The sequence below is a fragment of the Dermacentor variabilis genome, chromosome 8 (assembly GCF_050947875.1).
Source record: "Dermacentor variabilis isolate Ectoservices chromosome 8, ASM5094787v1, whole genome shotgun sequence".
Lineage (NCBI taxonomy): Eukaryota > Metazoa > Arthropoda > Arachnida > Ixodida > Ixodidae > Dermacentor > Dermacentor variabilis.
This window is the reverse complement of record NC_134575.1, coordinates 41,877,538-42,021,716: the sequence shown is the minus strand read 5'-3', so window position 1 is coordinate 42,021,716 and position 144,179 is coordinate 41,877,538. Positions and strand designations below refer to the sequence as shown.

At 44.1% G+C, this 144,179-nt stretch overlaps 4 protein-coding genes and 1 long non-coding RNA gene across 13 annotated transcripts; all 5 read right to left on the bottom strand.

The window, feature by feature from the left end:
- Nucleotides 1–1,298: 1,298 nt before the first annotated feature.
- Nucleotides 1,299–17,636, bottom strand: LOC142590135 (uncharacterized). Its single transcript, XM_075702016.1, has 10 exons — nucleotides 17,483–17,636; nucleotides 14,810–14,856; nucleotides 12,836–12,874; nucleotides 12,501–12,539; nucleotides 10,948–11,047; nucleotides 8,450–8,580; nucleotides 7,610–7,657; nucleotides 4,929–4,964; nucleotides 2,303–2,471; nucleotides 1,299–1,440 (listed from the first exon to the last, which is right to left on the bottom strand). Exons 1-10 carry the CDS (start codon nucleotides 17,556–17,558, stop codon nucleotides 1,424–1,426), a joined length of 702 nt encoding a protein of 233 aa, XP_075558131.1. The 5' UTR covers nucleotides 17,559–17,636; the 3' UTR covers nucleotides 1,299–1,423.
- Nucleotides 17,637–34,582: 16,946 nt separating this feature from the next.
- On the bottom strand, nucleotides 34,583–35,164 carry LOC142591372 (uncharacterized). The gene has a single exon (XM_075703698.1). The coding sequence runs from the start codon at nucleotides 35,162–35,164 to the stop codon at nucleotides 34,583–34,585; it is 582 nt and encodes a 193-aa protein (XP_075559813.1).
- Nucleotides 35,165–38,834: 3,670 nt separating this feature from the next.
- On the bottom strand, nucleotides 38,835–52,515 carry LOC142590133 (uncharacterized). Its single transcript, XM_075702015.1, has 10 exons — nucleotides 52,361–52,515; nucleotides 49,670–49,716; nucleotides 49,053–49,091; nucleotides 48,719–48,757; nucleotides 47,196–47,295; nucleotides 45,333–45,463; nucleotides 44,509–44,556; nucleotides 41,805–41,840; nucleotides 40,532–40,700; nucleotides 38,835–38,976 (listed from the first exon to the last, which is right to left on the bottom strand). Exons 1-10 carry the CDS (start codon nucleotides 52,434–52,436, stop codon nucleotides 38,960–38,962), a joined length of 702 nt encoding a protein of 233 aa, XP_075558130.1. The 5' UTR covers nucleotides 52,437–52,515; the 3' UTR covers nucleotides 38,835–38,959.
- A 5,042-nt stretch (nucleotides 52,516–57,557) lies between these two features.
- Nucleotides 57,558–63,481, bottom strand: LOC142591009 (uncharacterized). The gene is made up of 5 exons (XR_012830301.1): nucleotides 63,345–63,481; nucleotides 62,164–62,324; nucleotides 58,389–58,471; nucleotides 58,150–58,233; nucleotides 57,558–57,722 (listed from the first exon to the last, which is right to left on the bottom strand). It is a non-coding gene; the product is annotated as an uncharacterized LOC142591009 (long non-coding RNA).
- An 8,677-nt stretch (nucleotides 63,482–72,158) lies between these two features.
- On the bottom strand, nucleotides 72,159–134,444 carry LOC142590132 (uncharacterized). 9 transcript variants are annotated; one of them, XM_075702006.1, is made up of 9 exons: nucleotides 133,814–134,444; nucleotides 132,355–132,504; nucleotides 96,696–96,751; nucleotides 91,745–91,885; nucleotides 89,268–89,296; nucleotides 88,930–88,991; nucleotides 83,933–84,019; nucleotides 76,833–76,877; nucleotides 72,159–72,437 (listed from the first exon to the last, which is right to left on the bottom strand). In XM_075702006.1, exons 1-9 carry the CDS (start codon nucleotides 133,821–133,823, stop codon nucleotides 72,268–72,270), a joined length of 750 nt encoding a protein of 249 aa, XP_075558121.1. In that variant the 5' UTR covers nucleotides 133,824–134,444; the 3' UTR covers nucleotides 72,159–72,267. The 9 variants fall into 9 exon arrangements, with proteins under 9 accessions (XP_075558121.1, XP_075558124.1, XP_075558129.1 ...); XM_075702009.1 differs by lacking the exon at nucleotides 132,355–132,504 and adding an exon at nucleotides 114,045–114,129 and having other exon boundaries at nucleotides 133,814–134,443; XM_075702014.1 differs by lacking the exon at nucleotides 132,355–132,504 and adding an exon at nucleotides 96,858–97,495 and having other exon boundaries at nucleotides 133,814–134,441.
- Between the last annotated feature and the right edge of the window lie 9,735 nt (nucleotides 134,445–144,179).

Here is a 144,179-nt window from a genome sequence, read left to right as displayed (position 1 = left end):
CCGTTGTCAGTGTGAAATGATTCTCATACTTGTGAGCTTGGCCTCACAGTTCAAGAGCCCAGAAGCCATTCGAGCACTTCTTCAGTACCTGAAGGCAACAAACTTGATATACCCAATTGTAGACATGCTGAACCTAGCTTTAGTGCATGTAAAAGGGCGATCGAGGCTCATGTCTTCTTTCTCTGTCTTTCTTTCACTCCCCCATCCCCGTCCTCACATGTAGGGTAGCAAACTGGACAAAGTCTGGCTGACCTCCCTGCCTTCATCCTTTCTCTCTCTCTGCTTATACTTGCTCGTGTCTTACGCAAACACGTGGTAGCTAGACCTTTGCCAGCGACTTAGTGCAGCGCGCCAAACGCAGAAAATAGCTTTATTGTACCCATATCGATCACGGCATGCCTAAATCACACGATATACCAAAGCTGGGTAAACAGGCAGCACAATGTATGGAAGTACAGCGCGACACAAATGTTGTACTGGTCTTTAAAAATTAAGTATAGCGTACTAGACGTCCAGTAATCTTCTAAAATTGCATCAAGCCCTAAAAACCGTGCCTAGTGAGGCCGATATCGTAGCAAAATGATGCCGCAGAGCCAACGTACCACGTTGGAATCTACATAGAGTGAAGCTTACGAGGCAGTATTCTTGCGCATATTCTCACCTGGCTTAAGGATGCCCGGAACGAGGCATCATTGTTCAGTTCATCATCAGTTCAAAGGCGCTACATTGCAATGCGCCTTTGAACTGGACCGGCCTTTTGTGTGTTGAAAGAGACATGCTGGCTTCGGTGAGTCATTTGTTTGGGGTACGCGACCTGCCCCTTGGAGGCTCAGACGGGACCGTCCACGCTGTTGCCAGGCGGCGCAAAGCATGCTCAACGTGAGGCCATCTCTTCCGGTGGCCTCTCTCCCGTCTCAACGCAGCCCTCCACGTCGCGGCACCTTCGCCCTCTCCAGCAGCGGCCAACGACCCACATGGACAGGTCGGCATCCCCCCCTACCTTCCCTTGTAGGAGAGGGTTCTCCGGGAGAGGGTTCTATGGTGCAGGTAATCTTGAATCGCGTTATGACGTTGGTGATGACCACGATGACGAATAAAATATTGATATCACGCAATTCGGCTTCTGAAAAATTTCTTGATCTGGTGAACTGTATCTTTGGAGAACGCAGTGACGCATGAGTTTGTATAACAAGTTGGATACTGTGTCGACTGTCGTGTGGCTATAGGTGGTGCTATATTATATAGACTAGGTGCCCTGTAATGCAAACGTCACAAACCAAGTGCAATTTGAACATAGGTCGTTTTGATACCATCTTTATTGCGAACGCATAATGCTTGATTACAGGAAGGTACGCCACAGCAGAATTTTTTGACAAGTGGATTCTTCACGCATCCCCATCATCAATCAAGGGGTGCTGTCACTTCAGCCAGTGGTAGAACCTAGAAAGATAAAACAGAAGGAATTTATTACAACTAAAAAAAAATTGTTGTTCTGTATGAATATATTCTGGATTAACCAATCGACAATTAGATAACTGTAGGGACGAAGACAGGTAATGTATTATACAATGGTTTGTTATACAGGGTGTTTCAACGAGCACATTGGAAAAGCTTTAAAAGTTGCCTGTAGCAGATATCAAATTTCTAGTTCATGAGCTGGTCCACTCGAAGTGGCGGTCACTACTTGCCCAAAAATTGAAATGTAAAATCGACTAATTAAGAAAAATTCACTCATTACCTTTTAGAATAATTACATTATGACCCACATTGAAATTTACAAAGTCTAGCCGTGGAGTTCGCAGGGCGGATCCACTTGGAACAAATTCTCAGCACGACACCACTTTCGAGATATTAATTCAAGAACTTTGCGGAGAAATGCATTGGCGTTCCAGTTAATTTGCTAAACAAAACGTCGTTTTATGCATTGAAGCGCACAAGTAACTGGAACGCCAATGCATTTCTCCGCAAAGTTCTTGAATTAATGTATCGAAAGTGGTGTCGTCCTCAGGATTCGTTCCAAGTGGATCCGCCTCGCGAACTCCACGGCTAGAAACTGTAAATATGGGTCGCACGGTAATGAGTTAAAACGTTATTTAGTGAATGATCAGTGAATCGCACCCACCCGTGTGTCACGGGTGTAAACAAATATATATGTGACGTTCGCTTACCAATACCCCCCCCCCCCCCCACACACACACACATCATACTTAAACGTGCGCTCTCTGCCTCGTCCTTCGCTATTTCGCGCTAAGCCTGCACCGCGACAGCTGCTCGAAAGAGAGTGTATGTATTGCGCACTCACAGGTGGGCACGATGAGGCGTAGGGCTGCGCTGAAAGACCCGAGCGCAGTCTGCAGAGAGGTGCCCAGCGAAGCGTTGCTCGCGAGCGAGCTCAGTATGGTGAGCAGGGTGCAGCCGATACCCGTGATGACTTGCGTGAACTGGCTCAGCGGGATCTGGCGCAGGATGCACTGGAAGAGGGGCAGAGAAGGGGAAAGTGAGTGGCACTGGGATTGAGGGTAAGCCTTCTTTGTGGATCGTGGAAAGAGAGGGAGAGAGTGAGATGCAATGCGCATTTGGATAACTGCGCATTCGGGGGTTAATTAAGGTGCCCTACCACTTTGTGATTGATATGTTTGCGATTCAAGCAATAATTGAGAAGTTCACCAGTTAAACGTGTTTATTGAAGTAATACTTCGTAATGAAAAAAATACTGGCCCTACGTACATATGACTACGGCTACTAGGCCTACTACTACTACTACTATGACTACGGCTCTAGAGCTCTTGGGGTATCTTTGAAATCTTGGTCCGAGTTAGCTGGGACACCCTGTATATATACATTCGGTCGGGGTCCGGCCTAAGCGTTCGAAATAAAAGCAACGTTTTTGTGAGTGCGTCTACAAACTATAAGTGCCTGTCAAACTACCGGATCCAGGAAGGCGCTCGCTATATATATGTATAAACTAATGGAAGAAAGGCAGGTTGGTTAATCATGCTGAGTCGGGCTTGCCAACTCCGCACGCGAAAATGTGAAAAAAAGGAAGACTTCACAATTGCATAAACGCACAAGGATGAAAACCTTTTCTACAACGCTATTTTAGAAGTAAAATCCAGGCCACTGCAGAACAGCATCTTTCTTATACAGAGCTGTCGTACCACGAAAAACACTTAGGATTCGAAGGTCTGTGGCTTGGCATGACCCACATTTATTTCTGAACAAACGAAACTTTCTCGGAAGTTAATCTTCGTACTGACTGGACGATTTTTTTCCTGTAATGTATCTTAGTTTAATATATTCTCGTACGCATCGAGGCACCCGCAGCTGTGTCTCTCACTGGCCATGGCGCTGTACTGCAGAGCCAAGCGGGTTCATACGATTGAATGACAAGGTCGCCGTCAGCGCTGGCTGAAGCGTACAATGTAAAATAAGTTACACCCTTAAAAGTAAAAAAAAAATGTGTAAATGCCTCTATAACTCACACCTTTAGGTGTCAGTTATATATATCACACCCTAAGGTTTGTGAGTCGTAGACCCATTTACAACCCTTTTCACAATTAAGGGCGTAATTCATTTTACAGTTTAGTCGGGGCGGCGGGAACGAAGGGTTTGTTACCGCATTGAAAGCTCTGCCGTAACAGAGACCGCATTACGATTGATGTGCGTACATAACGTAAGCAGGGAAAAAAAGGTGCGCGAATGACTGGAAATTGAGCGCCCTCGGCGTGATTACTTTTTTTGCCACTTGTTTAGCCATCAACTGTCGACACCGTCCATTGTCAGTGGGGCCGAAAGAATAGCGTAGAATCATACCGAAGGAGTGCGATCCAAAATATGTGGCTGATGTTGTTATATCGTGGGGAAGACTCTTACGTTCGGTTTCTGTGCACGTTTCTCTTCATCAATTTGCTAGCGCTCGTTGATTAAGAACGCATAGAATCACTCTAATTTATATATAGGTTCGTTCATACCCCTTGTTCTTCTGTGCTAGTTGAGCTTTTGCATTTGTAAGGAGGTTTTGTCTGTGCTCAGGCAACGAAAGGTGACGATTTTCTTTTTCTACGGGAGTGCATGTCATGGTTTGCGAGGTAATGGCAACAGCGCCTGGCTCGTCATCTTTCAGCCGAGTTTGCTGTCTGTAGCAACACCGGAACGTTGCAGAGCGCCCCATTACACAAATGCAGCGGCACCGGGGCCAGTTACGAGGACTAAAAAATAAGTTCGGATAATTTTTGTTTTAATGCGCTTCAGTACGATACTTATTCGAGTATATGTCAACCTTTCGTTTTCTTCTTTTCAAGAATGGGCCCAGAATGGAGCTACCGACTGATGTTCGTGAACACAGCTGGCTAAAGTGCCAAGTTATTAGAGCTCCTGCGCGGAGCCCGCTGTAAAGCTAATTTGGAGGTTACCGAGACTGGTTTTTTAAGAAGTGCTGTATATTAAATGCTGCCCTCGGCAGCACCGAGGACGACTTCATTTGTGGTGCCGAGGAAACCTGCAACACATCCGACGAGTACGACTGACGAAGATGCAGCTTGTGGCATCGATTGATGTGATTTAGTAGTCCAGCTTACGGTAAATATAGAAGTGTCCTGTTCCAAATTATTCGTTTTTTCTCAAAAGATATGGGTGGAGCTATATTAGAATTAGTTTTTTTTGAAATTTCTATGCGTGTTTAACATATCGGGGCCGAGTTACATTCGTATTCGACATATATGAAAGATATTATGCCATGTGCATTCTTCTATGGGCGAAAAGCATCATCGCCTGTTTGGTGCCAAACCTCAATGACAGGAAGAAGAAACTGAGGCACAGGCCACAACAAAAAAGAATAATAATCCCTGTAATTGCGGCACAATCGCGGGCACCTTGTTTCCTTGTTTCCTATTGAAGGAATTGCATAGTTATACAGACGCAGTACTTACAATCAGGGTTTGGAGCAACGATTGAACCTCGTTGGCCTGTAAAAAAGGAAGGGAAAACAATGTTACTCCGCGATTGAGTACGTTTTGCTAAGGCATTGCTTGAGACGCAGGCACTACAATAAATAACGTTGAGATTTGAGACGTAAGAAAGTACTAAATAAATGCCGCAGTCTCAGATATGCTTTTGTGCATGCGGTGCTACGATTGGCCGGTTGACGTTGACATTTGTGAACACCAGCTGTTTTGTGTTTTCTTTTTTTTTCTGTGTCTTTCCTCGTAACAACCAAATTGAGTTTCTCTTCAGAGCCGGCAATCCTGGCACGACTAATTCTGGGATCGGGGGAGGGGGGAGAGATTTTTCAACCAGTCGTCTGATCTCTTCCTTAAATATACCTTAGATATTATTATCAATAAAAAATCTGAATCAATTCAGAACTATAAAATATTCTTTCGAAACTATATTGTGGTTATTGTAGCGTTAATAGAAAGATTCTTAAAAGATATCATTGAACTATAAAGTTCTATTCATTTTCTCGCCCAGTGCTACGACATCACTGTGATGTCACTGATTTCCAAGAATATACATACTTTTTGGGTTCAATGGCTGCTGCGGCACGATAAATGCTCGCAAAGCTTGCTTAGTTTAGACTTTGGGTTCTTTAGAATACACTGTAGTCGATCTTTACTAGTAAAAATGTAACTGGACGCAAGCAGATACCTTTAAAATACTTTACGACATAGTGAGCCGGCGTGGAAAATTGCAAGGTAACGTCCCCACAGGGCTTTAAGTTTACGAGTCTTTCATGGTATACGAACGGTAACTTTTTGTAATACAGCCACAAATATCTTTATTTCTTTAGCATCGCGTTAAGCGTGTCTTGTGTGACTTTATCAGACATTGGAGCCGAAGGTTAGCCGGAACCAATACCTCCTCGAGAAAAAATTAATAACAGTGAGAGAAAGAGAGATAGATAGATAGATAGATAGATAGATAGTTAGATAGATAGATAGATAGATAGATAGATAGATAGATAGATAGATAGAGAGAGAGAGAGAGAGAGAGAGAGAGAGAGAGAGAGAGAGAGAGAGAGAGAGAGAGAGAGAGAGAGACATAGAACACACTATTTGGTATGCATGGACAATGGAAAATCAATTAAAAGAAGGGCTGCTTGGTGAAAGAATTCGAGCAGGCATTTCAAAAAAGTAATAAGATTACCGAACATGGCTGATATAAAAAACACACATCGTTTTCGACATCCACACTAAATTATAGCGCAAGAATATCAAACTAGCAATCGTAGAAAAAAGAGAAAAAAAGAAAGAGAACCTGCCAAATCATTTAGAAATAATTTTGCGCACTGAGGTGCTCTACTAGACAAAAAATAAGAAATTGCACTTGATAAACAGGGCAACGTGACACATTTTACGTGTTTTTCTTTCGTCAAACACTGCTACCTACTCAAATTTTCTACTTACTGATTTCTAACAAAAAAAGCATGATATCATATTCTTTTATTGCGCAAGCTTGCTCACTGGGAACTTCAAATGAGTTTACCTGGACCAAGCTCACATATTTCGCAACCCGCCTTATGTAAATTGTGAACGTAAATCAAACGGGTGTAACAGTAAGCAAAATAAAATAAAATAAAATGCACGAATCGTGTAAATTAAAACGGGCGAAGGAGAGACTATCGCGTACTGTAACCAATTTCGCAGCACAGGTTAAATGTGAATATGTATCCAAGTGCTTGACAAGAACGTTTTTAGTTCGTGTCATATTTCATTCGTTCAGTCTTTGTCTTCTGCTGGTTTGTATTGAGTCACTGCTATACATACATATATATATATATATATATATATATATATATATATATATATATATATATATATATATATATATATATATATATATATATATATATATGCATACACACGATATTCACTTCGCTATGCCGAAGCGAATACTGGGTATATACGTATTTCCTGTCATCGCTATTGTATGCGGCTTGTCTTCAAACTCGTGTTATATCAAACTGCCTCTGTTGACTGAGTGGTGAGTGCATGCGAGAGGGGTATGGTTGCCATTTACATTTTCGTCGCGTGAAACGTATTTAATCATCGAAATTTCCTTACTGATTGTGTTTATCGGGCATTCGGCGCGTGGTTCCTCAGTAGCCGGCCGTGTCGTCATTTTCCCGATTCACCAATTTTCGCCATTAGCCTTCACCATTAGCCTTAAAAGGCCGACGAGCCATCCCTCTTTTTAATAAAGCTACGTCATCATCATCATCGTCATTCACGATCGCCATAACCCCAACAAAAAACTGTTCTCTCGCCATGGCTTTGAGGGCAGAATGACCTGGTCAGGCATGAATGCCTTAGTCGCGTCTTCCGAGACTATGTTGGATGTTGTCTTAAGTAAATACACTGCCACGCAATGGTGCGTCTTTCTCAGCCCCACACACAAGACGAATGTTTTTTCTACTTGTTGTGGCGCTGTCTGCATAAACAAAGAATGACTGAACGAACGAATGAATGAATGAATGAATGAATGAATGAATGAATGAATGAATGAATTAGTTTGACGTGAATGAGGCATGAACTTTTGTATGTAGGCGGAGCGCCCCAGATTGAGAAGGCATCGCTCGCCAGAGCGGCTGTCCCGAAATATTTGAACTCACGGTGGTCGGAGATCCAGCTGTGCACAGCATTCCAACGTCTCCAACGCACTGCGTGGGAAAAAAAGAAAGTAAAATGAAGTACGCTTACAAAGACTAAAGGAGACGTTTTAAACAAGTCTCGCTGCACGTTTTGACAAACACGCGGGTTATGGGTATCGTCTCGGTAACCTTACCACCCCTCTCCCCCCCCCCCCCCAAAAAAAAAAAGAAAGGTTCAATGTGTTTTGTGTGAGCTTAGGTTTTCTAAAATTGAACATACTCCATGTCTTCCGGCTCTTCCGCTGCTCTTTAGTAAATTTACTTTTATTTAAACATTTAGGTTCAATATGCCGAGGTCCTCTCCGTATGGTACAAGCAGAATAGGTGCATTGGGGCAGCACACAAACAACTTCGGACATATCCAAGTTCGTGCATCTTGACGCAGAAAGCTATACTCGAGTTAAGAAAAAAAAAGAACCACGATACATAGGTGAATTGGCGTGAACTTTATAAATATAACGTGAACTGCAACGTCTTAGCAAGACATTATCGAAACCGCACTGTAAATGCCTAGAACCATCTAAATCAGCGCGGCGAGGCACTGACCTCATTGATTAGTGTTCTTTCAAACGCTTCGCAAGTTGCAATCGCTTTTGCCAGTCTTACTTTTATGCCTGTCGTTTCTTTCGTTACATAGTTCGCTGTGTGGTTCTTAGATTTTTTTCTTGAGCTTCAGTGTTAGCCATCAAGTTTATTGATTTTTTGTTAGTACTAGTAGAATGCAATCATTGTGCACTGATGAATGAATTAATGAGTGAATGAATGAAAGGTGATGAACTCCCGCGTTTCGTGAATACGTACACTGCCGACGTTTTGAAGGCCGGGCAGCTGAACGGTGATTTGGCCTTGGCAGGTGTCATTTTGGAGGAAGAAATTCTGGCAGGAAGTGGCGCCGCACAGGGAGAGGTTGCCCAAGATGGGCAGGCTGACGGCTGAACGTTTTGTTGGAGCCAAGAAAAAAGAAACAAAAAAGAAGAAAGAGAAGCACGCATTATGACAACACTTGCCGGCGGTACTAATATTGTCATTGTGTGTTGGTGGCGTTGAAGAAGCAGAAGACACTACCAGAAATACGCAAACTTACATTTTTCCTGCGCAGCTTAAAACATTTTTTTGCGATTACTATTGCTTTTCGATGTTTTGGTACACGCATTCATGACGAAATGTGTGTAGCGCGAGAAACTCCTGCTACTACGCATTTACTACTGCTTGGACTTAAATACTGGCCCGTTTGTTCGAATAAATTCATTATTTTCGAGTATAAGCGTTTGTGGCGTCTATTTTTCTTCGTCCGTGTTCGACGCGCTACCCTTATTTCACCACAGACTGCTGATTTGTTCTTGCACAAACTCAGCAAGGTGGTCGCATTTTATGGTACATATTATTGAGAGCATGAAAACTTGTTCTTGGGATAGTTGGTTGATAGTTTGTCAAACCAATATAGCGAAAATAAACCGAACACGATGACCGAACACAATACCGAACACAATACCGGACACCACATGCACATACGTGTTGTTCGGTCTTGCGTTATTTGCGTTCGTTTTATTTCCACTATAAAGGCTTCAGAAAGTATCAACCAACTAGCTAGCCCGAAGAAGACGTTATCTTACCGTACATTGATCAATTGCGACCATACACCCTAAGAAGAGTTTACACCCTTTGAGTCGCATCTTGCCACACAACAACTTTGATCATCTGTGTTGTCCGCATTTCCTTTCTTTAACGCGGCGAGCCCGGTACTTTCCAGTGACGAACGGCGTGCGCGTTATCAGCATGACATAGCCATCCCGACAGGAAAGTAGCGGTCGCGGCGTTTTCGAGAAAGGAAACGCAAGCAAGGCGGATGACGAGTATCGTTGTGCGGCAGAGATACACCCCAAAGGGTGCAAACTTTTTTACACTCTTAAAACGGTTGCACCCTTTGGGGTGTACATTTGTCCCACAACAATAATCGTCATCTGCCTTGCTTGCGTTTCCTTTCCTGAAAACTCGGCGCTCGCTACTTTCCTGTCGAGAATGCTGCTTCACACTGATAAGGCGCATGCCGTTCATGACTGGAAAGTACCGGGCTCGCAGCGTTAAAGAAAGGAAAAGCGGGCCGCACGGATGACGATTATTGTATTGGGACAAGATACGCCCCAAAGGGTGTACATTTTTCCAAGAGTTTAGAGTGCAATCGTGAAATTTTCTCTTGCCACATAATGCGCATTTCTACGCCTTACAACTCCCGTTAAACATCAGTTTGAGTTTGATGACCTGTACCTACTATGGCATAGCGAGCTCTCTCAAACGCGACCGTTCCTGCTCGGATGGACAAACGTACTGCCGAGCTATACGTCTCTCCGAACGCCGCGCGCGAGGCTTAAATTTAGTTCCGTGTGCGTCACGGTTGCCGAGGCAACGGCGTCATCTGCGTACGCGTCCATGGTCCCGTAATGGCTTCTTTCCCCTACGGAACGATATCGAAGTGCATGCGTTGCAGTATGGATGCAAATACATAAGAGATGACGCTACGGCATGTTCTTTTTGTTACATTGGTCTCAGCAAACGGGGATGCCCTTCGAGCCTTTCTTAAAGAGGTTTCCCGTAAAAAAAAAACCCAAGTTGCCTTCGCTTGCTCCCCTCGTGGTGCCCACGTCGCGCCCCTTGACCAACCGAGGCTACATGGCACTGGCCTGCTGAGATCGAGGTCGCGGGTTCGATGCCGACCAAGGCGGCAGCGTTTCAATGATCGGGGAGAAATGCAAAAAAAAAACAACCGTCTTCTGAAATTTAGGTTCCCTTTATAGAGCGCCGGGTAGCCAAAGTAATCCGGAGTCCCCCGCTACCGTGAGCGCCTCATAATGAGACCGTGGTTGTGCCACGTAGAACACCGGAATTTATTACAATCGTGCTCCTCAGCGAGCGAGTAGCGGAAAGCAGTCTCGAAGGCCATGCTTTGCCGTACAGCAAACGACGGATGTGGCCATGGGGCGTCATAGCCGCCATATCTATAGCACAGCTTACGCCGAGAGGTAAAGAGGAAGGTAATTTCGCTTTTTAAAAATAGAAATAAACCAGTGCCAGTGGCAAATGTTGCATTGTACAATCGAAACCATAACGTGCGATCTTGCTCCGAAACTAGAGCAGGAACACAGCGTCCCCCCAGCCACTGTTTCCTTATATGCAGACAAAAAATTAAAGAAAAGGAAGTTTCAGAAGAATATTCTAGCCGCCTGTTAACATTTCATGCTTTCCGATAAATTCTCTGCAGAGCACCGGGCAACACAAGAGTAAAGGTATCGTAATTAGCTTACATGAAAATACAAGGCGCTGGGCAATGAGACCCAGCAGGGGTCCGAGTGCATTGACGATTCCCTGGGGTGAGCCGTAGGTGTAGACGCCTCGCAGGACACACTGCAAATAATTGTTTCATAAGTTTTTTCATTGAAGCCGTCCCAGTATGCGGTGATCCTTGTTGTGCGACAGAGACGACCGGTGACGAAGCCACGAGACCGATGCGCATGCTAGAAATTTAGCCAACTCCTCAAATTTCATAAATTCTTGTCGCTATTTAGCTGGTGTAAGCCGTACGCAATAAAGGGACACTAAATAGCAAATAAAGGTCACTTCGCACTCGTAAAGTGTTCTTTCAAAAGTCTGTTTTCCTCCATTTGGCGGGAAAGTGTTTATTATTGGTGCAGAAGAGGAAGGCCAAACATTCACCATTTCTGCGCCAAAATGACAGTGTCAGCACGTCGGAGTGACGTCAGCAGGTTTTACGAAGTTGCGTATTTCGGGCCAGTATGAGAGCAACTGACGTTGTCCTTTAGGCTCATTAGATTCACCCTGCACTTCGTTAACTACGGTGCCGGTCAGTTCCGTGCCGATACTTGCTCGTGGAGAGACGGCAGGGCACCACTGGCACGAGTCCTGCACTGCATCTCTGACGAGTGCAGGGTATTAACGCTGCATGAACCCTAGATCACACCTGCAGTGAGTGAAAGAACTGGCAACGAGCAGACGCTCCCATGTATAACTGTCGAAATGAACAAAGAAGCATAGCACCTGCTTAACCGGCACAGAAGGTTAATCGAATGGGTCTTAACCTTTCTATAGTCAGAGTCCTCGGTTCGTTTAGAATGAGACATAGACGTATATAGTCCTTTGTTCCCGAAAAGCAGTTAGCTTGACTCGAGCGTACGCTCTTTCAGGATGCATGATGTTGTCCCGTCAAGATGGTAACGGATCTTCGGGGCGTGCTCTTCACCTTTCACGTCGCCTTCTTTCATTTGCTTTTATTTGCATTGCTATGGTAGCGATCTTGCAATATACCTAAAGTGCACTAACTAAAACACCTAAACACGCCAGCCCTCTTTCGTGCTCGTTTAACCGTCACGTGAGCTAAACTCAGTCCGGCTTCGTTTCAAGTAATACCCGGTGCTGATCGATTTCGCTCCGAAGCATGCAGGTATTTTAAAGAATAAAGGAACCGAAATTCCTAACAGAAGCTCTCTGCCACCTCTTCGAAGGACAACGTTCTTAGGCTTTCTTATTGAGCGTGTTGAATGTGTCAAGGCAGCGCTTCATTAACTTATAATTTCTGTTAAACGACGAGCAATATGTTATGAATGGCAGTGAATAAATGTTCAGATGTTGCCAGTAGTTCTCGATGAGCAATAGTGGTTCGTCAGGACCGCGCAGTGAGGAGTGACGCGACATTCGTACTACGTATGTGCGCCTGAAAAAGCAATAACGATGGAAAACGATGTCGCCCTTAATGCGCGTGCGATCATATTTCAGGCCGAAATAAGGACACTCAAGGGATTAAACAATTCGTCCAGTGGAACATTTCGCGGACGAAACTTACCGTGAGCACTTTGACGAGTCCTGTCACCAGGCCATTTGTCTGTTGAAGGATTAAAAAAAAAGTGGTTCTTAGGGTGTATGATAATGCATCCTTATTGGTTCGAGTAAAGCACAAAAAATATATGTTAGACAAGAAAGAATGGTTTTATAATGCGATATCAGGGATGTACTTGTTTAATGTAAACAGCATGCCAGCTTTTTTATCCAGCTTATCTGTACAAACATGGAAGGAGTAGCGCAATTTATTTTTTGTTGGTTGTGATCAAAGGTGTCGACAAGATATTACATAAGCTGATAAACACAGTGCGACTACCTGCGGTGAAATCGAAAACTTACTGATGTGCCACTGCAGAAGTTCAGGCTGTTACCCAAGCACTGGAAGAGAAGAGAAATTTATTTCACATACTGTCAATCCCTCGTGGCACTATTACGGGAAAGGCAAGCGCAATGCTAGGAGCTGCGAACAACAAAGCGAATATAAATAGCATATTCATGCGTTTCGGTGAAGCGCAGAAAGAAAAGGAAAAATTCTGCGTTTCAACAATATTGATAACGGTATGACGAATTCCCTGCCAATGGTTCTGTACGTCTCAGTCACCCATAGGAATCGAGTGTTTCTGCGGTGGAAGACATCGAAGACTTTTTTTGTATTTTTTTTTGTTTTCGCTCACTGAGGACTACTGCACGATAGGTGAAAGAAAAAAAGGAATACTGGCGCAATGTGAGTGAATAACCAGACGCCAGTGTGGATTATAGGGAGAATGCGGTGCCATGATATTTCAGTTCAGGTTAAGAGGGAAAAGAAGTGAGGTTGGGCGCGGCTTGCGAGGCTCAGACCAGACGACCGGTTGTTTTCTAGACTCAAAGAAGAGGCCTTAAAATATGGGAAGGAATTGAGGGTAGCATGGAGTGAATGTAATGATGAATAGGGGGGGGGGGGGTAGGCCGAAATAGTGCAGTGTCAGCACGAAATCAGGTAATGCAAGATTGCAGCAAAATGAGATCTCTTAAGCGAGGCGTTCGTGCACTACAGTGAGCATGTACACATATGTTGACGATGGATGTGATGGACGATGCTGATATGGTCGTACGGACGGCACATGTGTGCAGCTGTCGTGTACAAAAAAGAAAGCTAAATCCTCGAGTTTCACGCATCAAAACCGCGATCTCATTACGAGGCAAGCCGTATGGTGAGGGAGGGGGGGGGGGAGTTCTGGGTTGATTTCGACCACCTGGGATTCTTTACCGCGCACTCAATGCGCGGTACACGAATGCATTTTTTTAAAATTCCGCCCCCTTCGGAATGAGGCCGCAGCGGCGGTAGTCGAACCCATGACCTTCTTCTCAGCAGCGCGATGCCATAGCCAGTGAGGTACCGTGGAGTACGTGACGCATACCACAGTCTTTCTCGTTCTTTTATAACACAGCTGTCAACATCTTTTAGGGCCCCATTACTCAGTGAAGTCATGAAACAGGAAGGGAGCGGCACCCGTCGTGGTTGCTCAGTGGCTGTGGTGTTGGGCTGCTAAGCACGAGGCCGCGGGTTCGAATCCCGGCCACGGCGGCCGCATCTCGATGGGGGCGAAAACACCCGTGTACTTAGATTTAGGTGCACGTTAAAGAACCCGAGGTGGTCGAAATTTCCGGAGTCCTTCACTGCGGCGTGCCTCATAATCAGAAAGTGGTTTTGACACGTGAAACCCCCATTATTTAATTTTAACAATTGGGTCCCCTATTCTGTTCAATTTCGTTGCATAACAACTAGGATCATCGAGAACTGCTTTGCGCGCGCTTTTGAGAAACGGCTAGCTATAACGCCCATGTATACTATTTCGTAGCCACCTTTAAGGCGGGATGTATTTCGGAGGCTGTGCAAGTCTTAATGAGTTCTCCTAAGCGAAAATGAGTTCGATACTGTACAGCTTCAATTTCGCATTTGGAACATGCGTCCTAAGTTAATATTTCAAGAAAGTTAATTAGTGGATTTTTTATTAACTGCCGGCACATTGCAGTTTGTTTTACAACTAACGTCCGCCTCTTCCAGAAATTCACCTGAAAAATTGGACAAACGCTATCTGTCACAGGCATTAAATGTACAATTTAAATTAAAAGAAACAGCAGGTGGTATTCGTAAGCGTTCTACGCAAATGACTTCTGTGGTTTTCACAAACATTACTTTAAATGTGTGCCTGCTTTGATGCCGCATAATGAGCACAAGGCGCCCGCTCTTTGCTGAAGCTGTCGCGTTCTTTGACTTGCTCAATCATGGGGTAGGCTTATGGTATCAGAGGAAGAATTTTTGTTACTTACGCTGCTGATGTTGAGGATGTTGTTGAGTGTAACGTTGACGCAAGGCGCTGAAACGGCACAAAACGTATCAATTCGGCAATTTGTAAATGCGTAAGCTTTCTTAAATTACACGAAATAAACTTGAGCACGAGTCTAAGTCACACGATATTTCCCGACAAATTAAACTGTTTCTCACTTTTAAGCAGTTAAACTGAGCGAGAACATGAGACATCCGATGTGATTCACTGCAGGCCATTGTCCAGATTTTGTTTACGCGACAAGATTTTTATCGCAACGAACGCATATGGTTTTGCCAGAGTGTGATATGTCGCAAGGTAATTGATACAGTAGATCACACACTTGCTGTTTGCCCCAACATGACTGTGAACGGCTGAGATCGACTTCTTCGTTGGCGCCTGTTAACAGCATGCCGTTGAGAGATAAATTTGTTGCTGGGCCCTTGGATAGATACAAGGGCAACGAAGCGAGCCATCAAGGCTGTCGTAGCGTTTTTAGTCAAGGCAGGCTTAGAATAAATGCTGTGAACGTGCTCTTTGGCCACAAACTTGTATATAACCTTACCCCACTGCCTATCCTGATTCCAACTCCTCATTTTATGTCCGCTTTCCCTTTTTATTCTCAACAGAGTAGCAGAGGGCTATTGCCACGGAGGCCTCCTTGCCCTTCCTCTATAAGTTGTTCTCTCTCTCTCCCCAGATATTGTTGCCTTGCCTTGTAAAGCATTGTAACGGGGCACTTCATAAATGTACACTGAAGATAATACTGAATCGCGATAACGTAATCTAACGAAACAGTGGTTTCACATGATACAGCGTTTCTGACGTTAAGTTTTATATGTCTGCATAGTTATTGCTAACTACTCTTCCTTAGTGGAACTTTAGTGACCTTTTTTTTGCTCAGGTTGTACGTCATAACGACGTGGCTGGTATGCTAAACGTGACATGGGTAGCCACTGTGTAGAAGGAAAACGACCCATGTTTGGGGCACATGTCTCTGAAGTCTCCGCATAACTAAGTGGGCATGTTTTTTTAATTTTTGGCTTCTCGTCCACTTTTATTGCTAGGGAATTTCCGTTTGCTGGTTTCAGCCTTGCCTTTGAAGTTGGCAAATTTACACGCTGCGAACCTGAACGATAGAGAAAAAAAGAATAAGTACAGGAAAAGCGCGCGGATAAAATGGCGTTCCACACATACCGCCACGGCCTTGGTCGGCGCTAGTTACCATTCCTAAAGCTAAACTTGCACATAAGCAGAAATACCAAATATTGCGGGACGGGAAGATGGCCATCATGGTAGCTTAATTGCTAAAACACCGTACGCGTAGCGCGAGAGAGGTGTATTCGGTTTCCACCTGCAAATAGTTAGACTTTCGTTACTGTATTATTCTTACGTTTAATTAATTAAGTAATTCATTTGTTCATTCTTGTTTCGCCATTCTGATACATTTGTAGCATGCAGAAAATTCTGGGGGCGCAGACTGAAAGCCACAAAAACATTGACGGGGTCTGTACCCGATAATTCCCCATCCCACCAACACCCCGAATCCCCAACCCCCTTGAGCGATGGGAGACCTTGTTATCCAGCCCCGCCCTACCGATTCAGCTCGCACTGACGGACAGGGGCCAGGAGCTGCTGGAAACATATGGGTCCCGTAACTAGGGAACGACACCGTCCGGTGCCTTCGTGCACCACCGATTTATTTCGGGCCAAGTAAATGCTGCTTCATCACTAGCTTGCACTTTGGCGGAGGCGAGACGAAATGTTCGTTTGCGTCAAACGTACAATGACATAACTGCGCATGTGAAATAAGCGACTGAAGGCCTAGAAAGTAACGGTGAAAAAAAAAATGCTTCATTTGTCCGCAGGAAGTTAAAATTGATCAAAGCTTGGAGAAAGAAAAAGGTAAGAGCAGCAGTACAGAAAACAGCGCTGGTAGTTTAACAGAGTGGGCAATGTATATGCGATCATTTGTCTGCCATAGTTAGTACCAGTCTGTGACGAAAAACAAAAACTGATTTCGCGTGCGTCATAGACATTCCATTTTTCTGTGAAATCAGCAAGTTTTATCAAGTACGTGTTGTTTGTTACAATACCTTTTTTTGTAAAATGTTATTAGAAAAGAATCATGCAGGCCGACAACAGGTATGAATCCAATATGACCATCTTCCACTTGTTATTAGCGGGGGGGGGGGGGGGGGGGGGGAGGTTTCGTTGAGTCTTTCTCCGTGTAGGACATTTTGAAGCTTTACTCCGTGATGAAAGAGCAAACTGTAGCTATCTAATGCGCGCCTATATTTCACATAGGAAAGTAGTCAGGAACGGCCCGAGCACAAAGAGAGGTTATGTGATTGAGGCGGAACGCTGTTCCGTGGCGCCGAACCGTAATTGCGACGTTGATGACGTTCGATTTCAGCGACGCTGCGACGCTATCTTCCACGTGTTCATCTTACCGGAATTTTCAGAAGTACAAATTGCCGGAGCCTGCCTAAATTTTGCTAGTACGGGTGCCGATATCCTCGCTTTAACATTTACTAACTACGGCTATCGTTTCTCTGCCGTTTTCAAATATCTCAAGTAAGCCCTTACGATTCGTGCGGGGAAGTCGCTAAAGCAAGCGGGGTTGTCGAGAAAGCAGCTCGATATTTAGGGGCGGTGCAGTAACGAAACTACTTACTCGTCGTCGAAGCGGTGACCGCTGATGTCATCGCAGCGAAAACTAGCAGACCGGCGAAAACGTGTGACAGACTCATCTTGGCGTTTTCGATTGGAGATGGTTCAGGGATGCGACGCTGTCTTCGCTGGTACGGTCGGCGGTGATTTCGAGGTCTGAAAACTGGTGGGCTTTTATACCAGACCCACCTACACTTTCGGGAGGATGGAGTGAAGTTATTTGAAAAATCCTCTCCGCTCCGGTGGCGAGGGAACTCATATTCGGCACGTGGGACACGTGCACCTGTTGTGCACGCCGTATGGGGTGCTTTATTTAAACTTGTTTTTTCGGAGCCAACACGTGGACGCGTTCAAAAACTAAAGAGCGAGCAAAAAAATAAAATAAAAATAAGAGGAACCGCGTTACACGACGTCAACGAAATTGTAAAACAAATGAAAAGAGATGGTTGTGCGCCTAAAGGCGGCGATTGAAAGGCAACGACCTCCCCCCCCCCTCCCTCCCTTCTTTTGTATTACTCGCTTTTTCGCCTGTGGCGACAGCTCCGCGCTATGCATGGAACTTGCTCGCAAAAATACTGACTACTAGGGGCGCCCGAATATTCGCGGTTTCGAATACGAATCGAATACCTTTGTTGTTTCGAGTCCAAGTAGTTGGTTGGGAAATCCAATGTAGGATTCCATCTAGTGTATTTATTATGTTTTATATATACTCCTAAACGCCCCGTTGAGAAAGTAAGGTGATACATTAGGCGTTGGGGGGGGGGAGAGATGGGATAAGAATGCCACGTTTACTTATGAATACAAACAATTCTTGCAACGAACTGATAACATAGACAGGGAGTGGAAAGAGAGACAGGGAGAACGTCGACCGAAATGCGCAATAACGCCCTCAATAAGGGGCGGTAGTTGTTCGCATAGTTACATTGTGGCCGAAAATGCGGTATGACGAAATCCCGCTTGCCTCGTGGACCACGCGTACGCTCCACGGGCAGCTTCGGTGCCCGTTTTATGCTAACCAGGGCGTGTGGTTACCTCATGTCTTTGCTGCTTTTTGTTCATTCACAAGTTGTGCATTCGAACGGTCTATCACATATCCCGCTCTGTGGTGAAAGTAATTCGCTTTGCAAACACATTCGCAATCGTTTTTACGCAAAACATGCAACGATTGGAACGGACTGCCAGCATCTATTGTTGGCATAAGTAATTATGTTCAATTTAGAAATGCTTTAGAGAACTACATCTAAATCGTGAAACTTGCGGTTAATACATCATGTGACTTGTCTATTGGATAAATACTATATCTGCAGCTTAACTATGTATATATTGACATATCATTCATACATAGTGTATTTAACAGTGCATCCTCAGATTTCTATGGTGAACTACCACTGCTCTTTCTTTTGTTTATTATTATGCGTAAATTAGTGAGGTATGGTATAGTTTTTCATTGTTACTTATACTCTGCCTTTTCTGTATATCATTTCTTACCGCCTTTAAGTAGCCTCTCCCCTCTATAATGTATACTTACTCTCAGGGTACCGTAAATAAAAATATGAATAAATGAATAAATAAATAAATAAATAAATAAATAAATAAATAAATAAATAAATAAATAAATAGTCATTTCGACGCATTTCCTCGGAAACTGTCGTTGTCTGTTTTCAGAAAAAAAAAGAACATTAGATTTGGCACGCGGGAGAACATTTCGAAGCCTGTGTTTTCCGAAAATTCGTATTCCACCCTTTTCGAACATTTTACCAGCTGGGACACTCGAATAAAAAGGAAATCCGGAAAGCACGTGTAGTAGCATCAGTTTAAATCGTCGCCGTTCTCTCTTTAGTGACGTTAGTCAATGTTTTTTTTTAACGCAAACTGCTGAAACGCGGCTAGGCGATCAACTGCACCTGCGTGCTTATACCGGTACTGCCATTTGTTATTTTTTTTCTTTCTAAGCCAAAGGTCACCGTGTTCCACACAAAGTAGACAGTAATGCAATTCCACGTGCTTTCCCTATGCACGCTGCTGCATTAGTTATCACTCGCAAAAAAAAGAAAAGAAAAGCGCAAATTTGAACGATGCAAATGGCATGAATCAGTGCGACGGGAGCATACAGTTACCCAGAGATCACCATTCTTCCACGCAGATGTTATTGGCACAGGAAAAGCAAACACACTGCTGCATATGATAATGCTTTCACCATAAATATTTCGCTTTGGAGGAAATTAAATGGCCCTGAAAAAGGGAAACTACTCGGGAAATAATGGGCTGCATCCGGATTCGTGTTCTGTTTCTGCATGTTCGTTCAAAAAAAAAAGAAAAGAAAAGAAAAACAAGAAAAACAGACACACGTTTAGAGACGAAAGAGTGGCAATAGCAGCGGAAGGTCAAATGTCAGTGCTGCTACAATGATTTACCGCTGCTATCCTGTTGTCTAATGAGCTCCATGTGAATAGGATAAGCTTGGCGTTCCAAAACAAGCGTGACGTACGTAGAGGGCTCTCTTGGTGACAGCTTTGTGGCTATGCCGACATGTAGCCGGTTTTGTCGGGCTGTTATTTCTGTCCCATGGCGTCTCCTGGCGGAATTAGCGAAATGTGCTATATGGTCTTCTTCTTCTTTATTACTTACGAAATATGCCAAGTTGGTCAACATGGCCGACTTCATGTGGCGGATACGTATGACTGATTGGAAATTCACAAGGTTGCACATAAAACGCGAGTCTTGCTCTAAGGACTTTATAAGGTTAGGCCTTTAAGAAAATTAGAAAAAAAACAGAATCTTACACCCAATAAAGAAAGAGAATGTAAATGAATCCGTAGTTATGACTGCTTATACAATGAATGTTTTAAACAGAGTGAATTTCACCTTTGCTTTCCTTGACTTTACAGCCTGCACTGCATTTTGGAGTTATTAAAAATCCAGACTCTCGGTTTCCAGACTTATTAATGGTTATTAATAGCAATTTGCGAAAGTTCAAGGTAGAGTAGGCTGCCGCCCGTATGATTTCTTGCGTGCTAATGAGATCGAGGCGTTCCATTAAGACGAATGAAAGTAGTGTCAATCAACCGTGGAGAGCGCAGCCAAAGTGTGCCCTCCACGCAACCAAGTGCATTGTCCAAGCTCTAATGTATGTGATTGCCATTTTCTAACATGTTTAGACGTTCATGTTCGAATGCCGGAAGCAATGCCTCAGAAGATTGGTCGCGCCTCTAATTCTGTCCGGCCTGCGCACTCACTCAGCCCCATTCAGGGCGTTTGCCCCACAGAAACGGGTGGGATCGACTTGTCGGGTAGCGATTTTGCTGTCCTGTGCATGCAAGTGCTATAGCCGTTTAGTCCGAGCGAGCGTTCCGGGGGGCTGCGCCAGCTTGACTGCACGCTACGAGTAGACTCAGCCCGATGCGCATGCAACGCTAACGTGAACGCGGACGGGTCGGGTCGGCGTTTCCCAGTCAGATGCGATTGACGGCACTCTCTCGCATCGCCACAGGCCGCCACAGCGATCTCGACCCGTATGCCCTGGTGTGCGAAGCCACGTAAATGCTTCCGCCTCGGTCCGAGTCCGACTTCGCTCTCATTTCTTTATTGTATGGGGGTTAGCCGCTAGGCACATGTATTTAAATATTCTGCAGGGACGTGTGGGAATGCGAAATCATTGTAACATTTGTAAACCTCGGAACGCCTTGAACGCGCTCGTGTTATATACCCGTGACGTGGCGCCACCTCCTCGCCATTGGCTGCGCCGTCACGTGCCCGATGACGCAAGCACTAGGCCACGCCTTTTAGTCAGCCAGAACCGTGGAGCCACCGGGGCGCCGGCGAAGAGTGCTCGTCCAGCGCCGAGTAGATGGCAGGCTTGTGCACTCTGCTTTATGACGTCATGCTGCTTGGACCGAAATATTCATTGCCGAGCCAGGCGTGACGAAAGCGGTGATGTAAGAATCACCGTGGCTTACTCGCGAGCGTCCTCATTAGATTCTGTCGCAGTCGGACGAGGTAGCATGACGTCATGGATCGAAGTGCACCGGCCTTGAACTATCTAGGACGCCTTGGCTCTTCTCACACCCCGGAGGCCCGGGTTGGATTCCCACTGAGAACCAACTGTATGGAATTTTCTTTTCAAAGCCATTTATTTACTATGTTTACAGCAATCGTGCTTATTAATTTGACGTCAATCCGAGGTACCAGTTTTCGGTGACGCCGACTACGACAGATTTTCGCACAATGTGGCTTATAATGCTTTCGCATTAAGATGACAAAATGGCACGAAATGAATGCACGAACTCTACACCGACATCGTGAGCAACTTCACTGAGCCACGGCCGCTGCAGGCCAGCGCAGTGCGTTGTGGTCCCAGTTGTTCCCATCGCCGCTGGGGTTTGATTTCACAGCCGACTTATCGGCGTTTCAGCTCGACACTGGGCGTTGTTTGTCGTGCGAATCGACCATCATTCACGCTAGACTATGGTGGGGTTTACGTGCCGCGTGGGTGGGTTATGTCGAATAGGAAGAGAGCTAAACGCATCAGATTCTACAACTTTTCAAGCCCAAAACTGGAGTAGTAGTATAAAACTTTTATTTAAAAAAGAAAAAGAAATCACACTCAGGTCCAGTGGGTGGGTCCCTCAGTCCAGGGCCCCACTGGCGATCGCGGCACGCCGGGCTTGGTCGAGAAGGGCCAGTTGGTCCTCCCGCACCGTGCTGGCTAGCCACACCTCCCACTGCCTACTGTTGAAATTTTGCCCCATAAGGGGTGATTGGATTTCTTGTGGCCGACTCTGGCACGACCATGTGATATGGTCAAGAGATGGCCGCCCTCCGCACCAAGGGCAAGTGTTGGGATACCGGGTGGGGTGTATGTGGTGTAGTAGGAGTAGGTGTGGGTATGTACGGGTTTGTAGTCGGCGCCAGTCCCGCATTTGCGCTGAGTCCAAGGATGTGTCTGGAAAGCTATACCGTTGCCTTCCTCGTCTCTGTGCCTCCAAGATATCTTTTGCTGTGATCGGAGATTCTACGAGAGTGCGTTCCGTCGCTCGGATGCTATATTCTCGAGCGAGGCGGTCCGCCCTCTCGTTACCGCTCACTCCGGCGTGCGCCGGACACCACGTAATAGCGTGGTGTTCCGTGAGATTTCTTCCTAGGATTTTGACGGTGAGTTTGGGCAGGGTGCCTGCCATGAAAAGGCGACATGCCGACTGCGAGTCGGTTAGTATTACCGCAGAACGTGCTCTATTTTCAGCGTCACGTATAGCCAGAGCCACCGCAGTAGCCTCTGCTGTGGCCACCGACCCTGTTCTGACTGTTGCGGAAATAGTAGTTTGTGCGTTTGTGGCTACCACAGTGAAAGTTTTGCTATCCTGTAGTAAGTATAAATCCGGAAGCGCTGGGCAAGAAAGACAGACAGTGCTTTTATTTGTGCCTTCTTTATGGATTCTAAATACGTGCATATTAATTTATTGCTGGGTGCACTATGTAAGTCTGCCAGTAGTCGCAGAAGTAAAACTTAAATGTGGTCACCCTGTACAGGTGAAAGCTGTAAGGTTGCAATCGACGCTTCGTGGCGCCTGCCAGAGACGTGATCGCCATTATGTAAACGTATCGCCTTGACGTTTTCTTGCCAGAAGTCATCACAACAAGAAAAATCGTTCGATTTGCATTCACCCAAGATTAACCTCTTGCCGTCTCGCCGCCGTAATCATTTCGACATCGTCATCGGCCGTCACGTCGTCGTGCTGACATCGTCGCTTTCTTTGTCGTACCATAGGCGTCTGTCATTCTTATGCGGCAGCTGTCATTGCCATTGTTGTACCCGAGGCTTTTATTTTGTTGGGATAACAATTATACGGATATTCCAGGCGAATGTCCATCCTCGTGGTCGACGTCGCTATGAGGTTTCAGTTTGAGTTTCAGTTCGAGTTTAACATTCTTCAAGTACAATGGATTGGTAAGAGACAATATACGGACGAGGGTCCCAAAGTCAAAGACTGAAACGGGGCCTTCGGTTGATAATAACACTGGAGAGATGTATTAAAGAAGAGCAAGCTAACTAATAGAAACAAACACAATCGCGAAAATACAACATAGAAAAATAAAATCACCGAAAACAAATTGTTTGTATACAAGCCTATAGTGCATAAAGAACTGTCAATACATACAAACGGCAAATGTACTGTAAGGAATGAGGTAAACTTAGTTATACATATAAAACAGCTTAAGGGCATGACTAAATGTATGAAAGGGTGAAGATTTAGGGCTGATGGGTAAACCATTCCGCAGTTTTACAGCAGCCAATGATGAAGTCCTTTTTTCATAGTTAGAATGAACCATAGATGGCAGAAAACTGGAGTTACGTGCAAATGTGGTGTTATTGTGATTGATGAGGTGCCTGGAATCAATGATTTGGTATGATAGCTGTTTAGTAAGTACTTTATAAAACATAATTATTAGATGATAGCTGTAGAAGTTCGTTACAACAAGGAAGTTATGTCGCGAGGTAATAGAGTCGCACTGCTAAAAAACCCACTGTTAGTGATAATGTGCATTGCTTGGTGCTTGGTTTTGCAAGTGCAGAATAGACGAGATATAGCAGATATATGTGCCTCCTGAGGAAACAACGCCATAATTATTGTGACTATGAATGAAGGCAAAATATTATGCTAATAATGTGTCTATAGAGAAATATGCTCTTGATTTGATTAATGCTCTAATACCGAATGTATACTTTTGCTTAATGAAGGCATTGTGTTAAGAAAACTTTAGGTTAGAATCTAATTTGATGCCCAAAAATGGTACACAGTCGGAGACGGAAATGTGATGAACATCTAGAGTTATCTCAAGCAAGCCAGGTAGTAGTCTTTGGCTAGAACGGAAAATGATGAATTGTGTTTTTGAAGGATTCATAATTAAATGATTGAAAGAACACAATGCAACAGTATGGTCAAGCTCATTGTTTAGTTTAGGCATTAAGGTTGTTAAAGAATTGTCGCGCAACGAGATAGTAGTATCGTCTGCGTGTAGTACACAATGTGCCGATTTTAGACGCGATGGTAAATTATTAATACAAATAGAGAATAGTAAGGGACCTAGTATGGGGCGAAGCCTTGTGGTACACCTTGGTTAATAACTTTAGTATCAGAATAAGCACCTCAAAAAAAAAAAAACACTATGCAGTCGAGTCTCTATCATGCAGGTAACTTTTTAGGAGTTTTAGTACTGGACTGGTAATTGCCAGGGCTTCTAGCTTAGCAAAAAGTATGTTATGATTAATTGTATGAAAAGCTTTAGTAAGATTCATGAATACCGAACCAACGAAGTTACCAGTATCAATCGAGTGACGAATGTAGTCTGTTAGGGATATGAAAGCTAAGTTAATTTGTCGAACTGCCAGCGCGAAAAACAAATTGAGAAGATAACAAAGATTAAATTTGTTAAGTAAATAGTTGGACGCTTACAAAATAACTTGTCAACAACTTTACTAATCGACGATAGAGTAGAAATTGGACGACAGTTAAACACCTCCGTTTTATCATCTTTCTTCTGCACAGGAATAGTATTAGCCCTTTTAAGCAAAGTGGGAAAAATACCACATTAAAAAATATTAATAATTATAATACAAGGTGTATCAAAAATAAGTGTCGCAACAAGTTTTAGATGAAACACAGAAGTATTATTTTAAGCCAGGGCTAGTATTCTTTAGAGCTAATACCATGGAACATACCACATCTGTAGTACAGGAAAGAGAAAGAAAGAATGATTGCAGCGATAAATGGGATAAGCAGTAGTCATATGACGACTGCTGTATATGTTATAGAAGTAGTCACGGAAAATATTTGCTGTGTTATAAGAATCAGTATGAGTTTTATTGTTGTACTTCATTTTATCAGCAATATTACTGGACTTAAACCAGTAATCCAGTTCATGATCGCATTATGAGGTTGCCATTGTTATGTGGGATTGTTCTTGCGTTTTGCAAATTAATTATTGTAATACTGGAAGTTAATCAGAATGTTGCAATAATCTTTATAGCGTGCCGCTAAACGTACATTAAAGGATTTCTTTTTAGTCTTGTTGTATAGGTTTTATTTTTTTTCTTATACTACTCAGCAAACCTTTCGTTACCCAAGGGTTACCGGGGAACTTAATATGTTTCCTGCATCTGACGGTAGTTGTCTTAACCCGAACGGCTTCTAGAAAGATGGAACAAACATTTCTCAAGAGCTTGATCGGGATCGTGCAAGGGGTTAATTACATACCAATCTGTACTTGTTATAGTGTTAACAACACTATCTCGGTCAAAATTGGAGGAAAAGTAGAAAGGCTCGAACTGAGGTATTTCGGCCTCAAAGGAGACGAATATTGGGAAATGATCTGTGATCTGAGTATATATGACACCAGAGTTTGGAGTTGGCACGATGCTAGTTAGAGCATTGTCAAGAAGCGCGTTGGTGTCATTAGTGGAACACCTAGTAGGAGAGATATAATGATTCCAGCCCGGAACCAGCAACACAGTCTGTATAAGCTGTTACACTTCCGTTGTCGACGTTAAGTAAGTTGATGTTAATATCACCGACAATAAGGACTTGCTTATTTTCAAGAGATTTTTTCTTTAAAACCATGGAGAGTTCACCTAGATAAACAGGGATAGATGAACAAGGGGAGCGGTATACACAGCCAAGGATAAAACGGTTACGATTATTGGAATTAAGCTGTAAGTGAGTTTTAGTCCATACAAATTCACAGTGATTTACATTAGACTAAGCTCAAACCTACACTTATATTTAATATGAGGTGAAACAAATAGAGCGAAACCACTGTTTCGATCCGCAATACAACGGCAGTATTCTGCTTGGTATGGAAAATAACCGTGTAAATTTCTATCCGCATATCAAGTCATGTTTCCGAAACCCAAATTAATGAAAACGAGTGACTAAGTGAGTCAGTAAACGCAGAAATGGTATCATCGTTCTTGCGCAAACTTCGCGCATTGATGTGAAGAATAGAGATACCAGAAGATGTAAGCGATGGCTTGACTTCGGCTGGTGATAGCAAAGACATCATGAACAGTATTCGGGGACGGGTGTGCAATTAGTCCGATGGAGAGGAAATGTAGCAATCAGCTACGCCTTCGCAAAGATGCGAGAATCAGCCTCCGAGTTGATCCGGAAGACCCCGCTAACAGTTGATTTACGGGCTTTAATCTGGCAATTTTCAGTCCATAAATAATGCCAACTGTTCTCTTGTTTCAGTGCAAGGGCCTTGCTGGGGAATAATGTTTGGTTGTCGAGTGTGAGGTGTTCGTCAATATAAACGGGACTATCTGTGCTACCAGAAAAGCCAATCTGGGAGCATCGCAGACAAGCTTTGCGACCCTTGCGAAGAAATTCATTCTTTTTGTTACTGGAACAAAAACGAACAATGATATTCCTGTCCGACATCTTGCCGGCCACACGATGAACTATGTCAATGTCTCCGGAAGAAATTGGGCGGTCAATTGCATCGGCAACCTTCTTCAATCATCTATATAAAGTTCATGTGCGTTAGGATATTGGCCGCGCGCTGTATGCTGTAGGTTTGAGGGAAGGCCTGCAAGGGAGAGCGGAAAAAGATGGTGGTATCACGCGCGGCGTCTTCTCGCGCATCCAAGGGACAGAGTGGGAAGGGGAGCGTGCACTTGGTGGGCGGGGAGGGAAGGGGGGCAGTTTTGCAACCGGATCTTCTTCTAGTCCGGCAGCAAAGCGTACCGCAACTCAGCGTGGCTGCGCGCGTCCTATTATAGAGGTAATGTGCGGCGGGTGCAAAGTTTGGACGAGCCGTGATGGCTGTGCATGCGCTGCGTTCTCGCGCCGCTAGTTCGCGTGGAAGCGGGTGGCAGTACGAATTCGCTCGCCACTCTTCGTGACGCCAGAGTTCTGACAGCGTCCTAGCAGCGAGTGCCGTCTTTTCTTGTGTGTCTTCTCCGTGTCCGTGTCAGTGCGCTGCTTCACCAGCAAGGTATGATAGTTCTGACATCGAGTGTTTGCGTTCCCCGAGGAAGGCATGCTCTCGTTTGCCCGCAAGCGCAAGATGAAGAGATTGGTAATTTAATTGGTAAGCGAGTGTTATGTTACTGCAATTTTATGGCCGGTGAAACTACTAAATTTCATTCGAGCAGTTGTCTGATATTTTGCTATCGCTATCAATGCTTCGCCTTCAGGGCCAAACTGCGGCTTCTTTTCTGTGTGGTGGAATAGAACTTGTTTGGACACGCTATCGGCCTGTCCTCGGTAATTACCTATGAAAATCCGCAAAATTGACCGACTATAGGCAACACTGTAAGGCGAGTCTAGAAGAAGAAAGGCGTTTATTTTTCTGTATTCCGACAATCGTTTGTAGAAACGTCTTCCTTTTTGCCACGGCATCTTGATTGATATGTGAAGCCGCATGCGGTAGACATTTTGCGGTGAAGCGTAGAAGGCTCTGCCTTTGACCACAAGAAGCATTCTGAAAAGAACAGTGAAAGTGAAGAGACGGAAGGCAATGGCGAAAAAAGAAATGGAAAAAGTGGCTTCCCGTAGCTTTCGCGTTGCTGAACGAGGCTCTAGAAATTAAGTGCCGTTATTGCGTACACAAGGCCTTTCGCAGCGCTGTCAAGTTCTATAAAGCTGCTAAAAGCACCTCTCTTCTTTGTCCGCGGAACGAACGTCGGCATTCCCAGGCACGAAGCACCTGCTCATGAACGATTTCCAGCAGTGATTAAAGTTGCTTCGTTCATACAAGGTGCTGCTTATGTAACTTTCCTTAATTACTTAATTACGCCATTCAAGGTTGAGAAGTAACTCAGCACTCAAATCAGTAGCTCGAAAAATCTAGACTGCGGCGGTCTAAGATAAAGAAAGAATAATTCAGTAATTAAATTAGGGCTTGGGGGTGGCGGCTTACCTTTTCTGCTTGACTGCCTCCCCATCACAAGGAAGCAGGTAGTGTAATCAGTATAGATAAGTCGGTAAAGTGGTGATGCTGGAACAGTATAAGAAAGTAAGGGCGAACTGAACGTTCATTTTTTTTCTTCATTTCGTGGAGTTTCAGCAACAGTAATTTGACACTTAAAGCTAAGAGTGATTTTAATACAAAGCATTAGTGCCTGAGTTGGCTTCAAATGAAAATTCGTCTACTCACCAGAGTGTGTACCGTTGTCAAAATTGATGGCTGTGAAGTTGATTACAGAGCGGGTAGTCGTTGCTTAAAGTACATCTGTAAGCCTTTAGAAAGATTCGCGATGCATGAGGATAGTGTGAAGTTTTGTATACGTGGTCTTTCAGGCATCACGTACCGAATTAAAAAAGATACACGTATTGGTTTACCCAAATAAGACCAAATGCATTTTGTTTAGATTATTCTTCAGAAACCGGCGGTAATCTTGTAATTCCTCAGATCTAATTGTTTAAGTTAGGGTAATTATTTACCTTTTAAATGTTCTTTAGTTGCGAAGATGCATATTACGCGGTCGTAGAGAATTGAATGAGAAGCAAAACGTGGCGTTTTCCGCAAGGCACACGTCGCGTATTTGCTTTTTTTGAGCAAATCGAGAAGGCCCGCTAAATACATACCACGTGATTGCGTAGCAATCTTCACGGGATATCAGCGCTATCAAACAGCCTCAGTCGGAAATCAAGATGTTAATCCGTTACTCGGCCGAGTGTTGGTTATAGCAGCATGGATTAGTATTAAATTATGGCGTTTCACGTGCTAAAACCACTTTCTGGCTATGGGGCACGCCGTAGTGGAGGACTCCGCAATTTTCGACCACCTGGGGTTCTTTAACGTGCACCGAAATCCAAGTGCACGGGTGTTTTCGCCCCCATCGACATGCGGCTGCCGTGGCCGACCGGGATTCGATCCCGTGACTTCGCGCTCAGCAGCCCAACGCCAAAGCCACTGAGAAGCCACGGCAGGTAACATCTTGGGTGTTCTTTGCGCAACGGACGAACAGCTCCAAGGGCGACCATAGCGCATCGAGATCGAGCAAAATGTCACTGCCCTGAATGACGAGACTGAGGTGCACAGCTTGCTTTCTCACTGACACTGTTTCATGGTGCTGCCGTCGAGTGCGCACAAGAGCGCAGTCACGTGGACATCTTTTTCTAATTTCCCAGGCTTACTCTATTTGGCAGGAAACGTAAACCCCACGGAATGTATTCATCGCTTGGAACGAGTAATATTGAGGTAACTTAAGATGCCAACGAGGCAACAAGTACCTCGTTGTCATCTTAACGATTGGAACGGCAATTAAACAAGTTAGATGATTACTTTGAAATAAACAACTGGATGCCAGGTTTCTCAGCAAGACTGTAAACAACGTGGACTTAGTCTTATTCGCGCAAAATAATCCGCGTTTCCTTAAAACTTGGTGCATAACAGTTGGGACGCCAAGTAGTAAATGTACACACGCGCAAGTCGTTTCGAGCTTTGTTTTTTTTTCGAGGTGTTCACCCTTAATCATTGGCGACTCAGACGAGAACAGGCCTGCATACTCTATGACGTCATCTGATAAGGCTAAATGCCTCGGCAAGCCCGTGGACTACGGCGCATTGGAGAGAAGACGAGGACTTCCTTTAGCTCCGCCCTCGTCCCACACTAAACAGTGTGGCCTGCATGACGTCACTTGATGTCACTCCTGAAACCGCACAGGCATTGCGTGTTCTAGTAGATGCTGCGGCTTCGCGGCTGGCAGCGGCTCTCCTACAAACGCGGTGACCGAATGCGACGAACTGGGGAGACATGTGACAGATAAGGCACTGTCACTATAAACTGTCGTCTATTGTCTGCAGGTTTCCTCAGGAACATCTTGAAGTTTCTAAGCAGCGGAATGAAACAGGACTACTTCAAGGTGAAAGAGCGTTCGCCTTTAGGAATTCCCGCTGTACGAGTATAATCATGACACGTCACGGAAAAAGGTCTATGTTCGCCAATAATTATCGCTTTCCACCACTGATCGAGGTAGACTAAACTGCAATGAGAAAACGATTTGTACTAGGTTGGATATATTTAAAGAGAAATGGCCATAACAATCTACTAGAAATTATTACTGTCAGGATATAAACCTGACGAGACAGGCTCGGATGTATCTGGATATCTAACACAAATCCTAAATTCCACTTGAACGTGATAGCATCAGTTACGCTGTCATTTATGGAATTACAATGTCTCTGAGTAGATGGCGCCAGTCCTTAAATGTAGCTTGACGTCCAGCAAAAGCTTTGCTTACTTGCTTGATGACACATCAAATATATTTGTGCTCTTCCTGGATTAAATCATTTGGTGAAAGTTAGCGCCGTGCTTTAGCTATTCGCCTATGCTTTCTTCTATTTTGCTATTCCGCCGTGTTGGTATATCCATAAAGAGTAAAGTTATGCCATAAAATTGGTGGCAGTCTCCTACATTAGCCTGTTGTCTTTAGCGAAACAAACAGTGCTTTTAAAGCCGAGTGAGCAGACGTCTGCGGAGGATGCAGGAACCTAGAACTCTGCATCCGGTAAATGGGCTGATGCCAAGGATGTCGTGGGGGCAGCAACCTCTGTCCTTGAAAAAGCCCGGGCACAGTCACAGATGCCATATCTTAAATGGCTTCATCACAATCACATATTTCACAAATATGGCTGTCAACCACAACAATGCGAAAGAGAGATCCTTGTGTGGACGTTTGACTGATAGCATGCAGAGTTTCAAGGCACAGAAAGGCATTGTACTGTTGATAGATAATTGCGACCTCCTTTTCATAACAAATTTGTCTATGTAGATGCGAAAGGGGAATGCTGCTGACTTACGAATCGCATTTCACGTGGAGCAGTTAACTTGACCTGTTCATCCCATGATAACCGGAAGAACCAGATACTACATACCAGCTCTGCCAACTAAATATGACCAATAACTGAAAAAAAAATATATATACCGACCGCTTTTCGCGAATGGCAGTCAGTGTACGTAGATGGTGTTTTTGGTGTTAGTCAATCGCACTTTCTAATTTTGCAAAAGTAGTTAGGTTTCCCAGTTTAATTAGCCCGGTTTTAATAATTTACATAGTCGATAAGATATCAATGCAAAAGTTGGGCAGTATCTTGAGGAATGATTGATAACGGCATTTACCCGCCCTAGTTGCTTAGTGGCTAGGGTGTTGGGCTGCTTAGCATGGAGGTCGCGGGATCGAATCCCGGCCGCGGCGGCCGCATTTTTGATGGGGGGCGAAAAGCGAAAACACCCGTGTACTTAGATTTAGGTGCACGTTAAAGAACGCCAGTTGGTCCAGGTTTGCGGAGTCCAGAAGCGGGCAAAGCTACCCGAAATCTTCGAGCATCTCACAACGCTACAGACGGGTGACGAAGCCAGTCTGCACTGCGACGTTGCCGGGAATCCGAAAGAACCACCCGTTTCCCAGTACTCTCTGAAAGGTGAGCTTCTGATGACTCTGACGCCGACACGTGACACGCGATATGTGCGCTGATCCTCGGAGCTTGCTAAGCCTTCAGATAAAAGCGAACGCGAAGTGAACGCGTCTAGAGGAGTCGTCCAGAATGAAACAACTTTGACTGGGAAGGGAGAAGCCATCGTCGTTGAAATGCCAGAGCGGAAGGGTCTCGCCGAGGCAGACACGGCCACGATTAAGATGCGAAATGTCCCGCAGGAGAACGGCCCGTGCAAGGAGGACGATCTGTCGGAACACCTGTGAAACGGCACTGTAGGATAGTGGCTTTACATAAGCAAGACTTCGTTCCCAGCAAGCTTTCTCGGGTGGGTACTTGTTTTGTTGCCGTGAAGTACGCGATATAGTGTGCGTCTTGCATTCTCGCGCTGCGGTCCTGCGATTAGAGCGTAACAGTGTCGTTTAGGACATTTCGGCGTCTCTATTTCTGGGTCAGCTCGCTTCACTTGAACGGAAAGCCCCACAGAGGTCAACCCACCCAAAACTGCGTTTTGGACAAGAAAGAAAGGTGATCGGAAAGCGTTCGGGAGTGCATGTGGACTTCGTAAGTTGCGCAGCGATTGTTCGGTTATGGGAAATAAGACGGCACAGAACCGTTCGGTTTTCGTGTCCTTCGATCATGCGCATGAATGAGCAGCATTCGAGTACTCGTGTCCGCGAAAAGAGAAAGCAGCACATGAATGCACAAAAACAGGGCGTGCACAAAAACAGGGCGGCGCACGTGTCGGGGCATGGATGGATGGATGGATACAACTTCCTTGTACGTCCGGCAAGGTTTAACGCGACCCGGGCTCAGGTCTCCGACGGAGGAACGCCAAGGCCGTGCCTCCACGCCGCCTCACGGGCTGGCTGGACTGCCCACGTCTGGATTCCGAGGTTTGAGCTGCGCAGAGCGGCGGCCCACCTCAACGACAGGGTCTCCGGAGTAACTGCCACCCCTCCTAGAACTACATTGCACTCCCACAGCGGCATCACTTGATTTTTTTCTTCCTTTCGCGTAATGTGTGGGTTCTTGAACTGCTGTTGTTGCGGGATACTTACACTCAGCCACACGAGAAGCATACTCAGGGGTTGCCCTAACAGTGCTGGTGCCCCCCTTCAGCGGTGTCGTACATGGACACGCAAGTTAATTATTGTGTATTCTCTATTGACTGCGAGGAAGAAAATAAAGCGCCTGTAACTGGCAGCCTGTTCGACATAAAATGTAGTGCTTCTATCCCGTGCGCCCTGCACTGGTCCACGAAATGATTATATATTACTGAGTGTGTCCGTTGTCAGTGTGACATGATTCTCATACTTGTAAGCTTGGCCTCACAGTTCAAGAGCCCAGAAAGCCATTCGAGCACTTCTTCAGTACCTGAAGGCAACAAACTAGATATGCCCGACTGCAGACATGCTGAACCTAGCTTTAGTGCATATGAAAGTGCGGTCGAGACTCACGTCTTCTTTCTCTGTCTTTTTCCCCTCCCCCATCCCCCTCCTCACGCGTAGGGTAGCAAACTGGACAAAGTCTGGTTGACCTCCCTGCCTTCATGCTTTCTCTCTCTCTCTGCTTATACTTGCTCGTGTCAAAGTCTTACGCAAACACGTGTAGCTAGACCTTTGCCAGCGACTTAGTTCAGCGCGCCAAACGCAGAAAATAGCTTCGTTGTACCCATATCGATCGTAGCATGCCCAAATCACACGATATACCAAAGCTCGGTAAACAGGCAGCACAATGTATGGAAGTACAGCGCGACACAAATGTTGTACTCGTCTTTAAAAATTAAGTATAGCGTACTAGACGTCCAGTAATCTTCGAAAATTGCAACAAGCCCTAAAAACCGTGCCTAGTGAGGCCGATTTCGTAGCAAAAAGATGCAGCAGACCCAACGTACCACGTTGGAATCTACATAGAGTGAAGCTTACGAGGCAGTATTCTTGCGCATATTCTCACCTGGCTTAAAGATGCCCGGAACGAGGAGCTCTACATTGCAATGCGCCTTTGGACTGGACCGGCCTTTTATCTGTTGAAAGAGACATGCTGGCTTTGGTGAGTCATTTTTTTGGAGTACGTGACCTGCCCCTTGGAGGCTCAGAAGGGACCGTCCACGCTGTTGCCAGGCGGCGCAAAGCATGCTAAAAGTGAGACCATCTCTTCCGGTGCCCTCTCTCCCGTCTCAACGCAGCCCTCCCAAAGCCACCTAGAATTCAAGGCCTGCGCGCTCCGTCCGTGACGTCACGTACCTTGCCCGACCCCGCCGGAGTGCGCCTGCTTGCTACCGCCCGTTCGCCTTTGAACCGAAGTGAAATGGGAGCGTCCAAGAATTTCAATGCACGACCAGTATTTAGCGTCAGTTTATTTCTCGTAACAACATGAAGTTCCATTTACACGCCCGCGGTTAAAACCATTATTTAACGGTGTCATGCTGTCATGCAAGAAAGAGAGTGGGCGACAGTAGCATTAAGGAAAAAAGGTTTAATTTCCAATACTAGAACTGATTAAAAAAAACACTGAACAATACCCTGACAGATTTACTTCAAATGCACACTGAAGAATGAAAAGGGAGTCCTCACAAACACTGTGAGGACTCTCACACTACAATACACTGACTACAAACAATACAAACAAATCCTTGAACCAAACAACCTGTCTGAAGCTAGTCTGCATTACGAAAGCGTTTTGAGCTTTCTTTGCTGTTTCTTTTTTGACAGTTCAGTGTTTAAGAGGTCTGTCTTCATTTGGACATAATTTTTAAGCAATGTGTTCGCTGCTGCCCACAGTATATTTTGACAGACATCATCAGGATGATGACCTTGAGAACAGATATCGAATCCTTCATTGTCTATTACTTCTTGTGTCAAACTAATCAGCAGTTCCCTTTGATGTCTGGAAGCATGAAACTGCACAACATTTTCTTGTGTAGTCAGTTTCTCAAGAACTAGTTGCATTCGCAGCACGGCATCTATGACTACAGGCCTCGGGAACTTCAAACCACCCCGGGAGAGGTTCTCAATTATTATGTTGCGATCCAGCTCCATTTCTTTTTCCTGTGCGGTAAGGTTTTCTGCACAAGCTGTGCAAGGAATCTTTTTTAGAGCTGCATGTGCACAAAATCCTGCTATGTATGTAATAGCTGGCAAGCTCGACTCCTTGCTTTTAATGTCTTCTTCTGTTATTTTTATCTTGTAGTCTTCTATGAGGCGGCTGGTATCTAATGTTTTGCTGCTAGATTTCCACATGTCTCTCATTTCAGGGAAGATAAGCGAGTCTTGCAGCCTTAGCTTCGCTTCCGCCTCATATATTTGCTGTATGGAGACATGATAGTTTGTCCCACAAAGGCGACGGTATCTTCCAAACCTTTCTTCGAGGCTGTCAGTTTGGAATTTGCCAAGCAAGACATACTCTAAGTGAAGCTCGTCAGTGCAATAGCGGCAGACCTCAATTAGGGAATAAGTTGTGAGCCTGAGTGCAGCATGCGCATCAGTTGTCAGAGCACCGGTGTCCATTTTCACCTCTTTCCATACATCTAACCAGCTGACAAAAGAACTCAGGAACTGCACTTGCACACCATACAAGCTCGTCACTGGTTCTTGATAGGGACATCTTAGCCGACGGCCTTTCTGAGGCGTTTTTACGTTGACAATGTGCCACGACTTTAGTATCACACTGATAAAGTCTGCCGTTCCTTCAGCATAGGACAGGCCAAGTTTTCCTCCAAGTGACTTCAGGGCTTCAATAACGAATGGATTGAAAACTTTCAGTGCTAGTTTTACGTTCTGTCTTTCTATGTTGGATGGGTGGAGAGCTTTGTATGTAAGCCCATAGCCAAACTTTGATAGGCTTTTTCTTTCAAATTCATGTATGTCACGGAGTGCCTTAAAAGAAGCTCCATTAATGCGAACTAATGATGATGCACTTGAAAACTCCGGATAGAAAATGCATGTTCCAGGACTTTTCTGATTAAGCCAATTGTTCCTCACACATTTTAATAAATGAACAGGATCCACTACATAAAATAGGGGCCTAGATTTGTCATCAGGGTGAGGGTAAACAATATCCAACCTGTTATGCGGCGAAAACATGGACATCACTTTTCTGTTTATTGCATTGTTGTTTGTTATGACAGCAATAACTGTGAGTCCTGCCTTCTCAAGCTCCAAGATAACTTTTTTGAGGACATCGTGCAACTGCCTTGCTTCGATACTAAAAACAGGCAAGATATGTGCAACATCCTTGTGCCCTGATAGCAAACTCTGAATCATGAAAACATGAGCAGTTTTTGCTGCATCAGAACAGTTTGCTGCTGTGCTAGTCAATGAGCCACCTTTGTAATTAAAGTACTGCGTCAAGTGAATTTCGTCCATCATGAGAATGACGACTTTTTCATGTTGCTTTAGATGATTTGTCCTTCTTTTGATGTAGTTCAAGAAATGTTCATCTGTCTGTTCGTGCGCAGGACTAGCACGATACTCGCCACAAATCCTCATCACTGTAGAAGGGTGTGGCAAAGTTATTTTGCTAGTACTGCAGACGAACCTATAGGCATGTGGGGAAATGGTATAAAGGATGCTTGAAAATATCATAAGCTCTGCTGGATACCTCAAAGCACTTTTATCCTTAAGGAGCAAGCGCAACTGTTCCGTTAAAAATTTAACTGTCTCTAACTGTTCTTGTGGCAAAAGATCCTCGTTCGCAATGTCATCGAGAAGTGAGCACACTAGCTGAAAAGACGCTTTCACTTTTTCATCTGCGTGACATATAGATGGTGCTTTGAACATTTTTACACTTTCTAACACAGACTCAAGAGTGCGCATATCATCTAGCTTGCTAGGCATAGTTACATCATCAGAAGAGAGTTTTGCCTTCCTCCAGAAGGCCGTAACCTTCATAAGGTGACTCACTATAACAGAGCGCTCCACCTCTAGTTCTGCTGAGTCACCTGCAATGTGCACGAAAAACACAGCGTCTTGAACAGTCTTCACCATCCAGAAATCGCACAACTGTACATCTGGAAGCCGTGAAAGCAGATCATTATATGACGCCAGCTTGTTCCTGTGCTCTTCTTCAGCATGTGCTGCCAGTGATAACTGCACGGCTTCATCCTGAGAGTGACCTGTTGGGCTAGTTGGTACATGGTTATGCTAGGAGAATGCCAGCAAACTTGAGAGTAGGAAAAAATCGAGAGGCAGACATAGACAAAGAGACAGGAAGGTGGCTTCCTGTCTTTGTCTTCCTGTCTTTGTCTATGTCTGCCTCTCGATTTTTTCCTACTCTCAAGTTTGCTGGCATTCTCCTAGCGGCTTCATCCAGATGGGATGCTTCAAGGCGCCTTCGCTTGTCTTCCGGTGCATCACGCACTGGAGCAAAGTGTGATAGGTAGGGAGGGCTATTGGGGAAAATGGTTGGCACAGCCTCTTGTGTCAGACGTGTAAGTCCCATTGGTGCTTCCACTGTCCTCCCATCAGAAGCTGTATAGCTAGAGGTGGTCTTGAGAAACTCTGGCTCGAAATGTAGCTCGCAAACCTTCACAGCAAAAGAAAAGATGAATTATTAAGATTTGGGTTCGTTCACCATCTCCACCGGCATTTTTGTTTTCATATATAACGCGCCGTATAGATTCGTCAGCAAATAGTAGTCAAGAAGGGCCGTGTCAATTGTAAGATCAGAGGTTCAGCATCAATAAGCACTCCAGACGAGTACAGAAGGCACAAGTGACTCGCCAAAACATTAAATACGAAATTCCAATATTTCTACCAGAAATGCAAACAGAAGCCAACTCTATTTCATTAATATGCCACTAGCTCAACTCGATTTCAGCACGAAGCTAGCAGGCAGCACAGGAACCAAAGGAAATCTTTTTCACCATTTGTACACAGTAAACAAAATATCTCCGTAAAAGAATGCATTGATTCAAGAAACGATAGACATTGCTTTAAAACTTGGCGCCTACGGAAGAGAACATGTGGATGTACTACATACCTTGGGATCGCGTAAGGTGCCGATGTCGACGTCGTCACGACGGATAGCTCTCACCCACTGCTTTCTGCGGGCAGCGTCACGCGGCAACGAAAAGAGTCTAACCTTAGGACCCTTATCGTAATTTCCGCGGCAGTTGGGTACGCAGCACCGACCCATCGCTGCTTTCGACGCACGCAGAAACCTTGCAGACCTTCGTACCACACCGCAAGCTTAGGCCTAACGCACTGATTCCAGCTTGGTCGTCGGCTTTACGAGCAGTGTCAACGTTGTTTGGAAACTTCCCCACACCACCACTTCACTTAAAAGACTATTCGTGCAGTCTGCACGCGATGTGCTGCACTATGATCACAAAACAGTTCAAGAAATACAACATCCAAGCGTAAGCGTGCACATGCGCCGGTCAACAAAGGTAGAAAGAAAAAAAACAAACGCGCTGTTGACCGTCAGTGCCACCTGTCGGAAAGCCGAGAAAGCTAGGCCCGCTTCGGCTAGGGCCAAGTGTAGTGACGTCACAGCCACGAAAGACGGGAGTGCGGAGGCCTTGAAAATTCTAGATGGCGCTGGCCCTCCACGTCGCGGCACCTTCGCCCTCTCCACCAGCGGCCAACGACCCACATGGACAGGTCGGCATCCCCTCCTACCTTCCATTGTAGGAGAGGGTTCTCCGGGAGAGGGTTCTAAGGTGCAGGTAATCTTCAATCGCGTTATGACGTTGGTGATGACCACGATGACGAATAAATTATTGATATCACGCAATTCGGCTTCTGAAAAATTTCTTGATCTGGTGAACTGTACATTTGGAGAAGGCAGAGACGCATGAGTTTCTATAACAAGTTGGATACTGTGTCGACTGTCGTGTGGCTATAGGTGGTGCTATCTTCTATAGACTAGGTGCCCTGTAATGCAAGCGTCACAAACCAAGCGCAATTTGAACATAGGTCGTTTTGATACCATCTTTATTGCGAATGCATAATGCTTGATTACAGGAAGGTACACTACAGCAGAGTTTTTTGACAAGTGGAATCTTCAGGCATCCTCTTCATCAATCAAGGGGTGCTGTCGCTTCAGCCAGTGGTAGAACCTAGAAAGATAAACAGAAGGAATTTATTACAACTAACAAAAAAATTGTTGTTCTGTATGAATATATTCTGGATTAACCAATCGACAATTAGATAACTGTAGGGACGAAGACAGGCAATGTATTATAGAATGGTTTGTTATACAGGGTGTTTCAACGAGCACATTGAAAAGGCTTTAAATATTGCCTGTAGCAGATATCAAATTTCTAGTTCATGAGCTGGTCCACTCGAAGTGGCGGTCACTACTTGCCCAAAAATTGAAATGTAAAATCGACTAATTAACAAAAATTCACTCATTACTTTTTAGAATGATTACATTATGACCCACTTAGAAATTTACAAAGTCTAGCCGTGGAGTTCGCAGGGCGGATCGATTTGGAACAAATTCTCAGGATGACACCGATTTCGAGATATTAATTTAAGAACTTTGCGGAGAAATGCATTGGCGTTCCAGTTAATTTGCTAAACAAAGCGTCGTTTTATGCATTGAAGCGCACAAGTAACTGGAACGCCAATGCATTTCTCCGCAAAGCTCTTGAATTAATATCTCGAAAGTGGTGTCGTCCTGAGAATTCGTTTCAAGTGGATCCGCCTCGCGAACTCCATGGCTAGAATCTGTAAATATGGGTCGTACGGTAATTAGTTAAAAGGTTAATTAGTGAATGATCAGTGAATCACATCCACCCGTGTGTCACGGGTGTAAACAAACATATATGTGACGTTCGCTTACCAATCCCTCCCCCCCCCCCCCACACACACACACAAACACACACTTAAACCTGCGTTCTCTGCCTCGTCCCTCGCGATTTCGCGCTAAGCCTGCACCTTGACAGCTGCTAGAACGAGAGCGTGTGTATTGCAAACTCATGGATGGAAACAACTTCATTTTGAATCCGGCAAATTTGACGACCCGGGCTCAGGTCTCCATGAGGGGACTTCGAGGCCTTGCCTCATTGCCGCCTCTCGGGCTTGCTGGACAACCCACTCTTGTGTCTTGTGGTTGGAGCTGCGCAGAGCGGCGGCCCACTTCGACGCAAGAGCCTCCGGAGGTACTGCCATTTAGCTGATGTAACCCGACACTCCCACAACCAGTGCGACAGCGTCGCTCTAGTTTCGTGACATAATTTGCAAAGGGCAGTCGGGTATTGCGCGGGAAAAATGTGCTGCATTCGCACCCGACTGGGGAATGTTTGCGTTTGCAGTTGTCGCCAGATGACTGCCTGGCGACGCTTCAGCATGGAGTGAGGTGGGGGCAGCAACCGCCTACCTAGCTGGTAGTGCTTGGTGATGTCATTGTACCTGACCAGGCCTTCTCGCGTGTTTTGAGCCAGGAGTTCCGAACTCGAAGAGGCGGTCTCCGATTCTGCGCGGCGGGTCAGTTCTCGCGCAGAGCGGTGTGCTACCTCGTTCAAGTTAATGAGGCCCTCATCGGTGGGGGTGGCGACGTGCGCTGGAAACCACGTGATCGCGGTGTTATCGAAGTGCTGTCGACCAGCTTTCCTTAGAATCTGGAGAGCTTCGGAGGAAATGCGCCCCCGCGCGTAGTTGCGCACTCACAGGTGGGCACGATGAGGCGTAGGGCTGCGCTGAAAGACCCGAGCGCAGTCTGCAGGGAGGTGCCCAGCGAAGCGTTGCTCGCGAGCGAGCTCACTATGGTGAGCAGGGTGCAGCCGACGCCCGTGATGACTTGCGTGAACTGGCTCAGCGGGATCTGGCCCAGGATGCACTGGAAGAGGGGCAGAGAAGGGGAGAGTGAGTGGCACAGGGATTGAGGGTGCATGTTTCTCTTCATCAATTTGCTAGCGCTCATTGATTAAGAACGCATAGAATCACTCTAATTTATTTATAGGTTCGTTCATACCCGTTGTTGTTTTGTGCTAGTTGAGCTTTTGTATTTGAAAGGGGTTTTGTCTGTGCTCAGGCAACGAAACGTGACAATTTTTTTTCTGCGGGAGTGCATGTCATGGTTTGCAAGGTAATGGCAACCGCGCCTGGCTCGTCATCTTTCAGCCGAGTTTGTTGTCTGTAGCAACTCCGGAACGCTGCAGAGCGCGCCATTACACAAATGCAGCGGCACCGGGGCCAGTTACAAGGACTAAAATGTAAGTTGGGATAATTTTTGTTTTAATGCGCTTCAGTACGATATTCACTCGAGTATATGTCCACCTTTCTTTTTCTTCTTTTCAAGAATGGGCTCAGAATCAGCTACCGACCGATGTTCGTGAACACAGCTGGCTAAAGTGCCAAGTTATTAGAGCTCCTGCGTGGAGCCCGCTGTAAAGGTAATTGGGAGTCTACCGAGACTGGTTTTTTAAGAAGTGCTGTATATTAAATGCTGCCCTCGGCAGCACCGAGGACGACTTCATTTGTGGTGCCGAGGAAACCTGCAACACATCCGACGAGTACGACTTCTCTGAAGATTCTGACGAAGATGCAGCTTGTGGCATCGATTGATGTGGTTTAGTAGTCCAGCTTACGGTAAATAAAGATCCGTCCTGTTGGAAATTCTTCGTTTTTTTCTCAAAATATATGACTGAACCTATATTAGAATTGTTTCTTCTGTGAAATTTCTGTGCGAGTTCAATATATCGGGCTCGAGTGACATTGGTATTTGACATATATTAAAGATGTCATGGCATGTTTTTCTTTCTTTGTGCGAGAGGCATCATCGCCTGTTTAGTGCCAGGCATCGATGACATGAAGAAGAAACTGATTCACAGGCCAGAAAAAAGAAAAAAAATAATCCCTGCAATTGCGGCACAATCGCGGACACCCCGTTTCATTGTTTCCTATTGAAGGAATTATATATTTATACAGAGGCAGTACTTACAGTCAGGGTTTGGAGCAACGATTGAACCTCGTTGGCCTGTAAAAAAAGAAGGGAAAACAATGTTACACCGCGATTGCATATGTGTTTTTGCTAAGGCATTTCTTGAGACGCAGGCAATACAATAGATACGCCGAGAGTTGAGTCGTAAGAAAGTACTAAATAAATGCCGCAGTCTCAGACATGTGTTTGTGCATGCGGCGCGACGATGGGCGGGTTGTCGCTGACATTTGTGAAGACGAGCTCTTTTATGTTTCTTTTTTTTTCTGTGTCTTTCCTCATAACGACCGAATTCAATTTCTGTCCAGTGCCGGCAGTCCTGTCACGACTAATTCTGGGATTGGGGTGGGGGGAGGTATTTTTCAACCAGTCGTCTGACCTCTTCCTTAACTAGACCTTAAATACCATTGTCAATAAAAAAATCTAAATCAGTTTAGACCTATAAAATATAATTTCGAAAGTATATTGTCGTTAATATAGCGTTAATAGATCGATTATTAAAACATATCATTGAAATATAAAGTTCTATTCATTTTCTCGCCCGGTGCCGTGACATCACTGTAACGTCACGGATTTCTAGGAATATACATATTTATTTTGTGGTTCTATGGCTGCTGTGGCGCCATAAATGCTCTCGAAGCTTGCTTAGTTTAGACTTTGGGTTCTTTAGAATACACTGTAGTCGATCTTTACTAGTAAAAATGTAACTGGACCCGAGCAGATGCCTTTAACATACTTTACGACATGGTGAGCCGGTGTAGAAAATTCCAACGTAACGTCCCCACACGTCTTTAAGCTTATGAGTCTTTCCTGGTATACGAACGGTAACTTTTTGTAATAAAGCCACAAATATCTTTCTTTCTTTAGCATTCCTTTTAAGCATGTCTTGTGTGCCTTTACCAGACATTGGAGCCGAAGGTTAGCCGGAACCGATATCTCTACACGAAAAAAATAAAAGAGAGAGAGAGAGAGAGAGAGAGAGAGAGAGAGAGAGAGAGAGAGAGAGAGAGAGAGAGAGAGAGAGAGAGAGAGAGAGAGAGAGAGAAACCACACAGAACACACTATTTGGTATGTATGGACAACGGAAAATCAATTAAGAGAATGCTGCTCGGTTGGTAGAACTTGAGCAGGCATTTAAAAAAAGTAATAAGATTACCGAAAATGGCTAATATAATAAAAACGCAACGTTTTCGACATCCGCACTAAATTATAGCGCACGGATATCGAACTAGCAATCGCAGAAAAGGATAAAAAAAAAAGAAATAAAGAGAACGTGCCAAATCATTTCGAAATGATTTTGTGCATTGAGGTGCTCTACTGGACGAAAAATGAGAAATTGCGCTTGATCAAGAGGGCAACGTGATACATCCTACGTGTTCTTCTTTTGTCAAACAATGCCACCTACGCAAGCTTAGGACGACAGAAAGCTGAGCTAGTTGGTAACGATTCCTTATGCAAAAAAGAGGTGACGCGTGCAGACAGGACACAAGAGTAGAGAAGCGGACAACACGTTCGTATTGTCCACTTTTCTACTCTTGTGTGCTGTCTGCATGCCTCACCTCTTTTTTTGCACCTGCTCAAATTTTCTACCTACTGATTTCTAACAAAAGAAACATGATATCTTATTCTTTTATTGCACGAGCTTGCTCCGTGGGAGCTTCAAATGAGTGTACCCGGGCCAAGCTCATACATTTCGCAGCCCGTTTTATGTAAATTGTGAACGTAACTCCAACGAGTGTAACTGTAAGCAAAATTAAATAAAATAAAATACAATAATCGTGTAAATTCAAGCGGCCGAAGAAGAGACCGTCGCGTACGGTAACCAATTTCGCAGCACAGGTTAAATGAAAATATCTATCCACTAAGTGTTGACAAGAATGTTTTTAGTTCGTTACATATTTGTGTCGTTCAGTTCTTGTCTTCTGCTGGTTTGTATTGAGTCACTGCTATCCCGTATATATATATATATATATATATATATATATATATATATATATATATATACACACATATACATACACGCAATATTCACTTCGCTATGTCGAAGCGAATACAGGGTATATACGTATTTCGTGTCATCGCTTTTGTATGCCGCTTGTCTTCAAGCTCGTGTTATATCAAACTGCCTGTGTTGACTGAGCGGTGTGTGCATGCGAGAGGGGTGTGGTTGCCATTTACATTTTCGTCACATGAAACGTATTTAATTATCGAAATTTCCTTACTATTTGTGCTTATCGGGCATTCGGCGCGTGGTTCCTCAGTAGCCGGCCGTGTCGTCATTTTCCCGATTCATCAACTCCATTAGCCTTACTAGGCCGACGAGCCATCCCTATTTTTAATAAAGGTACATCATCGGCATGAATGATCGCCATAACCCCAACAAAATATTGTTTTCTCGCCGTGGCTTTGAGGGCAGGAGGACCTGGTCTGGCTTGAGTGCCTTTAGTCGCGTCTCCCGAGATTACGTTGCACGTTGTCTTAAATGAGTAAGTACACTGCCACGAAACAGTGCGTTTTTCTCAGCCTCCCAGACAAGACAAATATTTATTTCTTCTTCTTTTGGCGCTGTCTGAATGAATGAATGAATGAATGAATGAATGAATTAGTTTGACGTGAATGAGGCGTGCACGTTTATATGTAGGCGGAGTGCCCCAGATTGAGAAGGCATCGCTCGCCGGAGCGGCTGTCCCGAAATGTTTGAACTCACGGTGGTCGGAGATCCAGCTGTGCACAGCATTCCAACGTCTCCAACGCACTGCGCAGAAAAAAGAAAGTAAAATGAGGTATGCCTACTAAGACTAAAGGGGAGGTTTTAAACAAGTCTGGCCGCACGTTTTGACAAACACGCGGGTTATGGGGTATCGTATCAGTGACCTTACCTCCCCCCGTCCAAAAAGAAAAAGGTTGTTCAATGCGCCTTGCGTGAGTTTAGCTTCTCTAAAATTGAACACACTCTATGCCTTCATGCTTTTCCGCGGTTCTGCAGTCGATTTACTTTTATTTAAACGTTTATGTGCAAAATGCCGAGGTCTTCCCTCTGTGGTAGAAGCAGATTAGGTGGATCGGGGTAGCACAGAAAGAACTTCGGACATATACAAGGTCGTGCATGTTAACGCAGAAAGTTATAAACAAGTTAAAAAAAAGAACTGCGATACATAGGTGAGTTGGCGTGAACTTTGTGAATTTAACGTGAACTGCAACGTCTTAGCAATACGTTATTGAAAACGCACTGTACACGCCTAGAACCATCTAAATCACCGCGGCGAGGCATTGACCTTAGTGATTAGTGTTCTTTCATACGTTTGGCAAGTTGCAGTCGTTTTTGCCTGTGTTAATTTTATGCCTGTCATTTCTTTCGTTACATAGTTCGCTGTGTGGTTCTTAGATTTTTTTCTTGAGCTTCCGTGTTAGCCAACAAGTTTATTGATTTTTTTGTCAGTACTAGTAGAATGCAATCATTGTGCACTGATGAATGAATTAATGAGTGAATGAATGAAAGGTGATGAACTCCCGCGTTTCGTGAATACGTACACTGCCGACGTTTTGAAGGCCGGGCAGCTGAACGGTGATTTGGCCTTGGCAGGTGTCATTTTGGAGGAAGAAATTCTGGCAGGAAGTGGAGCCGCACAGGGAGAGGTTGCCCAAGATGGGCAGGCTGACGGCTGAACGTTTTGTTGGACACAAGAAAAAAGAAAAAAAAAAGAAGAAAAAGAAGCACGCATTATGAAAACAGTTGCCGGTGGTACTAATATTGTCATTGTGTGTTGGTGGTGTTGAAGAAGCAGAAGACACGACCAGAAATACGCAAACTTGCGTTTTTCCTGCGCACCTTAAAACATTTTTTTTGCGATTACTATTGCTTTTCGACGTTTTGGTACACGCATTCATGGTGAAATGAGGGTAGCGCGACAAAGTCCTGCTACTACGCATTTACTACTGCTTGGACTTAAATACTGGCCCGTTTGTTCGAATAAATTCATTATTTTCGAGTATAAGCGTTTGTGGCGTCTATTTTTCTTCGACCTTGTTCGACGCGCTACCCTTATTTCACCAGAGACTGCTGATTTGTTCTTGCACAAACTCCGCAACGTGGTCGCATATTATGGTACATATTGTTCAGTGTATGACAACTTGTTCTTGGGACAGTTGGTTGATACTTTCTCAAGCCGATATAGCGAAAATAAACCGAACACGATGACCGAACACAATACCGAACACAATCCCGGACACCATATGCACATACGCGTTGTCCGGTCTTGCGTTATTTGCGTTCGTTTTATTCTCACTATAAAGGCTTCAGAAAGTATCAACCAACTAGCTAGGCCGAAGAACACGTTATCTTACCGTGCATTGAACAATTGCGACCATACACTCTAACAAAAGTTTACACCCTTTGAGTCGCATCTTGCCACACAACTTTGGTCATCTGTGTTGTCCGCATTTCCTTTCTTTCGCCGCGCGCGAGGCTTAAATTTAGTTCCGACTGCGTTACGGTTGCCGAGGCAACGGCGCCATCTGCGTACGCGTGCATGGTCCCGTATTGGCTTCTTTCCCCTACGGAACGATACCGAAGTGCACGGGCAATACGGATACAAATACATAAGAGATAACGCTACGGCATGTTCTTTTTGTTACATCGGTCTCAGCAAACGGGGATTCCCTTCGAGCCATTCTTAAAGAGGTTTCCCGTTCAACAAAAATCCAAGTTGCCTTCGCTTGCTCCCCTCGTGGTGCCCACGTCGCGCCCCTTGACCAACCGAGGCTACATGGCACTGGCCTGCTGAGATCGAGGTAGCGGGTTCGATGTCGTCAAAGGCGGCAGCGTTTCGATGGTCGGCAGAAAGACCGTTTTTTTGAAATTTAGGTTCCCCTTATAGAGCGCCGGGTAGCCAAATCAATCCGGAGTCCCTCGCTACGGTGAGCGCCTCATAATGAGACCGTGGTTGTGCCACGTAGAACACCGGAATTTATTACAATCGCGCTCCTCAGCGAGCGAGTACCGGAAAGCAATCTCGAAGGCCATGCTTTGCCGTACAGCAGACGATGGATGTGTCCATGGGGCGTCATAGCCGCCATATTTATAGCACAGCTTACGCCGAGAGGTAAAGAGGAAGGTAATTTCGCTTTTTAAAATATAAATAAACAAGCAATAGTGGCAAATGTTGCATTGTACAATCCAAACCATAACGTGCGATCTAGCTCCAAAACTAGAGCGAGAACACAGCGTCCCCCAGCCACTGTTTCCTTATATACAGACAAAAAATTAAAGAAAGAAGGAAGTTTCAGAAGAATATTCTAGCCGCCTGTTAACATTTCATGCTTTCCTATAATTTCTCTGCAGAGCACCGGCCAACACAAGAGATATAGGTAGTAAAGGTATCGTAATTAGCTTACATGAAAATACAAGGCGCTGGGCAATGAGACCCAGCAGGGGTCCCAGTGCATTGACGATTCCCTGGGGTGAGCCGTAGGTGTAGACGCCTCGCAGGACACACTGGAAATAATTGTTTCATAAGTTTTTCCATTGAAGCCGTCCCAGTATGCGGTGATCCTTGTTGTGCGACAGAGACGACCGGTGACGAAGCCACGAGACCGATGTGCATGTTAGAAATTTAGCGAACTCTTCAAATTTCATAAATTCTTGTCTCTATTTAGCTGGTGTAAGCCGTACGCAATAAAGGGACACTAAAGAGCACATAAAGGTCACTTCGCACTCGTAAAGTGTTCTTTCAAAAGTCTGTTTTCCTCCATTTGGCGGGAAAGTGTTTATTATTGGTGCAGAAGACGAAGGCCAAACCTTCACCCTTTGTGCGCCAAAATGACAGTGTCAGCACGTCGGAGTGACGTCAGCAGGTTTTAGGAAGCTGCGTATTTCGGGTCAATATGCGAGCAGCGGACGTTCTCCTTTAGGTTCGTGAACTACGGCGCCCGTCAATTCAGTGCCGATACTTGCTCGTGGAGAGTCGGCAGGGCGCCACTGGCACGAGTCCTGCACTACATCTCTGGCGAGGGCAGGGTACTAAAACTGCATGAATCCTAGATCACACCCGCACTGTGTAAAAGAACTAGCAACGAGCAGACGCTGCCATGTATAACTGGCGAAATGAACAAAGAAGCATAGCACCTGCTTAACCGGTACCGAAGGTTACTCGAATGGGCCTTAACCTTTCTATAGTCAGAGTCCTCGGTTCGTTTAGAATGAGACAGTTAGCTTGACTCGAGCGTACGCTCTTTCAGAATGCATGATGTTGTCCCGTCAAGATGGTAACGGACCTTCGTGGCGGGCTCTTCACCTTTTATGTCGCCTTCTTTCATTTGCTTTCATTTGCATTGCTACGGTAGCAATTTTGCAATATACTTAAAGCGCAGTTACTAAAACACCTAAACACGCCAGCCCTCTTTTGTGCTCCTTTAACCGTCACGTGAGCTAAACTCAGTCCGGGTTCGTTTCAAGTAATACACGGTGCCGATCGATTTCGCTCCGAAGTATGCAGGTTTTTCAGCGAATAAAGGAACCGAAATTTCTAACAGAACCTCTCTGCCACCTCTTCGAAAGACAGCGTTGTTAGGTTTTCTTATTCGACATGTTGGATGTGTCAAGGCGGCGCTTGTAATTATATTTAATTACAAATATAATTAAATTATAATTTCTGGTAAACGACGAGCAATATATTATAAATGGTGGCGAATAAATGTTCAAATGTTGCCAGGAGTTCTAGATGAGCAATAGTGGTTCGTCAGGACTGCGCAGTGAGGAGTAACGCGACATTTGTACTACGTATGTGCGCCTGAAAAAGCAATAACGATGGAAAACGATGTCGCCCTTAATGCGCGTGCGATCATATTTCAGGGCGAATTAAGGACACTCAAGGGATTCAACAATTCGTCCAGTGGTACATTTCGCGGACGAGACTTACCGTGAGCACTTTGACGAGTCCTGTCACCGGGCTACTTGTCTGTTGAAGGATAAAAAAAAAAGTGGTTCTTAGGGTGTATGATAATGCATCCTTATTGGTTCGAGTAAAGCACAAAAAATATATGTTAGGCAAGAAAGAATGGTTTTACAATGCGGCATCAATGATGTACTAGTTTAATGTAAACAGCATGCCAGTTTTTTTATCCAGCTTATCTGTACAAACAAGGAAGGAATAGCGCAATTTATCTTTGTTGGGTGTGATCAAAGATGTCGACAAGATATTACATAAGCTGGTAAACACAGTGCGACTACCTGCGGTGAAATCGAAAACTTACTGATGTGCCACTGCAGAAGTTCAGGCTGTTACCCAAGCACTGGAAGAGAAGAGAAATTTATTTCGCATACTGTCAATCCCTCGTGGCACTATTACAGGAAAGGCAAGCGCAATGCTAGGAGCGGCGAACTACAAAGCGAATATAAATAGCATATTCATGCGTTTAGGTGAAGCGCAGAAGAAAAGGAAAAATTCTGCGTTTCAACAATATTGATAACGGTATGACGTATTTCCTGCTAATGGTTCCGTACGTCTCAGTCACCCATAGGAATCGAGCGTTTCTGCGGTGCAAGACATCGACAACTGCCGGCACATTGCAATTTGTTTTACAACTAACGTCCGCCTCTTCCAGAAATTCACCTGAAAAATTGGAGAAACGCTATCTGTCACAGGCATTAAATGTACTGTTTGAGATAAAAAAAACGGCAGGTGGTATTCGTAAACGTTCTACGCAAATCACTTCTGTGGTTTTCACAAACGTTATTTTAAATGTGCGCGTGCTTTGATGCCGCATAATGAGCACAAGGCGCCCACTCTTTGCTGAAGTTTACGCGTTCTTTGACTTGCTCAATTATGGGGTAGGCTTATGGTATCAGAGGAAGCATATGTGTTACTTACGCTACTGATGTTGAGGATGTTGTTGAGGGTAACGTTGACGCAAGGCACTGAAACGGCACAAAATGTATCAATTCGGCAATTTGTAAATGCGTAACCTTTCTTAAATTGCACGAAATAAACTTGAGCACGAGTGTACACGATATTGCCCGATAAATTCAACTGTTTCTCACTTTTGATCAATTAAAGTGAGCGAGAACACGAGACATCCGATGTGATTCACTGCAGGGCATTGTCCAGATTTTCTATACGCGACAAGATTTTTGTCGCAACGAACGCATATGGTCTTGCCAGAGTGCGATATGTCGCAAGGTAATTGATACAGTAGAGCACACACTTGCTGTTTGCCCCAACATGACTGTGAACGGCTGAGATCGACTTCTTCGTTGGCGCCTGTTAACAGCATGCCGTTGAGAGATAAATTTGTTGCTGGGCCCTTGGATGGATACAAGGTCAACGAAGGGAGCCATCAAAGCTGTCATAGTGTTTTTAGTCAACGCAGGGTTAGAATAAATGCTGTGAACGGGCTCTTTGGCCACAAACTTGTATATAGCCTAACCCCACTGCCTATCCTCATTCCAACTCCTCATTTTATGTCCGCTTCCCCTTTTTATTCTCAACAGAGTAGCAGAGGGCTATTGCCATGGAGGCCTCCTTGCCCTTCCTCGATAGGTTGTTCTCTTTCTCTCTCTCTCTCTCCCCAGATATTGTTGCCTTGCCTGCGCGAGCCTATAAGGCATCTACACTGAAGATAATACTGAATCGCGATAACGTAATCTAACGAAACAGTGGTTTCACATGATACAGCGTTTCTGACGTTAGGTTTTAAATGTCTGCATAGTAATGCTAACTACTCTTCCTTAGTGGTACCTTAGTGACCTTTTTTTTTTGCACAGGTTGTACGTCATAGCGACGCGGCTGGTATGCTAAAGGTGACATGGGTAGCCCCTGTGTAGAAGGAAAACGGCCCATGTTTGGGGCACATGTCTCTGAAGTCTCCGCATAACTAAGTGGGCATGTTTTTTTTTTATTTTTGGCTTCTGGTCCACTTCTATTGCTAGGGAATTTCCGTTTGCTGGTTTCAGCCTTGCCTTTGAAGTTGGCAAATTTATACGCTGTGAACCTGAACGATATAGAAAAAAAGAATAAGTACAGGAAAAGCGCGCGGATAAAATGGCGTTCCACACATACCGCCACGGCCTCGGGCGGCGCTAGTTACCATTCCTAAAGCTAAACTTGCACCATATGCAGAAATACCAAATATTGCGGGACGGGAACATGCCCATCATGGTAGCTTAATTGCTAAAACACCGTACGCGCTGCGCGAAAGTTGTGTATTCGGCTTCCACCTGCAGATAGTTAGACATTAGTTACTGTATTACTTTCACTTTTAATTAATTAATTAATTTGAGTAATTAATTAATTAATTAATTTTATTTCGCCATTATGATACATTTGCAGCATGCAAAAAATTCTGGGGGCACGGACTGAAAGCCACAAGAACATTGACGGGGTCTGTACCCGATAATTCCCCATCCCACCAACACCCCGAATCCACAATCCCCTTGAGCGATGGGAGACCTTGTTATCCAGCCCCGCCCTACCGATTCAGCTCGCACTGACGGACAGGGGCCAGGAGCTGCTGGAAACATGTGGGTCCCGTAACTAGGGAACCACACCGTCCGGTGCCTTCGTGCACCACCGATTTATTTCTGGCCCAGTAAATGCTGCTTCACCACTATCTTGCACTTTGATGGAGGCGAAACGAAATGTTCGTTTGCTTCAAACGTACAATGACATATCTGCGCATGTGAAATAAGCGACTGAAGGCCTAGAAAGTAACGGTGAAAAAAAAAATGCTTCATTTGTCCGCAGGAAGTTAAAATTTATCAAAGCTTGGAGAAAGAAAAAGGTAAGAGCAGCAGTACAGAAAACAGTGCTGGTAGTTTAACAGAGTGGGCAATGTATATGCGATCATTTGTCGGCCATAGTTAGTACCAGTCGGTGGCGAAAAAGAAAAACTGATTTAACGTGCGTCATAGACTTTCCATTTTTCTGTGAAATCAGTAAGTTTTATCAAATACGTGTTATTTGTTACAATACCTTTTTTGTAACATGTTATTAGAAAAGACTCCTGCAGGCCGTCAACAGATACGACTCAAATATAACTATTTTCCCCTTGTTCTTTTTGGGGCTTCGTTGCCTCTTTCTCCGTGTAATTATGTAGGACATATTGAAGCTTCACTCCTTGAATCAGCAATCTGTAGCTATTTAATGCGAACTTCGGGGTTCTATTTGACATAATGACGGGGTCAGGAGCGGCCCGAGAACGAAGACAGGCTATGTGATCGAGGCGGAAGGCTGTTCGATGGCGCCGAGCCGTAATCACAGCGTTGATGACTTTGGCAATTTCAGAGACACTGCGACGCAATCTTCCGTCTGTGGATATTTCCCGGCGTTTTCGGAAGTACAAATTGCCGGAGGCATCGAATCTGCCTAAATTTTGCTAGTAGGGGTGCGGATATCCTCGCTTTAACAATACTATCATTACTAACTACTGGCTATCGTTTCTCTGCCATTTTCAAACATCTCAAGCAGGCCATTACGTTTCGTGCGGGGAAGGCACTAAACCAAGCGGAGTTGTTGAGAAATCAGCTCGATATTTAGGGGCGCTGCAATAACGAAACTACTTACTCGTCGTTGAAGCGGTGACTGCGGACGTCATCGCAGCGAAAACTAGCAGACCGGCGAAAGCGTGTGAGAGACTCATCTTGGCGTTTTCGCTTGGAGATGGTTCAGGGATGCGACGCTGTCTTCGCTGGCACGGTCGACAGTGTTGTTGAGGTATGAAAACTGGTGGGCTTTTATACCCGACCCATCTTCACATCCGGGAGGATGCAGTGAAGTTATTAGAGAAATCCTTTCCGCTCCGGTGGCAAGGGAACGCATATTCGGCACTAAGGACGCGCACACCTGTTATGCACGCCGTATGGGGTGCTTTATTTAAACTTGTTTTTCGGCGCTACCACGTGGACGCGTTCGAAAACTAAAGAGCATGAAAAAAATTCTGAAACAGATGAAAATAGATGGTGCGCGCCTAAAGGCTGTGATCATCCGAGAGGCAACATGCCCCCCCCCCCCTTTTTTTTTGTATAACTCGCTTTTCCGGCTGTGGCGACAGCTTAGCGCTACGCATGGAACACAATGGCAAAAATATTGACTACTAGAGGTGCGCGAATATTCGCGCTTTCGAATACGAATCGAATACCTCTGTTGTTTCGAGTCGAAGCAGTTGGTTATGAAGTTCAATGTTGGATTCCATCTAATGTACTTATTATGCTTTATATATACTCCTAAACGCCCTGTTTAGAAAGTAAGCTGATACATTAGGGAATGGCTGGGGGAGGAGGGGATAACAATGTCGCGTGCACTTATGAATGCAAACAATTCTTACAACACACGCAAAACATAGACAGGGACGCATAGAACATGGAAAGAGAGAGATAGGATGAACGCCAACCGAAATACGCAATAATACCCTAAATAACGGGTGGTAGTTATTCGCATAGTTCCATTGTGACCGAGTATGCGGTATTACGAAATCCCGCTTGCCCCGTGGAGCACGCGTAGGCTCCATGGGCAGCGTCGGGAGCCCGTTTCACGCTAATGAGAGCGTCGTGGGACCTTAAGACTTCTATTTTTTGTTCATTCACAAGTTTTCCATTCAAATTGACCATCACATATCGTGCCCTGTGGCACGATACGTGACATCGGGTTAGAGGGCACGATAGATGAAAAAAAAAGAATGAATCGGTCAGTTTGACCCATTCCCTCGAAAACTCTCGTTTTCTATTTTCAAAAAAAAAAAAAAAATAAAGAAAATTGCGTTGGGCGTGCGGGAGAACATTTCGAAGCCAATGTTTGTCCGAAAATTCGTATTGCACCCTTTTCGAACATTTTCCCCAGCTTGCACATTTGAATGAAAAAAAGAAATGCAGAAAGCTCGTAGTGGGACCATCAGTTTAAACCGTCGCCGTTCGTTCTTTAGTTACGTTTGTTATTATTTTTTAGCCGCGTTACCGTTATCACATAGCCGCGTTACTACTGTAACGCGGCCAGGTGATCAATTACACCTGCATGCTTATGCCGGTACTGCAATATATTTTTTTCGCCATGGTCCCCTCAAAGTAGACAGCACTGCGATTCCACGCGCTCTACCTACGCATGCTGCTGCATTAGTGATCACTTGCAAAAAAAAAAAGCACAAGCTTGAACGATGCAGATGGCATGAATCAGTGCGACGGGAGTGTACAGTTACCCAGAGATCACGATCCTCCCGCGCAGCTGTTAGCGGCACAGGAAAAGCGAACACGCTGCTGTATATGATAATGTGCTCGCCATAAATCTTTCGCTTTGGAGGAAATTAAATGGCCCTAAAATAGTGAAACTACTCGAGAAATATTTGGCCGTACCCGGATCCCTGTTCTGTTTCTGCGTGTTCGTTCTAGAAAAAAAGAAGAAAGAAAGAAAACCAGACATGTTTACAGGCGAAAGAGTGACAATTGCGGCGGAAGCTCAAATTTCAATGCTGCTACAATGATTTACCGCTATCCGGGTGGCTAATGAGCTCCATGTGCACCAGTATAGCGTGGCGTTCTAAAACAAGCGTGACGTACGTAGTGGGCTCTTTTGGTGAGAGCTTTATGGCTATGCCGACGTATAGCCGGTTTTCTGGGGCTGTTATTTTTGTCCCATGCAGTCTCCTGACGGAATTACCGAACTGTGCTATATGGCCTTCTTCTTTATTACCTACGAAATGTGTCAAGTTGGTCAACATGGCGGACTCATGTGGCGTATATGTATATGAGTGATTGGAAATTCACAAGGTTGCACATACGACACGAGTCTCGCTCTAAGGGCTGTGTAAGTTCAGGCCTTTAAGAAAATGCTGAAAAAGAAAAAAACCGCGAAATCTTACACCCAATAAAGAAAGCGACGGTAAATGAATGACGGCTCATACAATGAATGTTTTAAACCGAGTGCATTTCTCCTTTGCTTTTCATGTCTTTACGGCCTGCACTCCATTTTGTCGTTATTAAAATTATTAACGGTTATTAATAGCAATTTGCGAAACTTAAAGGTAGAGTAGGCTGCCGCCCGTATGATTTCTTGCGTGGTTATGAGATCGAGGCGTTCGAATAAGACGTATGAAAGTAGTGTCAATCAACCGTGGAGAGCGCAGCCAAAATGTGCCTTCCACGCAACCAAGTGCATTGTCCAAGCTCTAATGTTTGTGATTGCCATTTTACAACATGTTTAGACGTTCATATTCGAATGCCGCAAGCAATGCCTCAAAAGATTGGTCGCGCCTCTAATTCTGTCCGGCCTGCACACTCACTCAGCCCCATTCAGGGCGATTGCCCCCACAGAAACGAGCGGGATCGACTTGTCGGGCAGCGATTTTGCTGTCCTGTGCATGTAAGCGCTATAACCGTTTAGTCCGAGCGAGCGTTCCGTCGGGCTGGGCCAGCTTGACTGCACGCTGCGAGTAGACTCAGCCCGATCCGCATGCAACGCTAACGTGAACGCGGACGGGTCGGGTCGGTGTTTCCCAGTCAGATGCGATTGACGGCGCTCTCTCGCATCGCTAACAGGCCGCCACAGCGATCTGGACCCGTATGCCCTGGTGTGCGAAGCCACGTAAATGCTTCCGCCTCGGTCCGAGTCCGACTTCGCTCTCATTTTTTTTATTGTTTGGGGGTTAGGCGCTAGGCACATGTATTTAAAAAATTCTGCAGAGACGTGTGGGAATGCGAAATCATTGTAACGTATGTAAGCCTCCGAACGCCATGCACGCGCTCAGGTTACATACCCGTGACGTGGCGCCACCTCGTCGCCATTGGCTGCGCCGTCACGTGCCCGATGACGCACGAAATAGGCACACCTTTAGTCAGCCAGAACCGCGGAGCCGCCGTGGCGCCGGGGAAGCGTGCTCGTCGAGCGCCTCCTAGATGGCAGTCCTGCGCACTCTGCTTTATGACGTCATGCTGCTTCGACCGAAGTTTCCATTGCCAAGCCCGGCGTGACGAAAGCGGCGATGTAAAAAACCATCGTGGCTTACTCGTGTGCGCCCCCATGAGACTCTGTCGCAGTCGAACGAGGTAGCATGACGTCAAAGATCGAAGTGCATCGGCCTAGTGCTAACTAGGAGGCGTTGACTCGTATCACACCCCGGAGGCGCGGGTTCGGTTCCCACTAAGACCCAAGCGTATGGAATTTTGTTTTCAAAGCCATAAATTAATTTTGTTTACAGGAACCTCCCTGAGAAATTTGACATCAATACGTTTGGGTCACACCGACTGCGACGGACTGCGACGAAAGCATACAATGCTTTCGCATTAAAATGACAAATTGGCACCAAATGAATGCACGAAGTTTACATCGACATCGTGAGCAGTTTCACTAAGTCATTGCTGTGGCATCCCCGCGCAGTGCGTTGTGGTCCCAGTTGTTCCCGTCGCCACTGGGGTTTGCTTTCGAAACCGACTTACCGGCGTTTCAGCTCGACACTGGGCGTTGTTTATCGAGCGAATCGGCCTTCATTCACGCTTGACTACGGTCGGGTTTACGTGATGCGTGCGTGGGTGATGTCGAATAGCAACAGGGCTAAACCCGTCAGATTCTACAACTTTTCAAGCGTAAAACTGCAGGAAGTATGAATCCAGAAGGGCTGAGGAAGAAAGATAGACATCGAGTGCTTTTATTTGTCCTTTTGTATGGATTTGAAGTATCTGCAATTGAATTTATTGCTGGGGGCGCTGTGTAAGTCTTCCAATAGTCGCAGAAATAAAACATGATTACCCTGCACAGTGAAAGCTGTAAGGTTGCTATCGACGTCTCGTGGCGTCTGCCAGAGGCGTGATCACCATCTTGTTAACGTATCGCCGTCATGTTTTCTGCGTAGAAGTCATCACAACACCAAGAAAAATTATGCGATTTGTCTTCCCCCAAGATTAAACTCTCGCCCTCCTAATCCTCTCGACATCGGCCGTCACGTCGTGGCCCCGACATCGTTGTGTTGTTTGTCGTACCGTATACGTATGTGCCATTCTTATGCGGCCGTCGTCATTGCCGTTGTTCTCCTCGAGGCTTTTATTCGGATAACAATTATGCGGATACTCCAGGCGAATGTCCATCCTCGTCGTCGACGTCGCCGTGAGGTTCCGTATAAGGTTCATGTGCGTTAAGATTGCGGCCGCGCGCTGTATGCTGTAGGTTTCAGAGAAAACCTGGGCCGAAAAAAAGATGGCGGTTTCACGCGCGGCGTCTTCTCACGCGTGAAAAGGACAGAGCGAGATGGGGAGCGCGCACTAGGTGGGTGGGGGGGGGAAGGGGGCCAGTTTAACGCCCGTTTCCTCTACTAGTGCGGCCGGGCGCGTCCTGCTATAGAGGCAATGTGCGGTGGGTGCAAAGTTTGGGCGAGCCGTGATGGCTGTGCGTCCGCTGCGTTCTCGCGCCTCTAGTTCGCGCGGAAGCGGATGGCAGAACGAATTCGCTGGCCACTTTCGTGACGCCAGCGTTCTGACGTCGACTGTTCGTGTTCGCCGAGGAAGGCATGTTCACGTTTGCCCGTAAGCGCGTGACGCAGAGATTGGTAATTTAATTAGTAAGCGAGTGTTACGTTACTGCAATTCTCCGGCCTATGAAACTACTAAATTGCTTCGAGTGGTTGTCTGATAGTTTGCTATCGCTATGAACGCTTCGCTTTTACGGCGAAACTGAGGCTTTTTTTTAAATGGTGGAATAGAACTTGTTTGGGCACGCTATCGGCCTGAGCACAGTAATTACCTATGAAAATCCCAAAAATTCACCGACTAGGCAACACTATAAGCTGAGTAGAGAAAAATAAAAGGCATTTATTTTTCTGTATTCCGACAATCGTTTGTAGAAACGTCTTCTTTTTTGCCACGGCATCTTGATTGATATGTGAAGTCGCATGCGGTAGACATTTTGCGCTGCAGCGTAGAAGGCTCTGCCTTTGACCACAAGAAGCATTCTGAAAAGAACAGTGAATCTGAAGAGACAGTAGGCAATAGCATAAAAAGAAATGAAAAAAATGGCTTGCTGTAGCTTTTGCTTTGTTCAACGTGGCTCCAAAAATTAAATGCCGCTATAGCGTACTAAAGGCCTTTTGCAGCACTGTCAGATTCTATCAAGCTGCAAACAACATCTCTCTTCATCATCCGGGGAACGTTGTCGGCATTCGCGGGCTCAAAGCACCAGCTCGTGAACGAATTCTAGCAGTGATTAAAGATGCTTCGTTCATACAATGTGCAGCCTAACTTTTCTAAATTACTTAAATACGCCATTCAAGACTTAGAGGTAATTCAGCACACAATTTAGTGACTCGAAACATCTAGACTGCGGCGGGGTTTAAGATAAAAATAATAATTTAGTACCTAAATTAAGGGTTTGCGGTTTACCTTTTCTGCTTGGTTGCCTCGACATCACAAGGAAGCAGGTAGTGTAATCAGTATACATGAGTCGGTAAAGTGGTGATGTTGGAACTGTATCAGAAGGTAAGAGAGAAATGAACGTTGATTTTTTTTCACATTTCGTGTAGTTTCAGCAACAGTAATTTTACACTTAGATTAATTAAGCGTGATTTTAATACAAAGCAGCAGTGCCTGAGTTGCCTTCAAATGAAAATTCGTCTACTCACCAGAGTGTGTACCATTGTCAAAGTCGATGGCTGTGAAATTGATTATAGAGCGAGACGTCGTTGCGTAAAGTAGATCTGTAAACCTTTAGAAAGATTCGCAATGCATGAGGATATATCTGAAGTTTTGTATACGTGGTCTTTCAGACATCATGTACCGAATTAAAAAGAATAGACGTCTTATTTTACCGGAATATGACCAAGTGCATCTTGTTTAGATTATTCTTCAGAAACCGATGGTAATCTTGTAATTCCTCACATCTAATTGTTTAACTAAAAGTAATTATTTACCTTTTGAATGTTGTTTAGTTGTGAATACGCATATTACGTGGTCGTAGAGAATTGAATGAGAAGCAAAACGTCGCGTTTTCTGCAAGGCCCACATCATGTGTTTGCTTTCTTCCAGCAAATCAAGGAAGCTCGCAAAATACGAACATATATATATATATGTATATATACCACGTGACTGCGTACCTGTTCGCACGGGATGGCAGCGCTATCAGACAGCCTCAGTCGGCAATCAAGATGCTCATCCATTACTTGGCCGAGCGGTGGCTGTAACAGCATTGGTGTTCCTTGCGCAATGCGCGAACAGCTCCTGGCGATCATCGCACATGGAGATCAAGGAAATGTCACTGCCTTGAATGGCGAGCCCGAGATGCACAGCTTGCTTTCTCACTGACACTGTTTGACAGTACTGACGTCGCCTGCGCACAGGAGTGCCGTCACGTGGTGGATTTTTCAAATTTCGCGCGCTTACTCTATTTGACAGGAAAAAGTAAACACCGCGCAATGCGTACCTCGCTTGAAACGCGTCATTTTTAGGTGACTTGCGATTCTTTACAAGTACCTCGTTGGCATCTTAACAACTGGAAATGCAATTAAACAAGTTAGATGATTACTTTGAAATAAATAACTGGATGCCAGGTTTCTCAGCAAGACGGCAAACAACGTGGACTTTGTCTTATTCGTGCAAAGTAATCCGCGTTTCCTTAAAACTTGGTGCATAATAAAACTTGGTGCATAAAACTTGGTGCATAATGTACACACGCGCAAGTCGTTTCGAGTTTTTTTTCGAGGTATTTACCCGTGGACATTGGGGACTCAGTCGAGAACAGGCCTGCATACTCTGTGACGATATCTGATAAGGCTAAATGCCACCGCAAGCCCGTTGAATACGGCGCATTGGAAAGAAGACAAGGACAACCTTTAGCTCCGACCTCGTCCCGCACTAAACAGTGTGGCCTGCATGACGTCACTTCACGTCACTCCTGAAGAAGCGCAGGCATTGGGTCGTCTTGTAGATGCTGCTGCTTCGGCGGCTGGCAGCCGTTGTCCTACAAGCGCCGTTATCGAGTTCGACGAACTTGGGAGACATGTGACAGATAAGGCACTGGCACTATAAGCTGTCGCCTATTGTCTGCTGATTTCGTCTCGAGCATCTTGAAATTTCTAATCAGCGGAGTGAAACAGCTTCATTACTTCAAGGCACAAGCGCGTTTGCCTGTAGAAATGCTCGTTGCACGCGTCTGATCATGAAAAATTAAGAAACAAAGTCCATGTGGGCCGATAATTTTCACTTTCCGCCACCAATCGAGATAGTTATAGGAAACTGTAATGAGAACACAATTTCTACTAGGTCGGATACATTTAAAGAGAAATGGCCATAACAATCTACTAGAAATAATTATCCTCAGGACATATACCTGAAGAGATAGGCTCATATTTATCTGGATACCTAACGCATATCCTAAATTCTACTTGAACGGGATAGCATCAGTTACGCTGTCATTTATGGGATTACAGTGTCTCCGAGTAGATGGCGCCAGTCCTTAAATGTAGCTTGACGTCCAGCGAAAGATTTGCTTACTTGCTTGATGACCCATCAAATATATTTGTGCTCTTCCCGGATTAAATCATTTGGTGAAAGTTAGCGCCGTGCTTTAGCTATTCGCCTATGCTTTCTTTTGTTTGCTTTTCCGCCGTGTTGGTATATCTATGAAGAGTAAAGTTAGGCCAGAAAAGTGCTCGCAGTCTCCTACATTAGCCAGTTGTCTTTAGCGAAACAAACAGTGCTTTTAAAGCCGAGTGAGCAGACGTCTGTGGAGGATGCAGGAACCTAGAACTCTGCATCCGGAAAACGGACAGATGTCAAGGATGTCGGGTGGGGGGGGGGGAAGCAACCTCTGTCCTCGAAAAAAGCCCGGGCACAGTCACAGATGCCATATCTTAAATGGCTTCATCACAATCACATATTTCACAAATATGGCTGACAACCACAACAATGCGAAAGACACATCGTTGTGTGGACGTCTGACTGATAGCGTGGAGAGTTTCAAGGCACATAAAGGCATTGTACTGTTGATACATAATAGCGACCTCCTTTTCATGACAAGTTTGCCTAGGGAAATGCGAAAGGAGAATGCTGCGAACTTTCGACTCGCATTTCTTAAATAAAGAAATGTTCAATATAAACATGAACACGAGGAGCAGTTAATTTGATCTGTCCATCCCATGATAGTCGGAAGAACCGTATATTATATACCAGCTCTCCGAACTAAATATGACCAATAACAAAAAAAAAAAACGAGCGCTTTACGCGAATGGCAATCAGTGTACGTAGATGGCGTTTTCATGTTAGTCAATAGCACTTTTTAATTTTTCAACAGTAGTTAGGTTTTCAAGCTTAATTAGCCCACTTTTAATAACTTATGTAATCGATAAGGTACCAATGCAAAAGTTAGGGTGTATCTTGTGGAATGACGGATAACAGCATTTAAAGTAATTTGGTGCATGCGTGGTCCATTTCCCCGATGAGCAATGAAAGCTCCCTAAATTATGTATGTGTATATATATATATATATATATATATATATATATATATATATATATATATATATATATATATATATATATATATATATATATATATATATATATATATATATCACGTTTCCACGTGATATATATATATCACGTGGCAACGTGTCCATGCTCCGTTGATAGCAGTAGTTCCAGACGTAATCTTCGCCATCTGTTACGCCGTGCCTTTGTCGCTCGCTGAAAACCTGAGCTTGACGTTCAGCAATAGACGAAGAAGTGCGCCGAAAGCTACTCACGCCTCGGCGAAAGAGCACAGCCGCTCGCTTTTAGTGCGAGATGCTGGCACGGCTTTGGACGAGAGTTCCGTGTGAAGAGCGGTGCAATCCCTGGCTCGCGGACACGTTTTGACGCGGTATTTTTGAAAGTTCGCGTTTCCTTTCTTTTTTTGTCGTTGAAAACAAAATCACACGTGGCATAGGGATCTTTAAGCACTGTTAGCGGTCATTTCTAGGCATCCTCTGTGTCTTTTGTGTTAACGTCTTGTTGACCAGGTAATTACGTTGGGAAACAAATGTCTCGATTAAACTTGATTGCCGAAATATTGTCGCAGAATGCAAATGAAAAACGAAGCTCACGACGGGCTCGGACAACACTCATCAACTTTCAACGATTGCCGCTCGCGTAATGCCTACCGCGATTTCTTTGTTTATTGGCAACGTGTAGTTGAGAAAGCCGGTTTAGACGTATTAAAGTACAATTAACAGTTAAGCATTAGTATGTTAGATCACCGTAATACATGAAGTGGTGTGCAGTAGAGTGCACACGGTCTCAATAGAGCTTCCACAGGAAACGCCCGAGTCACAAGGGCATTAACAAATTACGTTTTTTTTTAAAAAAAGAATTGGCCAAAACATCATAACGATCAGGATATATGCTTTCATCAATATTGGCTTACCATTTGTTGGCAGAGAAGTGGTCGAGAACTGCGGTACATTCACCGCTCCCTCCGAGCAATTCTATGCTCAAGCACCTCGAGTTCATCGTGTACCCAAGGAAATTTGCTCCTCTTGTTTTCTGTGACAGAACAAACTTCGGCGCGCCTGCCACAGAGAGAAGCTGCAACGCTCATTCGTGTCAGTTTCCAGAAAAAAAAAGTTAGGCAATTTTTTTATAAATGCTATCGCAGTAACTAAAACTGCAACGAAGGGTGACCTAAGCGAAATAGAAAAGCTATAGTCACTTATAAACCGCAATTTATTATTCCTTGCAAAATAACCTGACCGCACATTTCTTTAGAGGAAGACGTGAAATGCGCACCTTAAAATGAGGCTTTCGATACCACCAGAAAGCGAAACGACCTGTGGCAATATTATTTTGCCTAATTTTTCTTTCAGTCAGAAGACTGCAAAGTAATACTTACATCCACGGAATCATCACGCATAGACTGCACCCAACGCTACAAGGATACCACTGCCCAATGTGCGGCGTACCGGACACCTTAGCGCACCTGATCATCGAATGTCCATGGCATCCAGACAAAGACGCATTGCTTTCACCGACAGACTGTTGCAACGTCAGACAAAGGGAAGACCTCATAGAAACGGTGGGAGGTCAAGCTCGTCTCCGAGGACCTGGAACAACAACGACGCCTCGTCGCCAGGACCAAGGAGGCAGCGAAGGCCAGAGGGTTCCTGGAATGAGGAGACCTCCCACCGAGAGTAGAACCGGGGCTTACCCCGGGATACTGTTTCCAAATTGAAAGTTTATTCCTCCTCTAATCAGCATCAGAGGGAAGCTTGGCCTCCCATGTTTCAATTGTTGATGGCCTGGACGACCAACGCAGTCTCGTCGCCCGTGCCAATGAGGCAGTCCAATCCAGAGGGTTCTTGGAATGAGGAATCATCCCACCAAGGGTGAACCGGGTCCTGGCTCGGATTACCGTTTCAGAAAATAAAAGCTTAGTTCTCTCCGTCTCTCTCTGTTCGGCAAGAAAATTAGTCAGAAGTGTTGGCGTGCAGAGCTATGAAAAATGAATTCCGAAGATGTTGAGCTCAGGGCCTATCCTACTTTTTCACAAGATGACGCTTGCCCGCACATACTTATACCAAACGTATCCAAAGCAATAGACAAACCTACTTGTTTAGCATTGCTGGTGCTTTTATGTTTCTTTCCAACGGCACCGCTGTCGACGAAAAGAACTGCTAGAAATACAGCGAGGACTTCCACACACTGCATCCCGTATGAAGCCGGTCAAGATTGAATGTCAGGCTCTAATGGTAAGGACCAGATATATAAGTAAAATAGAGAGCTCGCGCAGCAGGAGCCAGTAGTTCTGTGATAATTCAAAAATAACATATTACGCGTCATTGAACCTTCACCGCAACGTACGAAGCTAAATGCTAAATGATGGCGTAGCAACTGCTCCTACGCAGTGTTTTTCTTGCCTCCTTTTGAAAAAGGACGCGCCGTTACGCAGCAAAATCTCTAGGGTCAAGAACACTGAGCGACGGTAGCAACGAACTTTGTTAGAAGGCAAATATGCAGTAGAACTCTGCTGATATGAAGCGTTTGCGGTCAGATGACATTAACGGCGCGCGCGAGTGGACCTGAGCTTCTAAGATTAATGCAAACACATATGCGATGCAATAGCATCCTATCTGTAATAGTAACCATATAGTAATAATAATAGTAGTAATAGTAAAACTAACCAGAACTATAGTTCTTGTTAGCTTTAGGTTTAGTTTAGTTCAAAGGATTTTTTTTGTAGATTTGCGCTGTTACTGCGTTTTTTTTTGTACGAGAGCGCACAATATAAGGGTAAGGGGTAGCTTCAAGCTTTTCGAGAGGGAAAGGTAGATGTTATTTACGAGAAAGGCAGAGAGGTCGACCTCAGGTGGTACGCCCTAGACTGGTACAGTGCACTTAGAAGCACGGTAGGAGAGTGCGAGTACAGCGATTAATACTAAGTGATTATTTTTTACGAAATAGAAATGCGGGTTTTTGGGTGTGCGTCTAACAGGCACGTAAATCCCCACTTACGCCGCGGTATGGACGGGGCTGAAATAGACACAATAAACTGTTCGCAAACCACAATCTGTTTATGCATCAAACACTTGTAGCTTTTTTTTTTCGTGGTGTAAAACTGACCCGTCGCACACTCACGAGGTCTGGAAGGCAGCAACCATTTTGTGTAAGCTATTCCTTCACAGCGCTCTGCAGGGCACACGAAACGTGGTTCAATCTATGGTCAACAGTATTTCGAAGCTACAGTCTACGGTACGCCTTTCTCAAGACGCTTTGCTTTGCTTCTCAAATACCCGCCTGCAGTGTCATAAAGTTTATGACCACTACCGCGGAAACAGACTTTTTTTCCTAATAATTTTCTCTGCGATTGCTGTCAAAACTCAGGCAGATAGTGAGAGGTCCTCGAAAGCACCACTAACGTTGGTAATGCAAGCGCTCACGTGCTAGGTGAAATAGCAATGTGCGTTTCCACTAGCAAGAGCGTGGTGCTGGGTATTCTGAAAATATGCAAACGAACGTTCTTTCGAAGCAAGAACAGCGTCCGCCCAAGAGAATTTCTAGCTGCTAAAAGCAAAAGTGGCCGTATAGATACGAACAAAGCACTAGAATAGGTATTTATAGGCTCCATAAAATCCTTGCTACGCCACTTCTTAACCAATAACTTGTGCTCACATTTCAAAAGGGTGGGGCCCTGGCAAGCGGCATCAAATAGCTATTTGCCGGCATTTTTGCCTCTGGTGATGAATGACTATGCGAGAAAGGGGAACAAATGGATTTGTGTTCACGGTGTACTGCAGTCCTAATGAAGCCTCTGGTACAGTCGCGTGTCATGCGGAAACTTCAACATCGATTTTTTTTTTTGCCTTGCAGTATCAGGTCGTGGGCCAAGAACAGCGCGCTCCAACATTGGTTTCTACCGACGCTTGCTAAGAAAGTGTCCAGCGTCCATCTTTGCGCCGCATATGCTGGGCGATCGCACATGTGTGTCAGCGTTTCACGCGTCCGGCAGGGTTTGCAGTCGGGACTATTCGATCGGCCGACGAGTTGTGCGCAGCGATGGGCGAGAGCAGCGCCCAGACGACTCCTGCGCAGCAAAGATGCTTAGCTTCGCGCAACCTTTGGAGGCACACATCATTTCCCATCCGCGTCAAATACGCGAAGGCATCTGTGGAGGTCGTCAGCATGAGCCCTGTATGTCATTTTAAGGTCTTGCGCGATATTGGCACTACTTATTATGAACTGAAAGCCGTGTCCGCTCTGTTCGTATCCGCCCGCTCTATCTGTGACGTCGTAATCAAGCTGCCGCCATCGTCGCTACTGCTTCGCTCGTCTTCTTGTCGTAATTAATCAAATAATTAATAATTAATTAATTAATTCCCTTGTAGGAGCTGGTAGTAGCTGCAAATTCACCGTGCACGAGTCGACGCGCCAGCCTCATTCAACGACGACGAAGTGCATCATCTTCTCGCCACCGCAATACATGGCAGTTAAGCAGGCCGGCCAGAATGCATTCATTTAATAATTGATGAATTGATTACTTGATTGATGAATCATTAGGACCAAAGCCTTAAACGGCTCCTCGGAGGAAACTTTGACCATCCAAGGTTATGGCGTCAACATTTAATTGCATCAAAATTGATGTCGTCACCATTGATGGGAGTCTAACCCACGACCATTTTTTGTAGTCGAACCCTCGACCTTCGGTGGTCGAACCTGAGACCATCGATAGAAGTCGGACACAAAAACTTTACTTTTAATTAAAGCATAGTTAATTAGGGAACTTCAACCCACAACTTTTGACGGGAGTCGAACCCTCAAACTTTGGTGGGATCAAATCGCAGAAGTCTAATCATGTTTGCTTTATTTGTGTAGTGTAAGCGTGAGTTGCAGTGTTTGACGATGTTGTAGCCTATGTGTTGTGGTGAAGACTGGATTCTTAAATGTAGGAAAAAGTTAGTAGCACTCTACGATGCTGTAAAGGAGGCTCAGTGCATTCACCGTAAACGCTCTAGGCAAGTGATGTTCTGTAAGCACTACTTGCGAGTCGTAATCCAATGTTATGAACTGCATGAGGTCGTCGGACGTAATACTGTTTGGCTGAACCATATATGATGCTACCATAGTCTAATATGCTACGTACCAAAGCGCGGTCAATTACGGTCAAAGGAATTTACGGTGAGAGCCTCAGGGCTTCCGGGACAGGACTTTGAGGATGTTAAGTGCATTGTTCGCTTTAATTTTAAGGCTATTTATATGCGCGAGAAAGTTCAACTTTTTGTCAAGCAGAACACGCGGAAACTTGTGTTCTTTGTTTACAGGTAGTGTGGCTTCCTGTAGCGTAACGATGGGATCTGGTTGTAGGCCTCCTTTTTGGGAAATGACAGCACTAATAGCTTTTCAGTTCAGAAGCTAAAACCATTTTCAGATGCCCACTGCGTGAGTTTGTTTAATGTAACTTGAATTCGCCGTTCGCAGGTTGCCAAGTTCGATGCACGACACACAACTTGTAGATAATCTACATATAATGAGTGCATTACAGGGGGTGGAATTACATTACCGACTCAGTTCATTTTCAGCACAAACAGTGTTGCTTACTACACATGCATGTGGCGCACCATTCCCCTAGATGAACGCGCGTGTAAGCACCGTTCCTAAACACACTTGAAATGTTCGGTCGGACATGGAATCGGCTAGACATTTGAGCATTCTACCGCGGATCCCTAAATCCGCTAAGTTACTTAGAATACCAAACCCCCATGTTGTGTCGTACGTCTTTTCTAGATTGAAGAAAACAGACAGTATTGCCGCACCTATAGTCGCTTTCTGCGAATGTCAATTCTAGCCGAACTAGGTGATCTATTGTACAGTAACCTTTCTTGTACACACACTGATGGTCGTCCAGCAGGTTTTCAGTTTACAATACAATACAATACAATACAATACAGTACAACACAATACAATACAATACAATGCAATACAATACAATACAACACAATACAATACAATCTTTATTGTGCATAAAGAAAACAAAGTACAGATAGCAGGCCTACCAAAGCCTCAGAGGGCTTCACTGGCAGTGCCTGACAGTCAGGTTACAGCCATATGTCAATCTTTTGTTTATAATGGCTTCACTTTGCAAGACAGCTTGTGAGTGCTATAGGTCTGTAGCTGGTTGCTGTTGTAGGATGCTTTCCAGCTTTCAAGAATGGAATTATGAAGGCTTTCTTCCACTAATTCGGAATTTCCCCTGCTTCCCAGATTATGGTAAAAAAACGAAGCAAGGTTTAAACTGCTTTAGAGGATACGTGAGCGAACATTGCGTAATGGACTTTGTCCGGGCCAGATGCTGTTTTTTTGCCAGTAGTGAGTACTTTGTTGATTTCCCGGAGTACTAAGCGGGCATTATACGATCTCTCTGAACTTCCTGTGGTCAGGAGCTTTAGTTTTTCTGCTGATTGCTTATATTTTTGAAAAGTAGCAGAATAAGTTACTGAGCTTGATATGTCATGGAAATGTTGCCCTAACATGTATGCTTCTTCTTCTAAATTTGTTTGCCTGCCTGGGGTTGAGAGTATGGGGATAGTGTAACGACCGTGGTTACCTCTAAACTTACAAAGCTAATCCCCCATTCTTTTGAATGTTATCGAGCTATTTATTGGCGATGCATAGTTTTTCAAGCACTGTCTTTCGCCTTGTCTGCGTGCGTGCCTGGCCTTCGCGTTTGCTTTTTTGAAAGGGAGCAGATTAGCTTGCGCTGGATATCGCCGAAAGATACCCCGTGCGTTGTTCTGTGATTTTGCAGTCTTTGTGCATTCATTCGTCCACTAAGATTTTACTTTTTTCGTAAGAAGACGGAGGGTTGCGGGATCGTCTGTTCTGCTGGAGCAAGTATAATGGCAGCAATAGTCTCATTCATTTCATTTATCGTTAGATCAGCGGATATGTCATCCAGACAGGCCTTTTCACTGAAGAGAGGCCAGTCTGCTAGATGGAGTTTCCAACGAGAGGAGATAATGAAAGGAGATAATTCTTTAGAGATACCAGACATATGGTAACTACCATAGAGATTGTCGATAACATCTTCATTGAAGATCGAGAAAGAGAGATGGAGAGCACAGCGCCAGATCTAGACAGCTCATAGCTCCTGTGCTTCGGGAGCAGTAGATCACAGCACCACTGTTCAAGAGGTATATGTCATTTGTTAGGAGAAAATCTTCAAGTGTTTGCCCTCTGGTGTAAGTTGTTTTGCTACCCCCATAACGTGTTATGTGGGTTAATATCTCTCGCAATTAAGAAAGGTACAAGTAGCTGGTTCAAAATTAACTCCAGAGTTCTTACAGTAAAACACGAGTGCGGTGGAATGTATATTGAAGTAATGGTGATGGTTTTGTGCGCTAAAACGGGGACAGCAACGGCTTCTATGTGACTGTTAATGAGTACTTCTTCAGCTGCAATACCGTCCTGCAGAACAATGGCTACACCACCCGAAAGCCGGTTCGCCTGAGTAGGGTCGCGCCGTACCACAGTGAAGCCTTTTAAAATGTTTTTTCGCCCAGGTTTGTTTACTGTAAGCACAATGCCATATGAGAGAGATTACTTAACATGTCTTTGATGTCACCTAAGTTGTGTAAGAGCCCTCTACAATTCCAGTGGATAATAAAAGCCATTTTTAAACTGAAAGGTAAAAATTAGCATTAAAAGTGAATGAGAATAAAAAGGATGTTAGATGCCACACATCTAGGAACGGCCACTACAAAGGAGCGATAGCCTTTAGGTTATCGCTTTCTTATTAAACATGGTTATTGGGACTTCGTCCTACTTTCCGTGCTCGAGAAAGCGCTTGTCCTTAGGCGTTGCCCTCTCTGAGGCGCTGGAGGACCGAGAGTTGGGCCCCGAGACACGTGTCTCGGGCCTTGAGGTTCATTTGATTTTAGGATCCTGCGGCACTGGTGTCTGCAGGGCCTTTGAAGAGGATGGAGCAGCACTGGCTGCTTCCACCATGGGGGTGGAAAGAGTCACTGCGGGACTGCTGTGCGTGGGCTCAGAGGACTCCTGACGCCTCTGTGACACTGCCCCCCCCCCCCCCCTGCGTCACAGGGATATAACTTCTTCGCGAAATGTATGAAAATCGCTTTCTTGCTTCAAAGAACGAGATCTTTTCTTTAATAGTTAGTCCAATTGCTTCTTTTTCTTTCTTCCAGCAAGGGCAAGACCGCGAGTAAGCTGGATGGTCTTCTTTGCAGTTAACGCAATGTGGGGAACAAGTGCAATTGTCAGATTGGTTATCATTGAAGCTGCATTTAGCACATGTTGCTTGTCCTCGGCATGAATTTGAAGCATGTCCGAACCTTTGGCAAAATTCAAACATCGTCTGGGGTTTGGGATATATGGTCTGACATATACTTTTACGTAACCTGCGTTCAGTGCGGTAGGCAGTACGCTTGTTCCAAAGGGGAGTATAAAATGTATTGTGGGAATTTCTTGGTCATCTCGGCGAATAACAATTCTTTGTACTTTGGTAACGTTTTCTTCCTGGAATCCTCCCAGCAGTTGTTGATCGCTCAAGCCAAGAAAGTCCTCCTCAGTTATCACCCCCTGCTTGTGTTTAGTGTTCTGTGGGCTGAAATTGTCACTGTCGCGTCGCCAATACTGGTAAGTTCGAGAGCTTTTGTGCTTGATCTTTGCCATTTAGTTCAAGGAGGAGGTCCCCGCTAGACATTTTTGAGGCTTTGTATGTCCATCCGGTCTTGTCTTTCAAGCACTTGGCCACCAGGAATGGAGAGCTTTCTTACTGGTATGTTCTTTTCGCTGTTGACTACATAGAACTTGGGAAATGATGGAGCGTTGCTCCGAAAGGAGAAATGGAACGGTGCTTCAGTGCGGCATCTTTTCAGACGCCAATCACAGACAACAGAAGTTTGCACTGTTATAAGATGTGTATGTACGGCAACAGCGCCGACCACCCACCACGGAGCCAAACGAGGGGACACGGCAGAGCTTGCATGCAAGTCTGCACGACGCCAGTCGTACGCCATCACTATAACCAAATATGGTGTACACAAGGTAGGGTAGCCACACAGGGTTAACCTTTGCCGCCAAGGAGAAACGAAGTAGATGGAAGAGAGGAGAAGACAGGGAAGGCCAAAAAGTAAGCGAGAGAGACGAAGATTTGACGAAAGAGAGACAGGAAATGGCGACTGCCGTTTTCCTCCAGATGGGTCAGTCTGGATGTGCCGTCTGTGTGAAGCAGAGGCCAAAGAGGTGTGTTGCCTCCACCTGGAGCCCCTAAAGGTCCGAACACCCGGCATCGGCTCAACCCCTAGGATCCCCCTTTTCCCAGACACGGCTAAGCCGCGCACGGCTACAACCGGGAGGGTCCAGCCCTCGTGTGCTCGGGTCCGTGGTGTCGCAACGCAGCAAACGCCTGCCGACGCAGACGTCCCTTCAGGGTCTTTGTGAGAACGTTCTCACTAATACAATTGGTGCTCATTTGAGTTGTATAAATGAAGCATACATATACCTGCGATCTAAAAAAAAAGATAAATCAACATTTCATGTTTGCGCTGCCGGTCCAACACCGATGGTTGCGCGTTGCTGCATCTGGTGCGCGTTGCCTAAATACCATAGCTTAAATACCGCTGCCACCACGAGTTGGCCACGGCCCGGGGGTGAGGCGAGGGAGGGGGGCGTTCTTCTCCGGCGGCTGCCGCTTAGCGTCTGCGATGTTTGCAGAGTGTGCGTAGTGCGAGCAGCTTCCAATGCGCTGTGCTTTCGGTGTTTCGTTCGCATTTAAGCGAGATGCACGAACGTCGAATTCGATCGCTGCCGCTGCCGCGATTTCTCACTACAACATTTTGACAGCGAGTTTACGCGCTCATCGACCGAGATGTGTTCATATTTACCTGCGCGCGCGTGACACCATGCTCGTTAATTTAGTTAAAACACGTTGGCGGGCTAGTTGGTTTGAATCCGCGATGAAATGTGTAAGCGCGACTGAACCAGGACGTAGAAGAAACTGACAGCGCTGTCTTTGTGTTTCTGTTTCTTTCTACGTCCTCGCTCAGTCGCGCTTACACGCTATATCCTTGGTAATTTACTTAGGGAATATTTACAAGTTTATACGGCCGATAAACCTTGTATACTTACTTCTTACAGCTATCTACTAATTTGCTATCAGAATCGATGCTTTGACTTTCGGGCGAAACTGCGACTTTTTGAACACGCTGCGCCATCTATTGGTGCTGCTGAGAAGTGCGTGTTTGTGCTCCGAGATGAGAAGCGTGGCTTGCGCCGGTGCCTGCGAACGCTGAGAATGGTTCCCTCACTTTCTTGTTAATTCTTCATGCCCCGCATATGCATTCTGTTGAACTATGAACAAATAGAAGAAGGCAACCGATTGTTTCACCGCGTGAATCTGTCTTCCCCGACCACCCATGACGTGACGTCGAAGTGATGTTAGCTAATAGAACTCAACGCGTCCCGGGGGATAGATTTCATGACTCCACAGATGTCTCCATTTAGTTAGGTCAAGAGAGGGCGTCGCCAGAGCTCCGAAAGATCACGAGCTTCTCCAAACTCGGGCCTTCCGGCATAGTGGCCCGGCCCAACAGTTGCTTTTGAAGATTGTCGCCCGATGCTCGAGCCATTGGACCGTGGACTACCTAGTGACCCAAGTTAGCTGGAAAGTGGGTAGTGAAAACGTAGGAACAACCGGGAAAGTGCGCCAAGTATGCTAAGAGAGAAAAACATTTATTCGGACCATCGAGGTGGTTGCTCTTGAGGTCGAGTGGGTGGTGTCCTCATTCCAGGACTCCACTGGCCATGGCTGCTCGACGTACTTGCTGGACGAGAGCTTCTTGAGTGGTTAGCATAGCTGCCTTCCAAGTATGCTAAGAATATTAATCGCAATAAAAACAGTTTGCATTTGCAGATAACATTCGTTTATTGAAGTTTACGCAGTGATGAGACTTCCAGCAGAATTCAGGGATCATTACTCCGATACTTTCAACTAAAGGAGCTTCAAAGAATGAGGAAATTATTCATCTTCCTCGCTTTCCATATCATCCGTTAAATTGCATGCCCCATGTCCACGTTTGTACACTGTGCCTTGTATATCACTACAGTTTGAATTGAATGCATCCTCGCACAGCTTCTTTATGGTTCTGTTACCATGTCTTTGTGCCCAGAGTAGGCATGTTGAGTTATCTGAAAAAGCAAAAAAAAAAAACGTGTATGCTACTGCACTATACGAGAACAGATTCTATATTTACTCAATGAATCCCATAGCCTTCTCACGATACGTTCTGTAAACTGCGACACGCTTGTGAATAAAAGCTGTCTGGCGTCAATAGCATGGGTAAGCAGAATGGTCGGGCCCCATTTCTTATGCAGAGCAAGAGTTTCTATGCACTGACTCCTGTTTTCCTAGTTTGTTCGCACTGATTTGTGCTTTTGGGTGAGTCACGCGTGATGTGCAGGTAACCCCCCCCCCTTACGCCCCCCCCCCCAAAAGCACACAGGACCGCGCCCAAGAAATAAAAAGTTTCACTTAGGAAGCTCATTTCATTCAAAACAACCTCAATTGCAGTCAGTGCACTTGTCGGATCCCTTATCCCACTGTTCAAAGCAACTTCGAAACTCCTTGTACTGCTGTTGAGTGGACCCTGTGACGTTGGCTTCACATAAGCATAGTTACAACTCTCCCTCCTTTAACGTTTCACAGCGTGAACTTGGACAAAGGACGGCGAAAGAGGCGACAAACGGAGACAGACGCTGACTTCCAACTGAATTTTCATTCTCGAGAAAACAATCACATATACGGGGTGCACATGCGCAATTTCGTTCTGACGCCGACTCATATAAATGACAAAACAAAAAGAAACATAAGTGCCCGACACCAGTCATTGTCATGGAACGGGCGCATCTTTTCTCGCACATCCCAAATATGATAGCTCCTTGGTCCAGCGCTTCGCTCCGTTAGTCGCCTTTTTCGCCGTCCTTTCTCCAAGTTGGCGCTGTCAAACGTCATGGATCAACAGCAACTAGTCCGGCCCTATACCTACTGCGATCTCTCTCCTTTATTGGATTTATTTCTTTGAATTAGCGAAAAAAAGTGCAAGAGCCTCGGTAAGGTAAGTAAATGTGGGTAGGGAACGCTTATCCATGTATGCGAGGCCTAATACCACGTCAAAAACAAATTTGTGTAAGCTGGCGTGCTGTCTTGATGCAGAAACTAAAATCCTACATTTCATAATTGCGGGCGTTTCTTTCAAACCCTCCGTATGGATCATCCGAATACCACCAGGTAAAACTGACAATTAGGTTTTTATAGGAAGAACTGATTCCAGGTGCACAATTCTAGAAATTCCTTAGAAGAACAAAGGGAAACGATGACCATCGACCTCACGCGAGCGCACATGTGGCTTTTTTTTCTCTCTTGGTGAAGAAGCCATCTTCAATTGCCTCGGAGCTTCTTTGGTTTCGGGTCATAAACTCAGTACCCTTTTTTCGTCGCCTGTGATAATCTTCGAAAGAAAGTTTGAGTCACTTTGGATGATATCGTTTATATAATCGCACAAAAGTAAGCAAGCGTTCTTTAGTCGTACTTTCTATGAGGCCAGCTGGTGCATATCAAAAATGACGAATCTAGCACCAAAACACGATCATAGAGAGGGAACATCATAAAGACAGGACGAGAGAATTCGTGCTCCTTGTTTCGTTCTTCTTTTTGTCCGCTGTGAGCAGGTGGAGAACAAAGTTTAACGCAAACGCCTGTCACGTTCAAATGCCCTACGACGCAAAAATATGCCAATCCGTTTTTATTCCAATTTCCTGACGTCAAATTTACGTAACCACCAACACAAGTATCGGACGGTAACTCGTAGCGTTGTTTGAAAGGCCCAGTTAAATGAACTTCTCGTTTATGGGGTGTCACTTTCTTTCGCTTTCGAAGCGAATGGCATTGCCTACATTGAGCAGAAGAGGCGAGGAGTACGCTCAAGGGGAGAGAGTGTCGATGGGGCCGAGCCAGCACAGTGAAAGTAGAAAACCGGAAGAGGGGGGTGGTGCCGGCGTCTGCGGTTGGTCCGCTTCCTCTTACTTTGCTTGCGATGGCTGGTCGAAATTCGAGGTGGAGTGCAACGGAAGGTTAAACATGTCGCTAAAGCGTATCCTCTGCAAAGTAGAATTCGCAGTGCAATGTTGTATACGCGCCGAAAGGTCTCGATAATGGTTACTGCCATGCAAATTTTTTTATTATACGCAGATAAAGCTCCGGGTAGCCAGTGCCGCAGTGATCGGCGGGCCGCCATCTTCCATTACTTTCGGAACAGGGCAATCTCCGGCTATTCAGAAAAATTTTCAGTTTTGTTCGGCATATTAATGCGTTTTTAACGCGTACACGTCACTTTGACGCGGTCAATTTTCGCGGTTTTGTGACGACGGGTGACAGACAGGCAAAGTGGGGGCGACCCGAAAAAGTTTCATCAATAGCGATTGGTCAAACGATGCCTTCTTCGCCAATAGGGAAAACGGCGTCTAATGAGAAATAATTTTTTTTTCGTTTGGTCTGATCATGCATAATCAGTGTGCACATATCAGACGGGCTGGGGCGTTCTCGCGGTTTTTCGACCTCGCGTGACCGACAGGCGCAGTGGGTGGTGGCCCGAATATTTTTTGACCTATCGTGGGGGACTGATTGCAGAATTGGAATTGAAAACTTTGGAATAGCTTACATTATAGCGCTCGAATTCTATGTAAAAAATTTGGGGGATGCTTCAGCTTCGCCTTTAGGAGTGGAACTCGATAGCATTCGAAAATTCCTGACTGCTTGTCACGCTTCCCGGCAACCGCTTCTTTCTTGAGGATGAGCGGAGGCGAGCGCCATCTGGACGGTTTTGCTGCAGGGAACCGAGCGGGCCGCGCAGCTGTGTGAATGGTATAAACGCTGGAAAAGGCGTTTGTGCTTCAGTTTCCGCCTAACAGAATGATGTTTTCTCGTATATTCAAACTACAACCCGACGCTATCGTGTCTGTAGGTTCAGATTAGGTCGTACTTTACGATTTCTCTGGCGCATTTTACTTTGAGAAGTTCAGTTAGTTGAGTAATGCTTCTGCGCCACGCGGAGGGCCTGCGTGATTGTGGTTCGGAATGATTTTTTCGCGAAACATGTCCGACACCGACAACGGTTCTTTTTTCGCGACACGGGTGCCCTTAACGCTGTCGCGTCACAAGAGCTCCAAGACACAAGTGCTCCAACTCACCCCGGCAATTGCTGAAACCACGTTTTTTCTGTAGCGATCGCTTTCAGTAGGTTTAATTGATGTAGCATATACACGGACCCCCGAGGCGCAGTCACGCCGTCGGCGCCACCACTGCCGTTGTCGTGCTGTCCCACTTACGGCGCATTCTCGGCTCGCGCGTGACGGGTTAGAGTGTCTCCAGGTGCGCCTAGTGCACTTGGATGCCAAAACGACGAAGCGAAGTTGAAGCACGGCCAACGCCACGCTGAATGACGTCGGTGGCCGAGCATTGGCAGTGTTCTGAATTTCGCTGCCGGCTTGACGGGTGGAAACAACTTCATTGAACGTCCGGCAAATTTCAGCGACCCGGGCTCAGGTCTACCATGAGGGAACTTCGAGGCTTTGCCTCGTCGTTATCGACGTAATTGCTCCGTCTTGCGGGCGAAACTGTCATTTTTTTCCCTCCAGGAGCATTTTCATCAATGTAACAGGTGCGACTTGTCGAAGGGCAGACGAAATGCGGATGACCCTTAACGTAAATTCGTTTTCTTTGAGCCACCCAAAGAACTAAAAATCCTGTGTAGCGGTGAGTCCTGCTACCACAAACGTAGTTTGAATCATTAAAGTGTTGCCATGGTTGTTCCTCCAAAAAGAAATCGAAATGTGGTGCTATGATTTTGCAAGAGCTGCGTGGCCGTAGTAGGGACAAGTGTTACCACAAACGGGTAAGAGATTCCACGATGGCGTCGGCTTGGCTACCGACTTGTGAATTGTCCACCTACGTCCACCTGGCGCGAAAACATTGCGAGGCGATTGCAAATAGTTTCACAACGCCAGTCTGGTTTTGTTCTACGTGTCATCCTCGTACATTATTGTCTGCGCATTTCCTACTTTTTGTGTTTCTTACGCCTTGCGCTGCCTTGAGTATTTCTTTTGTCAAGAAACGTTCATGTCTGATGGATGCCATAACAATTTTTACTCATTATTTATCCTCATGTTTACGTCATTTTCCAGCTGCAAACGTATTTGATATTCATCTTTCTGCAATCGGACTCCTCCACTCCGCTTACTTATGGCATAGTGAGTTGAAACGCAGCAACAAAATACAGCAGTAACTCTATTCACATGCCGTCAAATACATTACGAACTTTTTATCCACAAACCGTTGTAGAAAATCTTAAATGTGTTTAAAAAGTTTCACCAGAAGAAACGTTCCAGAAGGTACATATAATGAAATAACGAACAGGGAGACTCTTCATATAGAGAAGATGGCTAATAAATAAAGAATTTAGGAGGCAGTCGTTGTAGATATTCGACATGTGAGGGGAAGTGGCAAGAATGTTTTGCTATGTACTTCACCTGTGAGTGGCTGTGGCGAATCAGTAGCTTCTGCGGACGCGTTAACTGCAAAGAAAATGGAAGAGGAAGCATGGTTGCATTATTTTTCAATATCTTTAACGAGCCATCAGCTCAATAACCCGGCTGTCTTCTACCTTTGAGTAAACAGACCACCATATATGAAATCTTTGATTTACAGCAGCTTATTTGAATGGCCACTTTAGACACTATTGAAATCATTTGTAGTATAATCATATCTGACATCAAGTATGTAAAACATAACTGCCGGGATTAATTGTCAGTTCGGAGGTCGTATTGAGGAGTATTAGACACGCGTTCGCGACGTTATCGCGACTCTCGGGAAGTTTCTAGGCACTGCATTTTGAGCTGATTGAATCCTTCAATTATCAATGGGAAAAGTGAGTATCCGGTCATTCTGTGTACCACTTAAACAGGCTCTACGTTCCTTGCACTAAAACATGTGACGATGAATTTAAATACTCAATGCTAAACGTGGTTCGGTGGCATCACCTAACGTGGCACCAATAAACAGCTATCTGATGGTCACTGAACCGTCTTTTCCAGAGAAACTGTTGGTGCAACTAAAATGCCCCTAAAACATTACATGTCTTTCTTCACAACCTTCTGAAAGAACTACATTGTTCATGTTTATAAGATATATGGGGAATCTTATGGAGGGCGTGCAAGAAAATTTGAAGCGCGTGGCTTAATTAGGGGCTCATCGAAAATCGTTAGACCCTCGTCTGTTGTATGTTTTGTGGTGTGATAACGAGCACTTGCAAAGTTTTCGTGCTCTCCCGGGAAAACTAAAGCCCATAGAGATTTTATGCTTGCAGGATATGGAAGCCAAGTTATGGGATACGTGGGCCAAAAGTTTGATGTCTATAAACAATGTATGCCTTTGTATCAACTCAAATATCAAACAATGTCTACCTTTGTATAAAATTGTGCGTGCAAACTTTCAAGGAAATTACAATAGTTTGCTAGTCTGTCTACTCCCTGCCCTTAGTATGATCCAAGTGGTCCCAACTGAGGTCATGGCTTGGTGAGGCACCTACGTCGACTGCCTGGACTGCAGTCCTCATCTTCCCGTCTGCCCTCGCCCACGACAGCACCTATTGCCCTGAATTCGTGGGCAAAGTCAGCGGTCGTGTCCCAGAAAACATCGCAGGATCCCATCCGGTGACATGGTTTTCTTCGTTTGCTTCAGAACACGTGAACAGTGATGATACTTTGGGACAACCTGTTCTGTGCATGTTATAGGATCTGGACATTTTTCTGGTTGCTGCTGTTCCAAGAGTCTGTAAGATATCGCAGCCTTAATTATTCAGTTTTATAGGCTCTTGTGTTCCTTAGTCGTTGTTGTTGTGGTCTCCGTTTGCATTCCAGTTGAAAATAAAGTTTGTTTTTGGCATGCCACGTGCGTCTGACTGCTTAATCTGCTAAGTGAGCCGAAAGATGATGCTTTGCGTGGGAAGGAAATTTGGCAAGTTTTTTCCATGTTCTGAACAGCATCAACTTGCCACAGTATTGATATTTTCCGAGGGTATTTTACGCATGATGCGTGGTCTAAATTTTAATTCCAGTGATAGTAAAAAAATTGGGAAACAAGTGCGGGAAAGCGTTACAAGGCCATCCTGCTAAGTTACAAGGCCATTCTTATTAACAGTGTTTTCCAGCTTTCAGAACGAACTCTGCATAAGGCAGGTTTACATTTGCTCAAAAGGGGGCCGTTTACGTGTGACGCGGGGGGGGGGCTAAATAAACTGGCTCTCATATAATAAATATGACGCTTACAAATACTTACTGAGACCTTTTTCCCTACCATTTTTCATCCATTCCACGAGGTTCGTAGTGGGTTCAAGCCCCGAACACTGCCAAGTTCACGCGATCACCAAAGAGGGCAAAAAAAAAAAAAAAAATCAACCGCGGCGCGTTCCAGCATGAAGCGCGTAATGGAAGCTAGTGTAATTTGGTCGCATAAAATAATTCGTATTTTTTTCAGCTATAGGGATGCTCAGTGCGGCTAAATATTTAATCTAAAAATGTCTACATCATAACCGACAAACATAGTTATCCTGTCATCGTTTACAAAATAAGTAGGTTACTACTTTTTGGACTTTTGTTATTAACCTCCGTGCTTTATTAATTGAATGAATATTTTGAGACCTGTAAATATTTCGAGCATCAGCACATTGGTATCGATTGCAGTCCGGGCCGTTTATCGATTCAAATTGGACGGCGGTAATATTTGCAAAAGGGGTGGCCGTTTCCTTTGAGCAGAGTCGCGCAAGTTCATTTTAAAGCAATTTTCTTTTGATGACAATCATAGGTCTGTCAGTTTATGCGTACGACATTCGATAGCCGCTACCAAGCGAACGTGTTGAAAGACGGTGACTTTTATCACCTGCGGCGATTCACCGGCATAACGGCTGCATGCCTTTAATGATCTGGCGCCTCCAGCCGTGTATTGAAGGCTTGCTTGTAGAAAATATGCTAGCTAGAGCGAAAATTTATCGCTCGAACCGAGCACAAAAGTGGTTTAACCTTGCACCCTCTGGACGTGTGCAGCGGTGAGTGAAAAAGTGTTGCTTCGCATTCTCAACTTTAACTACCTTTGCGAGCGAGGCGGATAAAACAGATTCTTGTTGTCACTTCTTAAGGGTGGAAACTAATAATAATACTTATAAAGTTATTGCTCTTCAAAGGCAATTCAAACGAGGCTCCTATTATTTGGCCATGTTGCTAAAGTTCTTAACATGGAGTAAAGCATAAATAAAGAATAGCTTTGGGTGGTTCTGCATAAATAACATAGCGCAATAATTTCATGCACATCAATGCCAAATGTGCTTCCGGTGATACAGTTAAATTACTTGCATTGGAGACACAATAAAATGATTGTAACTTTTACTAGTATCTGCTAGAAACAATTGTCATCTAATATGGGCTTGTCTAAGCACAGCGCACACAAGGACGCCAATAAAAGCAATGCGCAAGCAAAACAATATTGTGCGTACGGGCTTTTCTGTCATGGAGTGTTTCGCGCACTGTTTTTTGTCAGACATGAATCACAAACTAAGCCACGCTTCCACCATATCATTTGAGGTTATTTTTTCTTTCGACTCTAGCCTCAAAGACGCTGGTCATATTTGTTTACCCCTTTGGACCCTATTGTCTCTGGACGTACAAGTCAACAGTGAATGTGTCAACACTAGAAGCAACAATAAGGGCCAGAATCCTCGCAAGGTATGTTTCTGAGCACTTTACCAAGAACCCCGATTTGTTCATTTACTGGACTAACTTTTGTTTCACCACTTTTTGCATGCATGTTTGTCATGGCTTCATCATTTCTCTTTTCAGAGAGACGGACAAAAGAGAGATCATTGGTCTGCAAGCTACCCACGCCAAGCCATAAGAAACATGTCCTCTTGAACTCCGTGCCTCACCATAGAGTGTTTGCGAGTTTACCGGATAGCGGGGTGTGAGACCTACCCAGAAAGCAACAGTCTACAGTTTTGTATCATGCCAAGCAGGAATGCTAAAATTTGTGTAACAAACTTACGTGTTCTTAAGGCAGTTTTATGACAAACACAGAAGTAAGATGTTGAGTCCTGACTTGTTTCTTTTCTACTCATTGTAACCATGACGACCAGAACAGAAACAATGTAGCGAACTCTTACTTGCCAATGCTCAAACTCTGTCATCTGCTCTGTGCAGATCAGCTTGGCGGGCATTACCACGAAGTATCATATGCTCCCTCACAACGTTAATTTGTTACATGAAAATGCAAATAAATTTAAAACGATCAAAAGTGATCAATGCAATGTTGAGTAAATTGCTCTTCATGATGAACGAATTTTTGGCTATCACTCTTACATTGTTCATGAACAGTTAGCATAAAACTATCAATTAGACTAGGCATGCACAGTAATATAATACCCGTGTCACACGGGCATTTGGAAGGCCTTCCAACCGATAGCCAGTTGACTCAAAGGTCAAGTTCGAGCGGCCACACGGGCAGTTTCGAAGGCCGCCGAGTCAATAGTCTATCGAGTCAACGGAGCACCTTACAACTCTATCGAAATATCGATGGCCTTTGAGCAACGGAAGCGGAAACAGCGCGTACATGGCCTCTCATTCACAGTGTGCTCATACCCACGGTCAGAAAAAAACAAATCAAACCAAAATGCTCTAAAAATACTATATATGAATGTTATTAGTTATTCAGTAAAGTATTTTTGCCACTTGACATGTGCAAACACACACCAAAACGGCAGCCGCATCGAGCGGCGCAAACGTTGCCGTAGTTTCGCTACTCAACAACTTAAAGACTAAACATATATGTATGGCGATGTATAAACAAATTCTTTTATTATATAAACAAACATAAAAGAAATTATGGCGCTTTTAAGTGGTTTTAATGTTGTTTAACTTTTCGTGACATGAAAACGAAAATAACGATCCACAGCGTCACACAATTTTGCGAAAAACGCCTGAACCACTCAACGGCCTTTCAATAGTGCCGTGTAGCACCGCGACAACTCCTTTGAGTCGATAGAGTTGTGGCGTTTCAAAAGCCGTTGACTGGAAGGCCTTCCAAATGTGCCCGCGTGACACAGGTATAAGAGATGTTAGAAAAGGCAAGCTCAGACAAACGGCCTACTCGATATTTCACAATCATGACAAATCACAAAAGCTATTCCTCTTTCTCTTCAAACAGCAAATGACAAACAGTGTGTTCTCAAAAAGCTTTTTGAATGATGCTTACAGAATAGTAAGGCCTGCTAACATTCAGCCAGTCAACGGTGTACAAGTAAGGGAAGCCTCAGAGTGGGCAGTTGTCTTTATCACTGGCCTCACAAATATGTTTGCTTCTTGAAAGTGAGGCTCCAGGCTGATGCTTCTCTTGCTCACGTTTTTCACTTTGTTGACGTTTTCCTCTGCTTGCCACTTCTCTGCCTTGTTTGTGTACATAAAGCAGATTATTTTTAGAAGAGATGGCAAATTGCATTTTCCAATCATTTGCGAGCAGTAATTGGGCTCGTCTATAGGTTCATTTAGGCTCGTTGGTTATTCACACAATCTTCCTTGTGAACAATGTTGTCTTCAGAACGTCCCTTGCTTTCCTATTAGTATTAGACTTGTATCAAAGCCTTGACTGCCGCACCCGAACACTAAATTTACCGCGGAAATATCACTAGCAAACAATATGTGCTGCAAAATGAAGCACACTATTTGGTTGTTTTCTTTTTTTCCTACACTACATGCATTTCGCCAATGGGGTATGAAAAGAATGGGACATTGCAGCTCGAGCATATCTTTTTGACACTACATCTTAGCACAGCGCTGTTTATTTAATTTTTTTTCCAGTCTAGCTGAAATCTTCGACCGCAAAGTATATAAGTGTACTGTGAAACACTGCAGCCAACACTGTGCGCAACCACAGTACGAAAGTAGCCGAGCATAAATATCATAGTCCGAAGCTTCGTCCTCCCTGCTTTAAGCGGCTCGTGGAACACGATGAGGAAGATTCGCTCAATTTCAGCTTTCGTTTCCATTAAGTAGATGGCTATCTGTGCTTCTGTATGTTGCAGACTCAGCGACCGGCAGCAATAAGACCAGCCGACCTATACTAAAATTGTGAACATGTACTGCTTCATTCACCATCGACAACAAACAATGTAAGCTTGCTTGTTGGAAGTTTACTTTCTGTAGTCATATCTGGGAACTGTAGTCTGTAGTCACATTAGGGAACTGTACACCCAAATACCACCAGAAAGCGGTAACAAAACGCTCAAAACAAGCGAGCGAGCAGAGCGACAAGTCCCAGCAGTCGCCACCACAGCGGCCACATTGCTCACTACGTAATGAGGATGATATTAGCTTTGATTTTGATAGCGCCATCCCTCGGTCGTATACTTTGTTTTTCGACGCCACCGCTACTCGTATTTCCGTTGCACTGTGGAAGGCACGGTTTCCCTTCTCAATGTATTTTAGGTGTTCTATGATAGGCTTCCTGAATCTTCTCGGTAAACTAAACGAGCAAATTGGTTGGTATTCTGTGAAAACAAGAAGCCGGCTGCGGATGACGTGAAGGCAAAGCTGAAACTGAGTAGCGTAATTACAGCTTTGGCAGTAAATTACTGGCGCGAGCGCTCCAGGGTGCTAAAGTGTGTGCCCGCACAGCTTAAAACTTACTTAGTTGTACTGGAGGAGCAATAAGAACCCCTGAGATCACATTTAGCGAAAATGGGGTGAACCTCAGGGCTGTACGTTCAAGCTGTGCTAAATGCGCATGGAAGTTTGGCCTTTGGCAAAAATTCCTTAATCAAGTTCTCAAGAGCGTTATATAAGCGGGTAATGTATCGGACGGGTGAGTCATACGTGGACAATGTTTTAAAGTGTGCAGTTTGATTACAAGTTAGTGAAATTCTCTATGCGCCCGCTGCTAAAGAAAGAACAGTTATAGTGAATATTGGGCTGTGATTCTGCAGGGTCGCACAAGTCTACTCTCTCTTTTATGGCTGTGCACTCGTACAGCTTAACATAGGCAAGCAAAATGCTAATAACCATAAAAAAACCCTTCATCTCGACAAAGCTTGTTTCCCTTCTGTGTGAATAGACCAATAGAAAATTTACAAACGACTCTACCATGCGAATACAAGTGAAGATACGCTACAAATAGCCAAGTGTATATAGACCCCACTAGAACGATTATAAACGACGTATACTGAAGAGTGTAATTATGAATGTAACCAATAATCTGTAGAACCATTAAGACAGAATGAGCTAACGAAGTCAGGACTTGTTTCCAGCAGATGTCGTGATCATTCATTCGTTCATTTCTGTCGTAGGCTGTTTATGAATGTACTACTACTACTTCTACTACTACTACTACTACTACTACTACTACTACTACTACTACTACTACTACTACTACTACTACTACTATTACTACTACTACTACTACTACTACTACTACTAATCTTTATTTTCATCTTTAATTTAAATCCATTTATTGAAATCTGCTGAAATTACTGAGACGAAAAAAAGGGATGTTTAACGATGGGCGTTCCAGGAAAAAATGCACGATATCTCACCTTCTAATATTCCCATAACGAAGCATTCAGCTGTTGCAAAGAACAGTGTGAACATGCCGCTGACTTCTGGGTCCTCTACACCTCCCTCTGCGAGAATATAGTGCGCAGTTATACAAATTTTCAGAAGCTGGCTCGCAATTATTCGACTGGTTATGCGGTGTTTTTTTAGCAAAGGAGATGACCATGGTGCTTTCTTTACGCGATATACGCTAGGCACATATTGATACGCAGAAACCACGTGTAACATGTAACGTACAATTAAACATGTCAACGTACAATTTAAAATTACGCACACTGTATTTTAATTGAAGACATCATAGTTGTAAATTAGTAGAAATTGCCAGTTTGGGCAAAACAGCCATATCTACAGTATCCGAAAATGTGAGTTATGGAACGTCCGTGTGGGCGTTTTAGACTCGGCACTAACTAGAGTCAAAGGCCAAATTAATATTAATTGGTGCCTATAGCACCTTGAAGCTGCAGAAACAAATTCAAAGGATGCCAATGTGAAGGGCTACGTAATAACTAGGGCGGAGTGGTATACACAATGAAGAAATGAGAGGCCGCGTATCCTCCGTGCTTCACTGTAAGTGGCAGTAGGCACGAAAAAAGGGCGGCGATGCGTCATCGCACGGCATGCATAATATTTATTGCAGATTTTTTCGCCTTCGTTGTCGTGAAGTGGCACGCTTCTTGGCCATGTTACGCTCTAAGTAGGTTCTGTGTCCATAAGTCTAACTAGACAGCGACACATGTGACTTTATGAAATGCGATTTACAGACGCTGCACACAAAACTAAAGTTATCATCTGAGAGACGTTTTTGAAGTAGTTATCTGCCGACGCTCATGAGTGCCATTGTTTTGGTGATTAGCGATAGAGCTAGAACGGCTTGCTCCTTCTTCTTGCACAGAACTTTCGGTTAAATTGACCCATTTTTATGTTTCTCATCTGGCCAATTGAGTAACCCACATGACAATGGCTACGCATCTTTTGTTTATTAAAGTTGTACCCATAGATTACAAACGCTGCATTGTTCATTGAAAGCCACAGTTGTTCTCCTGCGCCACTAACTCGGAAAGAACATATACTTGGACCGAAGCAAAACAACGGAAATATTTATCATGCGTCTGTACATTCCTTCTCATTGTAAATCGACTCCGGTGAAGCTACTGTCAATAGCCCGTAATTTACACACGTTTGTCGAAGGCCTCAATGCCGTTAAATCGTTAAAGGGACGTTAAAGGTTACTATGGAGTCAAGTTAAAGTGACAAAGCAATGCTCTAGAACGTCTAAGGCGTCAATAAAATCGCGAACAGAGCTTTAGTAACCGAGAAATTGAGGTAAATGCATAACACGATTTGAGACCCCCCAGCGACATTCCGGTACTAGCCCGATGACGAAGGCACTCCTCATCATAATTTATGTCACTAGTACTCAACTACTCGTATTAAAAAGATAATTTCATTAGGTTATCAGACGGGAGAAAATTCTACTTGTCTACTTCTGTTCGATTCTAAGAAAAAATAACATTTTTACGTTACCCTTCATTATACATAGTATGGGGTGTCGAAAGGTTACGTTGTCGCTCGACTCTGCGCGCTCGACTCTGCGCCGCGCGCCCTTTGGAGTTTCAGTTGTTTCGTTATCGCGTCGTGCTGCGCTGGTCCTGCTGGCTCGCGAAACTTGCATTTGGAACAAGCAGCGAGAATGCCACGTCCATGTGATGTCGTGGGATGCGCGCATGGTCCGCGGAACTTGGCCAAGGGCAGTTGCAGCGGCGAATCCAACGTTACTTATCACTGTGTGCGAACGAGTGAACCTCTCCGTTCGAAGTGGTTAAGTGCCGTACCTCTGCCACAGTGCGCTGGCAAAGAGCCAAAAAATCGCATAGTGTGCTCGCTGCACTTTCGTCCAGAGGGTTACGAGTTCAACCCCGACTTACTGAAGTCGCGTGGAGTGCCTTTCAAAGCAGGCCGCCGTCGTAGTAGTACGCAATGACGCCGGCAGCGCGAGCCCTCAGCAGCAGGTCACGTTCACCAGTGCTTAAATCGCTGAACTCGAGCCCAGCATCGCGAGCCAATGTGTCGCTGTCAGGGTCGTACATTGCATCGAGCGTCAAAGTTGGCGTCATAAAATAAAGAACCATCTTATCGTCGCGCGCTTTCCCTTCCGCTAGCCGCCATAGTTCCACTTTCGCGCTGCTGCCGGCTCTGTCTTGGCTCTGTTTCTGGCCGCGCGTTTGCGTTTTGCGCAGAAAAGCCATAGCGCCGTCTGCGGACGCCGTTTTACTCACCGACGGCGCAACGTCACTATGAGACCTTGGCGTCACCACTACTAGATCGGAGGGCGGGCGATTTGAACTGCGCTAGAGGTACGCGGACGCTTCAGAACGCATTTTCTCTTGAAATAAGTCTCTTCTTCACACGAAACGAGCGTTTCGAGGTTTCTGGGATTGTATTTCAACAGTCCACGTTGACTTAATGATAACCTTTAGTGTCCCTTTAAATGACATTGCTCTGGATGTCTCGAAGCTGCGCCCTTGCTTCTTTTTGACGCCTGCCAGCTCTTAATTCAGCTCATGAAATTTGATCAGGATGCAGTTCACATGCTTCAGCTGGAGATGGGTCAGTGTAAATCTCTTGTATGTGCACACTCTGCGCCTTTGCAGAACTTCGACGTTATTGTTGGTCATTGGACGTTCTTTGTGTGCTAATGAAGAAGCAGCACTCGGGAAACTATGCTCTTGTTACACATCCCTTCCTTCCTAATTCTGTGCCATATCATTTGTAACCTTTTCCTTAGACTTATTCCGGATGCTTAGCTAGTTCCCGGAGTTAGTTTGCAGATGCCAACTGACCTGGTCGATTCCTTTGTACATGAGAGCGCGAATGATTGCGCGCGGTACGCCAAAGCACGCAAACACGACCACGTGCATACGACATCTCGAAAAAATACATTCGCATGCTTGCACACAAATTTCTCACACACAAATTTTTTCACACACAAGCACATACACCCACCTGCACCTACGCGCATCCATACAAACGTGAACAAGCACAAACACCCGCAAACCCGCGTGTGCATGCTATACAAACACACCCACCGATAAGCCTATGCACGCAGATGCGAGTGCGTACAGACAAACATGGGACGTTTTCACACTGGGAACTTTTTTTGGAATAACACGAAATTTGATTTCTACGGCTGGCTGCGTCGCGTAATTGTCTCTCCTAGTTTATTGACTTCCTCCAACTTACTGAGTCTAGCAATAGGACTTCGCGCTCACTCCTAATCTATTTCTTTTTTTCCGCATACGTATTTGTGTGGTACACCTTTAAGAAAGCGCTGTTCTCGTTAGTAAACTTCTATCACATCACTAGGCTACGAAAGGGCGTAAGAGAATGCTTTTAGAGCACAGCTCTTAGGCGCCCGTTCCTGCGGCGAGCATCGGTGGCGTCGGCGGCGTAACCGAGTGAACGAGCACAGTAAAAGATGAAAGAGCGAACGCGGAGCGTGGGATGAAAGACGCGAGTCGCGAACGGCGGAGGCCAATGAGAGCGGCCCCTCCAGTGACGTGCGCGCGGGAAACTGGTGTAATGCGGACCCGCCCGACCGCTCGATGTGTACTCGTATCTGGTCTCAGCCGGACCACTCGGTTCGTTCTATCATCTACTCGCGCCAGCTCTCGCTCGCGCTTGTTTGGTTTGCTTGGTTTAGTATCATTCGCGCTTGTTTCGATTGTAGTAGTTTGCGATTGTTTTGAATTGTTTGCGCAACGCGAATTGTGTGGTACTTTCTGGAAGCCACGCGGCACCAACGATTACACTGAAACCTTCGACCAGTTATGTGTAAAAGCAGGCGCGTTTGACCCGCAGATCAGATTTTCGACGATTTCCAACTCTGCTACATGTCTGTCTCAAATTCTTTGCCTGAATATATCGCGACATGAAAACATGTAAAGAGCTACGCTCAATTTTTGCATTATGGAGCGTCGTAATCGTCGGTGAATTTTTTTGGTCTGCTTTTCACTCCAATTTTGAGCTTCAATAGCTCTCATTGGCTAGCACCAATTTTCGTTTTTTTATTAAACTCAAGATCGTAATATAAGCTCCTTGAAATGAAATGGTCTGCTGCGAAGATAAAGCAGGTCCACTTTAGCGGCAATATAGTGCAGCAGTAGTTAAGGTGTCTGGGGGACGACGAGAAGTAATGCTAAATTTCTCGAAATATTTAACGTGGGAGGCGAAAGAGGCACTTCTTCGCCGGTTGAACCATTTTCCAATACTGTATTTCTCGCTGCTTATGTGCGGTTAAATTACTAAGTACTGAAGACTCATAAATTTGGGGTGTCAATCTCCATTGCGCCATTTTATGACTTGAGACTTCAATGGCAATGTTTCTTTACAAACCCCTGTAAGCGGGTAGCATTCTTTTTTAAAAGCGTTAGCGCACGGGGAGAAGGAACTTAAGCATAATGCATCGCCTGCTTGTGCTTATCTGTAAAATTAACTTATGCACATGTGCTCATTAGCTCTCACAGCCATGCAAGCACAGACATATATATATATATATATATATATATATATATATATATATATATATATATATATATATATATATATATATATAGAGAGAGAGAGAGAGAGAGAGAGAGAGAGGGGGAGAAACAGGCGCCTGACCCAGCATATGATAAAGCTTCCCTGACCAACCGTCCGAGTTGTGCCACAACCAGTGATCGATGCGATGAAGTTATCAATACAAGCTCGTCACTCACTATCAATGTGCATTTTTTTCGCTTGAATAGCAGTCGTGACTAAATGCTGAATAAAATGAAAGCTTCACGTTCATTGTTATTTTACGTGAACGTGCTTGAGAATTATGTTAAATATAATTTTGCCATCCCTAAGATTAATGAACGCTACCAGCTATTAAGCATAACCAACATTGCAACATGCTTGTATTGAAATCCAGCAAAAAAGCGTGTCAGGTTCTTACTTCTTGCTTGCACAACAACTTTGGGGGTATAGTTGCTTGGTCCCACGTAATACGTAGTGTCCCTGCAATATATCGAGGAGATATAAAATTTGCTCATTTTATTTGTTTGTGAGTAAGTCATGGCAATCGATATTATTGTCTCTTTGAACGAGAAGAATTACACAAAGTTGCATCTTAAATACGCTCGAGATGTTGAAGTAGTGCACTTTTTTGCGGTGTTATCGCCACATAGAAATATGCATTTGGTAAGGAATCACGAGCATTATTAAATCTATGTCGGCAGATAAATAGGACTATACTTTGAATGAAACTTAGACAAATAAAACTGATGGAACCACCTGTCTTGCGAGCAATCTTGAGTCACCACCTGGAAGAACAATAGAAAAAAAACACGCACAATCTATGTTATGTCTTTATTAGGGCGACACGGTTCAGAAACTCGAATTTGTCATATGTGTTGCTAGCTATGTCAACATTGCGCCCATGATGCACGACAGTAATACTATTTCTTGGGATTAAAAAAAATTCAGGTTAGTAAGAGCATGGAAAAAGTGTTGAACACATTTTCTGCAACAAATCTGCGATAATTAGCGGGAAAACATCATTCGAATAAGGAAATACAATCTTTTTAATATGTAAACGGATAGATATACAGGGTTTATATACAGGGTGTTACTTTAGCCAGAGTTTAAAAATATGCAAATGCCACGTAGCTGGAGAGAACAAAGGTAAAATTGTTTGCAGTCGCTTGGAGATACTCAAATATTTTTTAAATTCTGCCTAATTAGATAATTAGCCTGAATTAATTAATCAATTTCCAAAAATTTATAGTCAGATGAAAAGGGCCTGAGAAAATCGCTGAGGGACATGAAAAACTCCCGATGCAGCTTTTTGTTGCTCAATGCGTGCTATATAGAAGGGTTTTTCCGAGCGTTAAAGAAGCCCGCAAATGCACGCAAAATTGCCACGCGACAGGCCGCTCGAAGCACTTTTCGGAGCTGCTCTGTCTGCGGGATCAGGTCACATTTCGCGGAAGATATATTAGCGCGTCCTTGCGCCTCACCTGGCTCTTATATCGGCTCCAACTATTGAAAGAAAAAATCACCGCAGATTACGGTACTCAATAATGCGAAATTTGATCGCAGCTGTGTACGTGTTTTCATTTCGCGATATATTGAGGCATCACACCGACCACCGCATCGACTGGCAGAGCCAAGACCACGCGGCACTTTATACAGACCGACCACAGAGTTGCCTCTTCCCGGCAACTGCAGCTTATGTAACGGTAATATTTGCTGGGAAACGCTCGCGGCGAATGCTATGCGCGTAGGTGAGCTTTCTGGTTCTCTTATTTCCCCCGAACGGCCAAACCCGCCGCTGCCGCGGATGCGCGGACGTGAGCGCCATCTGGTGGTGATTGAAGGTGGCTTCCTCTGCTTTCCTCCTCATTCTTCAGCTGCACCTTCCTCCTCCGTTTTCATCCTCGCACCCTCTTCGTTCTCGCCGTCTTTCATCCCCCGCTGCTCTCCGCGATCGCTCTTTCACCGTTCGCTGTGCTCGTTCGCTCGATTACGCCGCCGAGGCTCACCGCTGGAACGGACGCCTAAGAGGTGCGCTCTAGAACAGTTTGCCCACATCGCAAGCGTGCCTTGGTCGTCCTCTTGTTATTGTCTGCTAGTAACACCTCATCATCGTCTTCGTGGCCAGGCACATGCAAGCGGCGATGTTGTTGCGGTACAATAAAAAAATGAAGTTCCTTCTTGCATGTTCCTCCTTGGCGCCACACATGCGTTGGCAGTACCATGTTGTAATGGCATCAAGATTGGAAGCACGGAGGGATTGTGCGTTTCACAGAATGCAGCGCACGCCTCAGTTCCTGAAAGTTTATATCTCGGGTACGGTGAATTGAGGGCCACCTGTGTAACTATCGCATGCTACATACATAATAACGCGATAGCATTAAGGGCTCCGCGTCGCAGAAAATCTGGCGTCGGCGTCCGGCGTTGTCTGTTAGAGAAAATTATATTTAGGTATATGTATACGTCACGCCTTGCTAATGACATGCGGTATACGAGGGTTATATTGCCACATCATTCCATCACTAAAGTTGCTCGTACCTTGTCTTACATTCTTGATAAAGTTATTCCTCGGAATGTTGAGAATGACAGCCCACCAACAAATGTCATGAAAGAAAACACCGACAGCGCATGCCTTTTATGTTAAATCTTCTCGGACCTAAATATCAAACGTGTGCTAAACAATAGCAGAAACTAGAAAATAATGTAATTTTGTTGGCGCGGCTGTGGGCACTGCCTGCGACATAAGCCCACGTAATAGGCCGTGCTTCTACCAGAAAGCGTATACAGTGGCCTCTTCATGCACAGCGTTCGCCGCCAGCGTTTCCCGTAAACATTATGGTTACATAAGCTGCAGTTGCCGGGAAGCGTGAGAAGCAGTCTCTGAATGCTATCGCGTTGCACTCCTAAAGACAAAGCTTGAGCGTCATACAAATTTTCTTGGGCACTTTGCTTTGACAGACTAATTAAATTTCAAGCAGGGACATTGGAGAGAATGTAAATAACATCGCGGCAAAATGTTTTCCTAGACATGTCATGTCAGTTCTTAGTGCTTACATTCACGCTATAACTTTGCAGAATTGTTGGTAAATTTTGACCATTTATATTTTTCTGTCGAGGACACCATATCTCATCTTGTGTTACCTTTTTTGTTTACGCACTGCATCTGGACAAATGCCTTTTTTTCAGAGCCTCCGATTATTTTACGCTGTTTAATTTAAGCCTCGTAAAGCACTCACCGTGTTGTAGAATCGTTCGTGGCGCTGATATCCCAAAGCCAATGGTGTAGATTTGTTGGAAGTCCAGCAAATAGTTCTATTGTCGCGAAATGTTCCACCGACGCCCCACTTCAAGAACAATTGTGTCTCGTTGTTGAGCATCTGCATTCGAAAGAGTGCGAAAAGTGCAGCGGCTTAATAAGTGAGGAAATGCATTCACAAACGCGTTCCAACGCGTAGGTCTCCCTTGATGTTACCGAGTGGAACACTGCGCTCCATCTAGATTGAAGATTATACTGAATTTCAATAAAGCTCTCTGTGACGGGGAGCGGTCTCAAAGGGGCCCCTTAATTCCAGTGCGTTTGAGCAGAGGCGGAGGGCGCTTGGTTGCAAAACTTTGGCTAGAAGTTCACGAAGCAAGGCTTTCTTTAGGGCAGCGGTAACTGCAGAAAAAGGGCGGCATTGTCCCAGACTGAAATCAGTGTGTCAAGTGCAAGAAAGTATGATATTAGAGGGAAGGTCCTTTAGAACCAAGGTTAACTTCCACAGATAGTGCGTTAAAAGTTGAAGTTGTGTACGTATACTTTTAAGTTAAGTGTTAAGACAATGTTAAGGCAAGTTTAGCGCTAAGTGTTAATATGCGTATGAGTTCGTCTGCTATTCCAAGTAAAGCGACCCTTGAGGCATCTTTTGAGTGTTCAGCTTCTATACTTTAAGTGAAGTGAAGTTTAAAGTGAAGTTCTCATTAGTAGCTTCATTTGAGGGAAGAGAACATAAATTGTTCATTACATTTCAAATAAGTTATCATAATTGAGAAAATAACCACATTTTACCTTCTATGGGTATGTCCGGATAACTAAATCTGGAGTCACCACGAGCATGAAAGCAGTAAGTACGTCTCGGAGTACTGCTGAGTCCGAAGCCGGCCCTTTGGATTCCGGGTTGCCGTGGGAGAATTTAAATGAATTTATATTTAAGTGAATTTAAATTTTACTCCTGTAACACGTGAAGGTGAAAGCTTGCTGCACACGTGCTAATATATTAAGTTATACGATCGGAGGCGTCAACTCTTTGCGAGACCTAACGAGCTGCAGTGCGAAGTAAACGTATTGCCTTATAGGTCGCTTTCCTCAACGACACATGCGAGCACCTAATGCACTGACATACATTATACTAAGCCACAGAAAGGGAGACGTTAAAGAATATAAAAATGATAGGTCCATTAGATAACTCCCAGTATTAAATAAAATATTTACCAAAATAATCTCCAATAGAATAATGGCAACACTGGACTTCAGTCAACCAAGGGAACAGGGTGGCTTCAGGAAGGATAGTCTACAATGGATCACATCCCTGTCATTAATCAGGTTATCGAGAAATACGCAGAGTACAATAAGCCTCTCTATATGGCGTTCATAGATTACGAAAAGGCATTTGATTCAGTAGAGATACCAGAAGTCATAGAGGCATTACATAATCAAGGACTACAGAACGCTTACGTAAATAACTTGGAAAATGTCTGCAGAGGTTCCACAGCTACCTTAATTCTACACAAGCAGGAAGATACCTTTAAAGAAAGGGGTCAGACAGGGAGCCACAATCTCTACAATGCTTTTAACTGCGTGCTTGGAAGAAGTATTCAACCTATTAAACTAGGAATGCTTAGGTGTAAGCATCGACGGCGAATATCTCAGCAACCTTCTATTTGCCGATGACATTGTTCTATGAGCAACAATGCAGACGAGTTGCAACAAATGATTGATGACCTTAACAGAGATAGTGTGAAAGTGGGGTAGAAGATTAATATGCAGAAGACTAAGATAATGATGAATAGCCGGGCAAGGGAACAAGAGTTCAGGATAGCCAGTCAGCCCCTTGAGTCTGTAAAGGAGTACGTTTACTTAGGTCAACTAATCACAGGGAACCCTGATCATGAGAAGGAAATTCATGTAAAAATAAAAAATGAGTTGGACCGCATACGGCAGACATTGTCAGCTCCTGAGTGGCAGCTTACCATTATCATTGAACGGGAAGGTGTACAATCAGTGAATTTTACCAGTGCTGACATACGGGGCAGAGACATGGACACTGACAAAAAAGCTTGAGAACAAGTTAAGGACCGCGCAAAGCGCGATGGAACGAAGAATGCTAGGCATAACGTTAAGAGACTGAAAGAGAGCGGTTTGGAGTCAGAGAGAAAACGGGTGTAGACGATATTCTAATTGACATTAAGAGAAGAAAATGCTGCTGGGCAGGTCATGTAATGCGCAGGTTAGATAACCGATGGACAATTAGGGTTACAGAATAGGTACGAAGAGAAGGGAAACGCAATCGAGGATGGCAGAAGACTAGGTGGAGCGATGAAATTAGGAAAGCGCGGGCGCTAGCTGGAATCGGCGCAGGATAGGAGTAATTGGAGATCTCAGGGGTGGAGGCTTTCGTCCTGCAGTGAACATTAAACAGGCTGATGATGACGATGATAATGAATGCACTAAGGGTTATTTCGTTCTTTCTTTCCTTCTTTTTTTTCTTTATCGCACTCCTTATTCTTTGTTCTGTTCTTCTTTGTTCTTTTATTCTTTCTTTATCTCCTTCTTATTTGGTTCCTTCTTTCGTTTTTTTTCGCTTCTCCTTTCATATTCAGCCATTGCATCTGATTGCTTACCAGGGTATGAGCCATTCCTGATGTTCATATTTCCTTTCCTTGTTTCCTTCGTTCTCTTTTTTTTTCTTTCGCGTCTTCATTCATATTCAGCCATTGCATCTTTGCTTGCTTATGGGGGTATGAGCCATTCCAGATTACGTTAATTTGCCCCCATTATGAGCCATTACTGATGATGATATTTTTCGTACCACTCGTCAAGTTTTTCGAAACCCCTCTTGATGACAATATTTTTTTTGAACCACTCGACTACACGCCGCTTTTTCTGTGTATGAGCCATTGCAACGAGCCACTTGAGGCTTTCGCCTTAAAAAAAGGTTCGTGTACTTGGTATAGACAAACGTTCAGTAAAGCTTGGCTTACGCTCCGCTTCGCTGAAATTCCACGCCCAGCGGCGCTTCAAAGAACTGAGTTGATTTTATATTTTCTGTTAAGTGCGCCTTTTTTTAGACGAGTGACACGCTGCAAACTTGGCTGTATAACGACAAAGCCAAATGAACGCGCTCTCGCGCTTCGCCTAATCGGCCTTCTTTCGACTTGTGTGACTGAAGGAAGATTTCTTGAGGAAATGGTGCAGCGAAAACTCTCGGTCGCCCCCTACGACACATTCTCTCGAATTATTACACCTGTTTAGCTCCAGGAAAAGTAATCTGTGCCAAGCAAGAAGACTAAGTGGCAAGTAGTAGCCTACGCTTTCGCATACCATCTTTACATATTTACCTACGCAGGACCGGTCTGCGCACCCTCATGGATTTGTAGTTCTGTTAGGGAAGATGAAACCGCAGAACATTTTTTTGTCATTTCTAGCCGACGATTTATTGCCGTAAGAAAACGAAGTCTAGGAACAAAGCTCCACCTTCTTGGGATACGTTCAACTGTTCTAAGTGTACTTTCATTGGGTGACTCGACTCCTCGGCTTTGTAGGAAGAAGGTTTGCGCTGCCATCCAGAATTGTGCTGCAGAATGAATGAGATTTAAAATCTAGGCTAAATGTTTACCTTTTCCTTTCTTTCAACCAAATTCAGTTAAATTTGTTTTATTTTATGATCCTATCGCTCTCTTTATTCAAAATCAAATTATGGGGTTTTACGTGCCAAAACCACTTTCTGATTATGAGGCACGCCGTAGTGGAGGGCTCCGGAAATTTCGACTACCTGGGGTTCTTTAACGTGCACCTAAATCTAAGTACACGGGTGTTTTCGCATTTCGCCCCCATCGAAATGCGGCCGCCATGGCCGGGATTCGATCCCGCGACCTCGTGCTCAGCAGCCCAACACCATAGCCACTGAGCAACCACGGCGGGTATTCAAAATCACCTATTCTGAAGTACTGTTTTGTTACTTTTAGATTTCTTATACTATTTGGAACTACCAAGTTAATTGCCATCGCCCCACAATAGATACGACTGTGTCTCTGAATCTAAGGCTCCATATTTGTGTATCCGAACGTCAATAATTATAGTGTTTTACGTGCGAAAACCACTTGCCGATTAGGAGGCACGCCGTAGTGGAGGACTCCGGTAATTTGGACCATCTGGTGTTCTCTAACATGCACCGAAATCTAAATACACCGGTGTTTTCGCATTTGTCCCCCATCGAAATGTGGCCGCCGTGGCCGGGATTCGATCCCGCGACCTCTTGCTTAGCAGCCCAACACCATAGCTACTAAGCAACCGCGGTGGGCGTAGCCAGGGAAACATTATACATCTCATTGGTGGTATAAACGTTGGGCGCCCGCTCACTTGAGTTCCCCCTAAGCAGCCTTGCGCAAATTGTAGGACAGACCAGTCTGAGGGGAGCGAACCCTATAAAGCTAAGATAAATCTTAATAGTTACGACCTCATTTGGAGCCACCAGTGGCCTGTATATTATTTTAGTTCTACAGCAGCGCGTCTGTCATGGCTCGACTTTTGATTATTTACGTCGACAACAACAACAACAACAACAACAACAACAACAACAACAACAACAACAACAACAACAACAACAACAACAACAACAACAACAACAACAACAACAACAACAACAACAACAACAACAACAACAACAACAACAACAACAACAACAACAACAACAACAACAACAACAACAACAACAACAACAACAACAACAACAACAACAACAACAACAACAACAACAACAACAACAACAACAACAACAACAACAACAACAACAACAACAACAACAACAACAACAACAACAACAACAACAACAACAACAACAACAACAACAACAACGCTGTATGCGCAGAAAAACGGCAATGTCCACAAACGATATGGTCTTAAATTTTATTTACTACGATGCAACTTACCTCCCTTACACAGTTCATATATTTCTGGTATTCCAGGGGAATTTTTGAGTGATCAGCTATCATAAGAGAGAGAGAGAGAAAGAAACACGTTATTACAAACGTTATTCCATGTTTTTTCTAGTGCGTGCAATGCAGCATATTAGGCATATACATCTTTGATACCTTTAGCTTTACTGTCAAGGGATTTCTGGACGAGAATCTACATTTGACGACGGTCCAGTTGCAAAGTCAGGAGACTACAGCGACTCCTTCAGCTGTATGCTCATTCATCCAACTCTGAGCCGAGAACGCCATCCGCTTTCCGCCTCATGCTTTCACTGTAGCCTCCTCCTCCGCTTTCCTCCTCGCACTCTCTTCACTGTCGCCGCCTTTCATCCCGCGCTGCGCTCCGCGTTCGTTCTTTTATCTTTCACTGTGCTGGTTTGCTCGATTATGAGGGACGCCGAGGGACACCGAGGCGCACCGACGCTCAATGCAGGAATGGGCGCGTACGAGCTGCGCTCTAAAATTCACCTTCGTGCTTCCGGTATTCGGCGGCCGTCGCTTGCTCGAGTCGTGCCGCCTCCTCTGCGGTACCAAAATTGTGGGTTCGCTGAAGTTTCGCTGGCCGCTGTCGCAGTGCATGCCTGCACGTTTCAGTGTGGCTTTCAGTTTTGGGCAAGCGTGTCTACTCGCTTTACGCGCCAAGCGGACTTGGTGTTTGTCGTTTTCGCAGCTGCTGAATTGGTGGGAGATATCATCTTCACTATCGTTTTGCTGAAAATGAACTCGAAGCGGCGACCTCAGTGTGCAACTGTTGGCTGTAAATCAATCAATCAATCAATCAATCAATCAATCAATCAATCAATCAATCAATCAATCAATCAATCAATCAATCAATCAATCAATCAATCAATCAATTTTTTATTTCTCAAGATGCTTTACAGATTGAGGTATAAATAAGCAGGTTCCATGGTAAAACCTGAATTTGGACCTCCTGTTCATGGTTATCATAACAGTTACAATGGCAAGCACAGCAGCTGAATCAGTACAATTACAAAAATTACGTCATGTGATATTGATATAAGTAAATGAAGATAATAATAGACAGCAATATATCAGCAGTAAGTGTTGTATTGAAACTAGGTAAAACTAAAGCTGAACAGGAGCAAAAATAAAAAAAATAAATAGAGGAAGACAAGGTAAAACTAAGTTAAGTAACATGTTGAAGTACGTGACAATGGTAGGTCTAAAGCGAAAATCGGGTTATACACTACACTGTGTCACATATCCGATATCAAAAAATTTTCAATGTGACAAAATTTATGTGGTTTCTGGAGTTTTACGAGAAATGGTAATGTATTCAGTGATCATATGGCTGGCAAGTGAACGGTCTGTTTGCCATAATTAGCGCGTTGTTTCGGCAGAATGAAGTTATTCTGCAGCTCAAAACGTGTTGAGTTGCACTCTAAGAAAAAAGAGAGTAAAAAGTGAGTCACGGCAACTTGACTCTCTTTTTTTCTTACGAAGACCCATTTTCGTGCGGGTAGAGTCACAAAACAAGAGTCAACATTTGTGTGTGGGTCGTTTGACTCTTAATAGCACGCGAAGAGTCGTCGTGCAAGATCGCGACTCCTCTGATATTCGAGATGAGTCTGGCGAGAGAAAGATTAAAATGCAGGAGAAGAAATACCGGATAACGTCTTATGTTTTAGGCAGGCCCTCGGTTTCCTGTCCTGGTTGTAATGCGGTGTATCATTCTTTCGTCAAGCTTGTCATGTTCTGCAATTACATCGAACTCTAAATATCGATTTTCCTTGAACATGTTTGTTAATATCTCACACGCTGGCATCCTATGCTAAGGAATGCCCAGATTTGTCAAACTGGATTCTGACCATAAGTAAATCTAAAAAATATAGCATTGGCTACTACAGAGAGCACAGCAACGAGATAACAAGTTCAGCATAGGCGCACTCAACAGTGTCGATTGTAAATGTAATTGCACTACGTAAAGTTAAATTTTGAGGATTTAGGTTCCAAAATCAAGATCTTGTTTTGAGGCGCACGGTAATGGAAAACTGCAGATTTATTTTCAGCAGCTCGGGTTATTTAACGCGCACGGAATGCACAATATACGCGCGTTTTCGCATTCTGCCCCCATTGGAACGCGACTGCTGCGGGTGTGATTGTTCCCGTTACCTCGAGCTCAGCAGCGCAACACCAAAGCCACTGGGCTACCGGAGTGCGTTGCGTTCCGCGACCAGAAACAAACATTAACGAACGCAGCACTGCTTTTGAACCCCCTAGAAATTTAAAAAGAAAAATGTAGCAGTTTCCCCCCAATGCTGCATGAACCACTGCACGAACAACTGCACGAACCAAGGTTCGTAGTTTCATCACCTGAATAAACTGCAGTAAACAATCGCTTACTCCGTAAATTAGCAAGCACGGGGTCACACGCGCACGTGCAAACATGAACAGATTTCACTCAATGACCGCGAACACTCGCTGTCACAGCCTCGGCGTGATGAAGGGCGCGAACAGAGCGGACAGAACACTGCTGCTGCCTCATCCTTCGAAGCGCCTCCGAAACTTGAAATGGCGCAATAAAAGCGCCCTTCCCCTCACCCCCCTCCCCTCGCCGCTTTGCACCCATCGGAAATTATCTCCAAGACAGAGCGAGAGTGGCGCCAGACCGGGCTAGAGCAACGGCCAGAGGAGAAGCGTGCTAAATAAGCGCCTCCTTTCCCCGGCTTGCGCGCGTTTTATCACGTGACCACCTATAGATACTTGGGGCACCCATCCAGACACTATACATCTCGGCTCGCCCTCGTACACTTCTTTTAACGCGCACAGCTAACGGCGCAGGATAGGATCTTATCGCACTTGACTTTATGCGTAAGGTCACGGCAACACCGACAGATATATTTCGACGGTTGTGTCCATATAATTGCTATCGCAAAATTCGCAATAAATAGAAAATTTCACTAAGGACCAACCCCGCTGCTTCTCCATGTCGTGATATAGCGGTGAACGATAGCTCTAGAAAATGTGTTGCTAAATCTCCGCCAAATGACTACGCTCCCATTTGGTGACCGCGGCACACAGTCGCAAGAACTTGTGGAGGAAATACCGGAGTTCTGGCAGCTTCAGGTGCACTAGATCATTCAGTAACATGGGTGGCTTTGTAGTTCTACCTTACATCAGAGCAAACTGCACTCGACAGAAATCAAGGGCAGCCGCACCATTATAGCTAAGCAAATTAAGGACAATTACGCCGCGTCTTCACACTTCGAGCACGCTCCGACAGCCCAGCGATAGATATTTCAAACACAACCACACTCGAACGAGCAAATTTTGCTTCTGCCAAGTGAACGTAGCGGGTATTTCAAGACGCGTGTTAAATTCATGGCTGTTTCATTCGTGAACATTACTTAAGTAACGTAAAATTATCAGTGAGCAAAACAGTTTTTATTTCAAAGCAAGGAAACAAAACCGAAACTAGCGCAACTGTTTTGCCCAGTTGTGCAGACACAAAATGATTCAAAGCCGAAGCCGTCAGTAGCATGACGCCATTTCACAGTTGCGCTGCATCACGCGCGGGTACGTTGTCGTTGAGTGGTTCTGAAATCGCCGCGTTATGGTGCATCCACACGACGGACGGCTCCGCGCAAATCTGTGCCGCGGACGCTTATTCCGCCGCCCGTCCGGCTGCGAAGCGCATCCACACGACGGACGGATTGAGCAGACGACCGCGCCGGAAAAATAAAGATGGCGGCGCCGCCCGAAGCGACTGCCGTCCGCCTCGAACCTGTCAAGTAGTCTTCGTCCGCTGTGTGGCCCGTAACTTTCAAACTGAGGCTTGTATTTGGTTTAAATTTGTGTCCAGAAGCTTCGACAGCAATGTATTCGTCATGAGTGGGCACCGTTTCCGAAAGAGATACTCAGATTCTCGGCGTGTAGGCTTAACGAGTGGCTGTATTGGCTGAACATGGCCTCGAAGATGTTGCGGCGGCCCGGGCGGATCTCAGTGACCGTAAGTTAATATGATTGCTTGTTTCTACTCATTCTAGATGGCGCCATCGGTGAAACAAAGATTTTGTCATATATGTTCTTTACTCTGAATGAAAATGAAGACCGAAAGGGAACGACGGGGGGGGGGGGGGGTGGCCGCAATGGCTGTTGTTTTGTCCGAATCGGATGATGACGGGCGCTTGTTTCATCGAAAGAGGTCTTGTTACGCTCTCGTGTCCGCGTAATCGGTGAAAGTCATGTCCCACAACGCGGGGAACTGCTCCACGAGATGTAAGAATAACAAAGTTGCCCCGTCGTTCAGGTTCATTTCAGTCGCTCTAGTGCGAGTCGCGCGTCAGCAGCGATGAAGCTGTTAAAGATCCCAAAGCCGCGCTTGTTGCCAGACTGTAGAGCTACTAGGCTAAATCCGCAGCATTCGACCCCCAAAATCCGGATGCGAAAAATAGCTCGGCATTTTCCGTCCGTGGGGGTCGCGGACGACGTGCGGACGGCACAAATCGGTGACGCGTGGTCACGTGATGCGCCGTCCTTCGCGAAAAAGACGGATTTCGTCCGTCGTGTGGATCCACCATTAGGGACGACTGCAACCAGGCGTTGCGGCAAGTAACGGTGGGAGCTTCTGTCCGTGCTGTGTGATTGCGACGAGGGGGACCGCCGCCAGTAGCAGCGTGTCGCCTATTTCGTCTTTGCCGACATCGCGCAAGTGCAGCTCGCCGGACCGTCACAAGCGCCCGAAGTGCTGCGGTTTGCACAGCATCTTTTATTGTGATATGGGAGATCGCAACGGACAGAGACGACCAGATGCATACGAACGACTACCAGCGGGGAGTGACCTGTGCCATATTTCTCTTAACGTCTCAGGTAAGCATATCAGCTTTTGTTCCGAGTTTACAAACGGCGCGTACTCGGCCCTTCCGGTATGGCTACATTTTTCGCCACGTTTCTCTTGGCAGTTCACAGACGTTTCTTAGGCATGCGTGCGCGTATGTATGCGAAAATACTACTGACCGACGGAAGCCTCAGGAGAGCATCTGAAATTATTGCAAAGCTGTACTGCCAGGAGAAACACCGTTCTTAAGGACTTTAGTGACGAGTGGCCTGTCGCATCGAAAAATACGTAGAATATCAAGTACTGCGTAACTTGAAGTGTAGATACAATACTAGCGCCAGTGTGACTTTCGCATGGCGAAGACAGGTAGTCGAAAAGGCAGCTTGTGTATTCTGAAGATTTACTAGCGCTTTAGGTATATTACCGCGAATAATAAAAGCGCTACAACGCTGTACGGCAGTGTCAGGCGATGTGGCAGCACAGAAATTTTAAGAGCGGTAAAGCGGCTGCATGCACAAGCGAACAGACACAGCGCTTTAAAAGCGCTGAAAGAGAACAAATTTTTTGTGCATTTGGCTGTAAGTAGAAAACACATTAGCTCACAATCTAAGCCTATATATAATGTATTATTTTTACTTAATCTTTATTTTCACGGTTGTAAATATTTGAAAGCATGAATATGCTGCAACATTTATATAGTAAATCCTACTAGGCTTACAAAACCTGGCTGTGTTATGTGGTGAAATTGTAATATTGCTACTGGATTTTCTATTTTGAGTCCGGTGTTTTATCAAAAAGAGGGTCTTTTTATTTGTAGTCTTATGTTAGTGCAGATATTTGGCAAGCAGAAATGAGTTGATTGCAAAGTTGTATCTCCCGGTGAGCTGCATATGAACCCAAATTTATCCTGTCTTGGCTATTGCAATGTGCATATAACAATTTTAAGTATATACAGCCGTAGTTGGCTTAGTCGCTGTAGCGTATTTTGTAAAAGTAGAAGGCTATGATTATTTTACTGTTTTCATGCAGAAATACCTTTTTTTCTTGTACCAAGAAACGCTCACAGCATTGAATGAGATGAGATGAGGTGTGGTGTATTTTTCTACTAATAAAGGAAATTTCGTCTGCGGTGTATCAGAGATTAGTTTACTTTCTTTTACTAAACAATGCGTTGTCTCTTCTGCTACTGCTGCTGTTCTGTGTATTTTTGTAATCTTGAAATGTACTTTACTTTAGGTATTCAAGAAATGCCAACATCCAGAAGAAGACGCCATCTTATCCAGCACGTTATGGGTGAGACAGATCGTAGCAGGCACTTTTGCATATCTCATTAGCATATGATGCCATTTGTTGTAATTTTTGTGTCCACTTTCCTGTCTTTATGCATTTTACTATTATTGTGCAAAGGGTAACAGTTTTACATTTAGACAGAGTAATCGCCCAAAGGGGAGACATGGCTGGAAGAGACAACACACACAAGCCTCCTTTGTCCGTATCTCTACGTTGCGCAGTTACTCTGTTGTTATCTACCAACAAGCCCAAGTTCCTCATCAGCTACATTTACTAATGATCCGTTATTACAGTTTTATTGACATAACATTGAAAGTACAGAGGTGCACAGGAAGACAGAGACATGAACTGATGAAGAGCCGTTGAACAAGAATCGCTGGAGCCAATATTTCGACAGAGAAGATTTTTCTTCTCAAAACGTTGGCTCCAATAAATTTTCTTGTTCTATCACTATTTACAGTTAAAAGAAAGCATCATTGCTCTTGCTGAAGTATTATGCATTATGGCATAAAAATTTGCAGGGTGAAATATCAGGAATGTCAAAATTCTTGTATATTCCAGTGCTAGAGCGAAAACCAGGAAAACAAGATGTAGAGAATCACATTGTTATTTTTCACTGCCCAGTTTGGCCAGCTTCATTCCGAGCTTGCACTTTGTTGCATTAACGACCACTGGAATTCGTTAATTGAATTACCTTGGTGATTTACTTATATTAAAAGATTTTGAACTTGTATTAATGAAGCTTAACATAATGCATGTAAAAGAATTTACAATGACATTTTAAGGTGGCAGGGTTACAGTTGACTAGCAGGTCACTTGATGGTATGAGCTCAGGTTTAAACCGAGCTTCCATGCACAAACCAGTTACACATTTTTGTTTCATTGTTTGGATTTTCATAAACATAAGTACTGTTTCTTTTTGTCGGGCTTCTAGTTGTGTCGTAGGACCTAACTGTTTATCTTTATTTGTATTGGTAGCCATGTTACACAGACAGCTCAATTTTTATTGTAAATCGTGACATGGTAGGACTAAGAACATTTGTGCAAATTTGTTGCAGGTGCACTCTGGCGGCTCCTACCCCTGCGTCCTGCCACCACCCTGTCCTGACTACGTCCACTAGGTAGTTGGGAGCCTTTGGCGGCTTCTGTTACTGCATCCTGCCGCCACCATGTCCCGACTATGTCCACTAGGGAGTTGGCAGCCTTAGTGATGATGCCAGCAGGCTGACAGCCGACAGAAAAATTCAGGTAAATACCTGTAATTAAGCGGCGTCTTTTTGAGTGAAATGGCTTGTAGTCACTCAGCAATAACAGAAGTAACTTCGAAGCAGTTTAGACTCCCTGCTATCCGTGCAGGGATGCTCAAGTCCATGCATTTTGTCTTAGCCGCCAAGAGGCTATGTGTATTAGGCGAAATGCGATGCAAATTTTGAAACTACAAGAGACCACTTGTACAATTTTTTTCTTGCTTAACACAAAAACTACTTTGATAAAGCTTTACCAATTTAAAAACAATACAATGTACTCTCATACATGGTATTTGGCATAAATTTACTAGGGCTGCCTCAATGGTAAGTAGGCCGATAAACGTACGCCAAAACTGACTTCTTTTCCAAGTTCATCCTCCTCTCTCTGCACTGCTGCATAATGTATCTTTCTGATACCATTCTTGCACACAGGCCAAGTCCTAAACACATAGATTGCATAAATTTGCAGCTTTTGCTGTAGGTCACTTCTATGAAAATAAAGTTAATAAGCCATTTTGTCCATTTTAATAAACTGAGTCGTGGCAGTTAAGTTTTTGGTGTAAGGCCTCTCTTCATTGTCGTTAAAGATTCGGCCCTCTTAATGAAGGAACCGTATTTTTGGCTATGCCATTTTATGATGCATTCTTTGGTGCGTTACAGAAAATTTGACATAATGTTTATGCCAGTAAAAATTTTTTTTGCTTTAAGTATTGCGTGAAATTGAGATTTGTTCTATATTGAAGGGCCCTCAGTGTTCAAAATAAAATTCCAAGTGGTCGTGTGCCAGGTTGGAACAGCTGGCATGGAATAGCCTACCTACACAAATAGGGAGGGTCATGTACACTTTATGTTAATATGCTATTATTGATCCACAAAAGACAAAATGAAGGATTCCATCCTATAAGCAGCTCTTTGCATTCATTTCCACTTTTGCACATTTATATACCTTGAGTCTGGTGACTTGTGTCTGTTTTCGTCATCTGCTATGTGCAGAGGGTAAACTTCAGATTTGCCCTATGGTACAGAATATTTTGGGGCTAAATATATGGATCTGTGTTTTTCAGGTTGCCTCGAAATTTTACCCAAGCCATGCCGCACACTCGGGCCAGGCCTCGTGCAAACGACGTATAACCAGGTTCAACGCATCAGGGTCGAGGGAGTCCGGAGATCAAGGCAACCTGCTGTGCAACCAGCGTGCAACCTTTGGTGACCCCTCTACATGTGCTACCTATTTGACAGCTGTGCCTCACTTTCATCTATCCAAACAGCATCACCGACTGTGATCACTTATCGAACCATGGATGAGTGTTGGGGTGGAGTGATTTGAACAGACATTCTATTTGTCTCTTCGAATTCTTTGCAAATATTTCTGTTATTATAATTCATATGTGTCTTTAGTATCTAGTTTTTAATAGTTCCTTTCTCTTAGAATTCTCACCATCAGCTCCTGCTATTCTAATGTATACCTGCCTTTAAGCCCCGTTTCTCGTAGTTCTTTTGTACTTGTGGATGTAATTGATAGGTTCTTAATTCTTGTTGTACAGAAGGCTAAAATGCGAACTTACTGCATTTTTTCTTCCTTTGATAATCTACAGCACTGCAATGTGTTCAAGAAATGTAACATAACACAGGCTCTGGTGCAGGATAAATTTGAGAGCAATATAGAGCACTTATTTCAAGCACCCGTTATTTTTGAAAAACTCAAGGATATAGGAGCACAAGAAAGAATATATTGAACTAGAGAAACATAAATTCCCCTCATGAGTCTGGTAATAATGTGACTTCCTTTCACTGCAAAGATACTGGTACTCGCATACAAGGTTTGAAACATGAAAGCTATGATACCCTTGGCATTTCTCAGTGCTTATTTGCCACACTGACGAATGTCAAAGGCAGCTGCATAGGTTTCATGCACACATTGGTTGTATTACACCTTTTGAGTATTGCATTTCTCAAAAACATGGGTTTGCAACAGTGCTTTAAATAGCAGATGTATTTCCTAATTTTCAGAATTTGTTAGTGCAAGAGTAACGCTACAGATCATGTAAAAATAATTTTACAGACTATATGTCCATGGATGCATGCTTCTTCTGATGACGTAGCAGTGCCATGTGGTCGGGGAATGAATGTCTATTTCAGATTTAAATATTGGCTTCCAGGCCTGGGTTAGTCTCCTACACTTAGTATTCTAGGTCAGAGCCCAGTTAATATAGGAAAGTGAATTAAACTAGGAATTATAAACATCAAAAGATCTTGTTCGGGACACTAATGTAACAATCGGCAAGGTTCTTCGTGCATTCATTTCCACATTTGCGAGATTATATTTTGACTGGTTTCATTAATGCAAGAACAAATGTTTCTTTATTCTCATGCTAGAGTTGGCTGCCCCCATTCGCATACAACCCCTTTACAGCTTAAAGATTCAGTGTGTTAATAGGCTGTTTTTTTGGGGTTTGCGCCGTCAGTGTTAAGGGATGCAAACGGTGACATACAACAGAACGCAGAAAAATGTCTAAGGAATGCAAGCAGGGCATGGGGCTTTTTAGGCAGATGCGTGTGTGTGCTATATATAAAACTCCCTATGGTATGCCTCAAGGTATTTTGTAACCCTTTGGTAGAAACACTGACACCCACTTAAGGGGAAATGCTCCTCGAAACAACTTTTTAAATTATTTGTGCTAGAAATTTGAATGTACGGCCATTCATAGGGAGTTTTATGTAGATTTGAATTGTCATTGGTTTTTGTGTAGCTGGTGTTCTTTAGTTATGTCCTACATAGTGGCAATATATTTTTATGGGCACTTGTTTATAAAAGTTTCACAAATAGTTTCATGCTGTATCTTATTTAGCTAGTTGTATACCGCAAAGTGGCGACACCTATCCAAACAGCTTGTACAATTTCTGGAACTATGCAAAAAATATTAGGCCACTTTAAATAATTTTTGCAGATTGCAATTTCAATTAGATATTGGTGTTCTGCTTATCTTGAAGAGTATGTACGCGAAATTTAATTTGTGTAGGACAATTATAAGTGCACAAGCTCATTCTCATGCTATTGTGTGAAAAAATTATTGAAGTATTCTCAATAATTTTTTTTCAGAGTACATGAGAGGTATGCAAGATTAGTATGCAGGCCTGCCTGCCTACTAATCTTGCATACTTCTAGTAACTTTACGTGCTGTTTGAATAGATATCGGCACCTTGCAGTCTACAGGGAGTTGAGTTAACTGCAGCACACTGCTTTTTGTGAAAATTTAATACACAAGAAAGTGCCTGCAAATATGACTATATTTTGCTGTTGTGTAGGACATAACTCAAGAAGCAGCTAAACAGAAGCTAATGGAATATATGAAATCTGCATGAAGCACTCTACAATTGGGTCTCTTTTCAAACCTCTAGTGCAAATAATAAAAATATTTCGAGTAATATTCAATCAGCAAAACGTTCCCGTTGCTACAGTGACCTACAACATAGCGATGCAAAGCTTAAGGCAAGTCCTCTTGTCGAAGTGATTCTGGGCTGTCTTCCCAAGGGCTTCTGTTAAAGACGGTGAATTTTCCTGCATTTACCAGAAGTGCAATACTAAAATGTTTGTGAATGTGCGATTGGTATTGGCACACTAACAGAAAAAAAGACAGCTCTGTGAAATGTAGACTTGAGACGTGACCTTGTTGGACATTTATATTTTGACTCCATGTATTTATGTTGTGTTTTGTACTGAGTGTTTCAGCGGTGACTGCCACTAATTATTGAACATAGCTGCTTCATGAAAGTGCGACAATTTTCACTACCAGAAATTTATAGCAGTGGCAGGCATTAAAATTACAGTACTCCATAACGTCTACTTTGTAAGAACTCGGACTAGCACCAGTTCTGAGATACATATACCCAAAAAGTAATGATCAAATAGATTTCTCTTCCACACAGAATCGTCACACAAGGCTTACAGAAGGCTTTTTGGCAAAGTAATATCTGAAAGAGCAAAGCATGTTCCACCAAGTATGGTGACAAATATTTCAGAGCTGCCAGTCTGAGGACTCCTACAAGCTAACAATACCTTCAGCACTGACTGGCTTCAATAATGGGATGTCAGCGTTTTGCTGAAGTTAATGAAACTTCAAATATTGTGATCTTGTTTAAGAAGACATTTGAAATTAACGTGCAGTTCTAATCCCTGTCGCTTTTGTAAATATTTGCCAATTATTTTTTCAGGCTACAATTTTTGATAATAATGGTATTCATTGCAGAAAGAGCTATTACATGGCATTTAATAAAAAAGGTACTGGTCGTTGTAGATTTTCGGTCTTCAGCATTTGTTCTGTTCCACAGCTGTTTCTTGAAATCTTAAATGATGTACCCATCTCTTTGTTAGCGATAAACAGGGAAATCTGTCAGTATGTCTTGTTTAAAATGGAGCTGATCAACCCAATAGTTAGGCTATTCGCTAATTATAAATTACAACGATAATAGTACAGGTCCATAAAAACAGACTGATGCTGAATAACAGCTGTGCCCAGCTACATCCACGCAGCTGTGCCACACAATGTGCATGTGTTCAGAAGAGCTAAATTCCCCAGAGAGAAAGCAGCAGTAACTCATTTTTCGTCATCTTGTACAAGCAGATTATGCGCTAGATGTAATTTATGCTCAGTAAATACATTAAGTCAGTCATGTGAGGTGTCTCACTTTAGGTTGCAAGTTGGAACTTCTTGCAATCTTGCTTGTTTTTATTTTGTTTCCTTTGTGAGCATGAGTGACTTAGTTGCCTTGGCACATATTGTCAAAAGTGTTTCTTCATCCATGGGAATTACAAAATTTCAATTACACATAATATTCCCAGTTACTGATATGGTAGACTTCGAGCTTAATTCTCTTATTTTTCATATGTTTATCTACCACGTAGTTTTATCATTCATTGAAACATATCCATGCAATGCACAGTGGCAACCCAAATTATAAATATCTGTTGCTTTCTACCTTGCTCTACAACATTATGAAGATACAAAGCAAAACTAAGTTTGCAATTGTCCCCCATAACCAGAGTTTCGCTTAGAATTTGAAAAACAATATTGACATCCTGCTATGGTGTGAGAGTTGCTTTGGGCACCAAGTGAACTGCGTAGCACCTGTGCTAGAGTGCACAACAAAGCAGAAAATCTCACCAGATTGGAATGGCAGTGGTAAGTTAAGAACAGATGTTTTATTTCACGCACCATTAATGTGGCTTATCATCTGCTCCTGTTTTGTTTTGTGGGAACGCATACATTGAGAAGACAATTTTTTGCACCAATCTTACCTTAGCGGGACACCAGAGAAAGGTAGAAATCAAGAACAGGTATTCACACTTTGTTGCCCACAGTGTATTATCTGGATGTGTTTCACTCTACAAAAGACTACTGTGGTAGGTAATCATAAAGACAAAAAAATTAAAAGAGGTATGTGTCAGTCATCCTTCCATGACTTCCAGTGTTTATAGAAACACTTCTTTCTGTATATGTGCCAAGCTGTAGGGAGGCTTTATGTTACTCAGTCATGCTTTCCAAGTTAAAAATCTGAATAAGGACAATCACAAAAACATTGTATGAGTGATTTGTAAATGTGGCACCTAATGTAACTTATTTACGTGTGTGCTGAGGGTAGATTACAGCCAGTGCATAATCTGCTCTTACAGGATAGCTTGTGATGAGTAAAAGAAGCCTTCCTCACATCTTCCTCTTTCTTTTGGACATTGGTGCACCATGTGTATTGCTACAGCTGCATGCATGCAGCTGGGTATAGTTTGTTTATGTGTTCTGCTTCCTCCCTTGTCCTCATTATTCATGTGCAATCTTTGCCGTAACAAAATACAGCTACCTGTGCTACATATTTTGTCAGCGTGTTTGCAATATGGCAGGTTTTGTATTAGTGGGTATTGCAATCTGTGAAATTGTCTGTGTCAGCCATTATACTTCGTCTTGCAAAAGTATGTTTGTCAACATAAATAAACAATTAGTATAAATTTTGCTGTATTTATTTTTGTAATATCTGTTGTGAAGCTTTTATACACTGTTGCACGTGGTATGACAGAATAAAATTGATGCACAACTTTTTAATGTGGTATTTTTCAGATCAATTTTCAACTGCCACTAACACGCACAAGTTGTGGGGGAAAAGTGCCAACAAGAGTACCATAAGGTAAGACAGCTGTTCTTACTGTTAGATTGGATTATCAATTGCCGACCAGTTGTTTTCAGCAAGCATAGTGTAACGCATAGATTATGTAATCTAAGTTGGAATATTGTTTATTGCACTTGATTATCTGGGTCTCCTTTGTACATAAGTGCGGCCTTTTTTATTTGTTATGTGTAGCTTACTTGCTTAATATGTTAAATTGTAAGTTCTAAATAAAAACACGTCTCGAAGAACAGTGAAGTAGCTTTGACTTATAAATGTTTTGACATTAGAGACTTGTGCAGTGCTTAATTGAACTTCTACATGAGTTACCTAATATTTTGGGGTCTCATTATGGTTCTGAGTTGCATTGCAGTGTCATGCATATGCACCTGCAGGCTACATATTGGATGTTTATTTAAGGCTGTTTTGCTTGGTTGGCTATTGATTCCAGTTTAATAGTAATGAGAACTGTCTTGCTTTCATGGTGATTCTGTGCTGACTAATACATTTGAATTTTCCAGAAGACAACAAAGGGTGATGAAATGTTAACTTATTGTTGCTAACCTGCCACGTCCTTTTTGGCAAGTTTGCTATGGGTTCTTATACGTTGTCTTTTCACAGTAGTCATCTTGAGAACTAGCCGTAGTCGTGTGTACTTACAGCAAAAGTTGGTGACACATTTTGAAAAGCGGCTCGACACTGCCATCCGATAGTCAAACGACTTACATGGATTAGTTATTTTACTCTATTTGCAAGAGTCCTGCACCACACACTAAGGGTAACTTGACACACACTGCTGGAGTCGTCAGACTCATCACGACTAGTTGCCCGAATCCTTGAGCAGTGGTCATGTGACCCTTTATCTTGACTCGTCTGACTCATGCAGAATAGTTAACGGGACTCCCTCAGCAGTAGTCGTGTAACCCTTTTGAGAAGGTTAGGAGACTACTACAAGAGAGTGTGCATGACTATTGTGTGCGGAGTCACGTAACCACCTTGTATCGAGCACAGATAGTCTCGGGACTCTCTGCCGAAAGAGAGTTCGGGTGTCTCCCACAAAGTGTGTCGTATACGTGGCGAGTCCAGACTCTCCGAAAAGAGTAAGCGGTACTCTTTTTTTTCTTAGTGTGTGGTGTTCGTTAGAGATGATATAGGAATTAGCGCCAATTAGATTTTTTTCGTTTATTAGATTTAAAAGTGGAGAGGCTGTACTTCACAAGGGCGGCAACGTCCACAATGTTATTTGCCTGTAGTAACTGTTTAGCTTTGGCGGTGTGTGGACTCGACGTGATTATCATAATTGCCTCGGTCTGGATAGTTTGTAGCGGTTTTAAGTGGACAGTGTACGCGTTACCCTTGGATGTTATCCAGTGCAAAAACGCGAAATGGGCATAAAAGTGCACAAACGCGAAGTTGAGGACGAGCAGCACAGGCCGTAAAGAGAATGGACGTGCACTAATGAGAATGCGTATTCCATGCGATAACTTCTTTTTGATATCAGTTATGCGGCGTTGAAATTTAAGTTACAGTCAATGATAACACTTAAGCATGTATTCTTCTCTTGCTGATAATAAATAGTTACCAATGGAAATGGGCGGGATTCATAGTGAAGATTTATTTTGGGACAAAAATGAAATAAATCTAGTTTTATTGGGATTCATGATATATCTATTCATTTTGCACCATTCTAACATGTTATTAAGATCACTATTAAGCCTGCTTACTACCACTGACAGACATTCACCGGAATTAATAATTGTTCTGTCATCGGCATATAGAAAACCCTGAGGTAATGTGAGGCAGTTAAATATAGGTCATTAATATAAATTCAGAAAATTAACGGGCCAAGAGTGGATCGTTCTGGTATGCCTAAATTAATCATTTTGGGTTTAGCATAAGCATAGGAAACACTAACACCGGATGTCTTACTCGTAGGTACTTGCGTAATTGGTGGAAAAGAGGGCCTGTTATACCTACTGAATCTATTCTAATATTAAGAATCTCGTGGTCAATGCAGAGTGGTAAAAATAAACAGGTTACAGCAAGACGAGTGCTACGGTAAGCCTCTGATTAGGTAGCAGCCCCTGAGTTTGGTTTAGCGTGTCGTAGGCGCTAAAACAGGAAGTAGTGACGTGTGCGTGAGCATCAAGAACCAAATTCAAACCACACGTCACCATGACGTTCAGTGGGCGGAGCGTTGCAGGCCGGGCTCCGTTCTGCGGTAGGCGGGGTCCCGCTGCGCTGTAGGCGGTACATCTCGGAGGGGGTAAACTACCATCTCTGAATGCATTAACTGTGGCTTCTATTGAACGCATCGAAATACCTTTCGCTTGAAAATATTTCTAAAGTCGGCTCCTTTCAATTAAAACGCGTAGCAAGATTTCGTTAAAAAGCACTACAGGACCTCTTTAATAGTCTATGTCACATGGTGGATAGGTACATGATTTCGTTGCGCTGTAGCGATTGCAGAGGCACGCTGACCAAATATTCCCTGCTTTATGAATGACGAAGTCTTCAAAAATTTGACGTTGGCACTCTTCAGCGTATTTACCTAAAACTGAATTACGTTTGTTGCACTGTCCGATAGATGACTGCTAACGATAGATGACCCCGCGAGCTGCGCCTCGACGGAGCAGAGCGGGCGAAAGCGGACACCTGCCACTGCTGCTGCTGCGCTGGCGAGCTAGGTGTTGCGTGGGGGGAGAGGGCACCGCCTTGACGCCACGTTACCCTCGCTTCCGGTCTCGCCACGAGCGCTGCTCGACGGAGTAGAACGAGCGAAAGGGTACACCTACTATCACGCCAGCGCGCCAGGTGCTGCGTGAGGGGAGAGGGCGTGACCGCGACGCCACGTCAGCCTCACTCTCTCTCTGTCTCTCGGCACAAGCACTTCTCGATGGAGGAGTGCCAACGCCTCCTAGGTGGCACTGGGTGTGCGGGCGAAAGGGCACACCTGCTGCGGCGATAGCAGGCCAGGTGTAGCGTGAAGGGTGTGAGCATCACCGCGATGGTGAAACCGATGGCCACCTCCGCGTTGATACCATGCGGCGTTGGCATTGCAGGCTGCTGCTGCTTGCTGGTTCGGGTGGCACGTACTCGTATGATACACTACTCGCAGCGCTAATCTCGAAGGACCGCTCAGCGTCGTTTATTTGGACATTTGGCGCTTTTGCATTCACAACTCATAAGTGCTTAGGTGTTCTCGGATTCTCCTGTATCTTACGGGTGCACTTTTAAATAGGGAAGCAACTCTTGCATAATTGGTAGAAGGATCAGTATTACCGAATCTAAAGTTTCCTGCAACGCCCTACAGTGTTGTCCTTGAAGGTTTTACCGCAAGTTTAATATTTCTAAGCTGGTTTATGCATCTTTCTATTTATGTCGATAGATTGCTTGCTCATAAACTGCGATGGGCTCCATAAAATGGCAAACGGCATGCTTCTGAGAAGTATTTCCTGTTCTGATAGTTGGTGAAAAATTACGATTTGCTACTTGTCACGTTGTCCTAAAGCGTCCACAAATAGTTAGCAATCTCAGCTAACTGTTAGACGGCATACACTGCATATGCATGTCTATGTTTGACACGGATGTTAACTACTTCAGACGAATAAAGTACATTCGGGAGGACATTACCATCTTGCGGGTAAACGAAAACAAAAGCCTGGTTGCACGCGCTCAGCTGGCTGTTGCTGTATCTGGCGACATCAATCATAAATCAAAAACAATCATAAATGCTTGTTTTTTTACGGCACAGCCGCATGATAGATATATAAGTTGCTTGATAAACTTTTGGGAGTATGTTACTGGTGCACTCACTCTGGCCTTGACTGAACGCCCAGTAAACGATTGCAAGCAGAAAAGAGGACAAATGAAGGTGCATTTTCGTTGACTTTCAGCTAGCCTGAAATAAAGAAGAAATATGAACTCACAATTGCAAAAAAATTTGATGGCTCTCCCGCAATCGAGAGTAGATGTAAGCATGGAATGGCAACCGGCAAAGCAGATTGGTTGGAGATGATAACAGCCACAACCTTGCAATGGGTACAGTGCATGTTCGCAACCATGTCCGCAACGTCGCACCCCGCCACACCGCATTACGCCACTATGTACACTGGTCCATATGGACGCTGCCCAGCTAAAGGAAAGCCGGCTGAAGGCGGCACGACAGGCAGCGAAAGACGCCAGGGAGATAAAGTGCACTGCCCAGCTAGAAAAAGAAAAGCGTCTGAAGGAAACGCTACGCAGCGTGGCGCCATCTCTCGAGGCGACGCAGAACTCGCGCCGCGGAATGCACGGACCGCTCGCACGCACGAAGGTAACGCACGCGCGAAGGTAACTGCGAGTACTGCTGAAGCTAACATACGGCTAGGTGAGGCTTAGCTTCCCGACTACAGGCTTTAACAAATATGGCGGGCTTGCAGCGTCACGTGAATACTATAACTGCTTGTATAAAGCCAACGAGTCCTAACTGAGAAGTAAATAAAGCGTAAAATTATACTCGAGTGCCCTGAAACAACTCAAAACAAAAATTTTCACCATTGATATCCTACCTGACGCGCTGTTTTATTCAGGAACACTTATCGATTTCACTGTTTTGCAATGGAAGAGTTACAAGAATTTAATCATGGGGTTTAACGTGCCAAAATCACTCTCTGATTACGAGGCATACCGTAGTGAGCGACTCTGGAATAATTCGGACCATCTGCGGTTTTTTAACGTGCAGCTAAATGTAAGTACACGGGGGTTTTGGCATTTTGCCCGCATCGAAAGGCCGCCGCCATGGCCGGGATTCGGCCCCGCGACCTCGTGCTTAGCAGCCCAGCACCATAGCCACTAAGCAACCGCGGCGGGCGGAAAAGTTCCCGAGCTATATATGTGAACCGTTGCGGTGTTGCTTCGATGAATCAGGCGACTTGTAATATACATTCACGCCATGAATATTAGTAGCGCCGCTATAGTGAGATGTTTACTTCAGACGAATGAAATACATTCGGGAGCACATTACCATCAAGCGGGTAAACGAAAACAAAAGCCTGGTTGCACGCGCTCGGCTGGCTGTTGCTGTACCTGGGAAGCGTCTTCCGCAGACGTTTTGAAACAGCGTGACCCAAGTTTAGCGCGTCGGTACATCAGTGCATACCTTTTATTCTTTCTCAGTGAAACTTAAAAAAGTATGCTCTCTTAGTCACAAGGACTACAGCGATAAAAAGACTGATCGCTAAGGTATAATGATTCTGCTAGGCTTGTCGTTTACGGTCTTCAAGAAAAAAAAATGTGTTCTCTAAAGTGGTAATAAAATCCAATTACACATGCACTACACATTTAGCAGCAGGTGAGCTTCGTTGCTTGCCATTCATGGCACAGAAGAGCGTCACTTGTACATCATGCCCTAACTGTTGATGAATGAAAGAAGATGCGTACCTTTCCTTTCCCAAACGGTAGGCGCGATGACACTGACTAGTCTGCGGTTAGTCTCCTAGACACCGCATATAAGAGACAATTCTCTGCAGGCCGTGGGCAGTCCTATCACGTGACTAGTGCCTCCTTGTCTCGCTTTTTAAGGTTAGTGTCCCGTTGTCTTCAATGACGTTTCAAAAGAAAGGTCAAGGGACACATGCAGTGCAGCTGGGATAGCTGCTATGGGAATTTCATTGTCGGAGCTTTATTAAACGACATCGAGCTCCATCACTTCGTGAAATGCATCGCTCTCTGCCAAAACTTGCACGTTACGTTTTTTTTCCGTGCCGCGCAACGCTCATCAATAAAGTGACGAGCTTTATCAGCGGACACTTGAGGGCATTCTACCACATTTGAACTTAAAGGGGCCATGAATGAAAGAAATGGGCATGGGCAGGACGTGTAATGAGGAAGGAAGATAACCGATGGTCATTAAGGGTTACGGACTGAATTCCAAGGGAAGGGAAGCGTAGCAGGGGGCGGCAGAAAGTTAGATGGGCGGATGAGATTAAGAAGTTTGCAGGGACAACATGGCCACAATTAGTACATGACCGGGATAGTTAGAGAAGTATGGGAGAGGCATATTGCCCTGCAGTGGGCGTAACCAGGCTGATGATGATGATGAATGACATCAAACTTTTACGCCTGAATTGTTCATTGCATGTTGAAGCGGACGCGTCGCACAGCAAGCGTGAAAAAATTGGCACGCATTCGGTGCCGTGGCAAATTTGTTTGAATTTTTTATGTAGAAGTTTAACCATAATGCAGTTTGGTGGAACTGAATGGTGACGACATGAAATGACACTACCTGAAACGGCTCCCTCTGGTAACAGAAGCGGATCTCGAAGGCTACGCTGTTTTATACTTGAAACACCAAAAGCGATTGTAGGAACTATGTGAACACGTCATGGATGCTATGCGCCTTTTTTTCCATGTACGTCCCAGCGCGTTTAGACAGTTTGCTGCCGGTTTTTTTTTTATCGCGCGAGTGAAGGAATTGTGGTCACAATTCAATGAGCGACTCTTTAGGCAGTGGCAGTTGCGGCGGTCTGAACAGCATCTAATTCTCCTGGAATTCAATTCATTTCAGTTTATTTTTCGTTGATAATAATTTGTACAGAAGCACTGTTGGGCCAGTAGCCGAAGGCTAGTGTAGGTCCATAGTCATATATGTAGCAGCAGCAACAAAGACAAGCGCATATCTAGTCATTAGTGATACACTCTAATACAGTTAGGTGGATACAGAAAATTAAAAACAATAATAAAAAAAGAAAACAGTGCATATCAACCACTAGTAATAAAACAGAACTGTTAGGAGAATACATACACAGAAGAAGACAAAAAATAAATAATATATTATACGTAGAAGTAGCATATTTGCAAAGGTCTGTGCTCAAGTGTTTAGGCTTTCTGAATAGATTCAAGAAGGAATAATCTGGCACGGTATGAAACAAGTGGAGAACCAGACTTACGGAAAATCACGTACTTTTTGATAGGTATAGCTTTTGTACAGCAGACACGAAATTGTTGGCTATTTTTGCCTCAAGAGGTACTGCGTTCCAAATTTTGGCACCATGAAACTCTAGTCGTTAGCCATACGTGTTACGAGTGATTGATAGGTTGAAATTTATATCTGTTGCACCCCTTGTAATACGATTAGCTGTAATAAACAGGCTAGGTGATAATGAACGATTCCCACGTAAAATAGTGTTAATCGAAATGGCAACTTTCATTTCGCCTGCCAGAGATAATGGTATTATACCGAGACGACCGAACAGCATGTCACTATTATCGTGTGGGCTTGTGTATGCCATAATGCGCAAGGCCCTTTTCTGTAACCGAAAGACGGGATGTATGTATGTTTTATATGTGCCAGACCACGATTCGGAACAGTATATGATGTGACAGTGAAATATGAAAAAGTACACAACTTTGAGTGCGCTAAGGTCAAGATTATCTCTGCATTTTATTAATAAATAACAAGCCGAGGCTAATTTCGCGCATATACTAGATATGTGTGGTCTCCAGTTCAAGTTGCAGTCCAATAATACCCCTAAATGTTTTATGTGGTCGAGCTGTTGTACAGTTCTACCTAGAAGGTGAATTTGCGTGCCTATTATGTCACACTTGGAATAACGGGAGTTGAATGCTACGTATTTTGTCTTATCTCTGTTTAGTGTCAATTTATTACATGCAAACCAAGTTGATATATTTAGTAACTCGCTGTTAATAGTGTTCTGCAGTACGTCAAGGGATTTACCTTAAAGTAATAGCGTGGTATTGCCAGCGTACATAACAGCTTTTGGATGACTTTAGCACTGATGGGAGGTCATTGACATATTGCGAGAACTGTATGGGCCCCAAAAGTGATCCTTCCGGAACTCCTGTAACCATAGTAGTATACTGGGATGCAAAGGAACCAAATTTTCTATGATGTTTTCGACCGTTTGGGTAGCTTGAAAAGAGGTCCATTGTAATTTCGCTGAAACCATAAGTTTGTATATTTTTTTAGAAGTATGGAATCACCGACCGTGTCGAATGCTTTCTTTAAATCTAAAAGCAGTCCTATAAACTTGTTTTTGTGTAGAGCTGTTTATATACTCTTGGTTAGTTCTAACAATGCTGATGACGTTGATCGATTGGCTCTGAATCCATGTTGAGAATTTGTTAGAAGGTTGTTTTGGTTTAAGTAGTGCTTCAGTTGCGCCGCGATGACCTTTTCAAATACAGTATTTAATATGCTAAGCACAGAGATAGGCCCATAGCTTCCAGGGTCACTGACGTCGCCACTTTTATAACTTTTGCGATCTTTAAGATGTCAGGGTATGCGCCTCGGCTTATACAGTTAAGTATTTTGGTGAGTAGCTTTTACGGTAATGCCATCGTGGCGAGTAGCTTTGTAGCAAGGCATGCCTGATATAATTGAGGCTGTGGTATGCTCGTCCATTTGATCCAAGGAAAAAACATAGACATTGCTTTCAGTAACTAGACATTGCTTTCAGTAACTGGAATACGCTCTGCTAGCTTTGGACCAATGTTAGTAAAGTACGCATTAAAAGTGTCGGCGCACTTGGCATCGACATGTCCAGGAGTGATCGGTTTTTTATTTCGGTTATCAATTACTCCTTCTATAATTTCCCGCAAGCTTTTGGTATTGCCTTGTGCTTGTTGTATTAAGAAAGCGTTGTACTCTTTTTTCCGCCTTCGAAAAAGAGCTGCTACGGGATTACGAGATATTCGAAAATTTTGCAAATAAGTGTTATCTCGCTGTTTTTTCCATTTTTGGTACCACCAGTCCTTTTCTTTTATTGCTGTAAGTATGGTGTTATTCATCCACGGACACAAAGGTTCCTCGTATTTGTTTTGTTTATATGTGGTACACTGAGATATCATTGTGTTAATGCATTTGCACAGTTTGCGCATTCGATATGAGTGTCACTGCTAAATTCAATTTGAAATTCCTTTTCCTTTATTTCCTGCCGCAGTTTTTTGTAATTATTCCTGCGATTTGCCAGGATGGTCTTTTTTACAGTGGTATTATTTGCGCTGTGTAAAAACGCAAAAATAGGGCAGTGGTCAGTGAGGCTCGTATCGTATACGCCAGAATGTATGTTATTATTGTTGCACAATGCATGGTCTATAGTTGTAGATGCACTTGGTGACAATCTAGTAGGTTCATGGATTGTATTCCTAAAACTGTACGACTCCAGTAGGTGCGAGTATTCACAATTCATGTCTTTGCTAATATCAATGTTAAAGTCGCCAACAACAGGGATGGTACCATAGCTCTTATGGAAAGGATAGATTCCAACGATTGATAAAAAACGGGCAGGCTCGAGCTTGGTGGCTGATATATTGTACCAACAACTATGCGTAAATCTAAAAGAACAAAGAGTGACTCAACCGCACTATTACTAAATTCAGTATCGGTGATTATCCTAATGGGTACCGTCTGATTGATTTGTAGAGCCACTCCGCCACCACGCGATACTGCATTCCTTGATTGCTTACATGACTGTCTCCCGGAATGTAGATGTGCTCACCTTCTCTTAGCCAAGTTTCCGCTAAGCCAATTGCATCAACAGTAAAATTATGCTGTGCCAAAAAGGAACGCAATATATGTTTGTTTCTACGAAAACTTCGAATGTTACAGTGAAGTGTCGATATACACTAGGTTTTGTGGAATTCCCCTTCAACTTCACGGATTGAAAACGCCACGATTGGTATGGCAAACTAGACTTAACTCTAGAGGCTTCTCAACTACCCTTTCCAAGTCGTCTTCGGAAATGATGTGCTGTACACGAGAATTCTCGGTTTTCCGCATTAGTATTTTTGGCCTGCGATACCCAAACATACAATTTTTCTCTCTTCTCGCTTGGCGAGCTTTTGCGAGAAAAATCTGTTCCCAGGTTGATTATACAATCTTTGTACACGACTCTGTAACATTTTATTCTAGCTGTAACTGCTGCCCAGTTATACTTTCTTGTTGCCCAATCCTATTGTCTTGTGCTGAAGGATGCCGTCAAACGCGGGACTAGCGAAAAAAGTTGATACGCTTGAATCATTGTTCACTGCAAAGATGGAGACCTTCGTAAGCGACCTAGCGTCGAAAATCAAGGATCAACTGTCCGGTGAGGACTTGAACCGGCTTATTACTGTCAGTGCGAGTGTCGAGCACCTGAGCGGCGTCTTTGATGAAATGATGAAGAAACAGAGCGAGCTGCTTGCAGCGAACAAAGCCCTGATAGCACGCAATAATGAGCTGCGCAAAAGCCGCGCATCTCCAAAAGTATTCTCGTACGAATAATGCCGAGATTAAGGGTGTCCCGTTCCACCGATGGGGAGGACTGTGTCGCGATTCTCAAGTTGATGGGCGACGTAATTGAACGTCCTGTTTCGCCCTCTTACCTAGACACCGTACATCGCGTGCCTACGAAGTCTGGCGAAAAAAAAAAACATACTTGCCCGCTTCTGCTGCCGTGACAAGAAAAACGAATTTCTACGCAAAGCGCGAAAGGCTAACCTACAAACCAACCAGATTGGTTTCCCAGGCTCCACTCCACCCCCAGCTCCAGTCTTTTTAAAGGATCGGATCGGATCGGATCGGAAAACATTTATTGGGCTCTAGAAAAGAGATCTTCGCGGCTTCAGACGGCCTCTTCCATCTTCTGATGGATTCTTCCGTCTGCAATCACAGGGTTGGTGCCCTAGTCCAAGGCTCCACTGAGTATGGCCAACCCGCGAGCTCGCTCTACTAGGCGCTTTTGGCCGTTCAAGCTTACGCTGGAAAGCATACTCTCCCACTGTTCCGCACTCGGGTTTTTAATTTTATAGATAGCTGGGGACTCAATATTTTGACAGGCCCATGATATGTGGTACAGATCTGGTAACTCCCGACAACAAGAGGCTCTTCGCGGAGGTACTTACCCTAAAGAAAGACATCGACTGGCAGTTCTTGTGGACAGATAATTGCTTCATTAAAGCTCGTAAGACCAGCGACAGCAAAGTACTCTGCATTTCATCTGAGGCTGACCTGCGCATCTTCACTTAACCGTCTTTCATCTAACTTTTTCGTGCGCCTGCGCACCCGAAGCCATCATGTCTTTGATGTCCCCGGAAAGATTTAAGTATCAACTTTCGAGTAATAGTCGTTCACTGATCCATTTTAATGGTCGAAGCCTTAGGAGGAATCATGATAACATTAGCAACTTTATCACCAATCTTGATCACTCTTTCTCGTTTATTTGTATTTCTGAGACCTGGCTTTGTGACAATGATATTAATTTATACGGTTTTCTATCTTACAGCTCTGAATACTGTTATCGTTCGTCTGATAGTCACGGAGGTGCTGCCATTTTCACTGCTCCGGACGTCACTTACACCCACAGGCATGACCTTTCAATAAATGTTAGTTTCTGTGAGCGGTTGGGATCGAGGCTGAACAACCTTTCTTTGCACATAATCGTAAACAAAATCTTATTCTTGGTTCCATCTGTTGTTCACCATCATCTTCTGTCTCTAATTTCCTACGTGCTCTTGACGTCATACTCGACAAGTTATCGTTCGAAAACAAGAACGTTTTAATCGTTGGCGACATTAACATTAATTAACTTTATACAAATACCAGCGCATATTCAGCCTACTCAGACTGCTTTTTCGGATATGGCTACGAGTCGCTTATTAACTGCCATACCAGATGTAGCCATAACGGAACGCAAATACTTCTCGATTATGCGTTATCTAACATAACACCGTCCCCTGTGTCGGGAGTAGTGCGTACTGATATAAGCGATCATTTTCCCATTTTCGTTACATTTAACAGTCTAGTGTCAATCACCAACATTTCCTTCAGTACATCAGTATTTAACCAAGATACATTTATTGATACCATTACCAATACTAAGTGGACTCAGGTCAATCTGTTCGAACATCCGGCAGTAGCAGTAGATAAATTCTCTACGTTGTATTTGCATGCCGTTTCAATAAGCACCCGGACCGTTAGCTGCAAGAATAAATATAAGTATGCCTGCAACCCGTGGATGACGTCCACATTACTAACCAGCTTAAGGAAAAAGATAATCTATACAGAAAACTAAACGGCAACCTTTTAACTCTAATTTGGCCCTGCTTTATAAAAAATATTGTTATTCTTAACACGCTACTTAAACAGGCTCAGGCGCAAATATGATAATGAATTTAATAAACACAGCCATAATAAAAAAATCAATGGAAGCTTCTGAACGAATTCATGAATAAATCTTCTACGCCTGAACAATGTTCTAAAATGAACCTGAATGGTACAACATACAAAGAGCCCACTCATGCTGCCAATGCCTTTAGCGATTATTTAGCTCTGTCACAAATAATTAACACAGCCACACAGCCAATCATGTCTAGATGACCTCATTCATTTTTTCGCCTGTGACTGCTCGAGAGGTGTATTTAACAATATGTAGCCTGAAAAACACAAGCCCGGGTTTAGATAACGCTTGCGTACACCATTTAAAGTTGATTTTTAATATTATTTCTGAACCAATATGTACCATAACTAATCGCATTTTCGAATCCGGCATTTTTCCTCTATGTCTAAAGAAGGCTAAGCTTATTCTCGTATTTAAGAAGGGTGCCAAGATCTAATTTCTAACTACAGACCAATATCTATTCTTTTCTCTTTAAGTAAATTTATTGAACATTTGTTAGTGAAACGTTTAAATAACTACCGTGAAAAATTTAATATAATTAATCTCTGTCAGTTCGGTTTCCATTCCGGAAGTTCTATTTGCTTAGCATTGCTCTCTTTAACCAATTTTATTAAGATATCTATAGATTGTGGCAAATTCGTTGGCTCTGTCTTTTTAGATTTGACCAAAGCTTTTGACACGATCAATCACAGCATTTTCTTCACCAAACTTGAAGCAATACGGTATTACTGATCCCGCCTTAACTCCATTAAAAAGCTATTTGTTGGATAGCTGGTTTCTGCAGTGGGTGCCCTGCTCAAGCTAAAATAATTAACTTAGGTGTACCCCAGGGGTCCGTTCTCGGTCCATTGCTATTTATTATTTACATTAATGATCTACCCGACCTTTTACATTAATCTCACTGCGTTTTATACGACGAGGACACCACCTTATCCTTATCAGCCACGTCGTTAATATCATTAACATCAAGGTTGAATGTTGCACTAACTGACGCTATAGAATGGTGTCGCAGTAATTACCTAATTATTAATCCCGAGAAAACTGAATATATAATATTCAGTAGTGGTCACAGGGTCCTAACTTCTCCAATAGCGGTAACACTTGGTGCTCATCAAGTTCCAGCCGGTGACTTGGTTCTATTCCTCGGTGTTCTGCTGGACGCTAACCTCAGATTTGACTCCATTAACAATATTAAGAAACAAACGGCATTTGGCATTCGCGCTTTAATAAAACCACGTGCCTTCTTTTCACACAAGGCTTTTTTATCACTTTGCGTTTATGCATAGTCATATTAACTATGGAATCGCTGCATGGGGTAACACGCACAATTGTCACCTGTCATCAGTTCATTTAGAGAATCAAGCCATTCGTATCTTTATTAGCAGTCCTCACCAGTCAAATACACCCGTTTTGCTCCGTCAAAACCTTATTTTTACGAGCGTGAACTTGTTTCAATATAATTTACCAATCTTATTTTTCAAGTTACTTAAAAACCAATTGCTTTACGAATTCATTGACTTAAATGATTTACATAACCACAATAGAACGAGGTTTGCCTATAACAAATTTTTTACTGCCTTGTGTTCGTACCAATTATGGTAAAGTAACATCATCTTTGGCTGGCATATCTGTGGAATAGCGTACCATCAAACGTAAGATCACTCACTTTGTTTTACGCCTTCCAAAAATCCTTTCAAGATTTCCTTTCGACGCATTGACACAAATATGGTCCCAAATATTTTATTTATTTATTTATTCTTATCACTGTTTTTACCATGTCTTGCTATTCACATGCTTGCCATTGCCTTCATTTGTTTTCTTTATAAATGCTTCTTTTTATGCATTCTCTTGCTTTTTATGTCTGTTTAAATGTTCTATATGTATATTTTTAGTACACTGATATTTTCACTTTATGCTCATTTGGGTCTGCCGATTATATTTTTCTCTATTTCGTTCTGTTCCTTCTTTACATTATTTAAGGGTTCTTTTGTACGCCGATTTCGTTTTTATTTTTTGAAAGCAATACTGTACATTGCAGCCGTAATCACGTTTCTGTTGTTGCACTTCACCTCTTTGTTTCTTCAGTGTACATTTTGTAAATTTTATTTCTGTCCTGCCACCTATGTAATTTTTTTCTGATAATTACCCACCGAGGGTCCCGGTTACAGTCTTCGACTTTAGGACCCTCGTCATTGAAACAAAAATGCAGCCGTTTCTTTTTTTTTAATGAATAAACTTGATGTGATTTGATTTGACTTTTTTGACCAGCTACTGGTGAGAGAGCTTGTGGAGCAAAATGTCCGACGTGTTCTTGAACAATCTCAAAGCCGGCGACACAGTGGTGGCTCCTAATTTCGTGACGTCACACTGCCATGTTCAAATAGCGAGGGACTCAAAGGCAGCAATTTCAAATTGAATTTGGAGTTATAATTTGAGCGAAAATCTCAAACTCTTTGTAAATGCACAACCGTACGGGGCCCTTTGCTCTCAGATGTAATGATAGCTGAGAACGGTCGGATGGCCACGTCATGGTCCCTCTAGGGTTATGAAATATGAAATGCTGGCAGATGTTCTATTGTCATTTTTCTGGAGTTCAGGTGTATGCGTATGCTAGCCTTGAGAGCGTCATACATACTTCAGAAGTACTGGAATGAAATGAGGGAGACCTGTCACCATAGGTTTATTGATAGACGACAGCGCGCTAGGCTCGGTTTACACCAGTCGCTTTTCTATGATTCGCTTCCCGCTCTATATTTTTCCTTATGCAGAATGTATTAATTCCAATTTATACACGCTACATTAGTAATCTACGTAACATTCAGTATTGAAAGCAGTTAATTTCTTCTGTGCCTTCTGCAGTTTTCTGGCTTAGTGGGTGTGTTTGGCGCCTTGTAAAAGTTAGTTGCGGATTGAGCGGAGTGATCGTTTCACTCCAAGCCCGTAGAACTTTTTAGCTTTCTTGCTTATTTGTGCTTGTTTTGAGCCGTCCCAATTAGGAATAGTTCGCTATACACTTATACCGCTTAAACAATTTTAATCTGAACTCCTTGATTCTGTCTTTCATTTCGTTATTTTGGACGCTTAGATGAAAGTCTGAAGTGCATTAGCACAAGCTCCTGGGCTAGTTGGTGCATGATGGACTTGAAAAAGCAGGTACCAGCGAAACGCAAAGGATGCGCACACAAGGAAAAGGCGTTAGGCCTGGACGGACCTGGGAGTGTGAACTTTGGTGTTCTCGATCCTCTAAGGAAGGCCGGACGTCGGTGGACAAGTCAACAGTAGCGACATCGTTCCCGTATGTGCGCCCTCATGTAGCACGGGGCTCAGAATTTCACTATCTAATAACATTGTTTGTGTGGAGTCAAGGAATAATAGAGTTAAGATAGTCTTTAACTACTGTATGAAGGCTGTTAGCAAGGGAAATAAAAACATACCGGCATATTTCGTAGCCCAACATAAGGGCGCATATTTCGAAATAAAATAATGAATTCTTCAGCAGACGTGTTTCCGTTCTATGAAAGGCATGAAACACTCAGCTTATTTAACATATTCAACGGCTGCGTAGCGGTGAAATTTAGACCGCATTCGACAATGCAACGGGTTAAATTATTCAGTTTTCGTGCTAACAGCCAAAGAAAAAGATTCTGCTAATTCTGCTAAAAATGCTGCTAATCTAGGGTGCTGGCCGACCAAAACACGAACGCAATCTCTTTGCTCTGTTGTTGTAGGAACGACACGTCAGTGTTAAAGCAGACGTCAAACGAGCAACTTGTAGGTGATAAAATCAAATGGCTTGACACGAACATTATCGGCGAAGCGCCCTCAGCACAATACTATGGCTTCATGAAATAATCATTGATATTATGATGACATCTTGTTCAAGAAATCAATGGCAAAATATATTCCTGCTGAATATTGGAAGAAACTTGGTTGCGCACAACGGGTCTCTATGAAATGCGCCTCTAAGGAAAGGATTCAATATTTTCACAACAGCTACGAAAGCCAGAAATGTGAAACTCAAATTCTGTATAACAAATGTTGTTCCATTGTTTAACAAAAGTCGGCATCTTGTGCAGAGGACAACACCGTAGCATATCCAGTTTTTATTGGGGCTATAAAACCGGCAGACAACGAACTATGTAGGATTTGTGTCTCCGGCGCAAGTATGTTATTGGCGCAAAACTTTTGGTTTATGTACTTAACATGGCTACATTTCTTACGCTTAACGCTCCTAATCATGCATCTGTCTTTTTGAAAGGTTGAATCAATTTCTCAGCAGAAAACTTTGATTTCACCAGATAATGTATGCATTCGTTCTCCGAATGCTGTTTTCTTCCCGTAAGCTTGGCTTCACCAATCATAAGGCCTAAGTGAGACAAAAGTTCGAACGATATTGGGCTATCTGTAGTATTTATAGGATGTGGATTGATTTCATGTTCCTAGCTACTCAAAGTTACTTGTAATTCCGCCAGCAGGATGGGGTAATCTTCAGGTCGCCAACATATGTGTACTTTGCGGATTTCTGCCGAACTAGAACAGTTGGCCTGCATGCGTCAGCTTCGATGTGTTTGGGCTGAAGACTAATTGACTCTCGAGCCGCCAGCAGTTAGCGTCCTGGCCTAGGAAGTTAGTAGAGAAACTGAAACTGATACAGATAGTGTTGACAGGTGCCTGCGTGATTGTTGCGTGAAGTAGATGACAATCATGAAGTGGGAGTGCGCAAAAGCGCCATGAGCGAGAAGAATCAACAAAACCCAAGGGCTCAATTTGTTCCTGGTAACGAACATTGAATGACTAAAATATTTGTCGTTTCATTTTTATTGCCATGTGTGTTTTTGAAGCATTTTGCGCAGCAGTGACCTAAGGTCAATCAAAAAGAACTTTATACAAAAATTCCACGAAGAAAGCGGTTTCTTGATGAGAAATGGGGCATTATGGGGATGAATTTCATCGCCGGAAGAATGATATGTCAGGAGCCATATGATTATGATTCAGTTGAATAAAAGTTTCTTCTTCTATCACGTATATGGTAAATTTCCTGTAATTTACGGACATTAGGCATAGCGCCAAAGCAAAGCAGTGTTTCATTGCCCCTGGTTCACTTGGTCCTTTCTGTAAAGTCATGAAAGGTCAGGTTTCAACCTCGTCATCACCGTCTTTCCTCCCCCTTTTTAACCTTTGCTTTGTACCCAGCATGGGGACATCTTTTCTAGCACTCACCTGCGCGATAAGGACGACGTCAATCGTTTAATTAAGAATGGAAGGCTCATGGAATTCAAGCTCGCAGCTTGCCTTGGTACTGAAAGGTTGAACGAAGTCAAAACCGGGCAGTACAGAAATATGCAGGAAATGTCATTCTGAACTGCGCTATGGGGAATGTCGATGTACAGCATTGTTCAGCAAAGGTTCTTTGATCCGGCGACAGAAAAGTATAACGAGGGAGATTTGACATTTGCATACGGACGTGTCACTTGTGGAATCTTGCCCGCACTCGACAGTTCTCCGAATGACTGACTCGTTCTAGAGAATTCTTAGGGCATGCTGTAAATGTTATCGAACTTTCTCAACGTCAAGCAGAGAAACGAAATGTCTTTGTACAGGTAATCGCACCGTGCAGTGAATGGACTGATTCATTCAGTGAAAACGCAAACTGAACGCCTGTGCATGGTACCATGGTACACTCGCTATACCACCACAGCGCTTGTCTGTGGTATTTGTTTATTCGTGTCCTTTTATTCGCGCTGTTCAACCTCAGTTCTTCACAAGAGCTACGCGAATAAAGATTACGACACACGACGCCTGTACAGACCGCATCTGCCATATGCGCAACCTAGGCTACCATCCAGGTGGACCACTTGATAAACGAGTGGGCCTCTGCATTAACCACTCCGGGAAACAGGTCTTTGCAGTTTCATCTTGCGCACGCGGTAGGATATACTGGCGTCAATTACAAAGACACCTGCACATTTAAAATTGCTAAAGAATTGAGCAGCAGCCCATTAAAATTTTTTGTGCACTAGATAACATAATACTCGATCTTGTATTTCCTGGCAAGGTATACCGGACCGACGTCACAAAGTTGACCATTTTGTTCTCCTATACCACCTCAAATATGTTGTTCAAGCAGAACATTTGTTTTAGATCAATGGGTTCATCTTCGTTCTTGAAAGCTTTTCACTCCTAAACATCCAGCTGTCTTCTCTTAAAAGCAGAGTAACAGCGTCGGCTCAGCAAATGTTATTTTCAAGTACGCGCTTGCTCCGGTCTTTTTGTGTTCAGAATGCTTCAATGCGTCAAAGACAGTGCCATGTCAGCTAGCAGACTGAACTAAAAAAAAATTGGGGAAATGGGGACTGATTTTGGTGATAGAAACTGAAGTGGCTGTTTAAAATTTGTTTAACTACTCAAGGCGACTTGTAACCCTGTCACCAGGATAAACACTCAATCTTTCATCAACATACATCTATCTAGTGGCATTCCGCAGTAGTTCGATAAACCAGCTTGAAGCCATTCGAGTTGAAGAAAATTCCTCTCTGAAGCAGCCGTGAGTAATCTTCATGGGTCGCGCAGTTGGGAGAAAGAGAGAGAGAGAGAGAGAGAGAGCAAACTTATGAAAGTCTCCTTGCGCGTTCCCTATAAGAGAGCACTTTGTTTCGGCAGTAAACAGTAAAGAGTTGTGCATAAGGCCTTTTGGATTGCCAAGAAAGTGCCTCCAAGGCCTCGATTTTCTGACCATGGTTTCACTGGATAAGAAAGGAAAAGGAAATAGGAGACAAACATGGCAGTGTCCCAAACAGTATACCTTTTGCTTATTTAAACAGCCATTTTTGATGGTTTCTGCACTGCTTGAATAGAAAGGCTCCTCCGTCTCATACACTCTTGAACAAGTGTACACCCTTTGTGGCGTATATTTGCGCCACAGCAGTAATCGCCAACGGTCTTGCTTGCGTTTCCTTTCTTGAAAACGCTGCCCTCCCTACTTTTCTGTCGAGAATGCTATGTCACGCTGACAACGCGCATGCCGTTCGTGACTTGGAAGTACCGGGCTCGCAGCTTTAAAGAAAGGAAATACGGACAAGGTAGATGACGATTATTGTTGTGTGGCAAGATACGACCCAAAGGGTGTAATATTGTTTGAGCGTACTAGGTAGATTGTGGTAGGTAGGTTGCTGTCTCCCATCGTTTCAGGCCTCTTAAATAAAAAATAAATGCACATGAGAGGGAATGTGCTTGCCACTCCTATCGCAACAACTTGATGCTTTACCAGATGATCTACCCATACACGATACCAATGTCAATTTGCCGCCGCCGCTAGTTTTATTCGCCATGTTAGCCATAACAATAATTTTTATGCGTGAAGAGCTTGTGTTTCTTCAGCCTTTGGTGTCCGAAAACATTCTCACGCGCTTTGTAATTTGACAGCACGTTACCCGTTTTTTTATGGAACATTTGCTACAAACCTCTTGTGATACGAAACGCTCGTAATTGAAACGAATGTTTGCTTCGCTCACTGGCGTGTCACGTTAGACCCATAGGAAGCTTTATAGGGCGCTAATAGAATTAAGATAGGATAGATGCAAAGAGCAAAACAGTTCTCATTGGAAGGAATATAGGTTCATTGGAATTCGGGTGGCGATAAGCCTCTCAGCAGCATTGGGAGATCAAAACTCTGCCGCTTTCTGCAAACGGAGGATCAAAGAATAAGGAACTGCTGAAGTTTCTCTGTCTGGTATGGCACCTGTGAAGTTCCGCACCCTATGTCCTCGTCTATACACTGTACCTCATATATTACGACAGTTTGAGTTCAACGATTTCTCGTAGAGCTTCATGTGTGACCACCTTTCGTGTCCACAGTAGGCATGTTCACTTATCTGAAAAGGCAAACATTGTTCCGTGCTTCTCTAATAGACGGGGTAATAATAATAATAATTATAATGGATGGGGCAATATTTAACCGAAAGATAGTTTCGTTTCCACAGCAGCAGCTCTAGAAGAGTGAGCGGGTGCATTATCAGCGAAAAAAAGGACGCTTTTAAAGAGCATTTCAGTGTTATAGCTTGAGATCATCTGGTAATTCATTTATTAGTAAACAAGGGCCCTATAACGTAAAACTATTCCAATATGTTTTTATTCCAGTCTCCTGATGTCAAATTTGCGTAACCGCACACGCAAGAATCGGGCGGTGACCCGCAGGGTTGTCTGAGTAGACCAATCAAACGCTCTCCTCGTTCATAGGAGGTCACTTTTGTTTACTTTAAAAACGAATGACATTGCCTACACTGAGCGGCTTGTCTTATCTGATTGGCTGACAAGAGGCGAGGAGCACGCTCAAGTGGAGAGGGATTTGATGGGGCCGAGCCAGTGCACTGAAAATCGATAACCGGATGAAGAGGGTGGAGCTGGCGTCTGTGATTGGTCCGCTTTCCCTTACTTATCTTGCGGTGGCTGGTCGAAAATCGTCACGGCATGCAGCTGAAGGTTAAGAATGCCACTAAAATGGATCCTCAGCAAGGAATAGTTGCCAGAACGAGGTTGTAAACATGTGGAAAGTGCTCGAAAACGTTACGCGGCCACACAAAAAGCTTTATTGTATGCAAATAAACCCATGCTCTCCGGCTGGTACGAGTAGCCAGTGCCTGAGTCATCGGCAGCAGAAATCTTTTATTCCTTTCGGAAAGGGGCAGCCTGTGCCTATTCAGAAGAAAACTCAGTTTTGTTCGGCATAATTATGCATCTTTAACGCGTACACGTCACTTTGACGTGGCGAGTACTCGCGGTTTTGTGACGTCGCGTGACAGGCAGGTGAAGTGGGTGTCGCCCGACAAGTTTTCACCAATAGCCGACGGCTAATGGCGAAAAGGCGTCGAATCATAAACAACCATTTTTCTTCTGCTCTTTCCAATCATGCATAATCAGTGTGTTCACGTCATATCAGATGGGGAGCTATTGCAGTTTTAGTGACGTCGCGTGACAGACAGGCAAAGTGGGGGTGGTCCAAAAAAGTTTTTGACCAATGGTGGAGGGCTGACTGCAGCATTGGAATAGAAAAGTTTGGAATTGCTTTATGTTATAGCGCCCCAGTAATATGTGCTGTTCGTATTCGTATCTTTATTAGAGTAGTCGGTGAGGTGGACTTCCGGACAATCTCAAATGATGTAAGCATGTCCTTCCCTGCAGACCTTCGCACCTAGGCCTTTTTGGGGGAGGGGAATCAGAGTGGGCCAATTTCTTGCCAATTTATTTAGTATTTGGATCATCGAAGTAAACCCACAATTTGGCCGTAGTTGCCAAAAGCATGTGACTTGACTGGTAAAATCGTGTTTGCCGGTGGATAGGAGTCATGGTAGCCAACGTGCACACAACATACACATGTGCGCTTTGTTTTGGGTTATGTTTCACACACTATCATAGCTGAAGCCTGTTTAATGCGTGTACCATTTTAATGGGAACGACTTGGTCTTGAAGAATAAGATCTTTCACTTTCTTCACTGTGGCCGCACTATCATTGAAAGAGGGTCGGCCAAGTCTGGTATTGTTTGTGACACACGTAACCAGTCCAGAAATTTGTTTTCTTCCTCACAACTGTGCCATATGATCGAGATTCATCAACGTCGACAGAATTTACTTCATGAACTTCGCCATCATGAGCCCCAGTTTTCTCCGTCTTCCTGGATTAAAATTTCTACCAGCCCCCGCAAAAAAAAGAACATTCTTAGCACCGTAATGACACTAATTTTTACGTAGGCTTTAACAATGTTGGAGAAACAGTTATCTTGACCACATCTACTCTGCTTGTAAAAATATTGTAAATACAGTCTGTCTATACTCCCAGCATCCCCGTAGCAATATTGTACCTTGGACACTGCAGTAACCTAAGTTGTCCTTAAAATGATAAGAGACAAAGATGGCTAGCCAACTGAAGGTGTGTTAAGTATCATACGAATGCTGACCACATCATATGTACTTACGTTGCCGTCGGGTAGTCCTACGAGTAGTCGTACGAGTTGTCGGACGAGTTGTCGGACAAGTTGTCGGACGAGTTGTCGAATGAGTACTTCGCCTCTTTATTGGAGGACCGTTATACCTCCAATGATAACCTGCTTGAGCACATGTGGGACCTCCCAGCCGTAACGGGGACAAAAGACAAAATATGACTAGAGCGACAAAAAGAAACCGCTTGCAAACCATCATTACAGTCTCCAGCAAGAGACGTTTCGTGGCTACAACTTCGATTCGCCGAAATATATGCTCAATGTGGGTCAATGAACTTAAAAATAACCTTTCTTTAGGATTGGGTTGCTGTTCTTCTCTTTGTTAGGTAAGCTGCTATAGGCAGGCTTGCAGATAAATAATTTTTTTATCACACTTCGAAGAATGTGTTTTACTTGAAGAACAATTCACCCTGTGATTTTGAAGTAGCAGCATCTTTAGGAGATGAGGGTATGTGTGACTGTAACAATGCCCTTCTGAGACGCAATTCTAGAGCTGCATGCCGCAATAAAAACATGTCTGCCTTATGGCTTGCAGTAGCCATGTGTATAATCCTGAAAACATAAATTCACGATGATTATACCCTTGTGACCTAAAATAATGAAAGGGAAGTATGCATTTTATTCATTTTAGCACCCTTTGTTCGATACGTTTGCTCTTCTAAAAACGCCGTGTCCCAGGCCTGTGCATTGAAGGCACGTTAAAGATGCCCTGGTGGTCAAAATTATTTCTGAATCCCCCACGCCGGCACGCCTCACAGTCAAATCGTGGTCATAATAAAACCCAAGAATTCAATTCACTATGTTTGCTCGCTTGCTCTCACAGAAACTTCCCTTACAAAACATCTCCATGCTATGTGGTTTCATTGCTCTATATTTGTTTCTAAATGCCACACTGTATTAAATGATTGAGCGTTTCGATGGCTACCCGACAACGAAGCCCGTTTGTCCCACATGTCAGAGGATCGCTTTCAAGATAAGGCGCGCAGGAGCGAGCGAATCGACCTTCGTGCTGCCTCTCGCTTCAACACGAACAAAGTGACGAGAACACAGCACACACTAAGTTATACTCACTTGGAGCACTCTGCCCCCATCACAGATTACTTTTAGGATAGGGTCTGCGTGGCCGTGCTATACGCAGCCGTCGCCAGAGTATAGTTGATCACGGCTGATTACCATGATCACTGACCACGTCTACGTACGAGGTCTGCCAAACGTGACAGTATTCAATTAGTTATTCACTACAGCACGCATCGGCCAGGGTTCATCTTCCACGAAGCAGCCGCATCATTCAAACCCACCATCATTCAAACTAAAGATAAAGAATAAACCTGGTAAGAACCAAACGAGAGATAGTGTACATTATACATCTATATATTTGCTTCATTTAAAAGATCTCTCTCATCATTTCATCCCAGGTCCTCATCATCTCACTCACCGTCCAACATCTGCGCCCACTGCAGATTACCTCAGACACAGTGCTCCAAGCCGTGTGCTGCGACGGTCGGGCTACAAGACGAGAAACGCGCTAACCACGATCCCACTGCTCTTACGCTCTATTCAGAGCGTCGACGCTGACGTCGACGCTAATGGCGTAACTACGCCTTGAGTGTTCATAGAATTGATATCGCAATAAAAATCCAGCACGAAAATAAGCGGCCATTGTTCTCATTGTCTTCGGTTTCCACGCCGCCGAAATATGTTGTAGACCATGGACAAAACACAGGCAGAACATCATGAGGGTTCAACTCTGGCCAGTATCTGTTCGGCGTCTGCACTGGCTTGGTCTGCGAATGCCTGCTATGGCCACCGTAGTGACAGCGTCGGCGAGGCCCTGGGAGTTTAAAAAAGATTGCTCTTTTAATGCACAGGCATCGTGAGCTCCCCAGCCCGGTCACATGAAAAGTGCAATGCCCTGTATTAGCACAAAAATGTGTATTTTTAAAGTTAGTGTTTAATTGTTGTGATGGTGTAAATATAGATGGTCGAATCCTTTTAAGTTATAAGCAACAATTTAAAGCAAAAAATAGAAGAAGGAGACAATACCTTGAGAGATACGTCGTGTTACTTAGAATGCATGGGTTTATACTAGGGGTGGGACCAACCGATATTTTGGGGTGGGCCATGTTGAGATATGAGGTTGGGTAAACTTGAAATATGGAGTTGGGCCGTCTAAAATGTGGGGGGGGGGGCGAACTTGAAAATTACAAGTGGGCGTACTTGAAATCTTTGGGTGTGCTAACTTGGTCATGTGGGGTTGGGTTGCGACAACTTAGGGAATTAGGGGATGGGACAACTTGAATTTTGGAGTGGGCCAAGTAGAAGTTTAGACATGGGCCAAAGTAAATTTGCGGCTGTGCCAACTTCAAATACGAACATACCAAACAAAATTTTGTGGAGGGCCATGTTGAACCAGGGGCTAGGCCAACGTAAATTAGGGGGTGGGTGAACTTGATATTTGAGGATGGCCCAACTTAAATTTGGGATTACGCCAACTTAAAATTTATAGGTGGGGCATATTAATTTTGGGGTGGGCGAACTGGAAATTCGGCGATCGGCCAACTTAAAATTTGCACGGGGGCCAACTTAAATTTAACGCTGGGTCAACTTGAAGCTTGAGGCTGGTGTTGGCCCAACTAAAATTTGGGGTTGGGTCAACTAACATTTAGGGCTGCGTCAAAATCAATTTTGGAGTGGGCCTACGTGAAATTTTGGGTTGTGCAAAACACAAATGTGCTCTTGGACCAGCTTGAAATTTGGGCGTGGGCCAACTTGACATTCTGGGGTGGCCTAAAAGCCAATTGAACGCCACTGAGTGTCCTTCGAGCTATGAACACAGTTAAGGGAAAGCGAGCACGTTGAGGCGCTTGGCACGTTTTCATTGGGCCTTACCGAGGCGCTGCAAAAACTAAGGCGAGAGCTTGCGTGGACAACCAACGCGCGCATAACAAAGTCTTGCGAGAGCGAGAGCGAGGGAGACATGACCTCCGATGATGCACTCTTCCCTCATGCAACGCCTCACGCGCTACTGCGGCAACTGGTGTTTCCTTTCGACCACTCTGTTCCGTCGAGGCGAGGTCATGCCCTGCATTCCGTCTCGATTTTGTGCAATTGGATTGAAGGAGCCGGATGCTACGACAAAATCTGGCGATCGCCGACTGAAGCCAAGGCGTTCTTTCTGATGGGAAAGCCCATGGGGAAACGTGCATAATCTAGTAAAACAAGTCAGCAACACTAAGCAAAACGAAGTCACAGCCGTGCCAAACAGCGCTAACTCATTAGTAGAGAATTCTCAGAGTTTCTGTAGTTTTATAAACCTCCTTTGCAAGGTCACTGCGATGGATATCATGCACTGGCCTTGCCGTGCCGGTGAATGCCCTTCGATGCCTACGCTGTGTGGCACTACTGTATATCTTGGGCCTGCTTTGGCATCAGTTGCCGTCATTGGCTGCACGTCTTTATGCATTGGTTAACAACGTGCGCCAAATTCAATAGGCATTGGCACGCTCTCCATCACTTCCCATTCAACCGTTGATGTCGGCCTCTCAAGCACTATGGCAGATCAACATTCGTTCTGATGTACTGTGCATGGAACATAAGGGAAAATTTATTTACATACGCACCATGCTCTATTAATATGAATTTTGGATTACTCTTAGAAAATTCTACGAAACAAGGTTGGCTACTATTTTACTCTATTTAACATGTATCGTGTGCACATTGTTTGGTTGTATTGCGAAGGCTGTTAACAAATAATGTCAGCGTTTGAATTTTGTAGGCGTTCAATTGGAGACTGTCTTAAAGTGGCGCAAATGCACGACGTTATAAACACATCGATGCGCGTGGACAAGTGCATTGTTTAATGTAATTCGGCCAGTAGTGAATAAAAAAATACTGCAATACCTAATTGTGCAATCATCCGTGCCCACTTATTAGCAAATCCGTTGCTCGATGATCTTATGTGGCGGCTGTTAAGTTTTATCACTCGTACAATACACGCCATTCGGAGCGGTGGTGCCATTGCTTATTTTCGGCACAACGAGCATATCTCGTTGCGTAGTAGTGCCTGCCCGGCACCCTTTATTAAAATCAGAGGTGTTTCCCGAAGACTCTTCGCGCTTTATTTTTTCGCATGTTTATTAATTTTCTTGTACCAAATGGCATAGCAGGTGTAAATTTCTTCCGGCAGAAAGAAGCGCGTAAGAAAGAAAAACGTGCTTGCTAAAGGAATATTCTCTGTTGGGCAAGTTGGTACATATTTCGGAATTAAATAAAAGCGAATAGAATGGCGCAAGATGGTGAGACAAGCTTAACGCTAACTTACATCTGAAGCACTAGAAGGGCGCACTTGGACTAGTTGCTGATAATTAATGTTTTGAAAAGTAACAGCGTTAACCAACAGCGACTTAGGCATAGAAGAACACGACACTGGCACGTAAACTTAAATCAAGGATTACAGCACAAATAACGAAGAAATGGAAGAAAACCAAGTAAAAAGAAACAAAAATGCGGTTTCGTGTCTTCCGACAAAGGCACATGCTATCCTACAAGCTATACTAAATTAACGCAATCAAGCAGAATGCGTCGGATGGTTTATTTTGCTCGACGCAACCTATGCACACTGACAAGCAGTGTAGCTCAGGCTGTTGTCATGCAATCGTAGTCATGCATAGGTTGTCTTACCGTCGTCGGGAAGGCATCGCGATCCGACGTCACCTCTGTAACTTCGACATCCTGCTCTCTTAATGCAGCCGTCTTCATACCGCTGTCGTCGTGCCATCGTCGTCACGCTCAATTCAACAGGAAACCGCTTTTAAGCCCATGTTTAACTTTAAAAAATATTCCTAGTAAGTACTACTAAACTACTATGCACGCAAGTATCTTCTCCGATTTACCTATCCTGTGAGGTTTGCTAGAGGCTGCTGGTATGCCGACCGCTTCGACCACAGATGCCCGCCGATCGCTTCGTGCTAGAACTCCTTAGGAATGCGACATTCTCTGCGGTTGAATTATGAGATACTTGTAGCTCAGCGATTTAATTGTTGTCGTTACGCACACGCAGCTATGACTAGTGCCATATCACACAAGAAACACTGCTGAAGCTCCACAAACGTCCAACTTTCCGGGAGGAACTGGGATACCGTTCAGCAGCACCTTGATTGCATTAACCTCGCCGCATACAAACGTTTGAGGAGTATAATGCATCGATATACTTGTACGTTCTCATTTACGAAAGAATTCACCAAAGTGCATTTTCGTATTCTATTACCATGGATTATTGTACCAATATAGATTGCTTGTATTCCCACTGGTATACCTGCATTCTTGCACATAGAATAATAATGATCTAAAAATTTTATGCAAGATGAAAATATAGGGGAGTCAACGGTTCCTGTTACATATTTCAGGGCATATGATTTCATATGCAAACCTTATATGCCACTCTAAAGTACAGAGCACAAAGAAATAGCAGAAAGCCAAGCAAGTAGAAAAAATGACGTTTGAGTCCTCCGTCAATGCGACATGTAATCTACGAGCTATACCAATGAAACGCGATGGAGTAAAATATTCAAATATTTTAAAAGAACAACGCCTAATACTATTGTACTTTTTAATATATGCATAAATAAGAATTTGACCAGCCCCCGAAATTTTGACTTTTTCTTCTTGAGCCTTAGATGAAACGATCTTTAGAATAGTTCCGATAGTCTTGAAAAGCTTTCACATGAGTGGATTCTAATAGAAGGGAACGGACACTGAAATCTGTAGGGGGCAGGATTCAGTACTTTGCTATGACAGCTTTACTTACTGAACCTTGTAGATACACTAACTCACCAATCACTGCTAGTTTCTTTACAATATGGCCGCTTTGGGAAATTATCTAACGGCTTCACTTTGATAGTTAGGTGTGATATTCCGGGTGTATTCATTATTATTTCAATGATTCGACAAACGCAAAAAGTTGATAGATAAGCTCGCGTGGCAAGACTTTATTACGAGTGATCGAATAATCAACGTCAATGACTCAATGATGACCTGCCCTAAAAGAGTAAAAAAAAAATAATACCACTTGATTTTTGAAGGAAACTAGGCTGCATGAGAAAGCTAGTCTGCAGAATGAGATTAGCGCCAGGAATACGCCAAATGATTCGTTTTATGTATTTTCTATTTAAACATGCACTATATATGGACGAGTATTACGTTTTGGCCCATCACAGCAGGAAACGCGCCTCGCGACAATGCAAGCAACGAAGAAACGTGGAGAAGAGCTACCGCCGATCACGGCACCTAACAGTACACAAACCTCAATATTCTCGCGCGACACCATCTCCATCGCAAAGATATATTAAAATTATGCGTGTAAAGTGGACCTAGAGCAGTGCAACGTCCACATTATTCTGGCGCAAGTCCAAGCACGATTGTGTCATACGCTGTTGCGCTGTAGCCAGCCAGGTGTTTTCAAACCTAGCCAGTATCCAGCATGGCCTCAATTCGTTCCACTAGCCATTGTGTTTGAACGAAGCGTGGTCAGGTTTCATAATCTCGCATGTACTCTTTGCTCGAGACAGATTGGACTGCCCAGTTTTCAAGTGATGCTGTCGCTGAGAAGTGATAAACGCATGCAGAATGCCCTTATGAGAACGAGATGATCGGCGAGCACAGAGTGAGCCTTATTCTGTAATCGTAGCCCTGTTAGTTTGTCCGCACCTGTTATGTACCTCTACGAGCAACAGCGGCCCGTGGAAAGTCCATATCAAACTTAGTAAAAAGTTCTTAATGAAAAGAACATTGGTCGATAAAATTGGTTAGGTGAGGTTCTCATGTACCCTGAAACGCCCGAATGACTCCCTATGTGCTTTGTAAGCAAAGCTTACTCTTCTTTGTTGCTTAGGGCTCGTAAGCATAAGGTTTGATAATCTCCATGACACAAAAGTTACAGTATACTGGGTTCCACAACAAAGAAGGAGCTCTGGTGAGGCTTCCGTGATGTTGGTGTGGCTTAATAACATCGTCATCTAATTTCTGACCAGGTGAGTGGTTCCTGCGCACTGAATTTGACATTAATTAGTGCTTTCCGCAGGATATTTCGGGTTAGAAAACATAATACGTAATAAAGAAGCTTTTAAGGCATTAAAATATCAATTTTATGGTTGTGAATAATTCACTCTTGCATTTTCTCTTGACAGTTGGCTCAGAATGAATTTACCACATGTATGTAAGCAACATTGAACAATGGAAGTTCGGACAGCATTATGGTTTTGGAAATTGGGCTCGATAATCACTAACATAGTGCTTCGGTAGATAGGCTCAGAAGACTGTCCTTAATTTACCCTCACAGGTCTACTTCGAAAGTTTTCGTTTTTCAAATTTAAGGAAATGAGCATCACTATGATGGATGAAAGGTAGGGTGTGAAAACATTCAGGAATATAAATGAAAACTGTCTTGTTCCCCTAAAAATACCATATGCATTGCAAGAAGGATCGGATTTCACGTTCTTTATACAGATTTTAGTGTTAATTTCATAGGCCGTAAACGTGTAATTGCCAAATAAGCTGGTGGCTCTCTGTGACATGGTCTTGGTACAACGAGACGGGGAGGCGACGGGCTTGTCTGCCAGATGAGAAAACGCAGGTAAAGAAGATGCAAAAGTTTTAGCCAACAGTTAGAAGATACTGCTAGTTCATGTACGCTTCCTGAAAACTGACGTCAATGCAACTCTTCAGTATAGATTCTTTTACAATTGGAATTTCCGTTCCAGAATAGAAAGTCATATTTCATTGTTCATGTCTTTGCTCATGCGTTTAATAGATCAGGACTCTCATATTTTCGCGCCGAAAAATTCTTTTAGCCCTCCAAGAAATAGTCAACAAAAGGGTGCGTAGACCGTGCACTTTTGAGCGCCATCATTTAGATTACTCTATGCTAAATATAATAAGCGACATTGTCTGCCAAGTTTTTGCGGCTCTGTCAGTTCTCGCATCATTGCCACTGCCCTCTATGCAAATTTCGGCGAGTAACCAAGCACGCCAGCACGGAAAGCATTGTTGGAGAAAACCGCGCTGGCATATAAAAAAGTAAGAATCGGTATTTGCGCACTTTTTCCGTGGCAGCCCGATAATGCCCGCAGCTGTACACTGGGGACACCTCCAAAGGCTGGGCACTCAAATATTATTATGCAGAACGATTCTTCTAACTTTCCCAAGAAAGGTACTCATGGGAACAGCGCGGCGACCATGCCGACTTCAACACCGCCATTTAGAATGTGCTATATATGAGCATAATGACGCAATAGATCTGCGGAAACCCGGAAGGTGGAGAGAAAGAATTAATAAATGAAAAATGAGTAGGAAGTGCTACAACATCGTTGTGTGGATGTCTCATTTTCCTTTGAGTAAGCACAATAAGCGACATTGTCTGCCTTGTTTTTTGCGACTCGGCCAGTTCTCGCATAATAGCTACTGGCCGCTATGGAAATTTCGCCCAGCAACCAAGCGCGTCAGAGCGAGAAACATTGTTGTAGAAAACTACGCCTGTATTTAAAAAGAAAAGAACTAGGCCAAACAAGAAGAATCGACACTTGCGCACTTATTCCGTGGCAGAGACCGATATTCAACGAAGCTGTACAATGGGGGCACCTACATTGGCTCGGCACTTAAACATTATTACGCAGAACGATTCTTCTAGCTTTCCGAATAATTGTACAGCACAGCGACCGTGCCGGCTTCAAATGTCCGTCTGGTCGTCTGGCTCGGTGGGCACTACGTCTCCAAGACTATAACATTCATGTCGTCTACAGGTTCGGACGTAAACATGCAACTGCAGACGTTCTTTCCAGTTCTCCTCTTCCTTATTAGATTGGTGTGGCGCCTGTCGTCACTTACGATGCTTTGTCGCTCACCTATGTCATCCGAGCAGCACAGGGATCATTGGATCCGAATTACCTCCCTATGACGAGGAATGCAGCCAGCTCGCGCGCTCAATTACCTCGCGGTCGAGGCTAGCCAGAAGGATTGTGACGACGGTAGCTCCTCCTTGCCGTCATATTCGCCTGGTACACTGGTGTGGCTTCTCGTTCCCTTCACCCCTCCCGGCCTTTCCACAAAGCTCCTGCCTAAGTGTGACGGTTCTTACCTGGTTCTACGTCACGCGTCCCCTGTCAAATACGTTATTGAGCATCGCCAGTCAAACGGACCAACGGCACAGCGAAACAGTTCACGTCGAACGGTTGAAGCCGCCCTACGACCCGCCAGTAGCACCATTTCTTTAGGTGGCCAGGGTGGTTCCTTCTTCAGTGGGGGGTGATTGCAGTGATATAGAGGGTGTCCCAGCAAACTATATCCAGAGTTTAAAAACATGATAATGCCCCGTAGCTGGACAGAACCAAGGTAATGTTGCTTGCCATCACTTGCAGATATTCAGATAAAATTTTTCATTCCGTCTACTTAGACAATTAGTCTTAATTTATTATTCAACTTCTCCAATATTAAAATTACATAAAAATTGCCCATAGGAAAATTGTGTGGGACATGGAAAAATCCGGCGCAGCTTTCTGTTGCTCAATACGTGCTACATAAAAGTGTTTTCCTGAGCGTCAAAGAAGCCTGCAAATGCACGCAAACTCACCGCTAGATTCATCGCTCGAGGCACTTTGTGTGTATTCGCGAGCTCCTTTCACCTTCGGAAAAGCATTTTTATGTAGCAGGTATTGAACAGCAGAAAGCTGTATCAGGAGTTTTTCATGTTGCTCTACAATTTTCTCATTGACACATTTTATCTAACTATAATATTTGGCAAGTTGAATAATTATTTAGGACTAATTATGTCATTAGGCTGAATCAAAAATATATATTCCGAGTATCTCCAAGAGACGTCAAACAACATTCCGTTCGTTCTGTACAGCTACGTTGCATTCGCGTATTTTTAAGCTCTGGTTAAAGTTGGCTAAAGAATGAGCTCGGGCGCGTTTGGCAGGCATTCTCAGATCATGAACAGCAGGTTGCCATTATCCTTCAAGAGAAAAGTGTGTAACAGCTGTGTCTTAGAAACCTGAAGGTTTACGAGGAGGGTTCTACTTAAATTGAGGACGACGCGACGAGCTATGGAAAGAAGAATGATGGGTGCAACGTTAAGGGATAAGAAAAGAGTAGATTGGGAGTGGGAACAAACGCGGGTTAATGACATCTTAGTTGAAATCAAGAAAAATAAATGGGGCATGGGCAGGACATGTAATGAGAAGGGAAGATAACCGACGGTCATTAAGCGTTACGGACTGGATTACAAGGGAAGGGAAGCGTAGCCGGGGACGGCAGAAAGTTAGGTGGGCGGATGAGATTAAGAAGTTTGCAGGGACAACATGGACACAATTAGTGCATGACCGGGGTAGTTGGAGAAGTATGGGAGAGGCCTTTGCCCTGCAGTGGGCGAAATCAGGTTGAGGATGATCATGATGAAAGTCACTTGGGTCACCCTATTTACGGACACAAGTAAGAGACGAAAAAGAACCCTGTTGCTGCTTGCGCTCGCCATGCTTCGACGTTGATCACAGCGGCGCTTTCGTTTGCCTCGACCCATGCGAAAAATCACATGACGACGTCTAAACATGTGCTTACACTATATATATATATATATATATATATATATATATATATATATATATATATATATATATATATATATATATAGAGAGAGAGAGAGAGAGAGAGAGAGAGAAAGAGGAGGAAAAACGAGGGGCTTGACTTCTGGTATTCACGTCAGCATAAAGCGACCAGGCAATGCTGCTAGGGAGAGCATAGGGCAATTAGCTGTGACTGAAATTGCAATGCGGAAAATAATTAACACGGGAAATGAAAGGAGACGAACAATTTCGTCAGTGGCGCGGACCGAACCCATAACCTTCGCATTACGCGTGCCATGTATTACCAATTTTACTACAGCGACGGCCGCCACTCCATCAACTTGCTTGGATATCTATATATATATATATATATATATATATATATATATATATATATATATATCGGACGAAATGTATTATTTGCGCAGCTTGTATTTGCAGGGACCCGCCGTGGTTGCTCAGTGGCTATGGTGTTGGGCTGCTGAGCACGAGGTCGCGGGATCGAATCCCGGCCACGGCGGCCGCATTTCGATGGGGGCGAAATGCGAAAACACCCGTGTGCTTAGATTTAGGTGCACGTTAAAGAACCCCAGGTGGTCAAAATTTCCGGAGTCCTCCACTACGGCGTGCCTCATAATCAGAAAGTGGTTTTGGCACGTAAAACCCCAAATATTATTATTATTGTATTTGCAGGGAATTGTGCGTAGAATCGGCGTGAGGTAGGCATTGGCTGCCAACTATTGCTGAAGTAAGGAGGCAAGTGACGTGATGACGATGCCGTAACACAGTAATTAAACTATAAATGTCTAGACATTATCATGTACGAAGGCGATTGCGATGTACGCGCTCAGGGGCAGAAAACGTTGTGCGTCAGCAGCACGTCGAGTCTTGACATTTTGATGTTTGCTGCGAAACTCTCCTTTGCATCATCGTCGGCACCTGGTTAAGAAGTTCTAGCGTTGCAACTAGTACGTCAATGTTAACGGCGTTTCGGAGAGAATTGAACGACCTCCTTCATCATGTATACAGCGGGTGTCCCAAGTAACTTGAGCCAAGCCAAAAAATGTGCCAAGGCCATGCAGCTCGACAGAAGCAAATTAACGTTGCTTGCTGTCGCTCGGATATACCAAGATTACTTTTTGCATTCCGCCTAATTACATAATTAGTTCGGAATATTTAATAAAGTTC

What these genes read in the sequence shown, in the direction of transcription:
- LOC142590135 (XM_075702016.1), bottom strand. Translation starts at nt 17,558, where the DNA reads ATGAGTCTGTCACACGTTTTCGCCGGTCTGCTAGTTTTCGCTGCGATG. An exon ending in GGTCACCGCTTCGACGACGA is followed by an intron (nt 14,857 to 17,482) that starts GTAAGTAGTTTC and finishes GTGCCGTTTCAG; the next exon opens with CGCCTTGCGTCAACGTTACA. An exon ending in GCCTTCAAAACGTCGGCAGT is followed by an intron (nt 7,658 to 8,449) that starts GTACGTATTCAC and finishes TTTCCCACGCAG; the next exon opens with TGCGTTGGAGACGTTGGAAT.
- LOC142591372 (XM_075703698.1), bottom strand. Translation starts at nt 35,164, where the DNA reads ATGAGAGACATGTGGAAATCTAGCAGCAAAACATTAGATACCAGCCGC.
- LOC142590133 (XM_075702015.1), bottom strand. Translation starts at nt 52,436, where the DNA reads ATGAGTCTCTCACACGCTTTCGCCGGTCTGCTAGTTTTCGCTGCGATG. An exon ending in ACTTCTGCAGTGGCACATCA is followed by an intron (nt 48,758 to 49,052) that starts GTAAGTTTTCGA and finishes ATCCTTCAACAG; the next exon opens with ACAAGTAGCCCGGTGACAGG. An exon ending in CGTTGCTCCAAACCCTGACT is followed by an intron (nt 40,701 to 41,804) that starts GTAAGTACTGCC and finishes CCCCTCTTCCAG; the next exon opens with TGCATCCTGGGCCAGATCCC.
- LOC142590132 (XM_075702006.1), bottom strand. An exon ending in AGTTGTTGTGCAAGCAAGAA is followed by an intron (nt 84,020 to 88,929) that starts GTAAGAACCTGA and finishes ATATTCTCGCAG; the next exon opens with AGGGAGGTGTAGAGGACCCA. An exon ending in TTCGCCACAGCCACTCACAG is followed by an intron (nt 72,438 to 76,832) that starts GTGAAGTACATA and finishes TTGCTTTTTCAG; the next exon opens with ATAACTCAACATGCCTACTC.